The sequence below is a fragment of the Sinohyriopsis cumingii genome, chromosome 5 (genome assembly GCF_028554795.1).
Source record: "Sinohyriopsis cumingii isolate HCF-2022 chromosome 5, ASM2855479v2, whole genome shotgun sequence".
NCBI classification, from domain to species: Eukaryota; Metazoa; Mollusca; class Bivalvia; order Unionida; family Unionidae; genus Sinohyriopsis; species Sinohyriopsis cumingii.
The window spans coordinates 32,473,853-32,609,606 of record NC_142965.1 but is presented as its reverse complement, the minus strand read 5'-3'; the positions used below and the strand labels follow the sequence as shown (position 1 = coordinate 32,609,606).

Here is a 135,754-nt window from a genome sequence, read left to right as displayed (position 1 = left end):
ACTCTATAGCAGTATTGCCTTGTATAATTGGTTACTATATGGTAGTATTGCCTTGTATAATATGTTACTGTATGGTACTATTGCCTTGTATTATACGTTACTGTATAGTAGTATTACCTTGTAAAATACGTTACTCTATGGCAGTATTACATGGTAGTATTGCCTTGTATAATACGTCCCTCTGTGGAAGTATTGCCTTGTATAATACATTGCTGTATAGTAGTATTGCCTTGTATAACACGTTACTGTACAGTAGTATTGCCTTGTATAACACGTTACTCTGTGGTAGTATTGCCTTGTATAGCACGTTACTGTACAGTAGTATTGCCTTGTATAATACTTTACTCTGTGGTAGTATTGCCTTGTATAATACTTTACTCTATGATAGTATTACCTTGTATAATATGTTATTGTATAGTAGTATTGCCTTGTATAATATGTTATTGTATAGTAGTATTGCCTTGTATAATATGTTATTGTATAGTAGTATTGTCTTGTATTACACGTTACTCTGTGGTAGTATTGCCTTGTATAGCACGTTACTGTACAGTAGTATTGCCTTGTATAATACTTTACTCTATGATAGTATTACCTTGTATAATATGTTATTGTATAGTAGTATTGCCTTGTATAATATGTTATTGTATAGTAGTATTGCCTTGTATAATATGTTATTGTATAGTAGTATTGCCTTGTATAATATGTTATTGTATAGTAGTATTGTCTTGTATTACACGTTACTCTGTGGTAGTATTGCCTTGTATAGCACGTTACTGTACAGTAGTATTGCCTTGTATAATACTTTACTCTGTGGTAGTATTGCCTTGTATAATACTTTATGATAGTATTACCTTGTATAATATGTTATTGTATAGTAGTATTGCCTTGTATAATATGTTATTATATAGTAGTATTGCCTTGTATAATATGTTATTGTATAGTAGTATTGCCTTGTATAATATGTTATTGTATAGTAGTATTGTCTTGTATTACACGTTCCTCTATGGTAGTATTACCTGGTAGTATTAATACATTGCTGTATCGTATTATTTTTGCTTGTATATAACGTTACTCTATGGTAGTACTGCCTTGTTTAATACGTTACTGTATAGTATTATTGCCTTGTATAATACGTTTCTCTATGGTAGTACAACCTGGTAGTATTGCCTTGTACAATACGTTACTCTATAGTAGGATTGCCTTGTATAATACATCCCTCTATGGTAGTATTACCTTGTATAATACATTGCTGCATAGTAGTAATGCCTCGTTTAATACGTTACTGTATATTAGCATTGCATTGTGAAATGAGTTACTCTATGGTAGTATTGCCTTGTATAATACGTTAGTCTATAGTAGTATTGCCTTGTATAATACGTTACTGTATATTATTATTGCATTATATAATACGTTACTCTGTTGTAGTATTACCTTGTGTAATACGTTACTCTATATTAGCATTGCCTTTTATAATACGTTACTGTATGGTTGTATTGCCTTGTATAATACGTTACTCTGTGGTAGTATTGCATTGTATAATGAGTTAGTCTATGGTAGTATTTCCTTGTATAATACGTTACTGTATATTAGTATTGCCTTGTATAATACGTTACTGGACAGGTGCACAACCCGCGTCCCGCAGACGTGTTCTGTCCGGACCTCAGGGCAAATTAAAACAACACAGAAATCTGGCCCGTGAACAGTACTTATATTAAAGAAATGTGTTTGCAGCCCTTGATTGATTTTAAAAAATGCACTTTGGCCCATGGCAGAAAAGGTTCTACACTCCTGCGTTACTGTATAGTAGTATTTTCTTGTATAATACATTACTCTATATCAGTATAGCCTTGTATAAAACGTTACTCTGTGGTAGTATTACCTGGTAGTATTGCATTATATATTACATTACTGTATAGTAGTATTGCCTTGTGTAATAATTTACTTTGTGGTAATATTGCCTTGTATAAAACCTTACTCTGTGGTAGTATTGCCTTGTATAATATATTACTTTAATGAAGCATTCTTATTGATGATAGCAAACTTAAAACTTGCACATTCGTAAATAACGAAGACTACACCATTATTATTCAGCGTATTGCTATGCACGACGAATTTTATGTGGGATCAGAAAGAACGCGTGGGGAGTATCGTCGACTACTTCAGTCACTGTATCGTTATTCTAAGCCAAATGTGAAACGCAAGCTTTATCAATGAATCCATCAAAATACATCAAGGTTATATATAAACCGGAAAATGTTCATATTTTGACATTTTGTATAGGATAAGAAATCGTTTTTTGTTTTCACTTACAGACGTCTGCTGTTTCTAGTGACCTACTTCATGTTCTTCTACAATATCTTCATGGGTTTCCTGTCATGTTTTATGAGAATAATCAAGTCCACAATAATCGGAGCTTCTCTGCTATCACGCCTAGATCAAAGCATCCTGCCCAAGAAATTCCAAAAGTTTGACCCAGGTAATGTACAAGTCAGCTGCTGCATTGTTCAGTCTACATGGCTTAATTTCATCTGAAATTTTCAAATTTTTGTTCGAATACGCCATGTCACAAATTGAATTCTCGACCAAAATCACACTTTTCCTATGTTTTTCTATATTTGTCATCCAAAAAAAAATACAATCACATTAAATTCCAAAGCGATACATCTGTTAAAAACCATCATAAGGTGCAAATTCCCCTACCTTGAAGCCCTCGTCTCTATCAAAGCTTTCGTAAACAATTTTTCGTTATGCTAACGTCGAAGCAGATTTACGTAGACTCACTAGATTAAGATGATGCGGTGCTACCTGCTTAAAAAGGCCTACTAAAATCTCATGTGATTTTTTAATATATGTTTTAAGAATTTAATGTATTAAATGTATAGTCAAATTTTAAGGTCTTTTGAAACAGGTGCACTCTTGAAAAAAGTGGTCTTCAGCATGAGCTCGACTGCATACGTACCTTTTTCTGTTATATTCTTAAAGGCTACACCGCAGAAAAATTTGGTAGTTTGTTTGCCTTGAGTTCTAGTTCTCGACATATTTGCTTCTAATACGTGGCTCTCGTGTGACTCAGCCGCATCTAATAATGTGTTAAAACTGAGAAACAAGCTTTGATCTATCTGATTTGCTTTCACAGGTTTTAATGCCTATATAGGGTTTATGCACGTAGAAGTGGCTCACACCCATCCAGTTGTTATTGTATTTCTGAGGCTACTGGTACTTGATGTTGGGATCAGAAAAGGAATAGAACTGGCGCTGGCAAAAGAATCGAAGGCAAACGGTAAATGTCTGTAATATACGTATTAAGTACCATTCTTATTTCTGCCTCCATATAAATCATCTTCAAATTTTATCAGTAATAATCGCTACTCGTATTTTTAAGCTACCTTTCCCTCGTATAAAGTAGATTATGTCATAAATTCTAACTTATAACGGGAATGCTATATTTATTTTGCAGCATGGTCATTAATTTCTTCTGTTTTGTGATAGTTGATGATAAGATGAAGTGCAATTTACTCAACAATGTCTTGTTTGGGGTAAAGAGGAATGTATCTGATTGAAAGTATACATACAATAGGACAGTGATGGACACGTGAGTCTTTCTTCAACTTGTAGGTGTGACCTCGAAATATTGTCAATGCATTTTGTTTTATAACTTATATTGTGTGTACATATATCACGTAAAGAAGAATTCATCTGCTAGAGGACGCCACAATACATACTATACGCAAGCTGTGTCTTATTTGTATTTTTGTCCTATTTTAGGCGTCAAAACGACTGTCGCCAAGAACAGAGGTTCTATGCGCGCCAGAAACAACTGGCAAACGATGTACACACTGTTGAATAATCCTTCACTTAGGCAGCATCGGCATCATCATATACAATACGCTAATGCCATCTTGGACAGCAAAAGAAAAATGTCGACCGTAAACCATAACACAGTCTCATTTCGAATACTGCAAATGAGCAGCGCTGAGGGCAACGTGGCTTTCGAAATGACTAAGGCTGATGAATATATAAGATTTTGAATAGGAGACAAAAGAACAGATCAAAATATGGGCGACCACAATACATCAATATGTGGGCGACCACAATACATAAAAACATGGGCGACCACAATACATGACGACTTTAGGGATAATAATAGGATTTGGAAACTGCGATCATAAAATGTATTTTTTGGATGTTAACATTTTATATTTAGTTGTTGAAAATACGATACGCAGCATATATTACGCTGTAGGATTCTGCGGTGATCCCAAGGAGAGTCAGTGATTTCCATCCGTAACCATAAACGTTAGGAATGTATTTAATAAGTTTATCAAATTCTGTAGTTATGATACTACTGGCAACCACCAAAATTTTTCTATATTTGCATGACAACGTTCAATTCTTCCATTTAGATTTTCCCTTGTTGCTGCAAATAAAATCCTTTCTATCGATACGCTTGTGATACATAAAATTATTTGCCATAGATTTTAATAATTATCATTTGTTACTGGTCAATGTAAATTTAATTTAGCATAGATGATGATATTAGGGTCGACGTATGTGAGAAACTGCTTTTGTGATTCTGTCAGATTATATCCTAAATTATGTGCCATCGAATACAAAATCCGATAAAAAATGTATTTATCTCTGTTGTTTGCTATTCAGAAGTCACCATCGATCATTGCAGTTAATGAGACACGACCTATCTGGTCCTTGTTTCGTCTATATTCCGGTATTTTTTTTTTTAAAATATGAAATATAATGTTTTATATTGTTGAAATAATAGTAAACATACTATACTAGTATGGTTATAGTTTTTATCTTTTTAAAGAACATATTTTGTGACAGAAGAAATTTTAGCAATATCCACGGTGGTACATGATATTCTTTCTTTCATTCATTTCTTCATTAATTCGTTTTTTCTCTATCCTCTTCTTTAACTACCGCTTCCTTTTCTTGACCTTGTTTTTATTTTTAGGAAAACTGTTATATTTGTCATAACATTCTCTCTCTCTCTCTCTCTCTCTCGACCATCGAAGTGAGATCTGAGTGTCTACATACATAATCTCAGATAATTTGCGAAAAAAATCATTGTTAGAAATCAAGGCTGTTCCCAAAATTGATTTTAAAAAAAATGAAAAACATCCTCCTAGCTTGTAAATGGAAATGAATTAGGAAGAGCGGAGCTTTTATTAGTTTTGAACAATAGATACAAAACTTAATAAAAAGAGCTCATACTATGCTTCCAACAACCGTTGACATAGATACACTATGGCAGAAAGAACAAGAGCCGTAACAGAGATGGGATTACCACGATATGATGACATATCGATAGCCTCGTCGATGACGAGTAATCGTGAATAGCCTGGTGGAAGACACGTTTATTTTTTACGATGTTCCTTAGATTTAGAAATGCATATGTGAGAAATTTAGAGAAATTTGAACCGATTGTGTACTATTTATAAACTGGGTTAAACCTGTTGCCTTCCTAACTTAATGACGGTTCTGATGTATACAATTTTAATTTTGATTTTCTTGTCAGTCACATTAGTACTTTGAAACATACTGTTTTACATATTTTGAATCTCCTGTCACTTCTGTTGGTGCAGTATAACATAGTCTTGTTATTTGGATTCCCCTGCCACTTCCATTATTGCGTTGTCATATAGTCTTACATGTTTTAAAATGAAATTAAATATTGTTATGCATAACATACAAATGTTTTGATTTATTCCACCTTTGCCGTGGAGAATCAGTATCTTTTCTTACCTTTGCAAGGGATATTTTTTCAGTTTCTTTTTCGCACCTTTGCAAAGGATAATTTTGCCAGTTTCCTTCAATGGATGACTTTCCTGTGGCAAAGAAATATTTTGTAGCTCGAGAAAAAATTCGGAAGAATTATAAACTGTTCCTCGTATATTTCCGCTATCTGATTTCATATTCCCAGTTTATTATAAAATTTAACAGTTTTGATCTGTGCACGTTATTTTATTTTTATTATTATATTTTGAAGTATGATGAGGAAAATGTATTATAATTCTGCCGAAAATGTTATAAGGACAAGAGTGTAAGGTTTGATGCATAACCACGACCATAGTCGGAAGGAACAGAGGAATTTAAGACGCATTCTGGTAGCTGCTTTCTCTTAAATGTTTTAAAGTTGCCGGATGTTAAGGTACCTGATTGTGAGGCAGGCGTTGGCCAAGTCCAATGTGTTGTTTAAATTCACTGACGAGGAGCAACAAACTGGTGATGGTGTTTGATAAAAAAATGTTTCATGGCAGTTAAGACATCGAAGGGGAAAATATTTTGAAGACTGGCTTAAATTATCAAAACGTTCATTGTAAACAGTGATATTTTGGTAAATGAATACCGAGGTAAATGAATACCGAAATGGTTGGAGGTTTAGAAATGCATTTACGGGGATATCTTTGCCATCTGTTTACAAAATATTTAAGGAAGTACAATCGCCAGAAAAAATATTTAATATCGGCACACGTCAGTATTAGCAATTCCCCACTGTCGAATTTAACATGCACGCTGTCTAGCGTGGAGGCCATTTAGCAACAATCCAAAAGAGATTAAATAATTGCTTCATCTAACAACCAGGCTAAAATAGACAATTTAACATTAATGTCCTCTTGTAACCAGGCTAAAAGAAACAATTTAACATGCACATCATCTAGCAATGAGGCTAAAATAGGTAATTTAACATGCAAGTCATCTAGCAACCATGCTAAACGAGATAATTTATCATGCGCGTCACCTAGAAACCGGGCTAAAATAGGTAATGTAACATGTACGTCATCTAGCAACCAGGCAAAACTAGATTATTTAACGGACACGTTATCCAGGATAAAATATGTTTTAAAACGGTGTCATCTAGTATCCAGAGATAATTTAACATGCACGACATCTAGTAAAATGGTTAAACGACATAATTAAATCTGTTCATAATGTAGTAAAAATATAAAAAGAGATAGCTTTTTCACGACAGTATATTGTGTCTGCAAAAATGCATATTAAGGACGTCTGCTGCTTAAAAAAAATTAGTGTTTAGCGCGAAACTCGTTTGGAGGAAATCAATGTATTACCACGACATCGTTATGATATCATTCGTGGGAGCCAACCATTGTAGGGGTAGGAACTATAAGAGATATAGGATGTCATTTTATTGTAAAATGGACATTTTTCTGCTGTTGAGCAATACACTTAAACACCAAAATATGAAACAAAAAAGATAAAATAAAATAAAATATTATAAATGAAAGAAAATAGGAAATCTTACGAACGGGATTTAAATTAACAACCTGCCGTAAATCGATTCTAAAACATTAATGGTTCATATTGCAGTTACTACCAAAATAATAAGGAATACAAAGAAAACGTACACTCAGCAAGCTAAACTCTTCTTGATACAAAAGAGTGAGAGTAATATATGAGGCTCAGCCAATTACATTTGCAAAGAATTTTAATTATTTCAAATAAAATTATTTTATGGTTATTTGGTGACATGATATAGTTTTCTTAACTTTTCATATCTTAGAACACGCATTTTGAAAACCATAGAGCAACACAATGAGTCATAACCTATTAATTTCTTTATGTTTTAAGATGTATTGATACGTAGTGATACAATACAAAATGACTTTTTATAACAAGTTCTATGCTTTGAGATCTCACTAGCGATAAGTCTTAAGCATCTTTTATATATGCGTGCGACATTCTACTGTTAAAACTAGTAGCAATTTGTAATTTTATTTCTAAATTTCTCGTTTTTGAGAGGTTACATTTTCCTAGTGCTTTGTCGTTAAGCATTATAAAGAAAGGACATAAAGTTTATGATCATATAGTCGTAAAATAAATTGAGTACTCGACCGGGATCTGAATATTTTTTAAACATTTTATAGATATTAAAACATGTCATTTTTTCGGAATTTTCAATGTCCCTTGTAAAGATTGGTTATTTCACACCTTTGAGAATCGTTAGTGAGACCGGCAAGTGTTCACAATGACATATAAAGCTAAGAACGTTGTTTTGAATCCCACCCAAGAATAGTTAGAATCTTTTAAAAAGGACGAATCGCTTGAACTTGTCAGACATTCTGATCTTTCTGAAGCGAAAGCAACTTTAACAAAGGAAGAGATAAAGAATAATTTGGTTCAGTTTTTGTGGCAATGAACATTTTGGATGATTTGGTTATTATTGTAATTCTGTCTCTGGTTTTGAGATGAAATTAAAGAAAATACAGTTTAAAAAAACTTGATGGAATTGGAATTAACAAAGCTTTTTATTCAGGAAATGATGGAAAAGAAAATGCAGAAAGATGAAAGGGGGAGGCAAATGCAAATGCACAGAGAGAGAGAGAGAGAGAGAGAGAGCGAGAGAGAGAAATGCAAAATAAAAAAGAGTGGCAAATGCAAACGCAGATGGAGAGAGATACAAATGCGGAGAGAGAGAGAGAGAGAGAGAGAGAGGGATGCAAATGCAGAGTGACAAATGAAAGAGAGAATGACAAATGCAGATGCAACGAGAAGAGAAGAAAATCCAGAAACAGAGACGAGAAAGGGAAACGAAGCATAGATTAAAGAATTATAACTGGCAGGGACAGCACGCCCAGACCCCCACCAACCCCCGTTTACACAAAAAGTAAAGGTTTTGATGTTACCAGAAATATTAGGCTAGTACATATTTTCAAGCAAAAGAAATAGATAAATATTGTCCTCACTTTGAGAAAATTGCTGAAATCTTGAAATAGCCAAGAGAGCATAGGACTTGATTATTAAAAAGTGTACGTATTGACATCGCTCGTGAAATCTACACTAGAGTGTCGGTACAAGAAAGTGTGATTATGATGTCGTCAAAGAACGTATCTTGAAGGGTTATTAGTTGGTACCAGCGGCAAATCGACAAAGGTTTAGGAATTGTAGAAAATAATCTGGAAATCCAAATGTGCAAGGGAAAATGACTTTTTGAAAGTTGGTGATCTGTGACTTCTTTATCGATTGAGAGTATTCAATTAATACGAGGCAATGACCTCTCTGGAGAAAAGGTCGTGATTGATCCACTTGTAACTGACAAGCCTTGTTTGGAAGAAGTTTTTTTTTATCCAGTTGAGAGTGAAATACTGATTTATATCCTGATTGTAACGTTGGGTAGTCTTTTGATGAGGTCACTTTTGCTCCTAGTATTGATCAATTAATAGATGTTCATCACAGTGGTCCTCCTTTTACCAATCATTCTCTCTGTTCTAATCAGGGTGGGAAAAGATAATCACTCATTGTCGAACGTATGTAAGATCCTGATATCTCATGTTTGTCTCAGGGGACTGTTAGTGAAAATGAAGTCACACAAGCACTAGTTTGTTACGTTCTGAAAAATGGGATCCTTACCAAGAAATTGAAACCACCTGAGGTACCCGCTCGTGACAAGTGGTCAGAAACTTTCACAGCTACAACCACAGGGAAAGAGTGAACTGAAACATATATGATGTGAACATGAGAACTTGTTTTCCAAATATTCAGACACAAAAAAAAATAAAAGCTATCATGATGTTGAATTATAAAGTTTTCACAGGTGAAACATTATTCTTACACGATGAATCCTCTCAAGCAGAGATGTTTGGAAAAAAGAAATTCAATATTTACTAGAGAATAATTGTAAAGAACCAAGTATTCCCCGTATAGTCTTATACCTTTATTCCAGACATTCTGCGTGTATAATGACAATAGAAAAGTCAACAGGATCATCAAAACGGATTCATGTCCAATCTCAAGAATAAATGACTGCATTGACAAAACTGGAAATGCAAAATCTATCACCTAGCTTGACCTTTGAAATGGAATCTGGCAAATTCCACTCACGAAAAGGGCTGAAGAAATTTCGGCATTTACAACTGCAGATGGACGTGATCAACGTAAAGTGTTGCCATTTGGTTTTAAAATTTCTTCGTCAACATTGCAGCGTTTAATGGACATAATAACGTCTGGTCTACATAATTGTGAAGCATACATCGATAAAATCATCTACAACGATGCACTGGAAGATCACTTGGCAACCATTTGAAAAGTGTTCGATCATCTCAGTGATGCGAATTCGGGCAAAAGTGTGTTTTGCCGACCTTGTATCACAATTTTAGGACATATTGTGGGATGCGGTGAAATTTAAACCAGTAGAAGTTACGGTCTGATATAGCTAAATATTTTAAGAGATTTTGCACAAATTTTTCTATAACTGTTCCACCTCTCACAAATTTGTTAACTAAGCAATCGAAGTTTCATTGGTCTGACAATTATCAGGAATCTTTTGATAAATCACAGGCCATACTTAAACGTGCACCTGTTGTTACAGGTCAAAATTACAGTTAATTATTGTTGTTGATGTAAGTGATGTAGCGGTTGGTGGAATATTGATTCAAGAAGATGCTGTTGTTGTTGTTGTTGTTGTTGTAGTGTTTAACGCCATTTTTCAGCACACAATAGGCTATACATGGCGGCCAGTATTAATGGTGGAGGAAGAACCCTGAAAAACCCAGGGAAGAACCACCGACCCACGAGAAGCTACTGGCAGGCTTTCCCACGTACCCACGCTAACCGAGCAAGAAGATGCAAATGGTGTCGATCATCCACTGTGAACAAATCAAATAAACACCAGAAAAATTAATCCACAATCGAGACGGAATTTTCGGCTTAGCAGCAGAGGGGGCGAACAGACCGACTTCGGAAGCGTCCAAAAACCGAAATAAGCCTTCCTAAAAAAGGGATTAATAACCTTAAAAATCAAAATAACTAACTACAGAGGCTCTCTCAAAGAGTCCCTAGAGTCCCAGGTTAGTTCATGTTATTTCTCCAACTAAAAACTTGCGATGGCGAGTATATTACAAAAAACGAACCAACTTGAGGTCATGCCCCCTCTGCTGCTATTAATTTATCCAAATATTTTATCAAGTCCAATACGATATCTTGTTCTAGGATCGTGCAAATTTATTGTTATAAATCCACGTGGAGTAGCTTGCGCTCGTGAAAAGAAGTTTCTGAATTTAATTATATCCATGTCACCGCTGCACCAAGTTTGATGAATATTTCGCAACGTATGTGTATCAACTCCATTACACTCAACTAAAATATTACAGTTATCTCTGATCACTTTTGGTATTTGTGTGTATCGTTGAGTAACATAAATGACATCGGTGTTTTTATGTCTACCTCGAGAAAAAATCCTAGCTGGATTTGATTGTTTGTCCAGCATCACATCATCGTATACAACTAAATTATTAATAAATCCGTCTATGGAATCAAGTGATGGTGCTTCATCAATATCGGTTATAAACTCGATAACATCGTTATCTTTATCTATTCGCGCGTTTTCATTAAAATCCTTGAGCACATTATAACATCGTTGATCATCAACTGACGGGGCTACTAAATACAATTTATCCCACTTTAACCATCTCATTATAAGATTGAGTAACAACTGTGTCTTTCCACTTCCAGATGGTCCTATTATTATCATTCTGATGGAATTTGGTAACGCAGGATGGTGCTTGACAGGTTCTCGTTTTCTTGTCGCTGAGAAGTCAATTATATCCATGCTGTATAAAATATCCATGGATTTATATTGTGTGAAGTGCAGGACGCATACCCCGACGGATACACTAACAACTATTACCACAAAAAATAACAGATCAGCGGTTACGGGTAAGTGTACGTGGTGTGGTACAAAGAAATTTAAATTTATTCCCGGTGATAATTCAGGGACAAAGTCAGCGTTAAAAAAAAAGCAACACGGGGGTGATATTGCAGCAAAATTAACAAAATTACCCGGGACTCCGTGGGCTAAATACCCAGGAGAGAAACATCTACCAGGATATAATTATTGCGGTCCTGGTACTCGACTCGATATCAGGCTTGATAATCAGGATCAACCAAAACCAGGCGAGGAACCAATAAACGCTATTGATAAAGCATGCCATGCTCATGATGTTGCGTATGAAAGCAATGACCTACAACATAGGCATATTGCAGATGTGAAATTAATTCATGCGCTAGATTCTATAAAAAATAAAAATATCAAAGAAAAATTAGCTAATTGGTTAGTAAGATCCGCGATGAAAGGTCAATTAGCGCTTGGGGCTGGTAATATATAAATGGAATCGATTTATTATTCCCCATTTGGATACTGGAAAGGTAAAGCAGCAATTAGTAAACTTGCTGATGCAGCAGCGGTTAAACATTCTACTGCTAAAGCGTGGTTATCCAAACAGGCAATATGGCAAATTTACCTTCCGCCACCTAAGCAAATTCGATTTGCACATTTCAGTGTCAGTGTTCCTAATGAAGTTCATCAAGCTGATATTCTGTTTTTACCTCATGATACTGTACGTAGAAAAACGTACAAATACGCGCTAACCGTTGTTGATGTTGCAAGTAGATATAAAGATGCAGAACCGCTATCAACGAAAACAGCATCTGAGGTTGCCGATGCTTTTAAACGAATTTATCAACGAGGTGGTCTATGATGGCCACAGCTGTTACAAGTTGACCCTGGCAAAGAATTTCTTGGTCCAGTATCATCGTTAATAAAGCAACACAATGTCAAAATACGACGAGGACATACTGCAATTCATCGTGATCAGGCAATTGTTGAACGATTTAATCGAACACTTGCTGAGCGGTTATTTGGATATCAATAAGCGAAGGAATTCATTCAATTTTAAAGATCTCGTGAATGGTTCGCAAGATTACCAAATGTGATAACTGCATTAAATAATGAGATTACTCGAGCAACCAACATGAAACCTATTCATGCAATTACAAGCGCGCATATACCTACATAACAACGTGATCTTTCAGCACAGCCGGTATTAGGTAATATCACTGTCAGGTATTTATACGAGCGCAGTGAACTTGAAGAAGGTAATAAAAGAGCGACTGATCCTATTTGGAGTGTTAACACACATAAGATATCCACCGTGACAAGATCCACTGGTAGACCCGCAATCTACAGACTGGATTCAACTGCTCCTCAACGTGGATTTGTACGTGAGCAATTACAGATAATTCCCGATGACACACAATTACCACCCAAATCACTTAACTAGCACCTCTACGTCGGTTACATTCAAGACAGGTCAACATGATATTTTCTCGTGTATGACCAAGATTGTTATTTTTTCTATCTACGGTAAATTGTCTTGGATCATTTTTCAGATACCGCCATAACATTACAACTTGCACAATGATTATTCTGTTGTTGTTTCAGCGCATTAATAAAATCATCATCAAGATCAAAATCGTGTTGTTTTTTTTTGTCACCTTGTTTATAACCAGATAATTTTTTTCTTATTATATCACCTCGATATTCATCAAGGTCATCACTAGTCACTGACGAGTCCATGACGATTCGTCTCAATTGAGATATTTTTCTAACTCGAGACACTGCAAGATAAATTAAGTTCGACCATTCGATACGATCATCAACGATCCAAACAACTGTATCAGTAATAGTTAATCCCTGAGATGAATGAATCGTCATCGCGTATCCAAGCGTCCACGGGGATTTATCAGCACGTAGAGCATCTTCAACAACATCAACATCAACTGCAACAATATCATTCAACACAAGATTCTGTTTCCTTGACTTTGTCAAGTGTCCTGGTATATCAACGTCAATATTTTGCCGTCGCGTATCTGCTGGTCGATAACATAACGGAACTGGCAACGTTGGAAACTTTTCTCGTTGTAACTGAAACAACTCCCGTTGAAGTGTATCACGAACTATCTTTCTACTTGCAACTATCAAATCGTTTGGTCTCCACGTTTGCAGAAAGTCTTTCATGGGTGTTTCTGAAATTATCTCGCGCATTGCTTCACACTGAATTTTATTCGGTTGTAGTCTGATTAATTTTTTAAATTCCTTTAATTCTGCTTCAAGTGCTCTATGATCATCAGCCACTTCTTCGAAGTAGTCAACGAAATTTTTCAGCCAATCATGTGGAGATGGTCCAACTACGGGTGGTGGTTGACCGTGATCGCCGCACATTATCACAGCAGTATTTCTTGTTAACAACCAATCTAGAAATGTTTTTAGAGTTTCTTGCGGTACAGTGCATATTTCATCCCATATTATAATCCTTGGAATGTATTTCTCGCCCATCCTTAAAGATGTCCATGTATCACCCTTCCATCGGAAAAAGCTGTGATAAGTACATGATTGTACTCCTCGTTGTTTCATTTCTCGCGCGAGTCTGTGTGTAGGTGTTACCACAATCATATCTGAATTCTGAAATAGTTCGATAGCTCGAGTGGTTTTACCAGAACCCCAGGTCCGTTTAGATAAACTGTTTTGTGTCTAGTCATTGGATCGTATACCGATGGTGCAGAAGATATCTGATTATTTCTGCCTGATTTTATCAGGTAAATATCTTTAACCGCAACATCAGCGGATTCGGGTATATATTCCTTTTTTATTCTCCACGAACCCCACGATGCACAAGTGCCTATGCTTAATTTTCTAATATTTTACTTATATAAAACGAATCAGTAGCAACTCTGACAGCGAGTGTAGAAACCTTATTTATCATCGATAATAGATTTATTGAAACGTACGCGAGTATCGATGATCTTAAATGAGTATACTGAGGTGACTCACTGTCCATGTAGCTCACAATTGTACCTAGTTTAGTTCCTTTTGACAAGAAAGCTATTTCTCGACTTACAAACGTATTTCTGTTCGTTGTATCAGCGATTATAAAATCTAACTCAGCATCATCCATAATCAGTCTTGTACAATGTCGTTTGTGATCATATGCTCCTCCTTGGGTAAACTTGCCGATTATTTTTCTACCAAGATCTTTTGTAATTTTATTCTCGTAATCGGTTTCATCCGAATACTCCTTTTGTTGTGGTAACCAAACTTTGGTTTGTTTCCTGTATGATATAATTGCTTCACTTACAATCAACCGTGTTAACATCGCACAATCAAGCATATACCGTAATAGTACTATTGGTGTCCACATTTTTTCTGAAAAATGTTTTCCAAACCAAACATAACAAATTGGATAAAGTCCTTTAGACATTTCGAATGACTCGATACAAGCAAATCCAGTTAGGTCAAAATCCGGTAATGGTCCATTTATCGATACTCGCGTCATTTCGTGCGTCGGATGACCGAATCTTTTAAAGTATACAGAACAATCTCCGTATCCAAGAAAACTTCCGGGATAATACGCGACCATATCAACTGAAATAACATCTCTGTGATCGTATTTAGTATTCCATAGTCCGCCGTGTCCATATTCGACACAACTGGATACTATGTCATCAAGAAAATCAAACCTAGTTGGTTTCCACGAATTTTTCTTTCTAGCAAAATGATCCGCAACTGACGGAACAGTAAAACAGTTGCTCAATAGTTCGTCAGTATCATCAGTATATTGCAGTGCAAGATTTTTCATTTTCTCGTGAAGAAGATCTGTTCGATAAATAACGCCATTTGGTCTCACAAACTGATCAAATTTATTTTTTCTTCCATATCTGATTCGTCGTTAGAACTCTGAAATAACCATACTGACACAGGATCGTTTTTACTTATTTCGTTAATAAAATCAAACATATCTCCGCGATAGTATTTAACAGTTCGATCTCGTGGAAATATTGTTGCTGCGTTAGTCCACGCGTGTGCGTTATGATCAATAATTTCAATCGAAGCTCCGTTTGATCTATATTTTGATTCATACAAAATCTCTCCTGTTATCGTCGCTACAGTTATTGGAAATTTTAATCTTTTTCCTAACTCAGCGACATCTTTGATAGACGCACCGGTATCTTTAACCATTTCTCCCCACGTGTTTATTATTTTACGTCTTTTATCCGTTAGACCGTTTCCACGAGTCGAAACGGTAAAATGTTCTGTTACTCGTTCAGCTACACAGTTTATTTTTGAAAATTTCATCGGCGCCAGTTTATCAAAGCTGGATTTTCCATTTATCACATAGATTCCATAAATAACAGCTGTCACAGGATATGCTCGTTCATAATACGGTTTGTCAATACCTGTCAATAGACCTGGCTTGGAATCTTTACTTAGTACGACAGTTTTTTTATTACCGTGGACAGGATCATATTTGTCACGGATAATCCAATCATCTGTTTCTGTCAACACGACAAATTTTATTCTGAAAAGATATTTGCGATTATCAAGATAGTTAATGATAATTGCTGCTCGTTTGTCGTTCATCATAGCGTCGATGATATCTTTGTTGCGTATAATCTTGAACGTTGACCAGACATGAGATGCACCATCTGTGCGAAATTCTTTCTTGGCGTCGTGAATTTTATTAATCAAACTTTTGTTTTTCGGATCAACCAGATCTTGCATTGGTAGGTTAGGAGATATTCTGTCGAGATTAAATTTATCTCCGCTCAGGGGCTTTATTCGGGGTAATCTATCGAATTCGTTCATATTATATTTCAAGCAAATATTTAAATTAAAATATTATGTATACAATGTCTCAATGCAAATGGCTCATGGTGGGTTCATTGACTCCTTGTAATAAATCCTGCAAAAAGGAATTCTGCGGACAACACATGCAAAACGTTCACCGTGGAAGCTTAGGACCAATACTATGTCTGCGATGTGGTGCTGGAGTACGAGGAAAAACACAGTTGTGTGCGTGTTCTGATAGTAAACGATACGGAGAGCTTAAAAGAACTTATGACAAAAAAAATGATGTCAATAACAACACTATAAAATCCGTGGAGGATTATCTAACTAAGTTTTCAGACAAGTTATGATTTAAACAAATAATATTATTGTATAATGGACCAAAATAAATTTATTCCACATCCTATAATAACAAATTACGAATCAAATATTGATGGTATGATCAGAATTTGTCAGAAAAAAGTACCAGTTGGTTATATTAATAATCATGGTTATCTATTGTTTACTGTTGGGAAGAAAACTTATCTCTGTCATCGTTTCACATACGAGTGTCACAAGGGGTTGATCAAAAGCGGTCTTATGATCGATCATATCAACGGGGTGAAAATTGACAATAGTTTATCCAAACTTCGAGCTGTTAAACTGAGCGAGAATAATACACGTGGTAATACTGGCAGATGTAAAACAATTGTAAGGAGGACGGTAAATTCTACAGACATAGAAACTGGCGAAGAAATTATATTTCAATCGAAATATTTTGATATTAATCCGCCTTCAGTACAATTTGTCGCGGAAAATATATATAAATCCACTCTTTCCAAGAAATATAAACAGAAAATCACCTTCCAATATTGTTAATGAGATAAACTATCATCACTACCTTAAATTTTATATATTAACCATTTATTTTTGGGGGGGGGACCCAGTATTGTACAATCGTATACTACTTATTTTTCGATTATGCGAAAGGAAGGTAATTCTGTAATATAGCTTTCTTCATAGATTTCCGATTTTTATGGTCGTAATTGGTTAATTAATCATCTACGTCGTAATTAACATCAATAATTCTACCAAAGAAAAATATTTATGGTTTCTAACATATAAAATAGAAAAATAAACGTATTTCACATTGTACAATATAGCGAGTTATTTTTAGATCTGTTATGAGAAATCGAGGCAAAACACGCTGTTTTTAATGCAGATATTTACAATCTGTTCAGAAATACAGAAATATTTAAACCGATCTGCAGGTGGTAAAACGTTTGATGGTGCAGTGGTAGTATGTAAATATATTTTATCAAGGCAGAACACGCTGTTAGTGCAAGATATTTACAATCTGTTACGAAAAATCTTGGCAGAACACGCTGCTCTCATTTGCATATTCAGAAACCGCTGTTTTAATACAGAAATATTTACAATCTATTCAGAAACCGTTGTTTTAATACAGACATATTTACAATCTATTCAGAAACCGCTGTTTTAATGCAGAAATATTTAAACCGATCTGTAGCTATATAATAACCTTTGAAACATATATTGTTAGATGATTCGATAGCTCAGTTGATAACGTATCTGGCCGTGATACTTGAGGCCCCAGGATCGACTCCCATGACTGACAACTGTCGATGGTTTACGCATATTAGCGATTTTTATAATTAATTGGGCCACCTCCAGCCTCCTCCGCTCAACAGAACCCCTCCAACCACACGTCACTGGTGGTTGATACATGTTTTGTATCATCCACTGGCTGTTTATTGGGGGGTGTTCTGTTGAGCATAGAAAATGGCCTCATATATGTTTGAGCCGTCCTTAATTAATATCGCCATTCATTCATTGTATATATTTCGTATACCTACTGAACTTGTTACAACACTCTAATAGAGGTTCATGTCATTCATTCACATTGCATATATTTCATGTACCTACCGAACTTACTAAAACACTCGAATAGAGGTTCATGTGCCGTCCTTAATTAAGATTGTCATTCATTCATTGCATATATTTCATGTACCTACTGAACTTGCTAAAACACTCGAATAGAGGTTCAATCATTCATCATAGATATTGTGCTGTGCCCCTTCCTGAACTCCCTAGAATACTCGATTAGGGGTTCACAGGGGATATTTTTTTAAATTTTATATATATATATATATATATATATATATATATATATATATATATATATATATATGCCGTATAATAACGAACTATGAAAATATTAATGATGCAATTGTTGCTATTAAAAAATTGGACAAAGATGGAATTAATATATCCGATGAACTAAATCCTGAAAAAATAATTTCTGATTTTGAAATTTTACAAGAACGTAAAAACCAAGAAATACACACACTATCGTCTGAATACAAGTTCATAAAACGGATTCAGGCGGCGATGTTCCGGTCACTAGCTACTGTAGAAGATGATCAAGTGAAGGAATTCTTTCCTCTCTCTGCCGCAGTTGAAAAAATTAGATTAGAGTTATCCCACGAATACGAAGCAAAGAAAACGATTAGTACTCGTATAAGACAATTAAGAAAAATTATGTTAGATCGTGAAACGATCTATTTGATAACTGCCATCGATTACGTCACAAAGAAGATTGGCTGCGATTGTCGATGTTATACTAACGATTCCCGGAGATACATGTCTGCCGCTGCCGTGTGGATCATTATTATATCTGAGGATAGGCTCGGGTGGTGCTATTTTTTTCCATGCATCGAGTATTTTAGGAAAATATTCATCAATGACATCATTGACAGATTTTCTTAATTTATCTGGATTATAATCAGGGAACTTAAACGTTGTAATGTCAGCTTCGGGTATTTTGTATTTGGTTGCGAAAAACGTCTATAATCGCCCGATGATTCAAAAACCAAGTTTATGATTCTATTATGAAAATATTCGATGGTATCAGCTATATGATTTAAAATTTTTATTCGTTTAATAATTTCTTCACACGTAGATGTCAAATCAGACAAATATTCATAAAAAAGAACACGTAAATTATTTAGTTGTTCTTTATGGTTTGAATTTATGATATCAATGACATTATTGATATTTATAACGTAAAATGAATTATACAGGTTATTACTGTTATCAGCATTGTGTAAAAGCCAATAATATTCACCAGTTCGCTCAACACGAAATTGATCCCGTTTATCCCATACCCGTTTTTCTATGTTCCACCAAAAACTCGTATAATTCATTTTAATATTATGATGAAAACTTTTCGTCGATGTAAAATCAGTCCGAGTTGGTTCTGGTATCTGTGCAGGTATTGGTGGTGCTATTTCAGGCCATCCTAGCACGGATCTTATCGTGGACTGATAAATTACAACGACGTAATCAGGAGAGTTTATTTCGATTGCAGATGATAGCGTCGGCTCATGAACATTAATTGATATTTTTGATTCTTTTCCTGTTATTGATTTTATTCTACGCGCAAATTCATCATTGATTTGTTCGATCTCATAACTGCCAGTTGGTATTCCAACAACAACCCAGTCAGGTGTTCCATCGGGTTTGTTTTTATTAGCAAAAACAAGCGAATTATTTGCTGGTGTACCATTAAATGATCTCGATCTGATATTTGGCCAACTATGGTATACTTGTAATTGCGCTAGTGCAATTTCATTTGCGCGAATCGCAGTTGGAAAATTGATGTTAAATTCAGGATTAATCAAGCTTACCGAGATCATCGTGGTCTTCTGCGGGGTTGTGTTCGTCACGATCTGCTGGAGTAATTCCGTCATTATTAATATTCGTACCTTTAACACCAACGCAGTTGTATATTTCAATCATCTCTGAAAACTCAAAATCAGATATAATTCCATCACTGAGACTCGCTGATAACAAGGAAGATAACTTCGAGTATGCGACAGTTGCTATGTGTAATTTTATCATGTAATCGGGTAATTTTTCATTTGTGCAAGTACATATTTTTTTTTGCAATGATATTGAGCACACCTGCAATCGCTGTTGCAGCTGAAATACAAATAGTTACAGCTACTGGTGCCATCATTGTCATTGTTGATAATATCACACCGGTTCCAGCAAAAACAGCGGATACTGAATAAACGATCATGTCGACGATAACTAGTCGTCGTCGATATTTCTTTACTTTTACTGTATATTGTTCGACTCGATCTTTCAACGCTGCCTGCCATTCACGCGCTTGATTGTACCTATAATGTTGCGATGCAACGTCGATTGAGGTACTCATTATATTTTATGCAGTAACCAATTGAGGTGTTTCAGCTACAAATTCCAAACACCACCAGTAAGATGTTGCGGTTAATTTCTTATCAGCTGCTTCCAGAATAAATATTTCTTCGTTTCCGCTATTTAATATAACAGATACAACCTCGGAAAACTTATCAGTTGAATGACGCCATGGATACGTTGTGAATATTTCAAATTTTGCAACACTAAACACAGACAACCTGTACACGCCAGTGACTGTTGCGGTATATTTGATAGTTTTATTTTGCTGCGACCATGTTGCGAATCCAGATGATACTGTGTATACGATGTTGGTAATAAGCCCGGGAGTAACCCTGCCGGGAATTTTAATCAATCTGGTTTTATTAACGATCTCAGGAATCCCCGCTACGATGTTTTGCTGTGTTTGTTTGATCGTGTCGATGTTCGTCTTGATATCAACGAGTTTTACGTCAACGGTCAACGGATTACCAAAAAATTCCTCTATGGTTTCATTATTTTTTCTAAAGTTTCTGCGAAGATTTGTGAACGCGTTTACGTGAACGTCATACTCGGCCCGCAACGTGGATAATTTACCATCTACGGTGTTGTAGTTGACGTCAACGTATTTTGTTGTTGCTGCGTCTTCGTCGGATGTTGGATCTCTTAAAACTGCTATCTTATTCCCGTTCATGCTGAGTTCACCTGTCATTGTGTCACCGGTATTTTTCACGCGATTAGCAACACTTGCTGTAATTTGATCTCTGATGGTTGTAAACGATACACTTGAATCCCTGATTCTACCGCTGTCAGTAAACACAGGGATATTATCCGTGACCGCACCGAGTACTCGTCGAATTATATCATTCCATTTGATATTGCTCGTTTTTAGTTTTCCGTATTGGTCCTGAAAAATAACAACCTCATCTGGGTCAACTCCAGCAAGATTCATAATATCAGCGAGTTCATCTTTAGTCGCGTACTTCGACAGATCAATGTCATCGGACTTTTTCTTAACGCCGGAAGTAGATCTTCTTCCGTAAATATCAACCATTATATAAGATCTAAGATCTAAGATCTGTTTAAAACGAATTGGTTGCTTGTATAATTATGCACGACCTTATGTGGTGGTTTGGATGATTTTGATATAGCGTTAAGTACATTAATTACTTCACGGCCGCATATTGGCGGATCTGTCATTGTTTGTGTGGGTAGCGTTGAATACCAAACTTGCGCGTGAAGTGGTGCAACATACTTGATAAATTCAATGGGTGGAGCTAACCCGTATGAATCAAAATAAACGATTCCACGTGGATCAACCGCGTATGATACCCAATGAGTACCAGGTCCTGAATTCGAGTCAAGATTAATAATACCTGTTTCGAGTTTGTTCGGTTGTTTCGGTAATTGATCTTGCATAAAAACACCTCTGAAGTTTTTTATTTTTAATCGCTTAGCAGCATCATGTAAATCAAGATTTGATGCTGGAGCATCTAACGAAGTGATCCTGGAAGCCTCAGACCTCTTCCCCAACGAGATCCTGGTAATCTTAGGCCGCGTCCCATTTTTTTATATCCATTTCCTGTTGCTTTCTTTAGAGCCATTGCAGCAGCGGTTCCAACAGCACCTAACGCGGCTGCTTTTGCTACGGCTGGAGCGGCATCAGCTATTAACGCTGGAATAGCCACAAAAAGTGGAAAAATACCGCCTGTTTTAATTGAGTCTTTAACCGCACCCGTAGAGAGATTAAGTTTGACACCTGTTTTTGATTGTTTAGCGCCGTTGAAATGTTTAAGTTGACGTTCTGATAACGATAATTTATTTTGACCACCCGTGATCTGATCTCGCTTTAGTGATATTTTCATTCCGCAGTTTTTTGCTGAATTTGAATGAAGGTTTTTAATCTGACCAGGAGTCAGACTGACACTAACGTGATGATATGGCATTTTATGATAAATACTTGCCACGCTCCAAATAATGATTAAAGATTTTCCACTGGTGCATCAACGACTCTCATTCGACCACTACCACCTTCAAGCAACATGGCTTTATCGCTGAGTATAACCATGATTGCTCTATATTCAGCACCACCTGTATTTAATATTGCTTTAAGATGTATATCAACGACAGATTGTTTTGATAGATCAAGATGCTCCAGTGGAAAATAATAAATCGGATACAAAGTTCTGAAATCATATTGTGATATTTGCAACCCAGTATCTACATTTTGATCACGTCCCATGAATGACATCAAACGATGATATGCACGTCCTATATGATTTTGTTCATAATTTAGTTGTAAATTTTCTGTTGGTTCTTGTTGTCCGTTTATCCGTAAAGAAATATCTGTGATACCTATTTTATCAAATATCATATGAGAGTGAACTTCCGAGTTTAAACGATTATGGTTCTGAAACGCAATAAAAATATGCCGTGGTGCAGAAACACCTTGTTGTGATGCTATATGCCATGTAAACTGACCGTTAACGTTAGTTTGTATACTATCTGTGGTCGTTGTTAACCATGACAACAAGGATTTACCACCTGTGTCCATGAAAGAAATCAATTTCTGTTCTTCTGCGATCGTTGGAGTCATTACCGGCATCCACAGTGAAAGTTTCGATAATACTACTTTACCAGCATCACCAAGAGGTCTCCACAGAGCATCGTTATCATCACCCTTTCTTACAAAAACAACCGTGTGTCTCGCTCCAAAAATAACCTTTTTAATATTCCTACAAAATCCAAAAATATGCGATAGTGGAATTGTACAGGAAATCTTCTATTGGCTTCTAGCAACATATTACTACGCGTTGCAAATCCCAAGTTGAAATCTGGGTTAGAACCATGAACCACTGGCGCCACATCAGCATCAGCATTATTGGCATTGTTTCTTGGTCGTCTTATATTATACAAATCGCTTTCAGGGTTATTAGAATTATCTTTCACAAACATCATTGTTGGACCTGCTGATCTTGTATAATCATTAGAATATCTTGCTAGACCAATTATTGTTGTAGCAACGTCGACATCTTTCTGAATTGTTTCAATATTTTTTCCATCGATCATATATGTGGCGCTATCAAATGATGCCATGATCCCGTTGTTGACAAAACCAACTTTTACTGCATCTGCGTAATTAGTATTATCCGTTTTTATAATTGTACCTTCTACCTCAATAAAAGCGTCAGCGGGTAGAAAATATCTACTTGTGTCATGAACTTGTAATTCAATTCTTCCACGTTGATCTGGTGTTCGTGCGTAATAAGAATAAAACTGATAATCACGTACCGATTCATCTTTAAGGACAGGTGCTTCCATGTCAAATGCTGTGTCGGACATGCGCTTGAACATTTTATTGTAATTATTTTCGTCTAACACGTTGATTACCGCGTTCGGGAAGTTCCACTTCCGGATATTAAACTTGAGATATTATTTCCCGATTCACCAAGCCCCCGATGTGCTAACGCTGCTAGTTTTTGATTTGCAGCTTGATTTATTATTTTGCTGACATCTGCGGGCATCACTTCAGTACTTGGTAATTTTACTGGTTGTTGTTTTCGTCTTATTAATAGTGCTAGTCTATCTTTGATCGCCGAGAACGCCTTAGAAGCAACATTGACAATTGCACCAGGAGCTTTTTCACGAACAACATCGATAGCTTTCATCGATAATTGTTTTGCAATAGGTGATACTTTTGGAGCTATCCTTCTAAATAATCCCTGAATAACATCACCAAGTCCATCTCCGTAAATTGCTCTATAGATTGGTAATCGTGAGTTTACTGCTCTGACCTGATTTACGATGATTATTGTGTACGATCATCTTATTTTATTTACCATTTATCTAATTACGGTGACTAATCATCAACGAGCTCATCAATAAGTTCCCGGTAAACACCAATATCCATGATACCACCTTGAAATAATCGCCGACAAATATCAGCTGCTTCATTGGTTATTTCTGGTGAGTTATTTCCGGCACGTTTTCCCCCTATGAGAACTTCTAACCGTGACACATCATTGAGGATATTATTAGGACAAACAAAATTATTTTCTCCTGTATTCAGGGAAGAAAGGCCACTTCCAGTAGCGTCAAAAGAATCATCGCCAGGATCTCTTTCTTTACCCAATGAACGTAATTTCTCCCGTTGTTTAGTTTATATATCTCTTAATATTTCTTCTCCTTGTTTCCATTCTTCTTCTGCTTTTTGCTTCATTTCTTTTGCCATCTGTTTCCTTTTCTCTTTAGATGATTTCAACGTCATCTCTTTCTGCGGTGAAGAAGATTGTTGTTGTTCCATCTGTTTCCTGTTCTCTCTAGATGATTTCAACATCATCTCTTTCTGCGGTGAAGAAGATTGTTGTTGTTCTATTTGTTGCAGAGGTGGAGGAAGTTGATATGAAGGTTCCTGCTGGGAGAGTTGTTCATGTTCTAGTTGTTTTATTCTCTCTCTATAAAGTCTTTTTACTTCTTTATCAAGATTTTTTTATTCTAGATCTCTGGCTTGTTTTTTGTTTCTATATACGCGATATATCCATTTAATAAGATTATCATCATTTACTTTTTCATGACGGGGTTTTAAAATATCAGATTTATTAAATATACCAAATAATATTATTTCGGGTAATTTTTCTCTTTTAGCATTTCTAATATCTTCAACAAAATCTTCCCTAAATCTTGCAATCAATTCTAAGTTTTCTCCTACTGGTTTGGGTTCAGATGCAAGTTCTTTTCTCACGTCGGCGACTTCAGTACGAAGTTTTCCAGTATCTTCAAGTATTTCTTCATCGACGGGTGGAGGTTGAGCTCCAGCTATGTCAGTTGGAAGATCTCGTAAAATCTTTTTTGTTTTTTTAGTTCTCGCTGTTATTTTTTCAGTCTGAGCTGCAGTTTGTTCTAATACTGGAAAAATACCCTTTTTTCTCTTCTCATCATCCTCAATATCTCCCCATATAATTTTTTTCAACAGCTGCTGAAGCTTTCTTAGTAGCTGCAGTGACGGGTTTAAATAGTTTTTCAGTGTCTTCTTCGTACTCAGCTTGTGCTTCCTGCTGCGCTTGTAGTTTTTTTTCTGAATGAATCTCTAACAGGAAGAAATTTTTTGATTGCTTCTAATCGTTCTTGAGCTATCCTTGCAGTATGAGATTCCGGATGTACCATTTTATTATAACATAATGATTTAATTATAGCAGCAGAGGGGCGCATGACCTCAAGTTGGTTCGTTTTTTGTAATATACTCGCCATCGCAAGTTTTTAGTTGGAGAAATAACATGAACTAACCTAGGGACTCTAGGGACTCTTTGAGAGAGCCTCTGTAGTTAGTTATTTTGATTTTTAAGGTTATTAATCCTTTTTTGTAGGAAGGCTTATTTCGGTATTTGGACGCTGCCAAAGTCGGTCTGTTCGCCCCCTCTGCTGCTGGCTTTGATTGTAGCTTTACAACAATTTGAAGTGTATGTTAAGCTCCTTCTGCGATTATTGTTTTCAGTAATTGCAAACCCCTTATTTTCACAAACAAAATGAAAAACAAAGATCAAAGATTGTTGGGATGGAGTTTGATGCTGCAACTGAATGGAGTGTACTAACATATTCTTCCGAATGTTAACTAACACCCGCTCCTGATGGAATGGCGTAAACTTGGTTCATATTTTGGTTATCATTTGAAGAAGCGCATATCTACAAATCAACTTGCTCCTGCGGTGTTTGTTAGAGTTATTGCCCATTTTGACTGCAGCCTGATATGGTTTATGACAAAATATCGACAAATTACTTCCTTCCAGCAATATGTGTTAGACTTATTAACTTTTATATCGGATAGTAATGTGCATAATATGATTGATTATTGTGAAGGGAATTAGATTCGCTGTTTTAGATGGATCGACTTGAGATTTTGCAGTAATAACGGTCATCATTTTTGAAGCTGCACATTTGACAACTCAGTGTGAACTTCAATTTTTATGTTGGAGTTAATTCCCCTTTTTGGCTTGTAGGTGGATGTAGTGAATGACCTAATATTCTGAATGGAAATAGACTCACGCTTCGCCATGAAAGTTTATACGTGGTATAGTCATCATCTGAAGATGCACATATCGAACAACCGCTGTGGCAATTTTCCAGCATCTGAAGACAGTGTTAGATGGAATCTTGTGAACGAGATTTGAATTGCAGTTTTTTTTTATTGATCGCTTTAAATGTTGGTTTTTATGACAGTAATCATCGAAAGATTCGCATATTGACAAATCTTTGTGCTCCACTAATTCTTTTAAGAGTTAGTGTCCGTTTTGCTTTCCAGCTGGCTGCAGTATACGACAGAATTTTGTGAATGCAAATACTCTCACTGTCTGTAGTAAATTGATTTTATCGGTAATCAATATTGTGGTCATCATCACATGATACGCATGCTGATGAATCATTGCATGCATACAATATTTGGAAGGTTACTGGCAAGCTTTCTCACATACCCATATATATATATATATATATATATATATATATATATATATATATATATATATATATATATATATATATATATATATATATATATGTATGTATGTATGTATTTATGTATGTATATATATATATATATATATATATATATATATATATATATATATATATATATATATATATATATAGGCAATCGATTAAAATACCGAACCTAAACCAAATTTCTCTGCTCACAAAGTTACTTCCAGAAACTTTACAAAAGACTGCTTACATTTGCAACATAAAATTTAAAGAGATTAAGTCTCAAATCCCAACAGATAATGCAGCTGCATTTATGACCGACTTCGTGGAATTCGTGTTAGACGGGTTGACACGACAGAGCCAAGCATAAGATCAAGATCGTTTGGGACTTTGGTTGGAATTTACCACACCTGCGGAATTAACTTCTTTCAAATTTTGGAAAAAATGCAAAATTCTAGCAATCCAGTGATAAGTCTGACATAACCGAGAGAAAAATTAACCTTCATGTAAAACACACTTCATCTCCTTTTGGCATTGAAAAAAACAAAAATCTTTAGTATGTGGATCAACTTACTGCGGTCAAAAGAAATATCTCCAATATTAATAATGATCACAATTAGCCCACATAGTTGTGGTCGCTCGAGCTAATGCATACAAAAACTGATACACCAGAACGGAAGAGATAATGGACGAATACTAGAGAATCGCAAAACCGCCTAAACGGAGAGACCCAGATACTCTTTTGGAAAAACGAACCATTTTGAAAGAGATATGATCCATCGAAGAATGTTTCAACTACTGCCAAAGCTTCCAGATACGTGTTCCAAAAGACGTCTATGCTGAAGACCAAACTGGCGATTATACCACCTCAAGCGTATATATCTTCCTGCCGTCGATATTTAGCCAAAGCATTGCCTTAGATACATCACTTGTCCCAGACTCAAGACAAGAGGATACTACACAGATACGTGGAGAAAGAAAAACTGGTTCTTATTACATGGATGGGTGGAATCTGGAAAATCTACAGACCGTGTATGGATCTCAGGGATGTTTATTTCAAGTCGAAATCATAAGTGAAGATCTGAGAATGGTGGATTATGAAGAGGCAATGGAGTTTTGTTTCTTCACCTGACGAGTTTGGCAATGTCATTATTGCTGCTTACGTTGGATCCATTAGTAGAACTAGTCTTAACATTGACACTGTTAGTTGCATATTTATCGATCGAACTGGATATTATCACCCTCACATCGAAGTTGAACGTTTGGGAGGGTTGACTGACGCTCGATGTCAGGATGCTATTTGTAACATTTACCATTGTTGGGTCTAATGATTATGGTTACCTCTACCGAGATTGCAAAGGATACATTCATACCACATGTAAGATACAAAATACTGAAACTTACTTATCGGTCGAGTCAAGGTGTGAACTTTGGCGTGTTAAAAAAGCCGGTTAAGATCAAGACATGTCAGAAAGGTCGACCATCACAAGACTGTGCGTTTGTCTGATCATCAAATAATTTCTCAACTCTGGAAAACAAAAGTTTATCAGATCGTTTTCGAGAAACGATTGTGACTTCCTGATCACAAAATTGATTAAAAAATAACCGCTGCAACGACTTCAACCTAAAATGCAGGAGCAATGGACGAAATCCCGTGAGTAAAAGTCAGGGAATAGGTTATAAATGTTGCAGGATTTTTCAACAATAAAAAAAGTAATTTTTTAAAAAAAAGTATTGCCTCAAGACGAGACTTCTTCACGGCGTATCGTGTGAGGTCTCATTCTTGTATATTGTTCTCATCAGACTCCATTTGGCAACCGCTTGACCATTCCATCAAAAACGGCATTCATGTAAATGGCTGGCTTAGAAGAGTACGTTCAGAATTAACCATTTGGAGCTACGATAATGCGTTTACCGCGACTTTGTACGCATTCAAGTGAAATGAGAACTAATAATTTTTTCTCGGTTTGCAAAATATTATTTAATATTATTTCTGAAGTGTAAGAAGACTGATTATCGGGAAAAAGTATGACCGGACACAAAATTCGACTTCGGTATAAAGCTATCGATGCCATGATTTTTGCAATCAGTGAGGCACTATATTTCAAGCGAGGAAGTCAATAAAATGATTCAGGACTTTGAAGATTACCAAATGACTTTTAAAGAACTTAAAGAGCAAGGTGTCGTGTGTGTTTTAGAGACTGAATTTCTATACTGTCGTTTACCGGCAGATTTTCTTTGGCAAATTTATCACCAGTTCATGCCAAGACATGACGACTAAAGCTTTGGCTGTGCATGAAAAAGCCATTATGTAAAATTGCTGCTATTAGTGATGAACACTGATTCTCTGTCTCTGTGTGAACAAGATATTCCCTCGTACTTCGTTTACATTTTACCCTTACCTAAAAGTGTGTGTGTGTGTGTGTGTGTGTGTGTGTGTGTGTGTTTGTGTGTGTGTGTGTATACGCCAACGGATTTACAACTGTTGTACGTGACAGAAAAGGCTTTTATTCGACGCTTGGAAATAAAGGGTTGCTAATATGCCAAAGACCTGCCTGACGGGCATCCTCACTCCCTCATATACACCTATACGCACAAGGACGAACCGAAAAATTGCCTTTTTTAAAATATGGACATTGAGTTGTTATGGTCAGCAAGTCACCTTGAACGAGGACACTGGTTTTCAAAGCTCTGTACAAAGGAAGGCATTTTTGACCTAAGTATCAACCTAATTGTGTTTTACGTCGGTATTGGATCTCCACACAATTGTAAATACTGGGTTGTTTGACAGGGACATTTTGAATATGCTTAAGCCGAGATGTCTCAGGCTTTATTTAGAAGCCAGTAAGGAGGACAAACATTTTCAGTCAATAAATCAATCAGCTAATGAAACAACGACGAAACTACAACAGACAAACAATTAACTAATTAAGCAACTTTCATTCATTCATTCATTCATTCATTCATTCATTCATTCATTCATTCAAACCCCTAACCAGCCGTCCTGAATAATTTATCTATTAGGCATGAATTTGTTAATCATCTCCCCCCCCCCCCATAAATCTGTGTAAAATATATAGTATTTTTGTAATTTTGAAAACCACTCCACAGTTTAAGCGGCGTCCCCAGTTCTCAAAGTAACTAACAAAAGGACAGGTCATCAAAGTTGGGAAGCTCTGTCCCTTTAACATTTTGATTGCTGGGTAAAGTGGTTCCAGCAAAACCGAATTTGTCAAATGTTTGATGGAACACAAATCGTGTGGTGTTACAATTCCGACTCACACTCCAAATATATATCAAACAATTCAATGGAGAAAACATATAGAATCTATGTTGGGGTTTGGACCGAGACAAGGAAATCACAGTCAAAGTGTTACATTATTTGTCTCCCGACGAGCCTTGCCGAAGGGGAGACATATAATGTAAACCCGAGAGTGGGATTTGCTTGTCTCGGTCCAAACCCCAACGTAGATTCTTTTTCTCACCCAATAATTTCCTTTAAAGTAGAAAAGACCTTCTCACTTGTGCAATATATTTCACGCGCAAATGTTTACATGCGGTGCATTAATACAAATATGTTAATGAGGGCTGTGGCGTGACCGTGTCATCCGAAGTTCTCAGTTTGTATGCACGAGCCAACAAAATAACAACAATAAACGTTGCATAGTATTGAGGTATTATCACATTTAATATATGGATGTTATATGAACTTAACAATAAATAGTTAATATCTATTACAAAAAAATGATTCATTTTCATCAGTTCCAATTTAGAAAATAATATTGTAAATAATGAAACGAAACTGGGTCCACACCTCTGTTGTAGTGTATAGGCTATTATTAAAACAAACAGTTACATAAAGCTTGAGTGTCCGTGCTTGGGTTATTTACGGATAATTAGTGATCTGTGTCACTATCGTATATAACTCTTCTTTTCTTTTGGAGGAGGTGGAACTCTTTGTTATATACTTGTGTTGTCCTTAATATTGATTTTAAAATTACCTCCGTGTACAAAAGACCATCCAAATACGGACTCTAGCAGATAACCATGTGCTAAACTTTCAAGTTCACGGATTCTTTGAAAATTTATTTTTCTGTCTTGGAAATATGGGAAATGCTGCCATGAAATTTGCTCATGGATTAATGTGTTGACGGATAAATGATTCCTTCTGCAAGTGCATTATTTGTCATTAAATATTATAGGTATATTTTTGATTCACCTAGGGCACAATGGAGATGCTTGACAAAATTAGAATAAAGCATGTTTGACATAATACATTTCTGGCTGTTACTAAGTTTTCTGTAATTGTTAAGAGAGTTGGGAGGCTATGAAGTGTATAGGTCTATAGTCTATGTCTATGGATCAGTGTTTTCTGTCATAGTTCATTTCATACAGCACTGAGACTTTTATCCTATCTGTAGCACAGTAAATTTTCAGGTCAGCGTCAGTAAATGTAGCTAACAGTATATAATTTGTTTCACACGAAGTATTTAAAACTAGTTACGTAGCTTTAGCTACATTTAATGACGCTGACCTTAAAATTTATTGAGCTAGGCCTGCATATAGGATAAAACTGACCATACTGTGTGGAATGAACTAGCATAATGCCAAAAAGGTTCGACATCGTTAGCGTGTATGTCTTTGTCTCTTTCAAATTGAGTTTGTATAGTGTGTTCTCAAAGAGGATTTACCATAAGTTACTATGTTTTTGTTATATATTTGTTGTTGTTGTTGTTTGATTTTAGAACAACTACATTAGGCACAGCAGAAGACAACAAAGGTTTATTTTTTAAAAGTAGTTCTGAGCGAGTGGACACCATGACTGAGACGACTGGTCTGAGATGACTAGACTGAGATACGAAAAGTAAGATTAGCAAAGCAGCTCGATTTCTTTGTCGCATGGGTGATAAAATTAAATAGATTACACTCTACAATTACAAAGTGACAAAATATACATGCGTACTGGCTGTCCATTTATATAGATTTAAAGTCCCAATGCCGGCGCTACGTGCAATGAAGTTTTATGTACCAAATCATTTGAATAATACTGAATCCTGGAAGATACTGGTCCTAAACATCGTTGGGTATAGAACCTCATAATAGATACAACCAGATAATATCGACGTTTCATCACATTATGAGCAAAGTAATGTCTCTCTCGAACTGAGAAGACCTGTCATTTTTCAGATGTGTATGAATTAATCCGATGTTGATAGACGACATCCGTGAGTGAAAAGATTTCATTCGAAAGCTGGAACACAATATTTGAGTACGTCACCGTTGTAAACCGAAAAAGCTAACATCACGCTATGTCGGATTCAGCGCAAGTTCGACGTTCAAGGCATTCCTGCTTCCCAGCTGATCACTAATATTCACTCGAGTCTTATTTTTTTTAATGCTCGCTTTTTCTTCTCATGTCAGCTTTAAAATAAAGCTGGCCGGCCTCTATTCATTCCCACTCCAATCAATTTTCGCGCAAGTCATTAACGGGATTTGTCAATTCTACATATAATTTACAATTTTTCTGAACATTACAGATTGTCATAGGTTTCTTAATGGATTCAAAGATTTGTATGCTTTTATTACCTCACTTTTACAAGATATTCGTTTCTGAAAGCTATGATCCACATAATTCTGGCAGTAGTGCAGATATAATATTCTTTCTTGAACGAAAACAGCAACAAACAAACGAAATAAAACAAAACAAACTAGGATGTTATATCATCATCCACCTTAATCGTAACTGTAGAAAACCGTATCGAAGGGAAAATTACAGAGCCATCTGTATCGATTTTACTCTGCACGGAGACCGAAAATTTCCGAGTTGGAACTGATGAAACAGATTCATTACAAATTTTGAAAATATTAAATAATCGATGTCTGATAGAATCCCTTATAATATTAGCGCTTCATATATATATATATATATATATATATATATATATATATATATATATATATATATATATATATATATATAGTGCAAAACCTGTCAACATATGATAGTGACCAGGATATTTTCGAGCACAGTGACTAGAGAAAACTAAACATACATGGTCCAATCAAAACGTGTAAAACAGAGAATGTAATTTATCTCATCACATGTAAGATCGGTAGCCTTCAGTATGTCGGAGAAACTGAAAAGCTTTTCGAAAAGATCAACATTCATAGATCTGATTGGATGACAAAGAAGCTGTACAGAAGCCCGGACGCAGAACACTTCTCCTCCCCTGGCCACACTTTCAGTGATATAACACTTATTGCAATTGCTCACAACCCCAAATGGAGTTCCCAAACCAGGAAAGAAAAAGGAATCTTACTGGATACACCGCCTTAGAACATTGAAATCAAGCGGTTTAAACCAAGTAGACGAGAAAAAAAAAAAAAAAAAAAACCGCGCACAAATAAAATGTTCTTTTGCAGTCTACACATTTTCTTTTAAATAATTCTCCAGATTTGGTTAATAGCCTATAATGACTACTATAACAATGAAATATCCCGGATATAATTTGCACTTACATAAATTTACATAAAATAACAGATATCGTTATGGCTCATCGATTCCTAGGTCAATAAAAATATTTTCCAGTATCAGCAACAAGTTGAAATAAACTAGTTGAAACATAATAAAGTTAAAATGTTTAATTCCTGTTGAAATTGTCATGTAAAGTTTTGCAAACATAACCGTTTTTCTGTTTTATTTGTTTGTCTTGTCTATGTTTTGCATTTGCCTTTGATAAAGACTCATTAAAGAGTCGAAAGCGCTCATGCTCGTTAGATACTAATTTTGCACTATTCGTTGTCAGTTTCTTGCATTTATCTTAATCATCAATCACTGACACACGTGATCCCTTGCTGGATCCAGCGCACTTGAAAGGATTGGTATTCGCCAGATGATTTATATATATATATATATATATATATATATATATATATATATATATATATATATATATATATATATATATATATTTCCGCTCTAAACTATTCATCGACGTTCAGCCCATTCTTCCACTAACGTCACAAATTGTAAGGTCTGCTACCTCAGAATGAAACTTGTTTTATAGTCGATAATGACCAGACCTAATGGAATCGTATCACCCCACGCACATTGACACTATATCAGCTCAACTCTACAGTCGATAGGTGGTGTCGTGCGAAATGGTGGATTCCAAACGAAGTCATACGTGATTGTGCACTAAGACCAGCAAGCCACACCTTGAACGAGGATTTTTACTTTCAAAGCACTGCAAGGTAGGCATTTTGGCTTTAGTAGTAAAATAGCTGTGTTTTCCTCTGGAAATGGGCCTCTAGGTTGTTTGGTACTTAGTGACTTGGGTATTGTGAATATGTTTAAACAGACTAAGATGTGGCAGACTGGATTGATAAGCTAGTAAGGACGACACACTTCACGTCAATAAAACAACCAACTAATTAAGCAAGGACAAACTACAACAGTCAGTTAACTAATCAATCAACATTCATTCATTCATTCATTCATTCATTCTGCCCCCTAACCAGCAAACCTGAATAATTATATCTCTTTATCTAAAGACGATGATTGAACGCAAAATAAGGACATATACAATGGAACGCAAACGTGTAAGAAATCCCTCAACATCCAGTGTCACTCAAAGAATACATATCAAATTCTCACAATACTGGCCACAAGGGCGAAAAATGTATGCTTGGACGTTGTCCTTGATATGCAATGGATATTTGTCAATAAAAAGTTTTAAAAACTCTTGTAAATTTACAAGTATGTTGTTGCAGGATTTAACGCCATTTTTCAGCACACGGTAGGCTATACATGACGGCCAGTATTAATGGTGGAGGAGGAAGAACCCGAGAAAATCCCAGAAGGAGCCATCGACCCACGAGAAGCTACTGGCAAGCTTTCTCACATACCCACATTGGCCGAATATATATATATATATATATATATATATATATATATATATATATATATATATATATATATATATATATATATATATATACATATATATTTGTTATTTATAATTTAATATTGTTTGCCTTGCTTGTTTATATTTCTGTTTAAAATGACAGTCTTTCCCGATTTGTTCCAGTAGTATATGCAATATTATCAAGGTGTTGATCATGTTACATGTAATGGACATGATATAGGTACTAGAAAACCTGGTCCTATTTTCAACAAAACATCTCAAATGTTATTCTTCCAGCCTAGATTTTGAATATATTTCTCATCATTTTGTTGATAGCGATGATATTGGTCATATCAAGATCTATCAACATATTGTCTTAATGACTTTCAATAATGTAATGGCTAAAATTTCCATATTGGATATTTAGACTGAACAAATAAATTTTGATAAAATTGCATTTTCATTTTGATTCTTCAAAGGTAAGAAAATCTGGCTATTTCTATGTTTGGATATATACTTCCTCCAATTTTTAGAGGACAGGGGTGGGGTGGCTTTTTTTTCAAAATATTAACGTATTATTGTGTTAATATAATCGCTTAATTGTATGTGTATGTGTTCATACTTTTTGATCTTATGAGAGCTTCAGTTATTATGGGCCGAAACTCCCAGAACAGTACTTAAGAAATATTAACCCACGAAATATTAAACACGGAGAGAGAGAGAGAGAGAGAGAGAGAGAGAGAAGCGTAAAAAAATGTGCTGCATTGTTAGTGTAGTATTCTTTCAGGGTTTGGAAAGTGCTATTATTTAACCCGGCTTTTTAAGACGAGAAGGCTAAATCAATAATGACCGCACCCGTATTCTTTCCGCTTCGTTGCCTGTGAATACAAAACTCAAAGCAGGTGAGAATCTTGGCTTAGATATTAGCCTATTTCCACAATGTAGGTGTTACAATTTGTTGGTGTTCTAGGGTTTAACGCCATTTTTCAGCACAAGATAGGCTATACATGGCGGCCAGTATAACTTGTGGAGGAAGAAACCTGGAAAACCCAGGGAAGAACCATCGACCCACGAGAAGCTACTGGCAGGCTTTCCCACGTACCCACGCTAACCGAGCCTTGGACTCGAACCCACGCAGACAGAGGTGAGATGGCAGTGATCCGGAACGGTGAGCGCATTAGACCACTCGGCCACTCGGGGCCCAGTCGCAATTTGTCCATAAATGTTCAAAATGTGAACAATATCGACTTTGAATTGCTAAAAAAAATTTTTATCAAAAATAGTGAAACGAGACAATTTAAATGGAATAATATACGATACAAGTAATATTTTTATTAGTTCTGCTGAACCTATGTTTTCCGTAAAGGATTTGAGCGTGAAAGATCTACAAATTTTCGCAAGAAAAGAAGAAAAAAACTAACTATAAACCGTGGTTTGGCAATGAGGGTGTCCAAGTCAGAAATCATTACCACTTGAAAAAGAAAATTTACGAAAGTTTAAAAACTGCAGCGAGTAAAGCAAATATGCTAACAGCTGGTAGATAGTAAGAAAACTCTTGCATATTATTACTGTCGTTATAAAAACAATCACTGCAGAAGAAAATACTAATTCCTTAATCTGAAGTTACACACACACACACACACACACACACACACACACACACACATATATATATATATATATATATATATATATATATATATATATATATATATATATATATATATATCAGAAGCGGCGTTAGGAGTACGCAGGGTCTAGGGCCGACCATGACCGCGTGAGGCCAGAGTATCGGTATCTCGATTGGTATGCTACTGCAAACACTGATTATGTCTAGACCATAGACTAGATATAGACGGGACATCGCCCGCCTAGCCCAACGGCTCCTGCGCAACCCTGCGAAAATTTGAAAAACTGAGATCCAAGTTATCGGACAGCCGTTGCCCGCTAGTGGCGTGGAGAAAATGGCTGCATCTGTGCTGCCACCTGTTAATTGCGTTACGAAGTGGACTAAGTTGACTTCGCAACTTTGCGCGCATTAGGTGCGTCCTGTATTAGCGTTTCCAATTTACCGGAGAATATAGCTTGACAAACTCATAAGGACGACCTAGGCCTCAAGAGCGGGGCATGGGGCGGTCGCCCCACTTGCCACCCCTAAACGCCGTTCATGATATATATATATATATATATATATATATATATATATATATATATATATATATATATATATATATATATATATACAAAAAAACATGTTCAAAATATTCCATTGCAATAAATTATTTTCAGTATTTAAAGAAATAAACTTAGTGGACACAGATATTACGAACGAATAATCCACGAAACGGAGGAAGCGGAAGATATTGTCGATAATGTCTAAATGACCCAACTACAGCTGAAAATTTTTTAAAAATTGTTAGCAATTTAAAACATAATAGTTCAATTGATAATAGATTTATTGCATATATAAAAAGCTCAACAGCTGAAATGCTAAATGTGTTAAGTATAATCCTTATTTTTTATCTCTTCGTATCAGATGATTGGACGAAACGGCGGTATTGTACCAATTTATGCAAATAAAGGTGACAGGGTCAGTCAGCTGTTTTGGGAATTTATGCTGTTATACTAAATTTATGATTGACTAAATAAAATTCATTGACGGCAATAATTTAATATCTGATTGCCATGCTATACTGAGGAATGACTATTCCACAACAGGCAGAATATTTGTTCCATATTGACTGACTAAATTGTTTAGACATTGCAAACATCATTTTTCTTGGGTACTTTTATTTGATTTTAAAAATGCCTTTGATACTGTATGGAGAACTGGGTTATGGCACAATTTGTATCTGATAGGCATGAATGGAAACTGTTTGAACGTTATATATATATATATATATATATATATATATATATATATATATATATATATATATATATATATATATATATATATATGACATCCTATCATGTCTCTGTTTGAATAACGAATACTCTGTTTTTCTTCTCCTATGACAGAGGTGTAAGACAATGGGAAAAAAATGTTTTTCCATTAGTGTTCTCCTATTTCCTAAATGACCCAGATTCCGTTTTATTAGTTAATGGGTCGAAGTTGTAGTGTGCCCTTGAACATGTTGATTTTGTAAATATATTTGCTGTTTATTCTTTACGCTGACGACACTACGCTTGTCGCAAAAAAAAAATCATTCCGACAGGCAGCATACCATTGATATATTTAGTAGATGTTTCAAAAACTGGAAACTTACAAACAATACAGAGAAGAAAAAAAAACCATTGTATCTGGTATATTAAAGATCGAGCATACACATTTGAGATACGAAATACCTATATCGATGTTGTAGATGAACATAAATTACTATGACTTATATATTCTTCAAGAATGTAAAATTGTCCAGGAGCTGAATAATCTAGAATCTATAATAACGGTATCTATATACATAGCGTATATATAAATTACATTTGCCTAAATTATGGTCAGCTAAAATCAGACTATTATACCAATTTAAATTTATGCTTGTGAAATCTGGGGATCTGATATAGTTGAATCTTTATTCTGTTTTAATACTTTATAATGAATATCGAGAAATGTGCCCCACTATACATGGGGAACTTGGTTGATTTCCCTTAATTATTAAAATTAAATCTCGCATAATGAACTATTGATCCAGATTATTTAGTGGTTACAAAGAAACACGGTCTTTACGTATTTATTTTCTCTTATTCAATCATTCTTATGACAACTCTTACAACAATAAGCAAATATTAGAAGTAAAACCTGTGTTAGATGATACTGGGTTTAGTTGCGTACTAGTGAAACCAAAGTTTTGTGTCATTTAAATGTTTCAATGGTAAGAAAGACAGTGTAAGTGCGACAAAAAGATCAGTACAGACGTGCTAGGGCATCAATATGTCAACTAAAGATCTCAATTACAGATTATTTAAAACTAGTTCGGATTTAAAGAAGACCAATCTCTCATTGCCCAAAAATATATCTGAAAAATTTACTTAAACTTTGAACTGCAAATCATAGGTATACTGACGAAACTGGTAGATGGGTTAATGCAGCCTGGAAAGAAATATATTGTACACTGATTTGAACGAATAGATGATGAATGTCATCTTGTGTCGTGTTCTTATTTTCATGACGAAAGACCACAACTGATACCTCATTACTACATCTCCAATACTAACGTTTATAAATATATTGAATTAATGAATATAGATAACACACAATTTGTAAAAACATTTGCAGGATTTTAGATTGTGTTTTCCAAATTTTGTTAAGCATTATGTTATGATATTACACGCAGTATTCATGTTCATTTTTCTTACATAGCTAATATGTTGTAAATTGTATAGCGTGAGTACACTAAGATCTTGTCTTGTCCGGGTAAGAAAGTAATCACTGAGATTACAATGACAATGCTATACAACTCCAATTTGCTTATTTTATTATTTGCACCTGCCAAGTTTCTCGATAAGTTTTTGTTCGGACAACTTATGCCGCCTTATCAAACAGCTTTTCCATGGCACTTATTGCTCTTTCTAAAAACGTCTAAGCATTTGAAAAAAATATTTTGGCATATATATGGCTATCTAGAGAAGGATAATCTGCTATCTTGCTTGTGACTGCTTTTCTCCCATTTAGAAATATAACAAAATTTACTGGCTACGTTGGTTTGAAGAAAACATCCCAAATCATCCCACGTTTCTTAATTTATTAAAATGAATATTGTACAAAGTGACTCTGAATCATTATCAAAACGCAATATCTAATAGATTTTCAGTCAGGCGACTGACTATCAAGACTACTGCATTCAATTGACGTAAAGTACGAAGTGCTCCGTCTTGTCATACATGCACTGATAGAAAATTTGTAAGACCATTTATGTTGTCACAGAATAGATAATACATACATACATACATACATACATACATACATACATACATACATACATGCATGCATAGATACATACATACATACATGCAGACAGACAGACACACGTACGTACGTATATACATACATGCAGACAGAGAGACATGCAATTTATCGTTGTAACCAGAAATGACAAGCTACTGTTTTGCGATTTATCGAATATTTTTTGTTACCTAAATAAAACAAACTCAAAATATCTACATTAAGTCATGCAAATACAGTCATAATTGTTACGTGTTTATACTCATACAAAGTAAAAAGAAAAAACTGAAGACAACAAGCTTTGTAAAATTTAACAAATAATTCATATTCTTAGAAAAACAAGGTAAAAAATAGAAAAAAAGAACTTACTGTTTTACGAATCAAATCCAAAAATAATCCAAGAAATAAAAATAGAAGTCCTATTATTAAAAAGTTCTAAATGACTCTAAGTTCGAGTCCCGATGAAATCCGAAATGGAAGGCGATGACGTATGCTGTAATCAGCGTCGTACTGATGTGTCGACAGTTCTTTGTGGAATCACAAAAAATTATATTCCAGTGTTTTAATTCTGTTCAAATTTCGATAACTGTCCTTGTACAAGAATTAATTATGAGCACTACTATCTCCAGAGAAAACAAACTTGTAATCCAAATAAATTAAATTAAACAATATAATTAGCCCAAAACTGGTCACAACATAAAACACTTTTACTTCTCAAGTGTTAAGGCACTAATGACTATTCTTTCTCAAAGCATCAATAATAAATCTAGCTACAACACAAAACAGATGCCCAGATGAGGGTCAATCCTATGGAAAAACCTGATTAAAAAATGTTGTTTGTCACGTACTCTAATTATGGCCTCGAAGTCACTTTATGAATCTTACTCTGTGAAAGAATTAAAAAAATGGTTTACTACAAACTATTATTGGTTCTGAATCAAGGTCAAGAACTAGATCAGCATTAGATACAATGTTTCTATTTTTATTTGTTTACTTCGAAAAATGGGTCAGAACTGAATTCTCTTCCAGTAAATAAAGTTATATTACAATATCATGTAATGGAATAAAATAATTAAAGGTAACAAACAATTAAATTAAATCAAATATAAATTAAATCAAATTTACATAACATAATACTTTTAACAAATTAAGATATATTCAAAATATTTTATTTCTTTCTAATGGAGAGTAGTTCCCGAAGCTTCATCAAAATGTTTTCCGTGTACTCACGTTTATGCAACTTAAGAACACTACATAGTGCTAAATGAGACCTTAGAAGTAAGGATAAGCTTTTCTAAAAAATATATAATTATTAACTCGCATCCAGCTAAGAGTTAAAAAAGACAATGTAGGTGTTAAAACATCCTTGCCATTTAAAATCACAATGGCTGTTATTTTCTGTAAGCTGTATAGCCTCCGAACTGGAATTCCGTTGTTCTTCCCAATACAATACAACAATAAATAAAATATGGAAACACTACTGTTTTGTACACTTTCTGGATCCACTGATCTAACACAAATCATCTAACCTTTATAGAATTCCTATTTTCCTAGATATTTTCACAAAATGTCTTTCAAATTGGTTGGACTACTGAAAAGGATCCCCAAACGTTTGCCATATTTAGCAGTTTCATTTTTTGTACCGTCTGCTTCTAAGTACATTGATACACAACTGGCTGCTTGTTGTGCTGGGCAGTTAAGCATTAACATTGCTTTTGTACATTTAAACTAAGTTTCTCATACGTACAGATTTGCTGATATTTGTATTATTACCGGATTTGGTGGTTCTATTATTACTGATTGAATCTTGGTAATACAAATAATATCGGCCAGCAGATGTCAAAATCTTTTAATGCGAGAGAACGATTTATAATTGTAACATTCATTGGCATCGCAACACATGACTTTATATAAAGTTTTACAGAGATTTGAGTTTATATATTTATTATTTAAATCCATTACCCGATCATTCTACACTTAATGAACGAATCAATAGCTTTCATCCCAGCTAACTATATAGTAGGATTATAGGAGTGTTCTTCGTGAGTTTTGTAATGTTTCTTACAAATTCATTGCGTAAATTCTCAATATTAATATTTTCAAAAACTTCCGATTTCACGACCCGTAAAGCAGAATTGGCGATATTATAAGAGCAACGAGTTGTGTCCGGAAATTAATAGACCAATTTCACAATACGTGAAAATAGCGCTCTCGAGTTTTCTCGCAAAATCTCGCAATTCTATGACCAGGCACTCATTGCTGGGAGATTTACAAGCAGTCAAAATGCCAGAACATGATAAGTATATCGGTCATATCCTAGAGGATTTACAGTGTTTGACCATGAAACAATTGAAAGAAATCTTAAATATGAACAATGATAGTGTCATCGGTCAAAGAGACATGCAAGTATAGCATACCTACGCTCTAATTTGCAGGATAAAGGACACCTCACAGTTGTTGACATCAACCTTTCACAATCTGTTATGGCTCTACTAAATCGGTCAATGGACTGGTGATTTTTAAAAATATTATCAGAAATAAATTTCCATCAGATGTATAACTATTTAGTAGAAAAAACAAAAACAGTGATGAAAGGAATAGATTTTGGAAAAAGAAACTGCATTTGCATTTCTCGCTGAAAAGGCATGCTAATGTTTATGTATGTGAAAGGTGATTGCAACTGAAATGCCAACACTGTAGAATAATTAAGGATTGACTGGGTTTTTTCCCTAAAATTCACGGAAGTATTAACCGAAAACATGGTTTGTAAACTGTATCAACCGCTTCGATGTTTATACAAAGTTTGCATAGCGTTGTTTCGGTTCATATTTCGTTGAATTTAAAAAAACGAACAGCCAATCCTTATAATTAAATTCAACAGCATAAATATTTAAACGAACTCATAGTTTATAACATTCTTTTATTTAATCATATTTTGAATTTCCTTCATAAGGCGCAGTAATACAGAACAGTGAAGATTCGTGTTGTATATCTACAGCCAACTAGAGAAAAGCATTATTTCTTTTTTTAAACCACGCCCATAACAGTTAAAAACCAGGCCACCACATCAGTTAAAAATTCAAACTCCATATCTGCATGATAGGAATCATCGTCTTCAAAGACTGTTTCGTTGTGTTCAGGCAAAGCACGATTTTGTTCTTCATTTTCATCCCCTTTAAATGAATAAATAAACGTAGTCTACTTACATATCTTATCTACTTACGTACGTTCAAAAAATTGAGATATCTTTGCTAATGCGACAAATAAAATACACTTTAAATGAATAAATAAACATCGTCTACTTACATATCTTGATGTGAAGGCATGACGGTACAGTGCGAAATGGCATATTGCACAATGATTTGTAAAAGTGTAAATTGTGAATGGCGTCTATTGGACTATTCAAGTTACATATCTCTCTGTTTGATAGGGGCAAATCTTTTTGGCAAGATCAACATTATATTTCAAAACTTTAACAAATATAGTCCTTGGATAAAGACCATGATATGTTTTAATTCATTTCTAAATATATTATATTTTCACCAACTTTCAAATCACATGGATCATGACTTTGTACACATAAAATCATTATTTGGCTTTGGTATAGTTTACATTATCTTCCATAATTCAGAACACTTGCAAAATGGACTCACATTCTGCTAGTCTGTATCCTTACTCACGATGACATATTCGACTACATATATAAGGACCAGAGTCTGTATCCTTACTCACGATGACATATTCGACTACATATATAAGGACCAGAGTCTGTATCCTTACTCACGATAACATATTCGACTACATATATAAGGACCAGAGTCTGTATCCTTACACACGATGACATATTCGACTACATATATAAGGACCAGAGTCTGTATCCTTACTCACGATAACATATTCGACTACATATATAAGGACCAGAGTCTGTATCCTTACTCACGATAACATATTCGACTACATATATAAGGACCAGAGTCTGTATCCTTACTCACGATAACATATTCGACTACATATATAAGGACCAGAGTCTGTATCCTTACTCACGATGACATATTCCACTACAGATATAAGGACCAGAGTCTGTATCCTTACTCACGATAACATATTCGACTACAGATATAAGGACCAGAGTCTGTATCCTTACTCACGATGACATATTCGACTACAGATATAAGGACCAGAGTCTGTATCCTTACTCACGAAAACATATTCGACTACAGATATAAGGACCAGAGTCTGTATCCTTACTCACGATGACATATTCGACTACATATATAAGGACCAGAGTCTGTATCCTTACTCACGAAAACATATTCGACTACAGATATAAGGACCAGAGTCTGTATCCTTACTCACGATGACATATTCGACTACATATATAAGGACCAGAGTCTGTATCCTTACTCACGATAACATATTCGACTACAGATATAAGGACCAGAGTCTGTATCCTTACTCACGATAACATATTCGACTACAGATATAAGGACCAGAGTCTGTATCTTTACTCACGATGACATATTCGACTACATATATAAGGACCAGAGTCTGTATCCTTACTCACGATGACATATTCGACTACAGATATAAGGACCAGAGTCTGTATCCTTACTCACGATGACATATTCGACTACAGATATAAGGACCAGTCTGTATCCTTACTCACGAAAACATATTCGACTACAGATATAAGGACCAGAGTCTGTATCCTTACTCACGATGACATATTCGACTACAGATATAAGGACCAGAGTCTGTATCCTAACCAACGATGACAGAATCGTCTACATATTAAACAACGATAGAATCGATTATATATAAGAGGAACAGAGTCCGTATCCTTACCCACGATGACAGAATAGTCTTGTATTCGACGCTTGGAAATAAAGGGTTGCTAATATACCAAAGACCTGCCTGACGGGCCTCCTCACTCCCTCATATACACATATACGCACAAGGAAGAAGCATAAAATAGCTTTTTTATTTTTTTTAAATATGGACATTGAGTTGTTAAGGTCAGCAAGTCACCTTGAACGAAGGCTTTTTGACCAAAGTTTCAACCTAATTGTGTTTTACGTCGGTATTGGATTTCCACACAATTGTAAATACTGGGTTGTTTGACATGGACATTTTGAATATGTTTAAGCCGAGATGTGTCAGGCTTTATTTATAAGCCGGTAAGGAGGACAAACATTTTCAGTCAATAAATCAATCAACTAGTGAAACAACGACGAAACTACAACATACAAACAATTAACTAATTAGCAACTTTCATTCATTCATTCATTCATTCATTCATTCAAACCCTTAACCAGCCATCCTGAATAATTTATCTATCTATCAGGCATAAATTCGTTAATCATCTCCCCCATATATTAATCTGTGTAAAATATCTAGTATTTTTGTCATTTTGAAAACCACTCCCCAGTTTAAGCGGCGTCCTCCGTTCTCAAAGTAACTAACAAAAGGACAGGTCATCAAAGTTGGGAAGATTTGTCCCTTTAACATTTTGATTGCTAGATCAATTGGTTGCAGCAAAACCGAATTTGTCGAATGTTTGATGGAACACAAATCAGTTTTGTTCGATAGTCCAACTCGACATATCGTGTGGTGTTACAACTCCGACTCCCATTCCAAATATATAATTGCAATCTAACAATTCAATGGAGAAAACAATTAAATCGATTACACTCTACAATACAAAGTGACTGGCTGTCCATTTATATACATTTAAAGCCCCAGTGCCGCCGCTACGTGCGATGAAGTTTTATGTGCCAAATCATTTGAATAATATTGAATCCTGAGAGATACTGGTCCTAAAAATCGTTCTGTCCCATTACAACCAGAGAATATCGACCTTTCATCACAATATGAACAATGTAATTTCTCGAACTGAGAAGACCTCTCATTTTTCAGATGTGTATGAATTAATCCGATGTTGATAGGCGACATCCGTGGATAAACAGATTTCATTCGAAAGCTGGAACACAATATTTGATTACGTCACCGTTGTAAACCGAAAAAGCTAACATCACGCTATGTCGGATTCAGCACAAGTTCGACCTTCAAGGCATCCCTGCTTCCCAGCTAATCACTAATACTCACTCGAGTCTTATTTTTATTTAATGCACGCTTTTTCTTCTCATGTCCGCTTTAAAATAAAGCTGGCCTGTCTTTCTTCATTCCCTCTCGAATCAATTTGCGCGCAAGTCATTAACGGGATTTGTCAATTCTATATATAATTTACAATTTTTCTGAGCATTACAGATTCTCCTAGGTTGCTTAATGGATTCAAAGATTTGTATGCTTTTATTTTTACCTCACTTTAAGAAGATATTCGTTTCTGAAAGCAGAAAATGCAGATACAATATTCTTTCCTGCACAAAAACAACAACAAACAAACGAAATAAAACAATTCAAACTAGGACGTTATACCATCATCCACCTTAATCGTAACTGTAGAAAACCGTATTAAAGCCAAATTTACAGAGCCTTCTGTATCGATTTTACTCTGCACGGAGATAGAAAATAACCAAAGAATACACGTATACAGATTCATTACTAATTTTGAAAATATTAAATAATCGATGTATGACAGAATCTCTTATAATGTTAGCGCTGCATATATATATATATATATATATATATATATATATATATATATATATATATATATATATATATATATATATATATATATAGTCTTCAGTATGAATGAGAAACTGAAAAGCTACTCAAAAGAATCAACTTCCATAGATCTAATTGGATGACAAAGAAGCTGTACAGTTGAAATAAACTAGTTGAAACATAATAAAGTTAAAATGTTTAATTCCTGTAGAAATAGCCATGTAAAGTTTTCAAACATAACCGTTTTTCTGTTTTATTTGTTTGTCTTGTCTATGTTTTGTATTCGCCTTTAAAAAAGACCCATTAAAGAGTCGAAAGCGCTTATGCTAATTAGATGCTAGTTTCGCACTGTTCGTTGTCAGTTATCTGAATCAATCCCTGACACACGTGATCCCTTGCTGGATCCAGTGCACTTGAAAGGATTGTTATTGGCCATATGACTTGTATTCTTTATATATATATATATATATATATATATATATATATATATATATATATATATATATATATATATATATATATATATATATATATATATATATCCGCTCTTGATTATTCATAGATTCAGCCTATTCTTCCACTGACGTCACAAATTGTAAGGGAGATCATTGCTGCTTACTCAAAGTGCGACTTGTTTTATGGTAGATAATTATCAGACATAATGGAATAATATCACCCTACGCACATTGACACTATATCAGGTCAACTCTTACAGTCGATAAGTGGTATCGTGCAAAATGGTGGATTCCACACGAAGTCATACATGATTGTACGCGAAGACCAGCAAGGCACACCTTGAACGAGGATTTTGAGTTTCAAAGCACTGCAAGGTAGGCATTTTAACTTTAGTCGCAAAATAGATGCGTTTTCCTCTGGAAATGGGTCTCTAGGTTGTTTGGTACTTAGCGACTTAGGGTACTGTGAATATGTTTAAACAGACTAAGATGTGGCAGACTGGATTTATAAGCTAGTAAGGACAACAAACTTCAGGTCAATAAACCAGTCAACTATCTAATTAAACAAGGACAAACTACAACAGTCAGTTAACTAATCAATCAACATTCATTCATTCATTCATTCATTCATTCATTCATTCTGCCCCCTAACCATTAAAACTTGAATAATTATATATATATATATATATATATATATATATATATATATATATATATATATATATATATATATATATATATATATATATATATATATATATATATATATATATATATATATATATATATATATATTCATATATATATATATATGTGTGTGTGTGTGTGTGTGTGTGTGTAAAGACGATGATTGAATGCAAAATAAGGAAATATATAAAGGAACGCAAACGTGTAAGAAACACCTCAACATCCTATGTCACTCAAAGCATACACAGCAAATTCTCACAATGCTAGCCACAAGTGCGAAAAATATATGCTTGAACGTAGTCCTTGAAATGCAATGGATATTTTTCAATAAAAGGTTTTTAAAAAACTCTTGTAAATTTACAAGTATACCAGTGGCATGCATATATATATATATATATATATATATATATATATATATATATATATATATATATATATATATATATATATATTTGTTATTTATAAATTAATATTGGTTGCCTTGTTTATATTTCTGTTTAAAATGATAGTCTTTCCCGATTTGTTTCAGTAGAATATGCAGTTAACCAAGGTGCTGATCATGTTACATGTAATGGACATGATGTAGGTACTAGAAAACCTGGTCCTATTTTCAACAAAACATCTCAAATGTTATTCTTCCAGCCTAGATTTTTGAATATATTTCTCATTTTGTTGGTAACTATGAAATTTTCGTTAAATATTGAGCAAGCTTCAATTGAATTATACTCCATTGTTACCCAAAAATATTTTCTTGCTTTATCTATGAGGAATATTTTGGATTTCCTGAAATCTGAGGGATTTCTCAACTCCCGTGTTTGGAATGAAAAAACTCCCATGTGTACAGATCTGAAATTCAAGAGGTTTTTCATCCTTACTGCCAATACACCTTCGATCTATAATAGCAAAATTGCCAAGTTATAACAAGCAAGATAATGTAAAATTTCGAATGTAGGAAAGAAAGACAGGTAAATTATATGAAACAGGGACCTTGTTTGCAACGTCGAATGCATGGCCTCAGTCACTCAATGGAACTCTTGTAAGGACATAGCCAATTTCGGAAATAAAGAATTAAACATTTCTACGAATGAGTCTGGCATGTATTTGATAACTGGAATCCACATATTTATCTCTTCGTTTAGCCGTACCAATTAACTGTCAGTGACAACGCCATTGATAGCAAGGTATTGGTCATATCAAGATCTATCAAAATATTGTCTTAATGACTTTCAATAATGTAATGGCTAAAATTTCCATATTGGATATTTAGATTGAACAAATAAATTTTGATAAAATTGCATTTTTATTTTGATTCTTAAATGTAAGAAAATCTGGCTATTTCTTTAGTTATTATGGGCCGAAACGTCCAGAACAGTACATAAGAAATATTAATCCACGAAATATTAAATACGGAGAGAGAGAGAGAGAGAGAGAGAGAGAGAGAGAGAGAGAGTAAAAAAATGTGCTGCATTATTAGTGTATCATTCTTTCAGGGTTTGGAAAGTGCTATTATTTGACCCGGTTTTTAAAGACGAGAAGGCTAAATCTATAATTACCGCACCCATATTCTTTCCGCATCGTTGCCTGTGAATACAAAGCTCAGAACAGGTGAGAATCTTGGCTTGGATATTAGCCTATTTCCACACTGTAGGCGTCACAATTTGTTGTTCTAGGGTTTAACGCCATTTTTCAGCACAAAATAGGCTATACATGGCGGCCAATATAACGGTGAGCGCTTTAGACCACTCGGGGCCCAGTCACAATTTGTCCATAAATCTTCAAAATGTGAACAATATCGACTTTGAATTGCTAATTATTTTTTTATTTCAAAAATAGTATAACAAGACGATTTAAAGGAATCATATACGATACAAGTAATATTTGTATTAGTTCTGCTGAACCTATTGTTTTCCATAAAGGATTTGAGCGTGAAAGATCTACAAATTTTCGCAAGAAAGAAAAAAAAAACTAACTCTAAACCGTGGTTTGGCAATGAGGGTGTCAAAGTCAGAAATCATTACCACTTAAAAAGGTAAATTAACGAAAGTATAAAAAGTGCAGCCAGTAAAGCAAATATGCCAACAGCTGGTAGACAGTAAGAAACACGGTCTTATCGTATTTATTTTCTCTTATGACAACTCCTATAACAATAAGCAAATATTAGAAGTTAAACATGTATTAGATGATCCTGGGTTTAGCTGCGCATTAGTGAAACCAAAGTTTTGTGTCATTTAAATGTTTCAATGGTAAGAAAGTGCGACAAAAAAAAAGTACAGACAAGCTAGGGCATCAATATGTCAACTAAAGATCTTAATTACAGATTATTTAAAACTAGTTCAGATTTAAAGAAGACCATTCTCGCATTGCCCAAAAATATATCTGAAAAATGTCCTTAAACTTTGAACTGCAAATCATAGGTTTCGTGATGAAACTGGTAGATGGGTTAATGCAGCCTGTACAGAAATATATTGTACACTGATTTGAACGAATAGATGATGAATGTCATCTTGTGTCGTGTTCTTATTTTCATGACGAAAGACCACAAATGATACCTCATTACTACATCTCCAATACTAACGTTTGTAAATATATTGAATTAATGAATATAGATAACACACAATTTGTAAAAACATTGGTAGGTTTCTAGATTGTGTTTTCCGAATTTTGTTTAGCATTATGTTATGATATCACACGCAGTATTCATGTTCATTTTTCTTACATACCTCATATGTTGTAAATTGTATAGCGTGAGTACACTAAGATCTTGTCTTGTCCGGGTAAGAAAGTAATCACTGAGATTACAATGACAATGCTATACAACTCCAATTTGTTCATTTTGTTATTTGCACCTGCCAAGTATCTCGATGATTTTTTGTTCAGACAACTTATGCCGCCATAACAAACAGCTTTTCCATGGCACTTATTGCTCTTTATAAAAACGTCTAAGCGTTTGAAAAAAATATTTTGGATATATATGGCTATCTAGAGAAGGATAATCTGCTATCTTGCTTGTGACTGCTTTTATCCCATTTAGAAATATAACAACATTTACTGGTTACGTTGGTTTGAAAAAAACATCCCAAAACATCCCACGTGTCTTGATTTTAAAAATGAATATTGTACTAAGTGACCCTGAATCATTATCAAAACGCAATATCTAATAGATTTTCAGCCAGGCGACTGAATATCAAGACTACTGTATCCAATTGACGTAAAGTAAGAAGCTCTCATTCTTGTCATACATGCTTGTATGTGCACAGTATGGAAACATGAAACAAATCGTTTTAATAACAAAGGTATACACATATTCTAAACACATACTGATAGAAAATTTGCATGACCATTTATGTTGTCACAGAATAGGTAATACATACATACATACATACATACATACATACATACATACATGCAGATAGACAGACATACAGACAGACACACGTACGTACGTATATACATGCAGACAGAGAGACATGCAATTTATCGTTATAACCAGAAATGACAAGCTACTGTTTTGCGATTCATCGAATATTTTTTGTTACCTAAATAAAAGAAACCCAAAATATCTACATTAAGTCATGTAAATACAATCATAATTGTTACGTGTTTATGCTCTTACAAAAGTAAACAGAAAAAGGTGAAAACAACAAGCTTTGTAAAATTTAACAGATAATTTATTTTCTTAGAAAAACAAGGTAAAACGGAATGAAAGAACTTACCGTTTTACGAATCAAATCCAAAAATAATCCAAGAATTAAAAATTGAAGTCCTATTATTAAAAAGTTCTAAATGAATCTGAGTATGAGTCCCGATGAAATCCAAATCGGAAGGCGATGACGTATGCTGTGGTCAGTGTGGTACTGATGTGTCAAAAGTTCTTTATGGAATCACAAAAAATAATATTTCAGTCTTTGAATTCTGTGTAAATTTCGATAACTGTCCTTGTACAGGAATTAATTATGATCAGTAGTACTTCCAGGGAAAACAGACTTGTAATCCAACTAAATTAAATTAAATAAAATAAAATAATTAGCCCAACACTGGTCATAACATAAAACACTTTAACTTCTCACTAATGACTATTCTTTCTCAAAGCATCAATAATAAATCTAGCTACAACGCAAAACAGATGCTCGGATGTGGATCAATCCTCTAGAAAAACCTAATTGAAAAATGTTATTTGTCACGTACTCTAATTATGGCCTTGAATCTACTTTATGAATCTTACTCTGTGAAAGAATTAAAAAAATGGTTTACTACAAACTATCACTGATTCTGAATCAAGGTCAAGAACTAGGTCAGCATTAGATACAATGTTTCTATTTTTATTTGTTTACTTCGAAAAATGAGTCAGAACTGAACTCTCTTCCAGTAAATAAAGTTATATTACAATATCATGTAATGGAATAAAATAATTAAAGCTAACAAACAATTAAATTAAACCAAATATAAATTAAATCAAATTTACATAACATAATACTTTTAACAAATTAAGATATATTCAAAATATTTTAATTCTTTCTAATGGAGAGTAGTTCCCGAAGCTTCATCAAAATGTTTTCCGTGTACTCACGTTTATACAACTTAAGAACACTACATATTCTAGTACTAAATGAGACCTTAGAAGTAATGATAAGCTTTTCTAAAAAAGGTATAATTTTACTCGCATCCAGCTAAGAGTTAAAAAGAGATAATGTAGGTGTTAAAATATCCTTGCCATTTAAAATCACCATGGCTGTTCTTTTCTGTAAGCTGTATAGCCTCCGAACTTAAGTGGAATTCCGTTGTTCTTCCCAATACAATACAACAATAAATAAAATATGGAAACACTACTGTTTTGTACACTTTCTGGATCCACTGATCTAACACAAATCATCTAACCTTTATAGAATTCCTATTTCCCTAGATACTTTCACAAAATGTCTTTCAAACTGGTTGGACTACTGAAAAGGATTACCAAACGTTTGCCATATTTAGCAGTTTCATTTTTTGTACCGTCTGCTTCTAAGTACATTGATATACAACTGGCTGATTACTGTACTGGGCAGTTAAGCATTAGCATCGTTTTTGTACATTTAAACTAAGTTTCTCATACGTACAGATTTGCTGATATTTGTATTATTATCGGATTTGGTGGTTCTATTATTACTGATTGAATCTTGGTAATACAAATAATATCGGCCAGCAGATGTCAAAATCTTTTAATGCGAGAGAACGATTTATAATTGTAACATTCATTGGCATCGCAACACATGACTTTATATAAAGTTTTACAGAGATATGAGTTTATAAATTTATTATTTAAATCCATTACCCGATCATTCTACACCTAATAAATGAATCAATACCTTTCATCCCAGCTAACTATATAGTAGGATTATAGGAGTGTTCTTCGTGAATTTTGTAATGTTTCTTACAAATTCATTGAGCAAATTCTTAATATTAGTATTTTCAAAAACTTCAGGTTTCACACCCGTAAAGCAGAATTGGCGATGTTATAAGAGCAACGAGTTGTGTCTGTAAATTAATAGACCAATTTCACAATACGTGAAAATAACGCTCTCGAGTTTCTCGCAAAATCTCGCAATTCTATGACCAGGCACTCATTGCTGGGAGATTTACAAGCAGTCAAAATGCCAGAACATGAGAAGTATATCGGTCATATCCTAGATGATTTACAGTGTTTAACCATGAAACAATTAAACGTAATCTTAAATATGAACAATGATAGTCTCATCGGACAAAGGGACATGCAAGTATAGCATACCTACGCTCTAATTTGCAGGATAAAGGACGCCTCACAATTGTTGACATCAACCTTTCACAATCTAGTATGGCTCTACGAAAACGGTCAATAGACTGGTGATTTTTAAAAATATTATCATTCTCGTTTAGGAGTCAACGCCTTTTTAATATCTTTTGTTGTCACAATAATTTGAAACCAAGCACGTTAGATACGGCAGTCTTGTAGATGCCTATTTCTGGTATGGCAATATACATGCCGCAGTATTCATTTGTATACTGGTAAGATCAGTGCCGTCTTAAGGCATGGGCACACTGGGCAGCTGCCCAGTGTCTCACGCTTCTAGGGGCATCATGCTGCCCATATTGTTAATGAATATTGAAAGATGTTTTGGCAATTTAATTTGCTTTAAAACTGCAGTGGGAGGTACGTTTCCCAATTTTAAAAGATAGTGACATCTAGCGGAATTCCTGTGGGTGGGTAGGGCAGGTAGGGGGCCCCAGTGCATTGCTTTGCCCAGAGCCTCCAGTGTTGTTAAGACGGCCCTGGGTAAGATTTATTTATAGCAAAACATGTCGGATCCAAAGAGTCTGTATAAAGTCAATTTTCTAAGTATTAACTTAGTGTAGCAGTATACAAAGCGAGACTTAACTGCCGTTGCTGTCTTTAATTTTCCGTAGGTATATGTAATTAAAACCTTACGTATTTAGATCATATTTATTATAATAAATACTCCCTCTTAAAAAAAAATGTACCTCTCGTCTTAAGCTATCGAGCCAAAATTTTACCAATGGCATACACCTCCCAAAACTTCCAAGTTTAAGTGTCCTGACGATTCATTCAGTCAGATATTCAAATTCATTAAGAAAAATATACCAAAATACTATACACGGAACTAGTAGCGTACTAACAGGGCAACCATGAACCAGAGGGCTTGGGGTGCCAACAGAGCTGATAAAAATTAATTTTGCAGGAAAACTGTTGGCGGGACATCGTCGTCACCCCGGGGCGCCATTTACCCTTAGTACGGCACTGCACGGAGTAAATAAGTAATTACACTTCTTTGAAACGGCTGATCCCTTTTGCCAAACACTGATAAGCGAAGCACGTTGACCCGCCACTAATCTTTCCTAACATGAGGACTTTGTCAATAAAAAGAAGTGTTTGTTTTATTGAATACACTACATGTGGTTTTCATTTTATCATTATGTGTTCTCTTTACACACTGATAGGACCATAGCAAAATGAATCCATTAAATCATTGACAGTTCGCATTTCGCACAATAAATATTATTACACACTAATAGGATCATAGCAAAATAAATCCATTAAATCATTAACAGTTCGCATTTCGCATAATAAATACTATTTTGGTTAAAAATACTTTTGGTAAATCTAAACTTGTTTATCTGTGATAATTTTTTTAATCCATTTTGTTATTTCAACTTTAGCGCAAAGTAAATGGCATTAAACCATACGCGATTTATTGTCTTATTTTGACCACTCCGGTGGCCTAGTGGTTAGAACGTCCGTCTCGGAAGCGAGAGGTCGTGGGTTCGATCCCCGGCCGAGTCATACCAAAGACTTACAAAAATGGTACTAACAGATGCCTCGCTTGGCATGCAGCATTAAGAGGTTTGTGTTAGGACTGGTCGGCCTGGTCTCAGGATAATGTGACTGGTTGGGACATGATCGTACATGTCTGCGGCATGATGCCCTAGTGATAGACATCACTATAAACTGCCACACTGCAGACATCGTAGCGATATGACTGAAAAATTGTTAAAACTACGTTATAAATCCTAATCACACACACACATTGTTTTATTTTGTATTTATCGTCCAGTCGAGTTAAGCAGTTCCACGCCTGTAACACACCAAGGGTCTAAATATTGTCTATCTCAATTCTGTTTTGAGGAATAAGGGCACTGGTCATTGCTTCGGTCAATCGTATTCGATAGGTGAAAGACTCTTCCATTTCTGTACTGCTGTACTTTGCTTTGAAGAATCAGATGAATGCTTTAAAATCACCAACAACTTTATTAACGTATTGCAATTATAACGTATTGCATTATTCAACGCTCAATCAGTAGGACCACTGGAAAAGCGCACAGAAATAGTTAATTTTATCGACGATCAGAATATCGACGTCTTTTTCCTGACAGAAACATAGCTAAAAACATCATGCGATGAGCCCAAGTGCGCTGATTTAACACCCACCGGTTACTTCATCAAGTCGTTCCCCCGCCACTCTCGCGGAGGTGGAATTGCTGTCATCACAAAGAACTCCATGATCAAACGTCTTAACCACACCACAACTTTCAATTTCTACCACACATCGTTTGAACTAGTCCAAGCCACACTCACACTGGAACAAAGGTCAGTCCATTTTTTCTGCCTCTACCGCCCTCCTCCTCGTAGAAAAAACAAGCTGACTGAATCTCTCTTTTTGGAGCAGTTACTGAACTCCTGGAGTATGGAAATTCGATAGGTGGCAACCTGATTATTCTTGGAGATTTTAACTTTCACTTTGATATTCCCGAAAACCCAAACACATAAAAACTCCTAGATTCCATTACTGTTTTCAACCTCAAACAGTCAGTTAACCAACCCACCCATAAACATGGTCACATTTTAGACTGGATTCTTCATAGACCTAATGTTAATATTCTACGGTCCTCCTTGATATCCCACGAACTTGCATCAAATCACCTCTGCATTGTATGCCATCTTGACGTATCAGGCCCTAACCCACCACCTTTATTTGCTACTAAGAGAAACCTCCGTATGATAAATAGAACCAAACTAATGCATGACATCCAAACAAACTTAACAACTTGCTTACCTCCTACAGCAGAAGAAATCGATAACTGCCTGCGTTCATTGCTTGACAAACATGCCCCAGCAACCAAGCGCAGAGTATCAATTCAAAAGTGTTCTCCATAGTATAGCAGTGTTAGGGATCAACTTCGCACTGCTAAAAGGGACCGCCGTAAAGCGGAGAGGCTTTGGCTTTCCACCAGACTCGCTGTTCATAAGCAAATCTAAGAAGCCGCTAAGAAGAACGCCACAAATATAGTCCATGCAGCGAAATCAGCCCACTACACTACTAAGATCATGGACAGTTACAGCTGAAAAGAGCTCTTCGAGATTACTAATAAGCTAATGTCAAGGAACAAATTGACACCACTTCCAACTACCTTCTCTCCAGTCGACCTTCCGGACCTATTTGCAAATTTCTTCCGTGACAAAGTACAAACCATTAGAGATAAGCTTGACAACACAATTTCAATTGACTAGTCGTCACCATACAGTTGGGACAGAGAATTTCAGCGGCAACCATTAGCAACATTTTAACCTGTCTCTATGGATTTAGTACGTACAATCGAGATGAAGAGTGCACCAAAGTCATGTGGACTTGATCCAATTCCAACATCACTGCTGCTTGAGTGCTTAGATCCAGTATTGCCTTCACTAACTGATGTCAATAATACCTCTCTCTCATCCGGTGAATTCCCATCATTTTTTAAAACTGCCACTGTTAAGCCTCTGCTGAAGAAACCAACACTAGACCATAACGATTTGAAGAACTAAAGTCCAGTTTCTAATCTCCCATTCATATAAAAATCTTAGAAAAAGTTGTTCTATCCCAATTTGTATCTCACCTGAATTCAAACAGTCTTTTTAGCAATGTACAATCTGCATATCGCCCTTGCCACAATACTGAAACCACTCTTCTAAAAGTAGTTAATGACATTCTCTCTGCTTTGGATAGCGGAAAGATTACAGTCCTTACCCTCCTTGATTTGTCTGCAGCATTTGACACAATAGACCATGATATATTACTTCACAATCTCCAGCATGTATTCGGCATTCATGATACAGCCTTACTGTGGTTCAAGTCCTATTTGGTCAATAGGACACACATTGTGTCTGCAAATAGAATACACTCCAGCCCAGTTAATATATGTTGTGGTGTTCCGCATGGGTGTGTTCTTGGACCTGTTATCTTCATTCTATACACTCAGCCGCTCGCAAGTGTCATAGATCATCATCCAGTGTCTCACCAGTTGTACGCTGATGACAATCAAATATACAAATCTAGCCACCCAACTGAAGTTGATGCTACCATCCAAGGTGTAGAGAGGTGCATTTCTGATGTGAAACCATGGATGACACGTAACAAGCTGAAGATGAATGATGATAAAACTGAGGCCATTCTGATCACAACACAAAGACTTTCTCATTCACATCCTTTACATCAAACAATAAGTATCAGCAACACCAACATTAAATTCACGCAGTCAGTACGAAACGTAGGTGTTACTCTGGACAGTACTCTCACATTGCACCAACATGTCATGAACATATGCAAGGCTGCATATCTTGAGCTGAGAGGCATCAGCTCCATTCGCAAATATCTTTCACTTGATGCCACTAAAACACTTGTGTGTTCATTAGTACTTTCAAGACTGGACTATTGTAACTCAGTTCTGTCTGGTTCATCTCAATATCTACTCCAGAAACTTCAAAAAGTTCAAAACACAGCTGCTCGGATCATCCTTAGAGTACCATGATCAGAGCACACCTCCCCGCTGCTCTGTACCCTACACTGGCTATCCATTCGATCCAGAATCAAACACAAAATTTGTTCTCTGTGCTGCATTTCACTAACGGACTCCAGCCTAACATACCTATCTGACCTCACCCATGTGTACACACCAGCAAGATACCTACACTCCTCTTCTGACAATCATGTACACATTATTCCCACTAATGAAAACAAAGTCACATGGACAACGTTCTTTTGCATACCAGGGCCCAGCAACGTGGAACGAATTGCCAACTGAACTTAGACACAAAGACAAATTCCATTCAAGAGTGCTCTTAAAACTCACCTATTTCGACTGCAAGAACAAACTTAAAGACCTAATAATGTTTCCTACCTTAAATATTTTCAGCATGTTTTATGTTTTCTAATTTCATGGTGTTTGTTTTTTGTAATCATATCATTATATGTTGGGTTTTTTTCTTCATGTTATAGGTGTTGTCTAATGCTGTAAAGCGCTTAGAGCTTCTAAAGATTAGGCTCTTTACAAAGTCCTCTTTATTATTATTATTATTAAAAGACAAATAAGGTTCAGTAACAGGCACTGTTTGACATAAAGGCAAGCCCATTTTCTAGGAGATGCCATTTCGGGATTTGTATCAATTTCCAACAAAATAACAAACGGAAAGAAAGAAAGAAAGAAAGAAAGAAAGAAAGAAAGAAAGAAAGAAAGAAAGAAAAAAGAATGAAAGAAAGAAAATTAATTGCGGGGGAAAATAAATAAATAAATTAAAAAAAAACAAGAACTATCACGAATCATATTTTTAAGCCGAACCTTTATTTTGTTATTACACCATCACCTCCCCCCCCCCAATCCGCCCCTCTCCTCACTTTACAAAATAGCGTTGGAAATTACCTATACATTTTCAATTTCAGAATAGAGCTTGTAAAGCTGTTTGTGATACGAACTGAAATACATGTATTAACATATTAAAGGTTTTGATTCTAACGAACGAGTCTATCTGTCTATTTATATATCTACCTACCTAATTACCTACCTATCTATCTGTCTTGCAACAGTGTATTGGAGGTATATTATGCATGTGCGCATCAATGCTCTGTTAGTGTAAAGATAAAACTATAACAGATTATAAAGAATGTACGGTATTGACAGGAAAACGTAGTTAGATGTTTTAACGACAAAATATTGTTTGATGGTCCCAGTTCTGTAATAGTTATTTCACGTTTTTCTGAATAAGTTAGCCTCGAATATACACGGTCTTCACAGTCGAGAATATAAATATAAATTAATTCATATTTAAAAGTTTGTTTTAAGTCACACGCTAGTCAAAGCCATTTGTTTTGCAAGCCTCAAAAGTGATTTTTAATGGATTGTATTTTCTAATGCTAAAATAAGTTCACTAACTGAATGTAGTGTATTTTAGTGACGTCTTTAAGGATGCTAAATCATCACTTTTTCGGGCAGTATAGGTGCTTATCATAATTGAATGGAAAACCGCTGAAATGCACTGTCGATCAGTATTCCTTCGTTATCTAAATGGACACATGTCTGCCATTATTATATCTGTGCATTGTGCCTATAATATAGGATGAAGTGGGTGTACTGTGAACACACACAGCCTAGGTGTACAGTAGAACTTCGATTATCCGACACCCGATTAACTGTCAGTCTCTGTTAACTGTCAGGGCATTGCACATCAAAATATTAAAAACAGTTACATGTACATATTTTAATGTTTTGATGACCCAGTCTATTGTCTGATACTTTTAATGTACACACTCGATTATCCGTCTATTATCCTATCCGTCATGGTCTTGGTCCCGCCCCCTGACGGATAATCGAAGTTCTACGTGTATTCTCACTGGCTGTCCTTAAAGTTCCAAACTGTATTTTTCTTTATAGCAATAGAGAGGTATTATTTTTTTCGTGGATACGCACCAAAGACATTTATCACCCGTGCAGGCTCCTTACAGATATAGATGTACCTGACATAAATAAGCTGTAATGGAAGCACAGGACAACGTCAAAATGCTGAGGAACGTTAAAAGAAATTTGGTATATTTTGTATGGCTATATAGTTTCAAACGACAATCATATTATATATTGTTCTCAATAACACCCGTATTAATATTTCTGTAGTAGGAAAATTAGACTAAGACAGGCAGCTCGGCAAACAAATCATACAACACACAACGTCATTCACCAATATGTAATTAAAATCCGGCTGTCAAGGTAACCACCACTCGCACTGAAAAGGGTGAACGACTACCAAATCGATTTTCATAATTTGATTTTCATTATATTGTCATATAAGCATGTGCTCATTTGTCCACTTACTCAAATGATTTATAATATGTTATGATCTGTGAATAATAATAATAATAATAATAATAATAATAACAATAATAATAATAATAATAATAATAATAATAATAATAATAATAATAATAATAATAATAATAATTATTATTATTATTATTATTATTATTATTATTATTATCATTATTATTATTATTATTATTATTATTATTATTATTATTATTATTATTATTATCTGTGAATGTATTGTCTGTACAGTAACTAATTACGGCACTGGTATTATTATATTTCATTTACATTTAACTCTGTATTTCTCAAATTTTCCTATTATTATTTATTATTATTATTATTTGTGGTGTGTCGGGATGTTATGCCGCCACTGTGGTAGGTGTTATGGTTGGGGTGGGGTGCTCTCAATATTCTATTTAAATTATTACAGAAGTCCCACCCAGGCTCGATTTTGGTTGAAAGTTAAGTTAGTGAAAGATAGATGTAAAGCACAGAGCCCGCAGTCAGCAATGCCGACGGTTAAATGATTGAATATACAAAAGAAGTTGAAATTCAATGAAAAACAATTTAATGACAATTCAGTAGTCAAATGATTAAAATTTCCCAAATACTCTCATTCCGCTCGACCCTGTGATAGCCTATTGCAACAATTGAGTAGTAGTGTGAGATAGCTTTCACTGTATTCTACTCATCTGTGTATTCTTCTCTCCTATTCCTCCAGTTCCTTCTCCTCTTCCTCCTGATTTCCTCCAAATTCCTTCTCCTCATCGTCTCCACTACACTCCTTTTCCTCCTCCTCCACTTTCTCATCCAGTCTACTCTTCCTCCTCCTCAACCTGCTATCCATCTTCTCTCCACCGGCTAGACTTTGTCGATTCCAACTGCTCTGCTAGTCTCGCTTTCGTCCCCCCTCTTAGAGACTCGAGACTTAACTGAACCGGGAGTTCTGTCCCCCAAAACGCCTCCTTTACGAAGCTTTGTCTTTCCTTAGAATCTTCTCTCTATGTTTTACCGCCATATTACGAGTGGCTTCCTCGGAGTTACCTTATATTGCTCAGCAATCTTCCTAGGTAAGACTAAATTTTCGCTTGCTAGTTAGAAGTTTTAAGTCGGATCGATTGTCGTTTTGACCCGACCCAATCAAATTGAGCGGAGAATGTCCTTCTCGCTGTCTGTTTACTTGGGGATGGATTAGAACACCACCACCCCGTTTCCTCGCGAGTTCCTCTGATCTTAGGCCTAAGCTATAACACATAGGTGGGAAGTCGCTTGATCTAATGCCTGTGATGATCCAGGATGTCAGGTCTTCGCTCTGGCCACGGTAACCTTGCGTAAGAGATTAACTCTAGCCTGCGGCAATGTTTCGACATCAAACCATGGCTTCTAATAATACCTTAGTTCATACACGACTTACTAACTGGGACTGAGCAAACGTGACATTATTATTATTATTATTATTATTATTATTATTATTATTATTGTTGTTGTTGTTGTTGTTGTTGTTGTTGTTGTTGTTATCATTAAGTAAACTACTATGGTAATGACAATTAATTTCATCAAATACTCATTACAAAAGGATACATGCTCATCAATTCTAGACATTAATGTCTCACTTCTCTCTATAACGTTAATGATCGAGATGGTGTTTTTTCAATGTGTGTGTGTGTGTGTGTGTGTGTGTGTGTGAATTATTAACTACATTGCCAAAAGAAGATCAACATGTTACTGTTTAGCATTATAAAACCAAATTGGCTGTTCTTAGACTGATTGTTCGTTGTTGCATTAAAAGTACCACAAATAATTTTTTATTCTGACATTTTTAAAGGAAACGGCTGCTTGATCTACCAGCGAAAATGACATTCTTTATCTTGACAGTGGACATGGCTTACAGCAGCATTCCATTGATTTCAAAACTCCTTCTTCTTCAAAACTGGAAGATATTGGAAGCTTAAATCCTCTAATATTTCCTTTTTGCAACGAATACAACACTATTTGTCACGGATTACTCCTGGACGTCTTCAGTGGGTAGCCACGGTATTGACCTCCTGACCTTGGGTCATGCAGGAATAAATCCTAGACGGGTGTATAACTGTAACGTATGAGGTCAATGGGTGAGGTCGCCCCGTGTCAAAAAGTTACAGGATGTCCATTACAGTTCATTGTGCTTCACCAAAATTTAGTTTTATTGGATTGACCACAGTATCGACATCACGGGCCAAACTGAATACGTTGAGTCCAGTTTGTGAATTCTAATATGTGGTGAGATACTACAGTGTGATTCAAATATTTGACCTGGGACTACTAGTTACACATTTTATAGTTGTCAGCTGCTTTTCATAATTGGTCTTTATACAGGCTTTGAAGTAGGAGTCCATCATTTGGTAGAATGTATGGTGTTATAGGCAGTTGTGTTACCGGACCCCCACCCCCTCGATGTGGATTGTATACTCATTGGTAGTAAACAAGTTAACCTTTTGATCGATTACAGTCGCTCTATCGCTGACCGCGTTAGCACCATACACATACAAGGACGGTTTTCCGGTCTACCCCACTCCTTGGCATCAACATTCTAGCAGAATGTTGTGTACCTACATATATACGGAATTGATGCAAAAGACGATGTTATGCGAGGAATATGTTTGTATTGTGTCTACAGAATGATCTTAAGGGGAAAGAATTAGAGTTACCATGTAAACAATTTGGAAATGACTGTACATAGACCACAGTAAGAGCTGTGAAAGTGATGGTTTCTTTTGGAGCGTTTTTACGCTATAGTACAGTTACCACTATTTTTTGGTGACAACAGAAAAGCGTGAACCGTGTATATCGTTATGAATGCACTCTATAAAAAGCACGAGATATTCGTGAAAACTTGAAATGGATCATTTACCGACTACTTTGCTCACATGAAAGGTGACGTATTCATCACATTGAGAGACTGCTTTGGGGAAGTTAACTCTCATTATTACAGTGTAGCCTGTTGTAATGAATATTTTTATATTGTAGTTTAACCTACATGGCAATCCAGTCTGATAAATGCGGTTCATCTGTGTTTGGGTTTGATGGCATGAAGTCATTTGTAAGATGGGTGAGATAGAAGCGGGCCCCACTACAATTAAAAGAAATCATTCCGTACCATCCAACTGGTTTAGACGGCATAATATTGGTTAGCATGATTATAAGGCGGATGAGAACATCTGATGTTTGATTAGAACCATCACCATTTCAGAGCATTTTTTTTTTAACTGAAAATCCTTTGCTTGTTGATGAATTAAGGAGTAATGTGATTTGGAGGTGGAACCGATTTCAACTAAAACTGACAAGGGACAACTAAAATTGACAAGGGAACTGGATTATTATATGTCAGGTACGTGTTACGTATTAATAACTATACAAAGGGATATCGGTTGTTGGAAGCTTTTGAAGAAAGGGGTTAAATATGTTGATAATCCTAAAAAAAAACTACCGATCTTTAGTAAAATTTTACTTTGTGTCCCTCGACGATCCCTGCTAACGTGCCTTTTCAGTGGAACTTACGGCCTAACTTAGACTATTTTATATGTCCACGCCTTAGTGCTTCGGGCCATTTTAAATATCCACACATAAGTGCGTCTATTATTTCAAACGAAAAGACATTTAGCATCAATTTTTATTTGTATCAACTGCCGCAGCCATTTCTTTAGTATCGTGAGGCTACGAAGTCGTACTATAGTAGTTAATGGATTAACAAAATTCCAGTCCAAGTTACCAAAAAGTTTGTATTTCATCTTACAAAATGGAACATTTTCTGTCTTGTGTCGTACTCACAAAAAAGTGGCTCTCTTAGCGTTTTGCTTGTGTAGAGGGCACTAGCAGTCGGTTTTGGTAAGATCTTGCATTTGTTTTTAAGTAGAATACACTATAGAGACTTTAGCTCGTAACAGCATGTATGCATTGTTACGAAATTAACGAAAGTGGGGGGGGGGGAAGGGGACAAACCTAGATCTTCACCCCCGGCTGCCCGATTTATAGATACAGGATCTAATTATTACTTCGTTCACGGAGGTAGAGGCATTAACATTAGTATTAATATTTCTTTGATGAACTTATCCATTTAAGTCCCTTAATTCAGAATAAATCGAGAGCCGGAGTATAAAAGCCATGCTCTAAGTTTCACATTTAGAAATTAAAGTACAACTAAGCACCGCTCCGGTGTCCTAGTGGTTAGAGCGTCCGCCTCGGATGCGGGAGGTCTTGGGTTCGATCCCCGGCCGAGTCATATCTAAGACTTATAAAACTGATGCTCACAGCTGCCTCGCTTGGCGCTCGGCATTAAGAGGTTAGTGTTAGGACTGATCGACCTGGTGTCAGGATAATGTGACTGGGTGGGACACCATGCTACATGTCTACGACATGATGCCCCAGTGCTAGGCATTACTATAAACTGCCACAATGCAGACATCGTAGCGATATCACTGAAAAATTGTTAAAGCTATGTTAAAAATCAAAATCACACAAATGACAACAACAAAAGGATCTGACATTTTCTGCATGCGAGTACAACATAATGGGAAAATGCATATAAGGGGAAACTGTTTCAATAAACAAATTGGTAATTATTGTCCATACTTGCCTGGAAGTCGGGACCCATACACAGTATGCTGGCGAATTATGCTACGGCATATCATAGTGTATATTTTGTTCGTAGTACAAGTATACCATTATACTTCGTCCGAGCTATAAATCGTATGATTTAATATGTGCTGTGAACTACTAATGTTTTGAACTAAAATATATGCCTACAAGAAATTATGAGCAGAATATATGTATATATATATATATATATATATATATATATATATATATATATATATATATATATATATATATAAATTAATTAGGGCATTCAGTAATTATGGAAGGTGATTACTGCCATAATTATGTGCATGTATTTTAATTATATGCATGTATTTTCAGTATGGCTGAATATTTTACTTTGCGTTATTTAATTTCGAATTTAATTTTGAAGTTTCTTTGTGTGTATGAGATGTAAATTCTAGGTTGCATCTTCACATCTGCCAATGTTTAGGTTTGAAATCGTTAAGTATGTTATTACAATACTACACTTTAGTGTCTTCATTTTCCATTTAAGTAGTTATGTGCATTTATTAATATTATTGTATCATACTGTTAAATATCACACTAGAAAAACCCTCGCATACTGAAACTTACAACGTAACCCAAGTGGGCTGTTAGTATGACGCGAGATGCAGTAGACTGATGTCCCGTTATGACAACAGAGGGCGCCATGTGTAATGTGCGTTCTGATCAGGGAGGACTAAACCACATATCCGACCTGCCGTGTTTCGCCAACAACGTAACATTTGATGAATAATATGACAATATTAGGCATTCGACAAATTGTTTGTTCAGGAACTTACGATATTACTTCTATAAGCTTGTGTTAGCCTATCAAAACAGCCATTTAACTTCATGTACTCATGGATTCTCTAAATCGTCCATTTCAAATCAAACACTTCCTCGAATTCTTGATGGACTGATTACGTAAATAACTTCACGAGAGACTATCGTTTTCGTGGTTTATTAAATTTTAAAGAATTTGGAAAGTATTTACGACATAAGAATGTGTAATCGGCGTACCAGAAACAATGAACACATATCATTGTTCACATATTTGTCATTCTTTATCCGCAGCTATACAAATAAAATAAAAAAATAAAATAAAAATAAAATAAAAAATAAAATAAAAAATAAAATAAAAATATGCTTCTTCCTGAGTAATGCGATACTTATACAGAATTTATAAACGTTTTATATTTCGCAAGACATTTGTTTTAACAATTAATGTAAGAATCATTCTTGACTTGTCAACGAAATCCTATGTGCCAGATCGTTTCGGTCCTAATTAGTTCACATCAAGGGAGTACTTCATTAAAAAAGAAAGAAGAAACCCCAATATTTTGAACTAATTGATCGCAAAGGGGGAGGGTCAAAAGCGGTTGCCACGTTACAGATAGGCATAACAAATTGTTGAAAAATAGCATCTAATCAAAACCACAATTTGTTTGTTATAATTGTGGTTTACATGAAATGGCTAAAAAAAAAAAAACAAATAAAATTAGATTAAAAAAACTAAAATTTACAATTAATTAATTTGAAGAAGTCTGGGTGTCAGAGTAGGCACCTTAGGCAACTACATTACATTGCTATCGCTAATTCGCTAATCCCTACGCATTTAAAAATTAATCTCTTTTTTTTAAAAACCAAAACGTTCTGAATCTCAGAAACTATATATATATATATATATATATATATATATATATATATATATATATATATATATATATATATATATATATATATATATATATATATATATATATATGTGTGTGTGTGTGTGTGTGTGTGTGTGTAATAGATGGGGAGAGAGCTTTGCTAAATCAATGTTGCTAAAGCGAAAAAGCCTCTATCTCTGTTACGTATATTACCAATACCTGCAGTCTGTGAAATACGTTTGGTGCATGTCCAAGCAGTAATTTAAAATGTTCTGTATTTAGAGGCAATGCACGGATAGACCGAAGGACGAAATCATGAAATCCTATGACACTGAAGCATTTTCTAGATCATGCTAAACATGTATATTTTCGGAATTATCTATATATAATGATTGTTCGATTTTGGTGAGATTCCAACGAACAATACCCGATCTCCGATCAGTCTGTTAAGAGTAATAAATAAATAAATAAATAAATAAATAAATAAATAAATAAATAGGATGTGTATGCCGTTTTGGCAATATAATTGGACTGAAATCATTAGAAAAATAAAAAATTCGATCGATGTAGATACTCTTATGTCACGTGTTTAGGCTTGAATAAACAGTAACACAAGAAAGAGTGAAAACAACAAGCTTTGAAAAATACAATAATTAATTTCCCTGGAAACTTTCTGTAACATTTTTATAAAGAAAAGAACTTAAGATTTTATACAATCAAATCCAAAAATAATCCAAGAATAATCCACGAATAAAATTTAAGTAGTCCTAGTAACAAAATGTTCTACTGATTTCAAATTCGAATCCCAACGAAAAATCCAAGATGGAAGACGATGACGTATGCTGCAATCTGTAATGTTGAAGTTTACAGTTCCTTGTAGAAACAAGAATTATCACTCTGGTTTTAAAAATCAAAATAAATTTCTTATAAGAACTGTCTTTGATTTAAAATCTCACACCAACACATGTATTTTCCAGAAAAATAACAGAATTAATCCTTTTGAATCCAAGTAATTTGAAATAACTCCAATCAGCACAACATACAACTTCCAGTTTAACAGCCCAGCTTCTACTGAGAATAATTCTCTAAACATAGGTTATATGTCTTCTAAACGTAAACAAGGGGGTCACGTGATCATGTTCTGGAAGTTTATAGAAATTACTACTTGTTAAAGATCACGTCTACCCAGTGTGACCCTGACGAAAACCAATCATTTTATTCTAAGAAATAAAAAATAAAACATTTGTTTACATCTTAAGCACGAATTCCCATCATGACCTCGACAACAACCAACTATTATAAAATAAAATAGAACTTATTTACGTGGTTGATAAAAATTTTGAAACAAGGTCAGGATTTAGATTAACACCAGGTGTTTATATAACAAAATCAAGGTCAAACTATTTTCTGAAAAAAGTATCATCTCTAGAGAATAAATTTACATTACAATAGCATGTAGTAAAATATAAATAATTAAAACTGACAAACAATTAAATTTAAATAAATATATATATTAAATCAGATACAAGTAAATCAAATATACACAACAATACCAAGTAAACCAATGCGCTTGGGTTGAATAGAGGATCCGTGGCACTCTCTTCTTTCCTTAGCATCTGTAATATACTGAACCCTGAACATTTATTCCTCTTCAGTGATTGATCAGACAGCTCAGTAGATGTTCATAACGCCTCTGTACAGAAATGTCCCAGTATGACAACAGGTGGCATTGATTACAATATTCTAACTTCCAATAATGCTAACATCTGTCTTGTAAGTTTCATTTGTACTACATCATAACTTCTACCATATTTTGTCGGGGCCTTGAGTGGCCGAGTGGTCTAAAGCGCTCTCCGTTACGGATCGCTGCCATTTCACCTCTGTCTGCGTGGGTTCGAGTCTCGGATTCAGCCATTGTGGGTATGTGAGAAAGCTTGCCAGTAGCTTTTCGTGGGTCGGTGTTTCTTTCCAGGGTTTTCCCGGGTTCTTCCTCCACCATTAATACTGTTCGCCATGTATACTGTGTGCTGAAAAATGGCGTTAAACCCCACAACAACAACAACCATATTGTGTATATTTTATTTACCGTTTTGGTGATTAAAATGGAATCAAATACAACAATATGTCAGAATACAACAAGGAGACTTAGAAATGAAATGATCCAATGTAGAATGTTGAATTGTGCAATATTAACAAAATGCACATAGAATTTGAAGGTATGAAACAGCAACATTCCAATATCACGCATATCAAGTTAAAAATGAAATACTTAGAGATGTAAAGATGCTATCTACACAGTACATTCTACACATAAAAATTCAAAGTGGAATAATGCAGAATGGAATGTTCAACAATTTTTGTTTATGCTAGGTTTTTAATTGCTGGATGTTTCCAATGAAACAATTGTAAAAATTCACTGGAATGAAATACCATAAATATTTTCACTGCCGTTACGACAACATTACAATCGGGAAATCTGAGCTAAATTTTTTAGACGCTTACGCCTCTCATGCAAACGAACGAAATACTAAATCCAATAGCATAAATATACTTTTTTCTTCAGTTTGTGTTTCTTTCTTCTTTCTTTTCATATGCTTATTCCATTGAATAAGGAAAAGAGAATTATGTTACTTCTGCTTTTTTTTCCAAATACGCAAAGAACGCAGAAATACAAACGGTAAACCATTGACAATATTGAGGGACACAGTGAGAAATCTGCTATCAATACGTTTGAGCATCACATTGCTTACTCTGTGTAACTAACGGATATATGGTGTTTTAATGACAATTATCTCTTAGCTTATCCATTACATGCAAGGTTTGTGGAGGAATGTGGTGTTAAGACAGTATCTGTAACATGCTATATTTCTCACGTCACAGGTAATATACTGAAATGGCAATCTGCGCACGTGGTTTTGTAGGACATGTGAATAAAAAGTTATTCAGAGCATAAAATAAAAAGAAAATTTACTTGCTCAGAGTGAATAACGGATTAATTTCATTTCGTAGGTGCAGACCTGTCGTAAGAATACGGAGTTTTTCACCCACTAGATGAAACATATCTATTATTCGCTCGTTGTAAGCAAATGTCTGAGTTATGCTAGTATAAAATAGGTGCAGAGAATTAAGGCAGTAATTCCCCTCCGTAAATACTTTGCAAAATATGAATACAAAACCGATTATTTACAACTTGCTCTCTTCTTCTTCTTTCTACTGGTCCTAGACCAGTAGAGCTTATGGGACGGTTTGTTGACTGTCATCCGTCAGTCGTCCGACGTCCGTCTGTCCGCTAGAACAAGTCTGTGATTGCTGCTGCTCCTAAACTACCTGGAGTATTGTCAGGAAACTTGACACACACACATTCACTCCATGGTCTGGTTGGGCCTAGGTGAAGATGGTGCTGCTTGGACATCCTATTTGACCGCCACAATGGCGACCTTGAAAACATTGTTATCGCTACTCCTCCTGAATGGATTGTCATATCAACATGGGTTGTCACGAAAAGACGTTTAATGATGGGCTAGTTAGTCCGAAATGACATGAAATCCAATATGGCTGGCACCAGCAATGGTGCTGGTTTGACGTCTAATATGTGGTCATCTCGGATAGCTTGTTTACGCTACTCCTCTTAACGGAGAAGTCATTTCGACATGTGGTTTTGATCAGAGGAGTTTTTATGCTGTCTACTCGGTTCTGAATGAAGAGTACTAACCTGCAATATGGTTACCATGAAAGGTATCTTGAAAATATTGTTATCAAATGGAATTCTTTATTAGTATGTGTGTCTGACGATAGACTTATTATGATACCTAGCTGGTCCTAGATGAAAATGGTACTAATCGTAATCCAAAATGTTTGCCATGGCTGTCACTATTCCCCCGAATGGATGATCATTATGACATGGTGTTTTAAAAGAAGACGACTGACGAGGTCTATTTTGTCCTAAAAGTAGACTGTGCCAATCTGACGTCCAGTATATATGCAACAGCAGCTAATTTAAAAATCTTGTTATAGCGAAATATCAAAGATGGGTTCTTCATTCAGCAGTTAAAAGGTAGAAATGGTCTTATCTTGAATTCTGGGAATTTCTTTTAGTTCAAAAGAGCGCCAGTCAATTCAAGTGATTTATTTATTTATTTGTTTATTTATTATTATTATTATTATTATTATTATTATTATTATTATTATTTGTTTTATTATTATTAGTGTTGCTTTATTATTATTATTATTTGTTTTATATTATTATTATTTTTGTTATTATTATTAATATTATTATTATTATTATTATTATTTGTATTATTTGTATTATTATTATTATTATTATTATTATTATTATTATTTTTCATTTTTAACAGTGATTTTTTGCTCTGTGTACGGTCTTGATTATGGGTACATGGTGGAAATTCTCTTATTTGTCCTAGTGGCAATTCCGTTAATTTCTTTTGACCAGTTTGTAATTACAATAATTTAATCTAAGCACTACTAACAGCTAGACCTCATTAGAGCGCGTTGTTTCTGTTGTGCTCAGTTTACGTCATATGACCGAAATACGTGATGTTATGACCAAAGTTTGAACATGAACTATTACTATTGATAATAATAACCAAATGTAATAATCGTTAATTGTATCATATATGAGGTCCTTGGAATGGAAAATCTTTCTCATATACCCCGTCCTCTGACAAATTTAATGGAACAGTGAGTTAGTTGTAAATATTTTATTTTTTCATCTACTTTACAAATTAGGGAGCTTCTTTTTCACCCTTCAAGATGAATACAACGACTGTTAAACCTTTGGGTGATTCTAATGTGACCAGTTTGATGGAGAGGAGCGTCAGTAGTAACGTCACAGATGTTTTGAAAGATGTCACATTAGACAACCTACTTGGATATTTGTTTGCAGCTTTCGAATCAAAACCACAAGAAAATACAACCCAAAACAACATCGTATGGTAAGAATTTGGTCAAAATGAACAGACTGAATATATATATATATATATATATATATATATATATATATATATATATATATATATATATATATATATATATATATATATATATATATATATTCTTTTCCATTTAATGGAGATGCACATTTACTGAATTGTTTTTAGCAAATGAGTTCAAATACTACTGTAATAAATTAATGGATACAATATTGTTCGCAACATTTAAATAATGTACTCTCTCAAATTAGTATACTATTGCTATAAAGGATATATTCCCTGTTGAAATAATAATTTATAATAGTCACAATTCTTATAAACGGTAGTTTTTGCAAATTTAATATTCCATGGACTAAATCATGTTTTCAGCAGGTAAACTAGTTAAATCCCGTTATTCATGACAATGTTGTCCTGGTTTCAAGAAGGTTCATATTAAATAGATCCTATTTAAACGTCTGAATGATTAACTGATTCGATGATGATGTTTAGGACTATGAATACGACGATAATGACTAAAAACGTATTCCACAATGTAGTAGGAAACAGAAACAATAACTTTTTCCCCCATCAAACATACATCTATCTGTCAACGGTCGTATATATATATATATATATATATATATATATATATATATATATATATATATATATATATATATATATATATCTTTCTTTTCAGTACAAGTTCAATCAGGCATGATTTGTTTCATTTATATTTGCTCATACCTTCGGTAAGTAGACATAGTATTCAAATATCTAGACGAACATGCTCGGTGTTTTAACATACTGATAATTAAATAACATCACAGCATTGTGATCTTTCTTTTTGAAATATATCGCATAGGTTACTATATACTTTTAGACAAAATTTGAAATATTAATTTGCTGTGTTTACCGAATGTTAAGACAGAAAATGCATGAGGTCTTTGTAAGTGAATACAAACGTAAGCGAAAAAAAATATACACATATACATTTTTTGGGAAATGTAAACGACATTTCATATGAAAAAGTAACTTAAATCTAAAAAGCTACAACAAATGTCTAAAAACAGAAACTGCAAAGCTGCTCCCTGTCCACGCATTAGTCTATAAAACTACATCTAGGACATGATTATGGGAATTATCGCTCTTTATTTTAAAACTAGGTTGCTGCACCTACTCATGTCAGCTACGTCGTCAGGTCATATGAAAATTTACAATGAATCAGAATGTTTCCAAGGAAGGCTGATAAAAGTCAAAATTACGACAACATGTTTCTGTGTGAAACAATGTTGCAAATATTACATTTTACCCAAATGTTCACGAACTATACAATAATCCTTTTGTAAAACACTATATTTTGCGTCTGATTATTATTTAGATTAAAAATTAAACACAGTTTAGAAGTATCTAATTTTCTGTCTTACTTTTTCCGTTTCTTTTTTATTCACTCATTCGTTTTCCATTGTTCCTTTTTTCCCGTTCGTTCTTGCACACTTCCTCTTCGTCTTCCTGCAATATTCTGTACTCATTTTTATTTGACTCCCCGTGCTTCTTACTTCATCTCTTCTGCACTTCTTCGATCTTCCTTCTACAAATTAAGAAATGGATAAACGAAGAAGAAAAGAAGAGCCGATGAATTAATCATTTGAAATAAATCTCGTTTCAGACAATCCTCACACTGTTGCTTGCTTTCACAATGAGGCGAAAATACACAGGCTTAGGATTGCTGGGTGGGAGACCAGGCTTAATCTTGTATGTATTATTACCTCGTCTAATTTTGTCTCATTTGGAAAACAATACTCTGAATGTTTTCGTGAATTTAAGTTATGAAAATAATGCGGAGCGAGGTGTCGGTTCGAGCCAGTTTATTTTTTTTTTAAATAAATGTTGGAAAGAAACAAGAAGGAAAAAAACATCTTTCTACCTTGCTATAATGTCGTCCATCTTGTTTAAAATCACGCCACTTTTAATTTGAATGACTGGCAATAAGAATGCGGATATTGAACTGAAGACAAGTTGTTAGCAAAGCCATTGCCATCATGAAAATATATCCAGACTCCGTAAGATTTTCGAGGAGATGGATCGCAAGTTTTCTTTTAAATAATTTATCATTGCCAGAAATGTTCATAAATCCAAATTAGCTGACGCTGAACAGGCGATTTAAAATATACGATATGTTTAAGATTTAAATGAAAATTTCAGGAACAGCTATTACAGCCAGTGTATATTATTCCTTGTGAAGGAATTTTTTCATTGCTGTCCATCTGTTCAGGAGAATAAACAAATGGTGTTTTTGGAATTCTTTGGTTTATGTGCATTTCTCATTGTTTCAATATCTTTTCCCGTTGAAAATCTGTCCTTTTTCATCATAGTATTTGTCTAAAATTTCTTTCTTACACGGACCTAGTGGTCTTTAAAAATACCTAATTCGATCTATATTTCTAAGCAAGATGTACATCTAGGTCTTGCGTGTTATAAAGATCCTGGCTGAATACGCAGTCATTCGATAGAATTCATGTTATTCACTACATATTTAAAATGTAAAAATCCTTGGTTCACCATTTGATGAAAAATTAAACCATAATCACTTAATTTCTCGGATGCAAGTAGGTTCGCTGCATCTGTGACGGGTAACCAGTAATTCCGGTCAATACAACGTCGGCACTGATGTAATCAGTTGTTCGTGAGAGAGAGAGAGAGAGAGATAGAGAGAGAGAGGTTGCAATGGATTATACACATATGTACCATGGTATTTTGCATTCATTAAATTTTTATTTGTAAGTAATGTTTATTGTTTATACATGCTTGGTTTCTGCCAATAATAAGGATTAGTATACTAATTTCTTAGTGAGAGAAATATAGAGAACAGATTAAAACAAAATGGTATTCATCTTCGACCTCATTATTTAAACAGCGTTCTGGTTTCCTTGCACGCCCTCCGTTTCCTACATGACTATCAGTCATGATACTTTATGGGTGCGACGAAACTTTTAATTTTCGTAAAGCCTTTCTGTGGATGTTATTAGCAATTATTCTAAGATAGGAAGCCGTTTCTAAGCTATTGGTCTACACAAAGGTCTCATACATGACGAATCAAACACCTGGGTGAGCGTGACTTGATACTTCATGTTCTCCCCTATTTCAAAAGTCTTCGAGACTCGTTGCCAGCTGAAAATGTTCTTAAACGCGTAAATAGTACAGCAATTTCCTTCATTCACTAAACTCTAATTTCATACTTATATAGTTTTCTCTTGTTTCACATTTGTATGATTCGTTAGTAAATGTTTGCAAGCCGAATATTAGTACTTCACCCAAACACAAAGAATAAATCATATCTCAAATTACTTAAAACGTATACCTAACATATAAAGAGAATTCCCTTTGTTAAGAATTTAGACAGGGTCCATTTTACGAACTAATTCATGCTGTCATAAAGTTTCGTGAATACTGTGCATTAGTTTGATAATGTCTGCTCCTAAATATAGACATTATCTCGGGCTGAGAATAACTTCCCAACACCGACTCACCATAATGATCAAATAATCACTAAAATCTAAGAAAGTTGTAAACAGAGACGTAAATACAAATAGCTCATTTTCAAAGTTTATTACAACATATTTTACATCATTATGCATAAAAAGGAAAAAGGAAGATATCTGGATGAATTAAGGTAATACTAGACTTATCACATCAGATAAACTGTTGATAATTCTTTCTTTCGCAATAGGTAAGCATTAGTTGATATATATTTCGAAAAATACATGTCGTTCGTGTTTAGCAGTTCAAACTAGTACTTAATGATGCGCACATATATAGTTTCATAAAGTGTATATCCGCCCAACTCTCCATATACAAACATATTATATATTTACATAAAGTGGATATCCGCCTAACTCTCCATATACAGGTACATGTACCAATATGGATTTATTGTACATGTACTAATATGGATTTATTGACAAGACGATCTTGATTATATCAAAAGAAAACACAAAAATGGATACAGTGGAAGGAAGTAAGATAGAAAGTAGCGAGCTAAGCATTTTAATGTTTTTTTTTTTTTTTAAAATATATTTTTATTTTTCAGCCCTATGGACATTTTTGGGAAGTCAAACAGATTTTCGTATGCCGCTGCCTGGGGATGCATTGCCTTCTTAACATCTGATATCATATTTGAGAGAAAGTATGCAGTGGACCTACCCGGGCCGCTATACCTGAAAGGTTAATTTTAACATGCATTAATCTATCTATCTATCTATCTATCAATCTATCTATCTATCTATCTATCTATCTATCTATCTATCTATCTATCTATCTCTCTATCTATCCATCTATCTATCTATCTTTTTATCTATCTATCTATCTATCTATCTATCTATCTATCTATCTATCTATCTATCTGTCTGTCTGTCTGTCTGTCTCTATCTATCTATCTCTCTATCTGTCTGTCTGTCTGTCTATCTATCAGAGAGTGAGAGAAAGAGAGAGAGTTACTTGCGTGTATATCTGTCATAAAATAAATTACTCCATTAGATAAAAAAAAAGTTTCAACCAGCGAGATTTGAGGTGTGTTAAGTTGAATGAAATGTTTGAAATTTAGTTATACTGGCATATTACGTGTGAATGTAAATTAAGTCTTGTTTATAGAGTCACTGAATGTATAAACTAACCGTGAAATATTCATGCTAAATTGCAATGTAAAAGAAAACATTTTCTAACTTTCAAATTTTATATAGGTACATGTATAGACGAATGCTTTCCCGCAGATAACTGAGAAAATAATAAGTGTTGCTAGAATTTTTTGTAAAAAGAAAACCCAGTAGGTAAACAGGTTTTTCTCTTTCCGGTTAGCATTTCCTTCTTAAAATATTATGAATAATCGAATCATAGAAGTTTTTCTCCGAAACAATTACCCCTGCAGCTTCTCAACACATATCAGGTAACAATGAAAACAGTCTATATAGCGAAAAAGCGATGCACATTTAGTTCATTCACCAACAAGTTTAAAGGAATTTTTCATACAGTCAATAAAAAACATTCCTACTGTCTTTTGTACTTCATTTTCTTCACCAGTGTTTACAATTGTTGGCACACGTTTATCTACATCAGTTCACATTTCATGGGCATATTTGTTTTCCAGAGTTCACATCGTATGGAGAAATATATATTTACCATAGTTCACAAATTATGGACACATTTATCTACCAGAGTTTACATTTTTGGCACAGATTTATTTAGCAGACATCTTAGAGACACATTTGTTTATCGGAGTTTACATCTGAGGGACTCATATTTATTTGCTAAAACGGACAGACAAGAACAAGAATGGCTTGACATTCTTGCAGTAATGAGCAAAGTATTAAATAGGTTTGTATGTGGTGTAGTTTGATAATGTCAAGTTGCAAATCTCATCCATAATAATGCTTTGATTGTGAATGCAGAACTGAAGATGTCATGCAAATAGTTATGTTGTGGGGCTTTCTTGTATGTACACAAAACGTTATGTTACTATTATTTCTTGTACGTATACAAAAAGTTATGTTACTATTTTTTGGCATGTATAAAAAAACCAACCTGATACTAGTTAAGTAAATGTCACTTTCATTATATTGTTTACCAACATTCTGTAAGTTATCGTTATATCATTTAATCTAAAAGTGGCCCGAACTACTGGAGATCTTGAGCAGAAAATACAAATCTTAACAGTATTCAGTACCTTGCAACCAATGCTATACCCTATTGTAAGATCAGTGTAAATTCATTCCTTTAGAGAAAATGAATACTGACCCAATAGTGTACACCTCGCCCTATCTGGTCTTTGTTTTAAAAGACCAAAACAAAACTAAACAAAAATGTCACCTGATCGTATATAATTTTTTGGTTGTCATTTGACAGTGTTTTATGCCCTACTCTCCATGTTCATATACGGTCTGGATTACCTACCCTTGTTTGCGGCCCTCTCGGTGGATTGTGCATTTGGGTACATAGTGGGGACTCTCTACGCCTGGCTTTTCACCACCGTGAGGATATTCCAATCCCTGGAGTGCACTTTAAAGGAAGAACCTGTAAGTCGAAGGAAAGCACACAGATAATGTTTCATCTTTCATGATCTTTATGTCAAATATTACACCTTTCAGTGTTAATTAAAATACAGTGACCTATATTTCACGTGAGTTTAGGTAATCTTTGTCTTTAGCTCGTTTTTCAGACATTGTCAATGGATTGGAGCGTTTTTGTAAGACACTGCGTCATTATAAATACTACATCCGTCAGTGAAATCGGTATCTCTTTTTAATGATTCAGTGATATTACTCTAAGCCCAGTTTCTGACGGTTATGGTTTGCATTTGCTAATTTTTTCTCGCACCATTGCTGGCTGGGTCATGTAACTTAGAATAAAGATACATCACGAGGAATACTAAACCTGCCATAAAAACTAGGTCATTGTGACCTCAGTTCTACAGCATCGATCGGGAGTTGTGCAGTCATTAATAATATAAATTGGAGGTGCTAAAAATTTTTCTTTTGAACATAGATCAGTTTGAACATAATATTACCGCACAACGATTTTTAAGTAAGACTCGTCATATTCAATACAAAAGTAAGGACCAGCGCCTTTTTTAAATAAATGCTTTTTTGTTCGTTTCGAAAATGTCCAATTTCCGCTCAAAGATTTTCAAGTGGATAATTATTTCTGAGGAAATAGATATTTAATATTAAGATGTTAACTTTTTGACTCATTTTATCTGAAAAAAGAAAACAAAAAAGTTTTTTGACCAGTTTCGTTTGATTAAAAATTTGACGTATCAAGAAGAAAGAAAAAAAAATGAAAGAAAGAAATCGATAGAGTTGTGTCCAGAAGGCACCATTAAATTATTTTTTCCTTTTAAATCAATTTAATTTAATTAACAAAGAAAATAGAGCACGCCACTAAACTTGTGTGAAACCTCTGCTCTTTGTTTTATAATATATAAGATTTTAATGTTGCAATATTTAAGTTTGAATAAAACATATTTTATCAACAGAAAGTGTTCTTTTGCAGCATAAAGATTGTGCTGGTAAAGAAAGAATAAATAAAGCGGCGACAGGAGATTTCTACATTTTTGTTTGACTGGGATTCAAGGGAAGAAGCTGAATCCAATTCTTATGATTGGATTTGAATTAATGGAAAAGTACAAAATATTTTGCCAAAATATCTATGATCAGAGCATCATTTTTTAAGAATGCTGTTCTATTCAATAATACCTTAAAGTACCATAATTTATTAAAAAATTTTAATGACTGTTTCTTCTTCAGATCAGTGTAGTCCTTGAATTCGTCAGAATTCTACCTTTACTGCTGTGTCAGCTATACTTGAGCATCGGTTTGCCAGTCCGTTTGGTCCAATCCCTCCGTGAAAAGAAAAAGTTCTTCTCTTCAATACAGAGAATGACACTATTTGAGCTAGACAAATCGATCCATGACTCTTGGGAAGGAAAGCATGTCGTCAAAATACTTAGACCTCCACGACCTGAACCGTAATTTATCAATATTTTGAATATAATTATCTCTATATACCTAAAGCCATGGGCAGATAATCAATTTAAACGTACCTTAATATGTGATGTAAGCTTGATCCGCGCTAATGATGTATCTGAAACAATGCAATTAAGACATTGCAGAACACGTATATATTTAATCAATGACCTTTGTTTTGTCTGAGTGCATAGCTTGGAATTGAAATGGCAGATATTATATTCAAAGTTTTTTTGTAGATCTGTGGTTTGCCTTCATGAAAACTCTTGAGCTTCGGAAAGGATGCACTTTATACAGCTGTATCTATGTTTATATTTGTATTCAATACTAGACGTATAGATGTCTATAATTCTTTCTTATAACAGATGTATCTGTATTTATAATTCTATTTCATATTAAACACATCTGTGTGTATAATCCTTTTCTTACTCCACGTATTTGTGTCTGTATTTCTATTTAATAATAGACGTATAGGTGTCTATAATTCTATTTCATAATTGACGTATGTGTGTCTATAATTCTATTTCATGCTAGACGTACACGTGTCTTAATTTTATTTCATACTAGACGTATATGTGTCTATATTTCTATTTAATATTCGACGCATATGTGCCTGTAATTCTATTTAATACTAGACGTACGTATGTCTATAATTATATTTAATACTAGACGTGTGTATATATATATATATATATATATATATATATATATATATATATATATATATATATATATATATATATATATATATATATATATATATATATATATATATATATATATATATAATTCTATTTCATACTAAACGTATATGTGTCTATAATTCTATTTCATGCTAGACGTATATGTGTCTTTAATTCTAGTTCATACTAGAGGTATCTATTTCTCTATAACTCCACTGTATATGTCGCTTTTCAGTATTGGTGCTATTTATTTTCAGAAACAAACAAAGAAAAAACTGCAACTCTCCGTTTCCACCCATACTCAATAGAGTATTATGAAACGTTTACACACGTATTAAGAAACTAATGTTTCAACCAGAACAACTAAATACTAATTTTAACTAACAAACAATGCAAATTAAATATACATAACAGTTTAATCCATATTTCTTTCAGAGTACCACCTGAGACATTGAAGGGGAAGATAATAGAGCATCTCAAAGGACTTGCAAACTTTTTGTTGTACCACCGACAGTCAGGTGTGTTTGCTGAAGTTATTATTATTATTATTATTATTATTATTATTATTACTATTATTATTATCATCATTATTATTATTTTATTATTATTATTATTATTATTATTATTATTATTATTATTATTATTATTATTGTTTTGTTGTTGTTGTTGCTCTTGTTGTTACTTAAGTAAGTTTTCATGTTAGGTTAACCGCAAGACAGTGGACACTTCATTCGGTGACAAATATCTGCTTTATGAAATTAATCCTGACTTCTGTATAACATGAACATCTCTCACAAACAAGAGAGCAGAGATGGTGAAAGAAAACCTACGTTTATGAAAGTGGGTTCTTCTTCAAATGCGTTACCCAATTATAATACCTGAGGAGAACTACTACTAATTCGCAAATCCAACCTTCCCAGATACTACTTTTAGCTAAAGGGAGCTAAAAGTTGTCTCCCGACCTATGTGGATTTCGGGCAGTGTTACGAGTCTATGCTCTTAAAATAAGGAACAGAAAAGAGTGACAGACGACAAGCTTTGTAAAAGTTTACAAAAATATTTATTTCCCTAGAATACAAAGTGAAAATGAGAAGAAGAAAAAGAAAAAGAAAAAAAATACGGTATTGCGAATTAAATCCCAAAATAATCCAATAATTACAGAACAAGTTCTAGTAATTTAAAGTCCAGAATAAAAATTCAGTAAAAGTCCAGAAAAAAATCCCAGAACTGATGTCGATGATGTGTCTATGGTAGCCATGAACGGCAAGTTTGGGCGACCGCCCCAGGCCCAGCTCTTGAGGGGGCCCCGCTCTTCAGGCCTAAGGTCGTCCTTATGAGTTTGTCAAGCTATATTCTCCGGAAAATTGGAAACGAATTACGACCAAGACGTTGACGTTCAGAGTACACTTGTAATTAAGCAAATTATTGTTCTTAATTCCTGTCTTCATGTCATTTGAAAAATGACAATAATAATCAGTTTATTAGGCCAAAGGCATTGTCGTCATGTTATTATTTCGATTAAAAAACCTGTTGTCCACAAGCAGGCATTTTTTATGAATAATGAAAAAACTAAATTCGTGCGCCAAATCGCGAAAGTTGATCAAGTCTAGACATAATCAGTGTTTGCAGTAGCATACCAGTCGAGATACAGATACTCTGGCCCCGCGCGGTCATGGTCGGCCCTAGGCCCCGCGTACTCCTAACGCCGCCTCTGGTGGTAGCTATTAAAGTTTTGATGTGTCAACAGTCTTTGTTGAATCACAGAAATATAATTCTAGGTTTGAATATATTATATATTCCAGTGGCTGTCTCTATCGAAGAATTGTATCAAAGCCCTTTTGTATTTCCAGAGGAAATAACCACTTGAATTCAATAACTTGAAGAAAATAAAATTCAGTCCAACTGGTCACAACATAATGCAACTTGAAAGTGCTAGATGTTAAAGCACGAATGACCAATCTCAACAATCACAAGATTATATAGTTCTCTACTTGACCTGATGTCACAATTAGCATTTTCTATATAAAAAAAACAAATTACCTAATGGAAAATAATCTTCTAGCATGATCCTGATGTTTACCAAATCAAAACCATAACCTGTAAAATTCATTTAGTAAGGTCCAAAGCCATGACCAAAAAACATCATATTTACTTCTTCTATTAATATAGATCCTGATATTAGGCCCATATACATAGAGAATAACTTAGCTATGTATTAGTTGTTTACAATCAATAAAAAACAACAATCAATCAGGTCAAGCAGAAAGGAACTCAGTTTTGGACAAGGTCAAGTCTAGCATACAATGTTACATTACAACAGAATGTAACGAAATAAAAAATATAATTAACAATTAAATAAAATATATATAACAGCAGAGTGATCTCCCCTTATGCATAAGACTTTGCGGCAAAGTATGAGAATACGTTAGTTACTACTTCCGCTCGTGCCAAGAAGCACGCTCTCGTCACGAGATACTTCGTAAAAGCCAGAAATTACGTGGAAGATTTACCACTACAAGCTGGAGGAGTTTTTCATTTCTAAGGAAAGTATATTCCATCTATATTTTCAACATTTTCTGTTTCTTTGTCGACAAAGTTTTTCCTTTACAAGTTGATAACACATTTAGAGACTTCTACTTGAAGCCTAAGCTACTTCACACTCAGTTCGGGCTATACTTACTTTATACGTGCAAATCTCTAGTGCTTATAGACCGCTCCGGTGGCTTAGTGGTTAGAGCTTCCTCCTCAGATGCGGGAGGTCGCGGGTTCGAACAACAGCCGAGTCATACCTAAGACTTAAAAAAATGGTGCTAACAGCTGACTCGCTTGGCGCTCAGCATTTAGAGGATAGAGTTAGTACTGGTCGGCCTGGTGTCAGGATAATGTGACTGAGCGGGACATCATTTTACATGTCTGTGGCATGATGCCCCATTGCTAGACATCACTACAAACTGCCACACTGCAGACATCGTAGCTATATGACTAAAAAATTTTTAAAGTTACGTTAAAAATCCAACTCACTCACTTACTCTAGTGCTTATTAAACTCCTATATATGTGTACATATTGGCAAGTTTCAATCTAAGACATTCGTAGCGTCCGGACGCCAACATTAATGCATTTACTTGTACAAGCCTCAAAATGGATTGAGTCGCACCTACTGTGTACGCCTCCATAACGGTGCTTCAGTGCCATTTTACTCGAAGGTTTTATGTGTGTAATGTAGACACTCGTGTACATTTCTGTATTTCTTCCGCACTGATTGGACAAGCACAGGTCAGCGCTCTATACATGGTTTATTTGCATAAACTTTAATTCATATTTATCAAGCACTTAGTCACTCGAACGTGTAGCTTATGCGACTTCACTAGGTATATTCGGGACACATTATTTATACATATGCAAGTCTTTATGCTCTTAAGAAACTCCTTATATATATATATATATATATATATATATATATATATATATATATATATATATATATATATATATATATATATATATATATATATATATATATATATATATATATTTAAAATCCCGTCTTTATGGTATATATAGCTGAGTTTCATTTACCACGGTATCTTTTGCATTGGAACCCCATGCTTCAATGATTGTACCTGAACAGGCCGTCCTAGACCTTCCCTACAGGTTACATTGTAATTGAAATCATCTGCTAGTACCTTTTTCCAGGTAACCATCATTTGGTACAGTTTTACGCCCATATCGTACTCAAACATCACATGTGCAGGCTCACATGTTTATAAACAGGTGGTATTGTCCTTATATTTTACCTGTATGCATCTTTGCTTTATTAGACTGTCTGAAATCATTTTCTGGTCACCCTTTTAATGATTTAGCTCTGCACGGATGCTTTGTTCTAAAGAAACGTGCAGGGCTATAGTTTTATACGTTTTGCTCTAATTTGTCTTACAGATTAGAACTATGGGCAAGGCGCAAACAACACACAGCCCAGGCAGAAGACGTCACCATGCATGCTTACGTTTTCTGTGTTAAACTTTATTGGGACAAGGGAGATAATTCAACTTGCCCTTCAGCCACAAAGCGCCGGACATTGTCACGATCTGTAACAGCTCCTGCACCGACACCACCACCACAGGGCTCAGCATTTCGGAACTCCCTCTACCTTGCCTTCTCGGAGTTCGACTTGGATCCTCTTGCGGAACAGCGAGGGAAAGAGATAACAAACAGCATAGTGCCCTCTGGTTCAACATACATACCGAAATGTTACATGGATCACGTATACCCATAACCTGTCCCAAGTGATGATCCTAACGATATCCTTCACACGGATGAACTATTTCCGTTGAGACCGGCCTAGGCAATATACTAGATATCCTGAAGGGCCAAACATTATTACGGGCTCAATAACAGCCCGGCTTCCAGTAAGTCGAACCCGACTTTTGCAGGCGTGTACAGGGATCAGTCCAACCCAAATTCGACCTTGATACCACGAATAGTTCTTCACGTATAAACAGATGTCGCTTTGAAATTTCTCTTCGCGCTGCCACGAAGAAAAGACTCTTTACCCGGTGTCTGTTTCGAAGTCACTGTTTCTAATTCAGGGTGTTCTACACGATTAGTGAGCGACAGACCTCGTCACTCTTTTCCAGGTCGGTCTCAAGTGTTCCAGGGGACCTTAACCTCACCTTACACAACCAAGATGATGTTGCTTCTTCTCCAGTACTGTCATCTCTTCAACACTACTCGATGACATGGAAAGATAAGGACTTCTGAGACTCCGTTGAGGACGTTGTCCTCATGCTACCACTTCATCAACAACCTAGACCAGCTCTTCAATATATCTTGATCTTTCGACGGAACGGATGAGTCCGACTTCAATCACTACGGCAGTCTGGGCGAGTTTCAGACGTTTTGATCCGCCCTCTTCATCAGTTCGTCAGCGGTTGTTCCTTTGCCCTAACCAGTCTTTTCTTCGGAACCTCAGCAGTTGACAGTGATTTCGCTTTGGGGATGACACAGTCACACTCCATACATATGGATGGGATGGCCTTTGTTGACACTTGGTAGTTATAGAGCAACATCGTTACTGTGACTTCGTTGATGAACCATCGTTCTCTCTCATTACCTTCCATCCGACTGAACAACGATTATCTTCTCCCACTCCGAATACCACAGGACATATATGTGAATCAGTCTGAAGAATGGCCTGAGTACTGATCGGAGCCGCTCAACACAATTAGCCAATGCCAGAAGCGCAGCTACCAGTCTTTGACGGAACGCAGCTCAGTGTCCTCTGCCTGCATTTGCATGTAGGACCACTATACGACCAAGCTAAGAGCACAGCCTTTAACCTATAACATTCTGTTTAACCTCCCGATGGATGATGTCCGCGAATAATCCATCAAGGAGACACATTTCCCTTCTTCCCACAACCATAGCGTCGACATAGGAATAGTACGAGAAAGCAATAAACGGACCCAAGGATCAGTCAAAGGACACGAACCTCTGAAAGCTGCCCTCTCGAAGCTCAAGCATTCGAAAGTAAGTTCTTTTTCGCATACGAAGTGGATATAATACCGAGCGGGTTCTGTCGTTCGTTCCACACTTTTTCTAGGTCGCAACGGCAAACGAATCCACGTGTAGTCATCGGACTAAGCGCCCTCAATCCATTCATCCACGCCCCCTTGATTATCATTCTGTCCCACAACTCTACAGTGGTGACTTATCTCAAACGACAAGGAGGAACCGAATCCGACAAGGGTGAATAATCTCCAGCAATAAGGAAGACCTTTGCGTCATGGTGTGGTACTTTCTGAAGTGGTGCTGTAATCAACAAAACCACGTGTTCGCCGTATCCTAGGACGCCTCAACCTACAGGCCCACTCTTTGTCACGGAGCAATCAACTAGTACAAAAGGAATGGTCTCTCCATCCCTCTGTCCTCACTCAGATCTATACCCGATGTGATCGACAGTTGGTGACCTGTTTGCGACAAAATGGAATGTCAGACTCCCATCCGTTGTCTCTCCCGTCCTGGATCCAGCACCTTGAGCAGTCGACGCCAAATCGTTGGATTGGACCAACCTGAACGCATACATATATCATCCAACACATCTGATTCCAAAAGTGATACAGAAGGCTAGGGAGTCAACCGATCTCATCATATTCGTCTCACCACTCTGATAGAAGGAATTGTGGATAAACGACCTCATCAATCTTACATCGGAAACCTCACAAAAATTCGAGTTGTCCTAGTCTACTCAGGCAACCACAACGGCAGTTGTTTCATCCTTGTCCGGAGTTCCCGAACCTGCACGTCTGGATCGTATCAAACAGGTTCTCACACTTAAACAATTTTCGCAACCAGTCGTGGAGAGAATCGTTCAGGCACGATAGCTCTCCACTCTGAAGCATATGAAGTCAAATGGCATCACCAGCCATCGATACCGCAGATAGCTAATCTCCTCCCCTGGCTCTTCGAAGAGAGCAAGTTAGCACCGAGTACGATCAAAGGTTAACGAGCCACAATAGCCGACACATTTCGTCATAAGGGGAGGGAGGATATGATATAGGACAAACCCAGGATTTATCCGACCTTCTCGCCAACGTTGTGTATACGCGGCCAAAAACGTTAACCCTATTCCGAAAAAGAACCTAACTTGGGTATTAACCTGGCTGGATAAGAAATATTCTGAACCGATTTCAAGGGCATCTCTGATTATCCTTTTCCTACAAGACCTGCTTCCTTATGGCGGTAGTGGCTGCAGGCAGAATTCGTGAAAGACATGCTCCTTTAGCAGACCCGAACCGCATGCAAGTTCCGACAAGATGGGTCAGTCTTATTCATTACGGCATCCTCTATCATCGATGCGAACCGACTACCTTTCATGGGTAACTAAACTTTTGTCATGAACCTGTCTTATCTGGACACATCACTTAAAGGGTACATGCACGACACAGTCCAGGCTTTCAGGCGATACTTTAATAAGAACAGCCGTTTCGTGGAGGTAGATGTTTCTGCTTCTCATAAAAGGACAAGAAGATCTATCAGAACAGCATATCTCGTCCCGGAATAAATGGGTTATTCGCTCAGCATATAGGGGAATAACCCGGCTCCATTAACATATCATGCACTTCGACGCACGAGGTTCGAGCAGTTTCCTCCAACCTAGCCTCAGACCGGAACTGTTAGCTAATCGACATCATTCAGTCTATGGAATAGAGATCGGCCTCTACATTCTCTAGTTTTCATTTCCGAGATATGTCTTCCCAGAGAGCCTGATTCGATCTGGTAGGATCTATATCAACAACTCAATATGTCACCCTTCCAGATAGATCGACAGCTTCTTAAGACGCGGATTCACGATTTCATCAGCATTTGCTGTTGCGTGTGGGTTTTTCCCTTTTGACGCCGCGCCCAAACAGATTGGGTTCCCTTCAGTTGGGTTAACTAGAAGTTGTCTCAAATACATTAGGGGACTAGAGATGGTATCTCCGGGGTAAGGGGATGTACCTCCTTCCACCTCTTACATATTCTCCTAAGGTATTATGATTGGGTAACATATATGATGTGTTGTGATTTGGAATTTTAACGTAGATTTAACAATTTTTCAGTCAAATCGCTACAATGTCTGCAATGTAGCAGTTTATAGTGATGTCTAGCACTGGGGCATCATGCCGCAGACATAAAGCATGATGTCCCACCCAGGCACATTATCCTGACACCAGGCCGAACTGTCCCAACACTAACCTCTTAATGTTGAGCGCCAAGCGAGGCAGCTGTTAATACCATTTTTTTAAGTCTTTGGTATGACTCGGCCGGGGTTCGAATCCACGACCTCCCGCAAAAGAGGCGGTCTCTCTAACCACTAGGCCACCGGAGCGGTCTGGTAACATAAGAAGAAGAAACCAATTTTCCTTGTAAAATATGTTTGTTCGAGAATATTTACCCATTCATAATACACATACATCCTCCCGGTTTCCCAGCAGTTACATCAGTAGAGAAGGTGCCTTCCACTCCAGTAGTAGCTGAAGTATTTTTAGACTTTGCCGGCAATTCTTATACATAAGGGAGATCACTCTGCCTGACCGACACATAGGTCGACAGACAACTTTTAGCTCCCTTTAGCTAAAAGTATTAACTGGGAGGGCTGGATTTGTGAGGTAGTAGTAGTTCTCTTAAGGTATTATGATTGGGTAAGTACTCTCAAAGAAATATATTGTACAGGGAAAAATTGGTTTATGTTTGGTGTTAGACAAACTGCACTGCCAAAGAATTCTTCCCAATAATACACCTTCATCAGCACTTCAGTACTAGCTGGATGCGTGAAGAGCCGTGGCACATTTGATCTCTCCTTTGGTTGGAACATTCGTAACGAAATCTATTTGAGAAAAGGAAGAAATGTACGGTCTCTTGTACTCGAGCCAGATGTACTAATCTGGGCGGCATCAAGTGTGGTATGGCTCTATAAACGGAATAGAGAATTCATTGTACCTAGTATGCCACGAGATAACCCTTAAATGAATATATTGCATATCCCGTAAATGATATGAAAGATTTCGAAGTAAATTAGTTAAGTGCAAATGTGATATCACCAATCGGTTAGCCGTGACTGTAAAGATATTGTAATGTTAAATGCAGATGATCTAGATTCAAATCCGCCCACAATAAGATTCTTTTTTATTGAATAATTTTTTATATATTTCATTCCCCTTTTCCATTGCTTTATTGACAAAGTGAATAATTTTTGCTACTTATATTTTAATATTCTTGCACAACCAATAAAGCAGTTTGTAGAAATGAAGAAAACAAGATCTGCCTAATGTTTAAAATTATATGATATACTGTATATTTGCAACTTGTATATTATGAAGCAAATGTATACTATAATGTATTGATACAATATGTATAAGAAAAATGTGTTGTACTGTATAAATGCAATATGTATGTAATAAGACAAATGTTTTATACCGTATACCACATACTGTATAAATATATTTTGTGTATTAAGACAAATGTTTTATACCGTATACCACATACTGTATAAATATATTTTGTGTATTAAGACAAATGTTTTATACCGTATACCACATACTGTATAAATATATTTTGTGTATTAAGACAAATGTTTTATACCGTATACCACATACTGTATAAATATATTTTGTGTATTAAGACAAATGTTTTATACCGTATACCACATACTGTATAAATATATTTTGTGTATTAAGACAAATGTTTTATACCGTATACCACATACTGTATAAATATATTTTGTGTATTATGTGAATAATGCCGACAGTTTTAATTTAATTTAATATGCATGTCATGTGATTTAAAATCTGCCCATAGCCACTTTTGTGCAAAAATAGCGATAATGGTACAATTTAGTTAAAACGTCAAACAACATGATTTAATGAAAAAACAATTTCGCACCCCCCCCCCCAATCATAAACATCCTCGTCCTCAATCTGATTAAAATGAGATCTCCACCGTCCTCCATGAACATTTGATAGCGACCGCATAAGAACCATATTCTGGTGACCCATGCTACCATAGTCACTAATTTTATAAACCAATCAGATGAAATCTTATATCTTCGCGTTTGACAGTATGACTAAAGATCATCGAAGTGTGCCGAACAATTTGATGCACTTTTAAATTTCCGAAAGCTGCATTTCAAGTGGCTAATTTAAAGATCACCAGAACATGACCCCTACGCGGTCGCTGTCAGATCTTCACGTAGGACAGAGGAGATTTGGTTTTAGTCAGATTGGTCTTGTCCTCATCGTCCGAAAGCCCATCGTAAAAACAGCCTCGCCCTCATCGTCACCAAGCTCATGCTAAGAACAGCCTCGTCGTCATCGTCAAGTCCGTCGCAAGAGCAGTCATAAGACCGCCCTCGTCCTCATAGTCAGAAATCTCATTATAGCCTATAAAAAACAAGCACACGAAATTCACTCGTCTTTACTGTCTTCTTCAAGAAGAAATATGCTGCACAAAAGCCACTCTTTTAAATCTTTTCTTTTTTGTTTCAAAACTGTATTTGACCTTCTTCAATCTGTTAATCTTGTCGATTGAGTAGTTGGAGAATAGGAACATTTGAGATTTACTATCCACATTTTCCCATTTGTTGTTTTGTGGATTAAGGAGCTGGATACAGGGATATTTACTGTTTACTCTCAAGCTGCCATTCTTTTGGATTAAGTAGCTGGATACAGGGATATTTACTGTTTACTCTCAAGCTGCCATTCTTTTGGATTAAGTAGCTGGATACAGGGATACTTACTGTTTACTACCCATATATCTTTCGCTTTTTTTCTACGTACACACCGTGGCATTAGTAACTAACAACAGAGTTTGTCAAGTACAAAAAGTTAGGATAGTTCCAGAAATATTGTCAAGAATAGTTTCGAATGAATTAACAAATGATGTTACTGGATCCTACATTTTCACGATAGCTTGAGAGCCGGTGGAACGGTAATTTCGTGGGCTCAGCTGATCTATTGGATTCGCCTGCTGCGTACGCTCAAACCCAGAGTCTTTAATGGAGAATAATCCAAATGACCATTTATAAATGCATCGGTAACAAGGAACTCACATGATACCAAAATAACATTTTCTTGCCATTTATTCGCAAGGTATTAACAATTATGTTTATTTTAAAATGTCAAAAACACATTAATAAAATTATTAAAAAGCGTTTATTAGGCTATATTAAAACTCAGTGATGCATGGTTGCTCTAGATCATAAATTTGTGTAATTTTTAACATACAGCCAGCTGAGCGAAACATATATCCAGGATCAAGTATAACAACCAGAATGTAAACTTTGCAGATAGCGCAAAGAGTTAATTGCTGGCCTACTAACTCCTTCCTTTGGGATCAATTGTTTTTAGCCTGTCTTGCACTTGCTACCACCAAACGTAACAACACTCAACGTTATTCAATCTTGATGTTATAATTAACAGTACCTATTTATAGCAAACACAATATAGACTTTGTACATTTCTCGCGTTTTCTTTGCTTTTTGTGTATGGTATTTTTTATTTTTTTTCGTTTGTGTAATTGTTCTGTTGTAGCTGTGTTCCCTTGTATAAAAAGGCATTGGTAGATTTCAAAAGTGCTTGGGCTGGTTTCGTAGTTTTTTTGTGTCAGATTTTCTGTCATATCGATTATTTCCATGAATAGAAGATCTTTTTTGATCCAGTGTCTTTGAAAAGACTGTCATTTGCCGTGCGTAGTAATAGGTGATACTCTAGGGACAATGGAAATCCCAGTCAAAAAGGTCTTGGGAACATCTAGGGACAAGGGGAATTTAACATGGGGAAATTTAACATGGGTGGGACAATAGAGGACAAAAAAGTATTGGGACGGTCTAGGGACAATATGAATTGAACAGGGGAGGTGGCGTCACGATGCTGACGATTAGTAACAATGTAGCAAGTAGCTGACCTCAATCGGACCAAACAGCGGGGGGAAAAAACTGGAAGGCTTGGTGGTAACAGGACTGGCGGGGAAGAGACAGAGATAATACAGACAACATACAAAAACAAGCAGCAATACAACTAACTAAAAAAACAATTAGGCAAGAAAGCAAATCTTTTCGAGGCATATCTACAAGAAACAAGATATATAACACAAACAACTATACAACCGACTAAAAATGTTTAGGCAAGAAAGAAAATCTTTTTGAGGCATATGAGTGGCCCCGAAAAGGGCCTTTGGTTTTTCGTTAACATCATTCCGTTAACATAGAAGTCAATGCATAGGTCTTCTTCTCTTCCGCAAACTTCGTATGACTTCTGGTCCGTAGATAAGGACTCTTTTCAAACAGCCATGTCTCTCCACATAAATTATTCTTTTCCGAACACTCGTATCCGTGATCCGGATAATTGTTCATGATGATTTCACATACATGGGTAAGGCCGTACGGAACAGCATCGACGATACGAGAGTGGACGATTCAATATTAGTCCACATTTTCAACAGGTCAAGGGAATGAGCTGAACGGGGTTATTTATAGTGAAAGAACGGAGTGAAACGGACTGGTTTTTTTCACCCGCGTTACAAAATTCAGTCACAGGGCGGAGTCTGTCTTCCAATCCGAAGCGGTCTGTGACGTCACATTCGTTATATAGGTGCGCTAGCGTCTGTGCGCAGTCAATCCATGCGACAGAGTTGTCAAACATGACGGAACCTAAGAAGACGATGAATTGGGGTGCACCGGCCGTGGACAAGAGAAGCGATGGTATAGCAGCGGCTACCAAAGTCAACACAGGTTTATTTCCAGAAGAGGTCGATTTTTTTGGGGGGATTTAGTAGATTTTCTTTCTTCCTCTCAAGAATTTGTTCCGGTACAAGTACATTGGCCACTTTCTCGTTCTTTACCACACGTCGAGGATTTTAAACAGATGCAGAAAAAAGAATAGGAGAAATTTTTACAACAACAGAAAGAAGCAGAACAAGCTTTTCTCCTTCAACAGAAACAGTGAGCAGAAGAAGAGGCAGGAAGGAAACGACAAGAAGAAGAAGTAGCAGAGAAGAAACAACAAGGTCTAGGAGAGAAGGAGAATTTTGAAAGCCAAACGGTAACGGTACTTTTAGGCATTTTAGCAGAGTTAAGGAGTCTGAAACAAATGTATCAAATGTATCAGACTTCTTTAGTACGACCCAAGAGAAAGAGACCTTCCCAAGCCAAACAACCCAGCCCTGTTACGTCACCTGCGATACCATCCCTAGTGATTTCTACCGAATCATTATCGACAGGAGCCATTCCAGAAGTAGGCCTTGGCCGTGGCAAAGGCTTAAGACAGTTAAAGAAGATTACGTCCCTTTCCTGATTTTTTAATATTAAAACAAATACCCAATTGGCCTTTTCAGGGCCACCCACTTCTCTCGAAAAGAGATAGTATTTCAATTGCCAAAATCAATTTAAACTCAAAAGACCTTTTTACCCATGATGAACGTGTGTGAGTGAGTGAGTGAGTGAGTGAGTGAGTGCGTGAGTGTAGGTCCATATTCTAAAATATCAAAACCAAGAGACACTTACATTTTCTGCCTGGTCTATTCTGGTACAGATTTTACAATCTAATATACACAACACAACACACCACTTTAAAAAGTTCATATACTGCTTCTGTAACTTTGTTCACTCTGTTTTTTTGAATTTCTTCATTGTCACAGGTTTTACCTCCTTTTATAATCTCTTTCTCCTCGTCTTCTTTTCTTCTCTTTTTTCTCTTTCCGCACGTGTCTGGGTTCTTCCTTTGGGGAGGGTACCTCTTCTTCCTGTTCGGAACCCCTTTATTCCTCTTTCTCCTGTTGTTTCTTAGGGTGTTATGAAGACCAATGTCCTTTCTCCTGACAGCGATAACAGGTACCTTGACCTTTGTCACTTCTGACACCTGTCTTGCTTTTTTGACACTCTGAAGACTAATGTCCTTTCTTCTTACAGATATAGCAAGTGTCTTGACTTTTATCGCGAAAGCAGGGGAAGTAGTCCGTCGGCTTGTCTGAAGAAAACTTTCTTATGACACCTCGCAAAGCTCTGATCAGTAGTTCGATCTCTGTGGGCTCTTCCATCGTTCTGCTCGGTTTGAGAGTGAAATGAATAGTGGAAGGCAAGACACACACCCATTATATATACGCTGGTCTGACATGAATATAAAGGGACACATAGCGTTTGCAATGTAGTCATTTGACTTTTCGCAGTTAAGATGAAACGTACTCATCATGTCGTGGAGAAAGGAGAAGAAAGTAAGAGGCAGAAACGTGATTTATCGCCTCGTATAGTAAGTGAAGTCTTGGCACAAATTCATGCCAGCGATTTTGAAGATGACATGAGTAAGCCAGAATCCAGACCCAGAGAGTCTACACACAGCCAAAGTCCACCATTATCTCCTCAAAACTACTACCACATTCGAGAGACTGAAAAGCTAGAAAATTTAGAACCACGGCTTACACATACACAGTGAAGTTGAAAGATTTCAAGTCCAACATACCACTGTAGAAAGCAGAAGGGTTCATCACCGAAGTGTGGGATTATTTGTTAACCACACTGAAACCAAACTGAAACGGCAATATCAAGCCAAAAAAAGACGATCGCTTGACACTTTCCATTTATCACGACAGTCTGAAGTCTCCCGTTTGGATCGAGTTTAGCATCCCGGCAGAATTAATACCGTCCAAAGCCATCGACAAAATTCAACACGTGCAACAATCAAACGACACGTTTCACATCACCGATGGAAAAGCGACACTGTTCATGACCCACGTGTCTCTTCTCCAAGGAACCGGCCGCAAAATGGTGTTATTGGTGGACGACCTTCATAGCACCAAAATGAGTCTCGTCCGACTTAACAACCCTCAAGACAAGATGTGTTTAGCCTTCGTGGGGGATCGAACGTATGCTGATATGAACGACACGGTAGAATGGAAAAGAGCCTGGGAGAACAATTGAAAATCGAACCGAGTCAAACAACAAGGAGAAGCAGAACTCCTGTTACAGCAAGCGAGGTTATCCAAGGACACACACCCTGTGGCATTCCTGAAATACAAAAGTTGCAAGATGTCCTAGTTCCACGCTACACCTTGAAAGTGCACCCTCACTAAATGCGCGGACCTTTGTTGTTTTGAGGCAAAGATTTCAAAGACGAAAAAATACATTTATGTCTATTATCACGATGAACATTTCGATGTCATCACAACTATCACTAGATTCTTGGGATGCGGTTATTACTGTGAGAATGTGACTAGGCTATACCAATCGAGAGCAACACCATCATTGTGGATCGGAATGTGAGGGATATTTGGCGTCTAAACCCTGTCTGGACGAAGGACAACCACAAGTGCATTGTCCTGCTTGTGAGCGCACTTTTGTCAACCCTGCCCGTTACCAACAACATTAAAAAACGTAAGGTTCACAGACGAAAAGTGCTTGTCAACTGCTGAGATTGTGCCCTACTGGACAAGGCATAGTACCAATAGTGCCAAGTTACACGTATGTCGAAGAAAGAAACGATGTCACATTTCTCGCCAAATCGTGGACTGGAACACGAATGCTACATTCAAAAATACCATTCCAAACAAGAGAAAGAAGAAGGCCAGATTAAAGGGAATTTCATCTTGTTCGATTTCGAATGCATGCAAGAGACCAGTGTTCACATTCCTAATTCATGTGTGGCTCATTGAGCGTGCAAGAAGTGCATCCAAGAGCCATCTTTAGTCACTGCGCTCACTGCAGCAAGATTCCTGGAGGACGTGAAAAAATCGTGGAGCCAAGAGGACATCGAACGTTACGGAGATTGTCATCGCCATGCTACGGTGATGGCTCACAATTTCTCGGGATACGATGGACAGAAAAAAGTACCGAGCGTCCTAAAGTCACTTTGAACGGAGCCTAAACCATTTCCATGCAAGTGGGACAAGTACAGTTTAAAGATTCGATGCGCTACTTGGCCATGCCTTTGAGTCGGATGCCTAAAATGTTTGGAATGACCGAAATGGCCAAAGGTTATTTCCTCACTTTTCAATACCGAAGCCAATCAACACGCCGTTCTACCCCATTTGCCTGATGCTGACGACTACGATCTCGACAACATGCGTACCGAACAACGAGAAGCTTTCTACGCTTGGTACCAGGCTCACGCCTCGGACGGCTTTGCATTTCAGGAAGAAATTTTAAAGTATTGTCGTTCCGACGTGGGCATTTTACGGCGTTGTTGTGGAAAATTTTGAGAACTGCTCATGGAACATGGAAGATCTATCGTTAGAAAGGAGCCTGTACCATTGCCAAAGCGTGTTCCTTAGCGTACCGCCAACGATTCATGCTCGAAAACACCCTGGCTGTCATCAGTCCTCAAAAGACTAACTTTGTCAAACGTCAGTACTCGGTCAAAGCCCTACGCTGGATACATTACTTGTGCGACAAGGAAGACAAATGTATCCAGCACGCCCGCAACGGAGGAGGCGAAAAGACCATCGGAACGTATTCGGTGGATGGTTGGGACTTAGCAAACCCCAAGATCGTGTACGAGTTTAACGGTTTCTTATCTTACGGATGTCCCCACTGCTACCCTGAACGTGACACTAAAAATCAGTTTTTACAACGGACCATGGAAGACTTGTACCAGGCCATTTGTCATCGGCGCTTGAAGTTAGAACAGCAAGGATACTAAGTGGTGGAAATATGGGAACACGAGTACTATCACCGTATGAAAACCGACCCAGAGTTTAAACGGATAGTGGAAATTTACAAGCTGGTGGACCTACTGAACCCGCAGAACAGTTTATACGGAGGAAGGACAAATGCCACTTGTTTGCTGTACCAAGCCGACGAGGAGAAAGGAGAAGAAATCAAATAAATGGACGTGTGTTCACTGTATCCTTACGTGTGCGAATATTGTCGTTTTCTCGCATAGTACACGCAATTGCTGACGGAATACATCGACAATACGAAGGATTGATCAAGTGCAATATCTTGCCTCCCACGGACTTGTACCATCCAGCTTTACCTCACCATTGCCAAGAAAAACTGATGTCCGCGTGGAATTGTTCAAAGATCTGGACATTTGACACCAGCTGTTAGAAGTGTACGAAATTTACCACTTTCCCGAGACAGAACAGTACCACAAGGGCGACGAGACTCAGAAAGGCATTTTCGCAGACTATGTGGATGCCTTTTTGAAACTGAAACAAGAAGCTAGCGGCTGTCCTTCCTTGTGCCAGACTCCCAAAAACTAAAGGGAAATTCAAAGAAAGAAACTGGGAGCAGGAAGGCATCACTTTAGACCATGTGGAGCAAAACGAAGGCAGGCGATCGTTTGTCAAAGTTGTGTTGTATTATTTGTGGGGCAAAATGGCACAACGACCGTGTTTCCCCAAGACAGAGTATTTGACAGAACCTTCCCGGTACTTCCAGATGATTCACGATCAAACCAGAAAATGAAACACGTGGACGTCGTTCGTGAGGACTGGATCTTAGTCAAGTACGAAGAAGAACTGGACTTTGTACAAGCCGACAAATTTGGAAATGTCATCATTGCGTCTTACGTAACAGCCCATGCTTGCTTAAAATTGTATGAAGCTTTAGAACTGTTAGGAGATCGCGTCATGTACTTTGACACGGACGGTCACATCTACATCGATCGCCCGTGTCAACGTCACCCTGACATCGAAGGAGACCGTTTAGGAGCCTGGACAGACGAATACCCCGACGACAAGGTTTTAAGTTTCCCTAGTGGCGGTCCTAAAAATTACGGCTACGAATACCGGGACAAACAAGGAGAAGTGCAAACGGAGTGTAAAGTGAAAGGAATGACTCTCAATTATCGCACCAGTCAAGTGGAAAATTGACCACCTACGAACCGCACATTGTACGTTTACCCACTCACCAAATCGCCAGTCGACCCTTGGAAAAGCTGTATCAAATTGTGTACCATAAGCGAGTGAGGCTTCCCAACCACTTCACTTTACCGTACGGTCATGTCGATATTGGGCAGCATATAAAAAGGGACAACGTCCAGGATCTATAGTTCATTGTCACTACCAAGACCAAGCGGGAAAGATGAATTCTTTTAAACAGAACAGACATCATTCAAGTTCGGTGATTCTCAAGTGGAGTGCAATGCTGTGCCTTGCGATGAGACCCATGCCGTACGCTTTGACCTCAGCCATGCATTAAAGCATCAATGGGAACTTTGCTATAACTACTACTATTACCATACCTACCATGAAAAGTGATGATGTGCGTGTCAAACCTGGCGGATGCGAAAACGATGACACTCGTTATCGTCAACCTTCACGTGACACCATGCAGTTACCCCCCCCCCCATTCAGCTGTCATCCAAAACTGAGCAAACACCTGCGGATTTCACACTACCCTCATCGACATGAACCCGTGAAAGACAAATGTTCGTTCTCTGTGCGTTTACCTTAATACTTCAACTTTGAAAGTCAATTCCAAACCTTCCAAGAAAGATGGCCTAAATATCTAGGAGGACCTACCCCCGAAGAATTAGCCAGAGCCGGACTTTTCTACTTGGGCGAAGGGGATAAAGTCAAGTGCCTCAGTTGTGGTGTGTCACTACACCAGTGGAAGCAGAAAGATTCGGCTTGGCTGGAATATACGCAATGGTCTCCGGATAGTCGTTACCTACCTTTAGTGGGACCAGGTCATTGAAGTTACATACTATGTCGTTTAAGAAACCAGCTTGGATAGGAGTCAGACGTTGGGCGACACCTAGACAAGTAATTAATCCCCATTTAAAAAATAATATTCAAGGATTGCCAAACGAACTCCTAGAGAAAATCTACAAGGAAGTTTGGCAGGGACTTGCCAGAGCAAAATATCAAGGGGTGACTGTAGAACTTTTGTGTCGAGAAACGGGTCATTCTGTTATTCCGCATTATACCATTTACATCAGAGGATTTTATTAACATTCCAGGTCTGTTACCCTGAATGGTAGTGGTCAGAAATTATTCACTATTTTAATTAATTTCGCTCTAGAAGAAGGTTTAAAAAAAATGTCTGACATAATCATGGATACTTTACAAGAGAACATTCGTGTCTTGCATGTGGAGTTGACAGAACGCATTTACTGAGAGCTGGTCAAAATACAAGTGAAACGCAAAGAACAACTCCATCCTTTATGTCACCGATGTTTAAATCACTGGCACCTGAATGCTATAAGATGACTGATTCAGGAGAAAGTGTTTCAGTGGTCAGACATTGATCAACTACCCACTGGCACACATGATTTGTTACTGATGATTACATTTGCTACAAGGTAGACTGACTGCAACGACTTCCAGAAGAAGAGTTAGAGGGATACCAAAATCTTTCACACAACGTAAATTTAGTTCAGGAGGAAACTTCTGAACGAAGTGTAACGTGCAAGTTAGTGACTAAATCATTTATATTCGTTACTGGATCAACTCTGATCATACGATCATCTCTGTGCAGAAATTACACTTATTACCTCCGACAAAAGATGGTATAAAACTGGCTACTGTGCCACAACCTTTATCACTCCTGATTCATCACATTCCGGGGAAGGAAATCAATGACACTATTCAGACAGTGGAGGATTACCAACACTTATTACACGAACTGTGTCCATTGAATTGGGCTAGACGGGTAGTGTGTGTCTTAGTGACTTTCTTTCTGGAATTTCTTTTACCAGCCGATTCCTTGTGGACTCTTTTAAGTACTTGAGATGTGTATGAAGATGTGTGTGTGTAGCTTGTGACTTCCACCCTCATTGGACAGATGTACGTGGCTGGAAAAATTGGGGCTTTGAGGCTGGGACTAAAGAAGTGACCAATTTTGCCCAAGATATGTGATCATCAATTCAAACGTCCAGTCAAAAAAATAACTTTTATACCCGTGTTAATGACAGTGCCAGAAGAACCCGTCACCGAGGACAACCACTCCCTTCAGGACAGGACTGTCATGGACATTCCGTGAAGACGATTCCGAGAGGACATCTGTCTGACTGTACCCGATGTAGAGACTGGAAGAACATTAAACACTGTCCCTAGGACACCTTGGTTACTAAAAACATGTTGTACAGTGACTTGTTTATATTTCGCTTTGATCGTTTTGATGTGTATTTTATAGTTGTACTTAACCATTTGGGTTTAATGTATTTTTGACTTTCGTGTTGTTCCATTTTAACTTGCAATAAACGTGTCCTGAAAAAGTATAAAAACTCTTGTCTTGTCTGTTTTCGTCTCAAAAGTGACATTCCGTGCACTATGGCTACCTCTGCTGCTCCCAAAATCAAAGTCCAAGAGAGATCTGGCATGTCACAGAGTTTATTGGATTTGTCCAAGCAAGAACTGTCCCGATTTTGTCCGTTCCGAAACCCTCCACGGCGCGTGATACCTTTCTTCAAGTTGATACGACATAAAGACATCAGTGGTGTCGCGTTCTAGTATAGAAAAGACCTGAGGAAAAGAATGGGAATCAGTGTTTTGTGCTCCTGAAGACCCAAAGATGTCAGCCCCAGAAACCATCCCTCTTCTAAACCCAAAGGAAAGAAAAGGAAAGGACTGCCTCCTCGGTTAGTCAAACATCGGGACATGTTGTCCGTCCTGTCCAAAGCTTCTCCACCCATGCGGAAAAAACATAATTCAAACCTCCTCCAAATATGTCATCGAGACCAGAAAAATGATTAGCCAAACATCGTCACGTTCTTTGCCAAATGTTTCAAAAGTAAATCCTCATTCGTCAAAAGAAAAAGATGTTGGTACAACGCGGAGGAATTTTGCCTCTGTTGTTGTGGAACTTGCTGAAAGGAGTATTGGGAACAATGCTGGGAGGGCTCGTGGGAGCAAGAAAAAAAAAGATAAAGAAGATAAAAAGGCCTTCTGTAGTCCAAATATCTCAGATGTGACCATTGAAACGAATGGAAGGACGAAAACTGACTTCAGTGCCTTACAAACGATGGATGGAATACCATCGTTGGCAAGAACAACGGACTCCGCATTTGCCTCCCAATGCGAATTTGACCGAGATGTCCCAGTTACAATACGAATTGCAATCGTTGATTAATCGCAACGGTTTGTCCGAAACAGAAAACTTGCAAAAGTACGGTCAGCTCTTGCAACGATTACAACTCTTTCACCAGAAAGCTTTAGACGAAACAGCTCTGCCCACTCTGAAAGATTGTAAGACTCAGATGAAAAGTCCACTACCATCACTACCCCCAGTGACTAAGATAGAAAAAGGAGACGAAGAAGAGTTTCAAACTCCACCAGAACAAGTACGCAAGTTAACAACACCAAAAGAGAAAGTACGCAAGTTAACAACACTACCTACATTCAGAATTGGATGGATTAAAACGATGATATCCACCCAATCTTCATCAGAATAGAAAAGGAAGATGAAGACAGAAGTGAAACAAGAACCGATTACCCCTGTTCAGACATCCTCCTCCTCGACACCTATCGCTCGCCGGACACGCAAAGCATTACAAACCAAGAAAATACCACACCAAAAATAGTAGCATCAGTGAAGAGTGGGTGACTTATTAACAAAAATAGAGAAGGTGTTAGGCAGCATTTACTACGATCCATCCCATCCTGCGGGATACGGATTAGTTCAGAAATTATATCGTGCTGCCCAAACCCGTCTGAAACGTCTCCGATTATCACAAGTGCAACGATGGTTACAAGAATAAACCAAGTACACTTTACATAAATTCATTCGACGAAAAGCTTCCAGAAGTCGCACTGGAGTGAAGGGCATCGGTCATCAATGGCAAGCCGATTTAGCCGATGTCTCTCATTTGGCCACCTACAATCGTGGCTACAAATATTTGTTTTGTTTCATTGTCGTCTTTTCCAAATTTGCCTGGGTCGTGCCATTGACTTCCAAGTCGAGCAGTGAATTAGTGCGAGCCCTCCAACTGGTGTTGAAACAATGAGGCCGGTACCTTATTCGATGGCAAACCGACAAAATCACCGAATTTCTGAACCAAGTTTTCCAAAAAGAATTAAAGAAACGTGACATTCATTTTTTCACCACCGAGAATCCCGAAACTAAAGCCAACATCGTGGAACGTTTTCAAAGCACCTTGACAGAACGCACGTGGAAGTATTTTGCGCATTAACATATTCTCAAGCACAGCGACGTCTTACCACACTTGGTTCAAGCGTACAACCAATCTTACCATCGAAGCACCGGACGTACCCCCCCCCCAAGAACTGACTCCCGATAACTAAGTGACCGTTTCTGAGCGCCTGTTTGGTACGTCCCCGACAGTGGCTGTTTCCATGAAAAGTGGAGTATTGGCAGTAGGAGATTGGGTGCGCATTGACAAAACCAAACGCACTTTCGACAAAAGTTACTTATCCAACTGGACCACCGAATTATTTCGTGTCACTGGACGAATGCATGGCCGTCATCCTACCGTCTATAAATTGGAATACACGAACGGGGAAGTGTTAAAGGGAATGTTTTACTTGCCCGAGTTACATCGCGTAACCAAAATAGAAGACGAAGTGTACGACATCGAAAGTATTCTCGAACAAAGAACCCGAAAAGTGGGAAAACGCCGTGTCAAAGAAGTCAAAGTACGTTGGAAAGGATATCCACTCAGTTTTGATCCTTGGGTCGACGTTTCGCAAGTCATCGACTATGAAAAGAAGTTACCATCATGCCCTTCTACACATCATCAGCTACCACTACCACTGCAGTGGCCACTCCTTCACCGAGTTCTTCTATGCAAAATCTACAAAAGCAACCTGGGTGTGGTGTGGAGAACGAGTACCTAAAACGGTATTCGTCTTTTTCTGCCAAATCTTTGTAGTGTATTGTGTCATCGGTTCAGCCATTGCCAATTTGAGTTTGCAACAAGGAGACAAACAATTATGGACCATTTTATTGAGTAGTTGCATCGTTTACCTTCTTATCAATCCTTCCCTGAAATACTACTCGAACGGGAACAACGGGAATCTTGCGTCCATCGTCAGTCACCACCCCAAAAACATTTTGGGTGGAGACACACCTCAGACTTCCAGTGACCCCTCGGACATGAAGGACCAATTGCAAGAAGAAATAAATAAAATTGAGTCTTCAGGTGACACAAAGTCAGCAAGCAATCCATCATTCAACATCTAGACGCTGAAGATTTTGTCAGGCTATTATTTTAGTGGTGAACATTTTGTGGACACTATTGTTGACAGGTTCGAGTTAGCCTTTGGCAAAGCCCTGAACAGAGCCAAAAAAGTGTTAAGATTATCATAAAGTGTCTCGTCGCCTACTGATAAAATTTCAGGATACCGACACCATGTCCCTCTGGTTTAATGGTAGTTTGTTTAAAATTGTGGGTGGACATCCACAGATGGTACCATACAACCTGGGCCCAAAGATCAACAGTAGTATTGATTTTTACAGGGCATTTGGATCCCCGTAAAACTGAACGAAGGACTCAGTTTGATCTTTGTGTACTCCGATGTGGTGGAGTACAACGTGGTGGGACACACCTCCATACCTAACCTGCGTGTCATTTCGTTCAAAGTGGATAGTACCACTGCCAATGACGGGAAGGTAGAAATACCTATCACGTTCACCGCGAATTTGTACATCCTCACTATTTACCTGTCAGCAAGTCGTATTTTGACACTATCAACATTACTATAAAAGTAAATCTGTGACAAAATATTCCATTTTACAAAGGAAAAGTCATGGTGAAACTCCATTTTCGAAAACGATTCCCTAACGAATTGTAAATCATGTATCCAGTGTACCGAGGTGTCGCTCAACAGCGAGGACATAGTTTAGGAGATATGTTGAAATCGGTTTTTCGTTCGGTGAATCCCATGTTGAAACTGATAGTTATACGAGGATTGCACGCCTTAATAGATGCCTCATTGACGCACGACAAAGAATTTTCACTTAAATGTCATCATCGACAAACAAAACCCTAAAGAAGCTTTCTTGAGAGCAGGCAAAAATGTCTTGTTTCAAACGGGCAAATACATTTTAAGAGACGACGAAAACACCCCTTCAGAAGATTTTACACTCATAAAGCTTGAAAGACTAAGAAAAGAAAAACTGCTCGAGACTTAGACGTTTTTGATTATTAAATCATAGAAACAAAAACGATGCACCAAGAGTCTTGCGCCTGTTCCAAGTCGGAACTGGATCTGTTTGCCATGCCGCTTACTATGATGACAATGCAAGAATCCCAATGGGTCAAATTTCATCTCATCTCCTTTGTCAAGGACTCAGGGTCAGCTCCCATCGAGTGTGAAATCAAAGGAGATCCCGAAGATTACATCGATCTGAATGGCAGTTACATGTACTTGAAAGTGAAAGTTATCAAAACGTCGACGGAAGGATCCCGATATAAAGGACGAAGATAAAATAGCTCCCGTCAACAATTGCATGCATTTCTTGTTCAGTGGAGTAGATTTGTATTTGAATAACAAACTGGTCAGTAGCAGCATGGACACTTACCCTTACCGAGAGGACCTGGAAAATTTCTTAACGTGTGGAAAACGAAGCCAGGAACACCCGTCTGGATACTTGCATGGTATGGAAACTTGACACAGCGGGCAAGTTTGACGATACCGATTTGATTACAGATAAAGACTCCAACCACAATGTGGGAGTCAACGTCCGACGAAACAAAATCAAAGACCCCAACAAAAAATTAGAACTGATGGATCGTTTTCATTTAGACATGTGGTTGCAAGAGATTTATTTGCTGGACGGCGTGGATGTCCGCCTGAGACTGAATCGTAGCAGTGCTGCCTTCCTTTTGATAAGTGATGCTGTCTATTACAAAACCATCATCCAAGAAGCCAGGCTCTACGTGCGACGTGTGTAAGTGTTACCTAAAGTAGGAAACATCATCAGTCACACTTTGATCGGAATGACCGCGAAGTATCCAATACGACGCGTGGAAGTGAAAACGTTCACCATTCCCGCTGGACATCAATCCATGATCGAAGATCATCTGTTCCATGGGCAGTTACCCAAACATTTGATCACTGGTATCGTCAAAACTACAACCTTCAATGGAGCGTTCGAGGAAAATCCCTTTGAGTTTCAGCACTACAATGTGTCCAAGATCGAAGTCAGTCGAGATGGCAAAACCTTCTTTACCAGACCTTTCGAATCTGACTTTAGTGACAAGAAGAATAATTATTTAAGATCGTACTTGTCCCTGTACGAAGCCACAGGACTGTTAGGAACCAACACTAGTCACGGCATTACGTACGAGGATTATGCAGAAGGTTACACTTTGTGGATTTTGATTTCACCCCAGACCAAGGCAGCGAGGGTCATTTCCACGCTATAAAATCCGGCCAGGTTCGTGTTGAACTTCAGTTTGCAAAGCCAATACCTGTAAACAACACGGTGAACGTCATCCTGTATGCCAAATTCGATAATACCATATAAATCAAGAGTTTGAGAGAAGTCATTCTAGACTATTAGAAGCTATAGAAGACTCTTATCTCTCTTTGAATACCGGAGAGTCTTTGGATTGGGAGTATGCCGTGGATGCAGAACCCAAAGAAAAAGACGAAAAGGACATAGTCTTGAAGTTCAGATGGCCAGAACAAGAACAAAATTTAGTCTCCTGTTTTGCCAAACACCTGGCAGAAAAAATTACGGAATTGATCAACAAAGATTGCTATGGATTTCAATACGATCATCCCAATCAAATTCAACACGATAAATATCTGATGCTGAATCAAGAAAAAAAAATTGGACGAGTATCTGGACTAAGCTTGGAGTCTCATCTCGGAAGAAACCGTGTTGCATCAGTGGTATAAAGACTTGCATGATCATTCCTCTCCTCCATTGATGACTCTAGAGATCCACACAGCGAAGCTCTCTTGGCTCAGAGTGCAGAGACGAAACGAAGAATCAGTTACCTGTCAGACAATTTCAAACAGAAAGTCAGGATTGAATTGATCACTTATCAATACCTGTGAAGAAAAACAACAAGAAAAAGTTTTACAAAAATGGATACCTTGGAACTTTATTATCTTTTGAACCACAGTTCGTACACTACTTCTTGGAATCCTGTCGTGTGTGTTAAAGATGAGCTGCCTCGTCGCAAACCTCAAGACCATCAAGCTTATGTCATAAACACGGACGACAGTCATCTCCCAGGAACCCACTGGGTAGCCGTCTACTTTCCTAAAGATGGTGGTGGAGTATTTTAATGCGCATTGATTGCCACTTTGGAAGATGATATCATCGACTTTATGAGAAGAAATGCCGAGACCAAACGATTCAGCATTGTGAAATTACAAGGCACATATTTCATGGCGTGTGGACAGCATTGTGTGTATTTTTTTATCAACGCAGTCTCGGATATTCTTTATAACATTTAGTGACTTATTTTGATCTTCACTCATCTTGAAACGATGACAAAGTAGATCGATGGTTCTGTGACCATTATGGTTATCTTTTGTTTTTAGCTAGGAAACGTAGTGTAAATCAATGGCCCAATGACTTCCATCAGTGGAAGTCTAGCTTCACTTCACAACGTTGTCAACCTTGTCCAAAAAAGTTTGTTATTAGATCAAAATGTTTGTTAGTTTATTTGATAATTAATGGTTCATTGTTGGTTGTTAGTTATTTGAATAAAAATGTTGTGTTTTGAAGAAAAAATGCGTCTGTCGTTTGATTACCATTTTTATGATGAACCATGCTCTTTGACTTCTCTCTATTCCCCACCCTCAAATCAAACTATCCCAGCGTTCCGACTCTAAACAGTGTAGCGATGTTTTCTATCGCGTCCGCGCTTGAACATTATAAAGTGGAGTAGACTCCATTCTAACCATCCATTGTTTACCCATCCTCCTATGAAGATGTGCTCAAGACTAGCCAAGCTGAATGAAGCTTATGTGAATTTACATCGTGTCAGGCAAAACCTTATACAGAAGCCTGCAGAGATAGAGAATGTCAAAATGTTGAAAGTGACTGAAGACCTGATAGAAGATCTCTTCAGAGAGGAAATCAAAAAAAAAGGAAGAATGGCCAGAGAAGTACAGACTTCAGAAGCAGAGGCAGCAGCATCAGCAGCAACAACAGCAACAGGAACCAGAAGGAGGTTTTGTCGACTGCCATGTAGACACCAAAGAGTAAGAAAGCCTGCGGCCAGACGGGGACGCAATCTTAGATAATAAAATTTGCCATAGATCCTCGACCACAAAAACAGCCCTTTTCAGGGCTACCCAATACTCTAGAAAAGAGTTACTAATTACATTGCCAATGGCATGTTAGTAAGTTAGAGAAAGTGGAAATGTGTCTATAAGCACCTCATTTCTTTAACATTATCACACGTGTGTATATAAGCACTTTGTTTCCGTATCTTGTCAAATAGTCAGTGAGTTTTTTTTATAGTAGTTAGGGTTTGTAAGTAAAAAAGTGAGTGAGTGTTTCTTTCAAGTCCGCGCGATCCATGTTTTTTTCTTCGGTAATGATATGGGCCTTGAACGTTTTGGTAACAGGGGATGTTTTCCTTCACGTCCGTGCTTGACAAATATAAAGGGAGCGCTCGTCAGTCTGGCTATCCTTGTTGATTCATCAACTTTGAAGAACAAGCAGCAGACTCGCAAAACTGATGGAACTCTAGATGCACCTGGAATATGCCAGACGTTTATTGGATGAGCTGGCTATGGAGGCCATAGCCGAAGAGGCCAGGATAGAAAAAGAGGAGGATGAGAGAAAAAAGAAAAAAGAGGAAGAAAAGAAAAAACCTATCCTACCTCACGTAATGATGAGACCTGTGTATGAGGTCAAGCCTGAGGCGATGGCACCTCCAAAGACAAACACCACATTTAATACCAACACAGCAGCCTCTACCAGCACCACAACGAGTAGCAGTACAGGTGCGTGCGGAAGATATAAGGAGACCCCAACATCCAAGAGTGTGGAATAGGAGAAGACGGAGGGAAGTCTTCACTATCTCTGAAAGTGAAGACTGGGAAAGTGAAGTCAATCACCCCCCCCTCCCCGCCACTGCGCTCCCAACCACAACGGTGAATTGGGAGAACGATTGGAGTCATCGTTGTATATGTGGTACCAGATCTGGAAGATATCACCATTAGCCAGGTGCATCTGGAGTTTAAACAAAGCCCTTCTCATGGCTACCCAAATCTCTAGAAAAGAGACTGTACACGTTGTCAACTTGAGTGAGTGTGAAGAAGTGTGATTATAATATAAAAACTGATTCCTTTACTAATGTGATTGTGTGTGTGTGTGTGTGTGTGTGTGTGTATGAGCTCGCGTATATTTGTGTGAAGAGTAGAGTGTTTGGATAAGTGCGCATACGTTTGTATGAATAGTAGAGTGGGTGTTTGCATAAGTACGGATATGATTGTAGAATGGTAGATTTGCGTTCGCGTACGTTAGTGTGGATAGTAGAGTGTGTGGTTTTTTCCCTTTCCTTCTGTATGGATGGTATATTTGGTTTTTTCTGCTTCTATGTGTGGATATTAATATTGTGGCTATTGACAGTATTTGTTTTTTCTCCTCATGTGTGGATAGCATAATTTGTTTTTTTTTTTTGTTGTTTTTTTTTTGTCTTTGCCTGTGTGGATAGTAGATCTTATGGTTATTGGTGGTATATTTTGGGTTTATTTTTTTCTGCTTTCCGTGTATGGAGAATATAATTGTGATTGTTTTTCGTCTCCTTCTCGTGCGTGGATTGTATATTTTGTTTTTGTTTTTTCTCCTTCCCTATGTGTATAGTAGATATTGGGGGTTTTGATGGTATAATTTGGGGTTTGTTTTTATTTTCCTTCCCGTGTGTATGGATAATATATAATATGTGAAGTGGGTGTATGTGATGTTTTCTTTCACGTCCGTGCTTGACAAGTAGAAAGGTAAAGCCGTTCGTCGTTAGCGCCATTCTACACAGAATAAAAGATGATGACAATAGAGTTGTTTAACAAGTTAAAGGACAGTTGGTACTGGATGGCGGATGCCATATATGTGGTGGAAAGGCTAGAACATGAATGGAGGTATCCAGTTACCAAAGACTTTGTGACAAGTCAAGTGACCAGACTGAAAGTAGCCAGGGATCTCGTACAAGGTATGATAGAAGAGGAAGTAGAAAAGTTACGAGGCTTCATTAAACCAACATACGTTAGAGTTGGAACAATGAAGAAGGTCCTTGATAATATAATGAAAGTAAGGTATTTTTTGGAAGACATAATGCATTGGACAGAGTGGTCCTTTGTGAAGTGGGGGCTCGGTCAACTAAAGAAAGGAGAAGAACTAATGAAAAAAGTGATGAATGAAGAAGTGAAGAAGATAAAAGATAGGTGATCTAAAGAAAGAAAGGACAAAGAAAAGAGAAAGAAAAAAGACTTTGAGATTCTAAATCAAAACTGGATGAAGGTGCAGGAGAAATTTAGATATATGGGCCATCCTGACTGGATACCAGAGACGGAAAAGGAGAGGAAGAAAGGAATTGTTGAGAAAGTGAGGAAATGGTGGAAGAACTGGAGAAAATATAAGAAGCCAAAGGGCCACTCATATGCCTCAAAAAATTTTGCTTTCTTGCCTAAAGTTTTTTTTAGTTGGTTGTATAGTTGTTTGTGTTATATATGTTGTCTGTTGCAGATATGACTCGAAAAGATTTGCTTTCTTGCCTAATTTTATTTAGTTGTGTAGTTGTTTGTGTTTGTACGTTGTCTATGTTATCTCTGTCCCGTTCCCGCCAAGCGTTCTAGGTTTTTGCCCCCGCTGTTTGGTCCGATTGAGGTCAGCCCCTTGCTACATTGTTGCTAATCGTCAGTACCGTGACGTCACCTTCCCTGTTCCATTCCTATTGTCCCTAGACAGTCCCAATACATTTTCGCCCCTCTATAGTCCCACCCATGTTAAAATTCCCCTTGTCCCTAGATGTTCCCACGACCTTTTTGACTGGAATTTCCCTTGTCCCTAGAGTATCCCCTATTATTACTGCCGTGTGTGTGTATACACACACACACACACACACACACACACACACATATATATATATATATATATATATATATATATATATATATATATATATATATATATATATATATATATATATATATATATATATATATATATAGAGAGAGAGAGAGAGAGAGAGAGAGAGAGAGAGAGAGAGAGAGAGGTAAACAAAATTTTACTTCGATTGGTCACTCTTCTTACAATAAATACCATACTTATACTTTTAAGACAGATAAACCATGAGCAGTACTCGAAAATTTGAAACTTATTTTCATCACATGTTTCATTTCTTTTTTCAGATTTTCGGTACTCTGCACAGCTGTTATCTGTGATGCTGGTTGGGGGCATGGTTCTCTACAAGGTAACACCTTTTGCAAGTACGATAAGATACAATCCACTGTTACAATAAATGCCGGCTTTCTGCCACATTTCCGCTTCCAATTCGATTATGGGAAAATGTATACGTGATGGCATAAAGCTTGCAGTGGTTTTTAATTTTGATTTAAAAGTTTCTCTTGTTCATCCGAATTCTTGTTTAGCTTTATCTCGTACAGAAGCTTCCAGTTAACTTTGATAGTACATTGTTGGCTAATCATCTAAAACTTTATTGTGTACCTCTTTTTGTTCAACTGAAGTTCTACATTTTGCGGGTAAATATTCATTTCAACTTTAGTTATTCTGTTCAGCTGATATGGTATTTATAATATGCCTGGATAATCATAACATTTTCTACATCTTTTGTATTAAGTCATACAGATGCTTGCAGTTTATCGTTTATAGCACATGCAGTACATTTCTGGTTAATTATCTAAAACTTCATCGTTTACCTCTTTTCGTTCTGACCAAATAAAAGTTCCCTTGACAAGTTTTTTATTTCAACATGTTGCGGGTAAATATACTTTTTGACTTTCGTTATTATGTTCAGCTGATATGGCATCTGTATACTGCTTAGATAGTCATAAAATATTCCACGTGTTTTGTATACATTCTCCCCTGAAGGCCTTGTTTTGCCTAAACTAACACCTAAATAGTCAGATATTGTGCTACTTGTTCTATGTACACTCGGCCATCAGGTCTTGTTTTGCTGAGAACTAAAATCATTGTAAAGGCCAGTAAATACTAAGTCCAATAAAGAGATTGACATATCAGAAAATATTGATATCTGGAACTAGTTTTTTTCGTCAGGTGAGGTTAACATTTTGCTTTATATAAATTTATTAAATTAAGAATTTTAGAAGCATATTATTTATGGAATATATTCTCTTTTCAGGCTACATTTGAAATCATTCATCTGGTTGTGGGTATATATGATTCTCTCGATGCCGGGTTTATTTCCATACTCGAGTATATTGGCTTTGTTGCGGAAGTAGGTGAAAGCTCAACGACAACAAATGCTCGAGAATATATATATCTACTGTATTATATCGTGATTGCATTGAATGGTAAGCATTATTGGGAAGCACGTTGTTTCCTTTCAAACTGTATTTCAACATTATTATTATATTATTATTAGGAACTTTGGTAAAACTTTGATCACTTCCTTGTTACTTTATCCATTCAGGTGGTCGTAATAAATTTTAGTGAATTAAACGAGGTCTAAAACTTTGTTTTGTATTACTAAAAATAATTACTTCAAGAGAATACGTTCAACATTAAAAAAGATTTTAAAAATAGGAAGATCTACTTTAACTATATATATATATATATATATATATATATATATATATATATATATATATATATATATATATATATATATGTCAAGCAAAAGTGATTTAAAGGGTTGATCATAGAGAAGGGAATACATAAGTAAACGAAAAGACATTTTCATAAAAGGTGCTATACTCAGCTTACGGTGCTATACTCAACTTGCGATGCTATACTCAAATGACGATAACGTACTCTAATGGCTGTAATATAACAGACAGTAATATACTCGATGGACAGTAGTAAATACAACTGATGGTATTATACTCAACTTACGGCATTATACTCTACTGACGGTATTATACTCTACTGACGGTATTATACTCAACCCACGGTATTGCACTCAACTGACGGCATTATACTCAACTTACGGTATTGTACTCAACTGACGGTATTATACTCAACTGACGGCATTATATTCTACTGACGGTATTGTACTCAACTGATGGTATTATACTCAACCCACGGTATTACACTCAACTGACGACATTATACTCAACTTACGGTATTGTATTCAACTGACGGTATTATATTCTACTGACGGTGTTGTACTCAACTGACGGTATTATACTCAACCCACGCTATTGCACTCAACTGACGGTATTATACTCAACCCACGGTATTGCACTCAACTGACGGTATTATACTCAACTGACGGTATTATGCTCAACCCACGGTATTGCACTCAACTGACGGTATTATACTCAACGTACGGTATTGTACTCAACCCACGTTATTGCACTCTACTGACGGTATTATACTCTACTGACCGTATTATACTCAACCCAGGGTATTAGACTCAACTGACGGTATTATACTCAACTTACGGTATTGTACTCAACTGTTGGTATTATACTCAACTTACGGTGCTATACTCAACTGACGGTATCAAACACATCAGACGGTAATATACTAAAACGACAGTAATATACTCAGCTGACAATAATATGCTCAAAAGACGCTAATATACTCAACTGACAGTATCACACACATCAGACGGTAATATAGTAAACTGACATTAATATAATCAACTGACGGTAATTTAGAATATCTGACTAAAAGTGTCAACACCCATCAGACGCCATAAAATCGTATAGCGGACTGGAATTAAAATGTTTTAATTAGCTTGTTTCTAATTAATTGCATCTGCAATACGTTATCGCATTAAAATATTTGTAAACTAAGCACAAATAATAATATGAATGACCTAATGCACTTCTAAGTATTATTTATTCTTAAGACATAGGAGTCCTACATATTACTAACGATGACATAAAAAATACCGTTCATTAGTTAGAGCCTTTTATGCATATGATGTCCATGGCCTATCTAAACGTACTTATGCATATATTTACTTTTATTGAAAGGATCTTTTTTGGCATCGGTCAGCCTTGCAGCATTCATCGGCTTCGTCATGATCTTACACATGTTGTCATCCTACAGGTAGGTTTATAATTTTAATACAGATAATTTTCGATTTGTTTTCTGCAGATTTTTATGTTATTTATTCATTTGACAAACGCTAAGTTTGTCAACTTTTTTCTTGTACTACATATATAAATGCTACTATTATCGTTAAGGGAACTGTCATTCTTGCACATTTTGTCCTCCTATAGGTAGGTTTAATAATAATAATAATAATAATAATAATAATAATAATAATAATAATAATTAAATATATATATATATATATATATATATATATATATATATATATATATATATATATATATATATATATATATATATATATATATAATGTTCCAATTATTGCCTCAGATCGTTCGTTAATTATGCATGTGACAAATGGTTTGTTTGTCAGCTTTGATCTTCTATTAAAGATATAAAAGCTACACATATTACTAATAGAACTGTGGATAATATTTACCATGTGATCCTCCTCCTCCTCCAAACACCGGTCGAGTCATACCAAAGACTTAAATAAAAATGGTACTAGCAGCTTCCTCGTTTGGCGCTCAGTATTAAGAGGTTAGTGCTAGGACTGGTCGGCCTAATGTCAGGATAATGAGACTAGGTGGGACATCATACTACATGTCTGTTGCATTATGCCCCAGTGCTATATACATCACTATAAACTGTCACACAGCAGACATCGTAGCGATATGACTGAAAAATAGTTAAAGCTACGTTAAAAGTCCCAAACACACACACACATACACTCCTCCAAACACCAGTTAAGCATATTTTTAAAACATTACCGCACACACACACACACACACACACACACACACACACACACACACACACACACGGTGCGATTTCATTAAAATAATATGAAAGGAATACAACACATTTTATTTCAGAACTAATCTTCAGAACCTATATAAGGGTAACACATCCCATATCCCTCCAAGAACGAACCAGTCAAACCCCAGCATGCTGGTAAGTAAATGACCATGAATCTCTTCACTCATTTAGTCAGTCTTTGGAAAGCTGTAATATATGCAAATGTTATTTAATTAAATTAAATTAATGTTGTGTATACTAATATAAATCAGATTGATAACACAACACAAGACATTTAAGTGTACACAACACATGTATCAAGTTGTGTGTGTGTGTGTGTGTGTACCTTGAACCTATTAGTACAAGACAAACTACGTTTTAGAAGGACAATACAAATATAAAAGAAAATCCATAAATGTGATGTCAAAGGAAAGTATATGACAGTTTAACTTTATTCCATGATGAAAGTCGAAGAGCGTAGATTTTGTTGTTGTTGTTGTAGGGTTTAACGCCATTTTTCAGCACACGATAGGCTATACATGGCGGCCAGTACTAATGGTGGAGGAAGAAACCGGGAAAACCCCCGGAAAGAACCACCGACCCACGAGAAGCTACTGACAAGCTTTCTCACATATCCACATTAACCGAATCCGAGACTCGAACCCACGCAGACAGAGGTGAGATGGCAATGATCCGTAAAGGAAAGCGTTTAGACCACTCGGCCACTCGGGGCCCCGAAGAGCGTAGAAAGCATGCGTACAGTATTGTAATAAACCTAAGGTATGTGATATTTGTATTTCTGTAATGTCAAAGGAAAGTACATGACAGTTGAACTTTATTCCACGATGAAAGTCGAAGAACGTAGAAAGCATGCGTACAGTATTGTAATAAACCTAAGGTATGTGATATTTGTATTTCTGTAATGTCAAAGGAAAGTACATGACAGCTGAACTTTATTCCAAAATGAAAGTCGAAGAGCGTAGAAAGCAGGTGTACAGTATTGCAATAAACCTAAGGTATGTGATATTTGTATTTCTGTCTCCGTTTAAAGCTTTGTTAGATTTAGTGATTAGTTGTTGATTACGGAGGGTCGATGTTGAGCACATGTTTCTCAAGTTGACTAGTTAGCTAATTTCTAATAGCTGACGTCATAATGTACAGTATTCATGAGACTTTATGACAGCTTGGATTAGCCTCGTAAAATCCTGAGATAAGGAATTATATTGATATATTTAGGTATACGTGTTTAACAATTTATCATGTGAATAGCTTTTTCTATTTGGTGTTTGGGTCCGTTTTGTATTGCATGGCGTAAAGGGCTAATATATCGCTCGAAAAGGCTTGCTAATAAATCATGCAAATATTACACAAAAGAAAACCATGCAAGTATGGAATTAGAGTTTCGTGATGTTTGGTCAATAAGTGATTGGAGGTATATAAAAGAATAGTTGCAGTATTGGAAACATTTCAGATGACAATGACGGTTGTGTTCATGTCCTTGTATATAGGGAAAGTTAATTGGCATTAAGCCAGACTCACGCTGGTGTTTGATTCGCTCAGTAATGAGACCGTTTTCCTTGCTACAGTATTATCTATATAATTCCATAGGCACGTAAATCAGTTTAATTGATTAGGTAACTGACAAAGAAATCATTATTTTCCTCATACTTTAGATAAATAGCTGTGTATTCAGAGTTTTCTTATTTTAACATGAAAATGAATCCTCTTTTGATCTAATATTGCAGATGCAATGCAGGTTAAGGTCAAAAAATGTATCTGTTTGTGATTTATTTTTCTGTGTAATTAAGTTATTACAGTTGGTAATAATTAGCAAGCCGTAAGGACAACACATCTCCTTTTCTTGAATCAGATGCATAATGTCTGTCACAATGATCACAAACTTTACCAATAGCGACCACAATTGTATTTAGATATAAAACATGATGACCTTTTCAGTCTTGCGTATTATAGGTTGGAAGCATGAAGTATGCAGGGTATCAAGTTGGATACATAGCATGGGGTATGTAAAATGTAACTAATTAAGCAAGTTTTCCTGGGTTTTTTAATTACATCTTTAAATAGTATTTCAGGTGTTATGTATATTTGATTAATTTATATTTGCTTTAATATAATTGATTGTTTGTTAGTTTTAAAAAAATTGTATTCTATTGTAATGTAACTTAGTGGATTTTACCTTGTCCAGAAATTCAATTCAGTTCTTTTAGACCTGACTGTTTTTCGTAAATAACTAATAATAGAAACTTTGTATCTAATGCTGACCTAGTTCCTGGCCTTGATTCAGAACCAGTAAGAGTTGAAGTAAACAACTTTGTGGTTTTTTTTCAAATTCTTTCTCAGAGTAAGATTCATAAATTGAAATCGAGGCCATGATTGGAGTACGTTACAAATAACATGTATCAATTAGGTTTTTCCAGAGGATTGATCCACGTCTGGGAATCTGCTTTGCGTCGTAGCTAGATTTATTATTGATGATTTGAGAAATAATAGTCATTACTTGTCTTAACACTTGAGAAGATAAAGTGTTTTATGCTGTAACCAGTGTTTGGGCTAGTTATTTTGTTATTTTCAAATTATTTGGATTTCAAGAGATTATTTTTCCCTGGAAATATTTGTGCTCTAAATTAATTCTTGACAAGGACAGTTATCGAAATTTACAGAGAATTCAAACACTGGAATATTATTTTCTGTGATTCAACAAAGTATTGTTGGCACATCATTACGACGTTGACCTCAGCATACGTCATCACCTTCCATTTTGGATTTCATCGGGATTCGAACTCAGTTTCATTAAGACATTTTATTACTATGACATCTATTTTTTAATTCTTGGATTATTATGGGATTTGATTCGTAAATCCGTAAGTTTTTTTTTCTCATTTTTAACTTGTTTTTCTTGGGAAATAAATTATTTATTAAATTTTACAAAGCTTGTTGACTTTACTTTTTTCTTGTTACGTTTTGTAAGATCCTAAACACGTAACACAGGTCGTTTGCAGTAAGTTTCAGTATTATTGAACCACCGTAAAGAAACTCTTAATTGATTTGAACTCTTTCTCTTCAACTGAATTAGCGAAGTATATGTGATTTTATTCTAATAAGCATCTCTCTCCCTCCTCTCTCTCTCCCCCCCCCCTCTCTCTCTCTCTCTCTCTCTCTCTCTCTCTCTCTCTTATTAACGAGGAGCTCTATTCTCTAATCCAGTCTGGCTAGGACTTGTCTCTATGATATCTGCTTTCTATTTATCTTTGTATGTTTTATCTCTGTATGTTTTAACATAAGTCTGTGATTGCCACCACGATTTGTCTGAGAAGGAATTTTCCCAAGCAGTTCTCTCTAATGATGGATATCATGCGTTTTAAAATGGTCTAAGAGAAACCTCCGTATGATAAATAGAACCAAACTAATGCACGACATCCAAGCTAACCTAACAACTTGCCTACCTCCTACCGCAGATCAACTCGATAACTTCCTGCGTTCATTGCTTGACAAACATGCCCCAGCTACCAAGTGCAGAGTATCAATTCAAAAGTGTTCTCCATGGTATAGCAGTGTTAGGGACCAGCTTCGCACTGCTAAAAGAGACCGCCGTAAAGCTGATAGGCTCTGGCTTTCCACCAGACTCACTATTCATAAGCAAATCTATGAAGCCGCTAAGAAGAATGTCACAAATATAGTCCATGCAGCGAAATCAGCCCACTACACGACTAAGATAATGGAAAATTCCAGCTGCAAAGAGCTTTTCGAGATCACTAACAAGCTAATGTCAAGGAACAAATCTACACCACTTCCAACTACCTTCTCTCCAGTCGACCTTCCGGACATGTACGATCAGTACGAAACCTAGGTGTTACTCTGGACAGTACTCTCACATTGCACCAACATGTCATGAACATATGCAAGGCTGCATATCTTGAGCTGAGACGCATCAGATCAGTTCGCAAATATCTTTCAGTTGATGCCACTAAAACACTTGTGTGTTCATTAGTACTTTCAAGACTGGACTATTGTAGCTCAATTCTGTCTGGTTCATCTCAGTATCTGCTCCAGAAACTTCAAAAAGGTCAAAACACAGCTGCTCGGATCATACTTAGAGTACCATGATCAGAGCACACCTCCCCGCTGCTCTGTACCCTACACTGGCTATCCATTCGATCCAGAATCAAACACAAAATTTGTTCTCTGTGCTTCGTTTCACTGTCGGACTCTAGTCCAACATACCTATCCGACCTCACCCATGTGTACACACCAGCGAGATACTTACGCTCCTCTTCTGACAATCGTATGCTCATTATTCCCACTATGGAAACAAAGTCGTATGGACAGCGTTCTTTTGCATACCAGGGTCCAGCAACGTTGAATGAATTGTCCACTGAACTTAGACACAAAGACACAGTGATCACATTGAAGAGGGCTCTCTAAACTCACTTATTTCGACTGCAAGAACAAACTTAAAGACCTAATAATGTTTCCTACCTTAAGTATTCTCAGCATGTTTTTTTTTAATGTTTTCTAATTGCATGGTGTTTGTTTTTGTAATCATATCATTATATATTTTTTATCTTATAGGTGTTGTCTAATGTTGTAAAGCGCTTAGAGCTTCTAAAGATTAGGTGCTATAACTGAAGTTGATGCCACCATCCAAGGTGTAAAGAGGTGCATTTCTGATGTGAAATCATGGATGTATATATATTACACAGAAATTCGTTAGAGGAGTGGCTAAAAATGTATCCTTATATTTTCATTTTAATTGCAGGTTTCTTCATTCAGTTCTTGGTGTATTTACTGATATCCGTTATACTTGCGGTACTCATTACTCTCATCAAGGCTGGCTTTTACAAATGGCTTGTGGACAGACTCATGCAGGCATGGTAAATACATAATAAAATCATACAATGCAAAGAGTTGCATCTTAGCTTAGTAAGGTTATATTAATTTAGCTGTGTGTGTGTGTGTGTGTGTGAGAGAGAGAGAGAGAGAGAGAGAGAGAGAGAGAGAGAGAGAGATTGGCCGTGGCATAAGCAAATAATATCTGTTGTAAATTCTATAGAGGTAGAAGGGCATTCAATGATTTAATGATTTAAGCAAAGAAATGAACAGTTTAATAAAATGCTTGGTTTCCTTTTATACAAGTTAGAATTATATGAAAATAACACAAATTTTCCTTCACTGACTGTTTTTCTTGTTACGCTTTGTAAGAGCCTAAACACGTAACACAGGTCGTTGCAGGAAGTCTAAGTACTATTAAACCACCGTTTAACAAAGCATTTATGGTCAGCTTTAGTGTGTGTGTGTGTGTGTGTGTGTGTGTGTGTTATTGATATACCACGAGATGCATACATTTTTTATTAAAGGGAAGGAGGCTTGTCGTATTTCCTTTTCCTGTCCTATTTATACAAAGAGTGGTATATCAGAAATACAGCTTACATACTGTACATATATTTTATTTATATCACATACAAATACACATACTTGCGTTTCCAAAGCAGTTAAGATTGATTACAAGCAACTGTGTATTGACAGAATGAATAAACTCTGCACATCCCTGCCAAATGTGTCCGCTACAAAATATAGTTCTTTACCTTTTGTAGCTAATCACAATCTTCTATGTAAATTGATAAGATGTTTCTTTTATTTTTTGAACTTCTATTTTCATTCATTTTTATTAAATAAAAATATGACACACTTATGATTTAGGCATGACAGACGGTTTAAATGAAAAAAGTAGAGCACTTCAAGTACAGGGGTTAGGCTAGCTACTTGAACTCGGAACGCACAGTCATTCACTTACCGGAGAGTTAGAAATACAAATTAAGCCGTAGGAGAACTAACACTACTACTACCTCGCAAATCCAGCCCTCCCAAGCTAAAACTAACGTACTAATGTACTAATGTTTCAAAGACCTGAATTGTTTTGATGTGCCAGCAGTCCTTTTTTTATTCACAGTAATATAATTAAAAATCTCCTTGTTGAATTCACTATAGTTCTCAGTTATTGTCTCTTTCCAAGAATATTAAAGAGCACTTTGTATTTCCAGAAAATAAATTTAAGCCAAATCAAAATCTGAATACAACAGTATAAATTATTTCTGCCCAGATGTTATCGCAGGAATAAATATTGTTTTCAGAAAACAAGACCATATAAAAATATACAATACACAAAATAATAGCCCGGAGGAGGTTAAAAGTTCAGTTTTAGAAAAGCCTTAGTTACATTTAGAAGAGCTGTTACTAAAATTATAATAAAGAACATGGCAAACACAATGCCCTTGACACATACCAATATATATATATATATATATGTTTACTTCTAAGCGTGCTTTAAGCGTTACCTCCCAAGCTAAAACTCTTTAGCTGAAAAGCTAAATGTTATCTGCCCATATAAGTAGTAGTTAGATAGAATGACCTGCCCTTGGTGCATGGATTGGCGCAAAGTCCCGCGAATAATTCAGTTACCACTCATTCTCGTCCAGAATAGCTATAGCTGTATTTAAAGATAAGCAGGTATATTCTGCAATGTAGAAAACTCGTATGATATTGATGAATAATTTCTTCAACGGTCGGGTAAGTACAGTGTACAGTTACATTTTCAATATTAATCTAGTCTTAGAGTCCACTTGGTAGTTATATGCGTGACACTACTGCCATCTCACCTCTGTCTGCGTGGGTTCGAGTCTCGGATTCAGCCAATGTGGGTATGTGAGAAAGCTTGCCAGTAGCTTCTCGTGGGTCGGTGGTTCTTTCTGGGATTTTCCCGGGTTCTTCCTCCACCATTAATACTGGCCGCCATGTATAGCCTAACCCTACAACAACAACATTATATATATCGATTAGTCATAACGTTCGCATCATGGTTACTATAAGCCACGATTCAGCGATTTTACTTGTACAGAGCGTCAATTGGCCTTTCCTTCAGGTAACGTTTTTATTAGCATTGACGTTTTTTTCTCACTTCGTAAGTATTAATAGCGAAACACCAATAATTTAACTGAGTAGGAACCACACGCACTCTTTTACAGGCAATTAACATAGTGTGCAACTCAGCACTTATTCCCTGAAGTTCATAAAGCAGGACGGGTGCCGTACTACAGATAAATATCTTGTATGCTGTTTTGTCTTACAGATTTATACCATGGGCAAGACCAGACTGACAACCCATCTATATGCGAAGCTTACTATGGTTGTCACTCTACGAATACATGCTAGACTCGCATATTGTGGACAGACGTCAGTGGGCGGTAGTACTTGAGGAACTAAAGGGAAAGGTGCAGAAGCGTACCTTGAAGGATGAGCACGTCATCAGTTTGCACGCTTGGATTCGACGCCATATCACTTACTGGGGAGCGAGATATAGAAACAAAAACGGTCTCAATTATCATATCGCATATCAGAATAAAGGAAGGCTACGTGGATCAATGTCCCGTATCCCGTCTCATGCTAAAGAACTGGACAACATCAAACCATCCAAGATGGCCCTGTTCCGTCACGATTGGATTCGGCAATACACCCTTGATCGTAATGGTTCACGACCACAATCGATCATACAGTATCAGCCACCCGAAGAACGAACTTCCTCCAGTTTCACGAACTAAGGTTGTACAGGCACTCTCATGGATCAGTAGTCCTACTACTTTCCATGGCTGCCGGTATTCAGCAACATTCCTACACCGTATCTCAGTCGCCATAAAGCAACAACAAAACTGCTGGCTAAGGTCTATGCCAGTGACAAACTTCCACTTTGCATCGATATCACTTGACATCAAGCAATCTGCTTGGCTTCGAGACATCCAATCTGGTTAGGTCCGTTGTCGGAGGATATGACAGCTATTTCGGCATGGAGTGATGAGAGGTATTCAACAGATGTTGTAAACTACACCCTCGTATCTGAGCCAGCTGTCTGCCCTCCTAGCTTCAACCTTCCAGGACATCTGTGGACCACGCTGAACCGTTTCCGAACGAGACAGTGTCATTGTGCAGTCAGCCTTAATCAATGGAGCCAGGCCACTAACTCTTCCTGTAGCTATGGAGCTCTACAGACCACGTCACACATTGTGAACAACTGTCCACCGGCAAGGTTCATCTGTGGACTGCAGGTCCTGCACCTTGCTGATGATGATGCTCTTAAATGGCTGGGCATGCACTGCACACGATCAACAAATAAATAAATGGATCAGTCTGACCGCATGGTGCCGTTAGCACTCCCTACGTACGATGCCCACCTTACTGCCTTAGTATCCAATATATGTTGTTTTTTTTTTCTCAAGCCTTTGCCACCCCACTCAAAGGAAGCATGTACTCGGCGACAGCTTGGAAGTCTTCGTATCTATCTGAATACGATATGTGAGTTAGTGAGTCAATATCATCGACATTCTTCTCCAGTTACGTCGCAGGTAGCACAAGAGATGTCGGCTTCGACACCTTTATCCAAAAGACGATGAAACCTTCTTGTAAGCTCCCTTGTCGTTATTATATATTGCTTGATGCGTGAAAACTCAGCTTTACGGGCTTTGATTGAAGATTTCCTCTACTGCCACAGGAGTTCTGTCCTTCTTCTCCATCTACAACAGCTGCCTAGACTAAGTTTAGGCATACGTTTATTATTGAATAAAAGTAAGAATCTTCTTTCAAATTAAATCCAGTCTTGCAAAGTCACTGACGATCACGACTGCTTATATCGTTAATTACAAAACCCAATTGTCATTTGACTCTTGTTCACTCAAAGTCGCCTTCCCTGGAACTTTATTCGGCAGTTCTAATAGTCCCGCACACCAATTTTCTGTTTAGATATATCTGCAGTCAACCAAGATATCGCAGATTTCGAGATTAGAAGGCCATCTTCAATACAAATGGATTGGAAGTCCTTTAATCACATACATATGTTAGTGTGCGACGTCGTGTCCGTGTACTCTATGTGTAATCTATCATCTCTGGAGATCTTTCAACAAGCGGAACACTGTAACTTTTGTCACCCTAATCTCACATGACATGCTTCCAGAATGGCCCGCGTTTTAAATAGAGCTACCTAACTTACAAGTGGTGGAACGTTGTTTAGTGCTCTCTGTCGCCTCCTTTCTTAAGACCATCATAAGGCCAAGCTAAGCTAGCAATCTTTGACTCCACAAACTAGCCAATTAATTTCTCTTCCTTGCAATCTCAGCTACAGTGGAGGGATTTTCAAGGCAATGAACAAAATGATGACAGGGATGCTCACAGAACACAAGCCACTGGAAAGCAGATCTACCGGTTCTACAACCGAAAAAGCCCAGTTTTCTCGAACAAAAATAAGAGAGAGAGAGAGAGAGAGAGAAAGAGGGAGAACGTTACTTTCTATAGTTAATTTCTTGGCGCTGTCGCCTGTCCAGATTGTTTGTCCATACCGTACCAAAATTATCCGTTGTTCTCACATTTACAGTCCAAAATGGAATGCTCCTTAGATAATTTGATATAAAATGAAGTAAAATTTCCACGGCTATGCCCATATCCCTACAGTTCTCTAAATTAGTTGGCCAGTCAATACCTGCAATTCAAGCATTCAGTTTTTCAAAGGTCGGAAGCATAATAGTAGTGCAGCCGTGTAAGGTTAAAAGTGGCTTTGTGATCAATTATTCTTTCCGCAACTGAACTAACTCTAGATCGATAAAACAGCCCCCAAACATGTACTAGACTGACGGAAGTTTGGGGAGATATTCTGGACTATCTCTAAAACGTGCATTTTCATGAATATACCTTTGCCTGCACGCATCAATGTACATTTTAGACATCCGTATTTTTGCGGCTCTTGAGTTACTGTGGGCTGAACGGTCCTTTGGACAATATCTAGAGAATATTTCAGGATCAAATCCTATGTTTGACAAGTTGTAAATGCAGATGGAATAACACAAGTCTAAATTATATGGCCATTGTGAACTTCGTTTTCAATCGAACAGATAACACAGGTCGTTATTAGCCGAGATAAGCTGGCTACTAGAACTTTTGCTACTACATGAGTCTGATAGAATCATTGGACCGAGATTTATCTCAACGTCTCTGGATACGGAACATCCAAGACACATATGTGATAGGACAAATAACTTGCGCATGGATAATCTAATAATCTTTAGTACTAATGGCATAAAGAATTTTGGTAAAATCTCAGGATAGAGTATATGCTGGTATGTTATAATATGCAGACAGGATTGTGGGTATTCTGGTATGTTAACATAAGCCAACAGGATAGTGGGTATGCTGGTATGGTCTAATAAGCAGACGGGATAGTGGGTATGCTGGTATATTATAAAACAAACCGACAGGATAGTGAGTATGCTGTTATATTATAAAAGCCTACAGGATACTGGATATGCTGGTATATTATAATATGCAGACATGATAGTGGATATGCTGGTAAATTATAATATGCAGACAGGATAATGGGTACATTATAATATACCTATTGGGTATGCTGGTATATTAGAATGTACATAGTGAGTATGCTGGTATATTATGATATGCCGACAGTAGGAAATGATGGTCAGTATGAGAACAGGTTTAAAGGCATTTTGCCAAATACATTAGAGATAAATGAACAAAATATCTTTTGATTTAGCATCCTTTTTCTGTGTACAATTCTAGCTTATTAAGGAAAAGTCTGATATGTATTCTATGTAACACAGTGGTAAATTTAATGGCGAGAGTTGTAGTAATGTAGAGATCGGACGTTTCCTCTTGCACTGACACCATTTTACATAACGTCGAGTTATACAAAATACAGCCCTCCACAGTTAAAATGAGTTAAAGAAAATAAGGTCCAGGGGATAAATAAGAACGAAGAAAACTAAAACAATCGAATAGATTTAAGGGGATAGTATGTAGCTATAAGTTCTTTTCAATAACAAATAAACTCTGCATCAGTTTTGAGTGGAATGTAAAATATATATTTCCGTGACCAGAGAAAAAAGTCAGTAAAAAGGTTAAGAATATTTAACTTTCGATATATTTTCTTCTGTACCATGAGCAAGGCATTAAAACAGTGATAGGTCGTCTTTCCACACCACGAACAAAGTTAGTAGTCCATTTATATACGTATACGATTAATTCATGCGCACATCCTACGATAGTACAATGTAAGGTTCTACGTGTAGCGCAAATGGCACAGACAAAATGAGATCTGTTACACACCTCCAATTAATTCTTGCGCACCTGTCGTTAGTACAGTGTAAGGTTCTGCATGTAACATAAATAACAGAAACTGAGAGAAAACTGAATGATAATTGGTGAAAATACTAAAACTAAAATAATGTTTTTTATATACAGGATACTGAGTTTAGGAAGTACACGTGGTTAGGACGAAATTACCGAAGTAATAGAAGCCAAATACAAAAGACACAACATTTACTTTGTAGTACCTTTGTTTTGTTCAGGGTTGGGTTAAGCAGAGTTAGACATCGTTAGTTCTTTACTTGATATTGGTTTAAATTTATGTTAGCAATCTTGTCTGCATCTCTTTAATCATTACAATTGACTTCATATATATCCGCTTCAGAACACTGAGAGAGAGGGAGTGGAGGTGGTTGTGGAATATCGTCGAGGACTGACACTTCATGTCTCTATCCATCTGAAGTTTCTTTATAAAATACTTTGTCATCATACATTCAGAATTAATCAATACGGCATTTTTATTTCAGGCCAGTTCTACTGACAGCTTTCGTAATTAACTTTGTGCAGCAGATGTTGGCCAAGTTTGTCTTTCTACAGGAAAATGGAAATACTCTACGGTTAAATAACAGGTTTGAGTTGTAATGTTACCATTTTACGAATTTGCGATAACATATCCAACCTACCCACCCCCCAAAAAAACCCGCAAACAAATTTACTGATGTTTAATATTTGCTTGAGGTAGTTTGGGTTTTATGTACCATTTTTATGGCCATAACGGACGAATGAATAAGCAGTTGTACAAAGACATTATAATAAATATATGGCTTGTTAAATATATAATTACATGTATATGTCGCAGAAAATGAACTCGAAGTTATTCCTTCAAATACACCATAAACGAATCTCTTGAATATTCTTACACCTTTCTAAAATCGTATACAAATAAAATTATTGAATATAATTGTTATTTATTACTTGAGATTCGTTAATACTTTTTATATAATTATTTTACAACATTAAGAATGGAACTTCATATATGATAGGAATAATAAAGTCATGAATATTCAAAAATCGATTATACAGTGCATACATGATATGGACGTTAATGGATTTTTAAATCAATTTTCAAACTAAATGATTCAATGATTCTTGTCAAATATAAATGTAAATTCTTAAACAGTCTGAAGATAAAGAATGGTAGCTTTGATCTATATTTCAGACTGATGATAAAATATCTTCGATCTGTATTTCAGACTGATGATAAAATATCTTCGATCTGTATTTCAGACTAATGATAAAACATCTTCAATCTCTATTTCAGACTGATGATAAAATATCTTCGATCTGTATTTCAGACTAATGATAAAATATCTTCGATCTGTATTTCAGTCTACTTTAGTTGAGTAAATAAGATATTTGTTGTAATTAGGCATTAGAATCTTGCAATTTTTCACATTGTCTAAATGTCTAGGATCTGATTTAGTTGTACGTTGACGATCGTAGATTGATACTGTTTTGCAGGAGTCTAATTTGATTGGATCACTATTTAGATCTCAACTTATTTTAACCCACAGTCTGAATAGGTGATTAAGACATCAGACTAACTATGTATTGTTCATTCCAGACGTCTGCTGTTTACCTTCACGTATTTCCTCTTCTTCTACAATATATTTATCGGGTTGGTTTCCTGTCTGATGAGAATTATCAAGTCAATGATAATAGGGGCCATTTTCATATCCCGCCTTGACGAAAGCGTATTTCCCCAACGGTTCCAGTCGCTTGACCCAGGTTTGAGATTTATTGTAAAAAATCACTTGCATTATAAACCAAAAATATATTGAGGATGATAGATATTTCATAACTGATTGAAACAAATGTTTATAAAACATTCATTGAACATGACAGATTTGAAATGGCACTTTAATTCATACAGATATTTGGTCTTAGCATGTAAAGTACGTGTTTGCGATGTTCATCGTAAAGTTCCTTTTTATGACTGATTACAAGTATTTATCATAAGATGATGGGTTATTTGATCTTTTTTCGAGAAATGGACTGGTACAAAGTTACTAACATAAATTGTTAAAATCAACTTCATTGTTTAAATATAAAAGCTTTAGTATTTTTGGGGCATTTTAGTTCTAATCCAAATCTACATATTTATCAATCTAATCACGGCATATTTATTTCAGCGTAAAGTTTGAAGACTTCGAGTTCAGCTTGCTTCTGCGCAAACTAATTTAAGCACAGGAGCGTTGTCTTGTTTCAGCATTGCGAAAATAAACTCTTTATCTTTTTGTAAGAAGAATCTGCTTATCCAAAACTGCCTTGACTCTCAGTAGCACGAGAAATACCAAAGTGAAACGTAAAAACCAAGATTATCAAAAACAATTAAGCAAGAGCACATGTCTGGTCTAATGTTCCTTTTGCGTTCGCGTTGGTAGGGTTTGTGGCGGACAACGCTTGCAGGATGGTCATACCCTGTTTAAGCTGATATGTATTAAGTCTATTTCAGGATTTTGATTTGTGCACTATTAGATTGACATTCTGGAAAATAGCTTTAATTTCACGCTCCAAATTTGTTTCCAGGTTTTAATGCTTATGTGGGTTTCATGCACATCGAGATGGCACACACCAACCCCGTCGTGATAGTTTTTCTCAGACTTCTGGCCCTTGATGTCGGGATACGGAAAGAAAGCAAGCGGCATTCCAAAGGATCCGATATCGAGTCATTTGGTAAATGATATACAGATGTATTTTGAAATAAAAATAGAAAGTGCTTTTACCACGGACACAGAAGGGCAGCCGACCAGAGCTCGGCTGGGCAGAAATTGAATCTGCAACTCACAGTCTAAGACTAGCGGGTTCGATACAAACTCAGACCTGCCCTGGGTGCTGCTACCATGTGTACTTTGGGATGGACATTTAATTATCATTTTCTTGGCATGATATAGCCAGTAACGTGCTAAAAGTGCCGTTAAAACAAAATGAAAAAACAAAAATCAAATCTGGCATCTATCTACTAGAATCGATCGATCCATCTACCTGTTTATCTATCCGTCTATAAGACTCTATGTTAATCTATCTGTGTGTCACTCAGTCAATGTATCGATTTATCTACTACTTTGTTTTTAATAAGGCACAACTCTACTACTAATAATAGATACTTTCCCAAGGGTACTTACTAATAATTTTTTTATCTGCTAAATATTTGATAGTTTCTCTTAAGGATCAGCGATAGCTCAATTTATGGAGCGTGGAACTCATATTCCAATGTTCTTTGGTTCGATACCTACCTTGGCCTGCCGTTCGGTTACCTCAGCGAGTTCTTGTGAAAGGCACATAGCTCCCATTTTTATATGACATAGCCAGTAATAATGCGTTTAAAGTACCGTTTAAACCAAGAAACCGACTTGATCGTTGGCTCAAACCAAAATAAGAATCGGTTGTCGACCACGTGCTTGATATAGCTAAGTGATATTTATATTTTCAAGTACAACATTTGATTCCATTTGAAGTGACATTGAAATAACTGTCGCTATGCCCGGGCTTCATTAAGAAATATTTGGTATGTCAAGGATCGCCCTCCCCCGCCACCAAATTGAGTGCAAAACATCCAGAACATTTCCTCAGTAAGTTTTCTTTACAGTCAGATGGTTACAATTATGACACGAAAACGCTTAAAGCACGCTTAGAAGTAAACATATATATTTTGGTATGTGTCAAGGGCATTGTGTTTGCCATGTTCTTTATTATAATTTTAGTAAGAGATCTTCTAAATATAACTAAGACTTTTCTAGAAATGAACTTTTAACCCTCCTCCGGGCTATTCTTTTGTGTATTAGGTATTTTTTATATGATCTTGTTTTCTGAAAAAATTATTTATTCCTGCGATAACAACTGGGCAGAAATAATTTATACTGTTGTATTTAGATTTTGATTTGGGTTAAAATTATTTTCTGGAAATGCAAGTGCTCGTTAATATTCTTGGAAAGAGACAATAACTGAGAATTATAGTGAATTCAACACGGAGACCTTGAATTATATTACTGTGATTCAAAAATAGACTCCTGGTACATCAATACAAGTCAGACCATTGATACATTAGTACATTAGAGACTACTGGCCACTACAGGCACATTAAAACCTACATGGTTTAAAATTATTTGGAATACCACTTAAAATTATTCAGAAGTATGATTATTAGGACTTGTATTAGATATTCTAGGATTATTTGGGATTAAATCCACAATACCTTAAATTATGTTTTACATTTTCAGTTTGTATTCTATGGAAATAAATTATTTGTTGAATTTTACAAAGCTTTTTGCTTCTAACTCTTTTCTATTCCTTATTTTAAGACCGTAGAGTAGAAGTACATATTGCAAGACATTTACCAGCAACCTTTTTTTTCTTCAATCCATTATTTACATTCTTTGGCATCTTATTTAGGGTGTTTACTTCATTAAATGTCTTGTTTATTACTTGTAAATATTACACTAACAAAAAAAATGAAATAAAACTCCCCCACGTCAGTCACAAACACTCCCAAGTTGTTTACAACGTAAGTCACAAATGCGCCCACGTAATATACAGCATCACTCTCAAAACCTCTCACGCCGTTTTGAACGTCAGTCACAAACACTCCCACGTCGTATAGAACGTCACCCACAAACACTACCAAGTTGTATAGAACGTCAGTCACACACCCTCCCACGTCGTAAGCAACATCAATCACACAGTCCCACGTCGCATGCATCAGTTGCGTGTTGTACACTCAGTTTTGTGTTGGCTTTATTTAGTTACAAGGATACATTATGTAAATTTGACATCATATTATCTCATTTCAGGATTAACAGAAACTGTCCAGAAGAAAAGAAATAGTTTTATGCGTGCGAGAAACAATTGGCAGACGATGTATACACTTCTACATAACCCCTCAGTTAGGTTGTACAGGAAACATCACATAGATTACACTAAGACGGCCTTGAACAGGAGAATTAATAAGACGGCTATAGGTGACAACTTGGATTCCAATGTTGTCGAAAATGGCGTATGGAAGACGGCTCAGTAATTATCAGGTATAACGGTACCAATTGTACAAGCCCAGGTGGGCGGAGCTTAAGGTGCATGGAACATTGTATTCAGAAACAAACAACAACACTAGCTGTGATTGGTGCATTATGTAAGAGTTGTACTTTCTGTTAGGCTTAAAAAAAGTTGAGTCTCTTGGCAACATGTGAGATTATGTTAATTCATATCTAGATCATATTTTGTATTTTTTATAATTTTTTTAAAATGTGGTGCACATGGCTGAAAGTATGTCTGTTGTGATTTGATAACTCTTACCCCTGTCTAGTTCCAGCAGAGTTATCTCTCTTAAATGCAATGGAGTACCTGGTTTTGTCCATGTTAAATTGACAATCTAACATTATTCTCTATGACAGTGTGTGACATGCATGCTGAGGTAGGATAGAAAGTATATTTGTTTCACAAAACGTTAGCACTGAGGTCTGTGGAAAAACAATTGGTACCGTGATATCATCAGAGATCAACAACAAGATGGGTGACATTAATAAAATAAAACAGAAACGGTCATTGACACAGACACTGTTATATGGTTTGTTTCAGCTGATGGCGTTGCATCAAAGAACAAAACACCGATATAGGAAGAGGATTCATCGCATAAAAATTTATTATGATAATAACATACATGATGCTAAGATTTAACTCTTGAACATGTACAGTACAAAACAATATTATAAAAGGCATATTTTACATCTGACTGATCCATGTATAATTCTGTATAATTCATTACAGTATTAATAAATAGGGTATTTATTTTATTGGCAATTAATATATTATCCTTAATTTCTGGCAGATCGGAATAAAAATCATTTGTAAAAATGATTTACAGGTCTAATGACAAACTTTGCTTTGTCATTTTTAGATACTAAAAATAGTGTCGTACATTATAGTATGAATTCTTAATGATATGTACTAAAATATTGTTTCTCCTCGACAATGCATCTGTTTAATCTTCTTCACTAATTATGTCTGGGTCTTTCATGTACTTATCATGCTGGTAAATAAATAACTGTTTAGAGTTTACATATCCTTGTAAAAACAGGCATCTAACATTTTTTTCATCTTATTTTGAGATGGTGTATGAAATGCTGTCTTCTTATGTAGGAGAAACAGCACACAACGACATAACAATTAATGACGGAAATACCTAGAGTATGCCCACCTGTCTCTCCACCTGTCAAAGTACTTCTATAGGAGACAGATGTATCCAACACAAAAACCAGTTTAAGATAGAGTTCAGATTTATATGACATGAGAGAGAGAGAGAGAGAGAGAGAGAGAGAGAGAGAGAGAGAGATTCTTTTATTTCTCCATTTTCTTAAGATTTTAAGATAAATTAAAGAAATGCAATGGAATACATAAAATCCTAAAATAGGGAATTCATTTCTTATGAAACCCTGTGAATTACTTCATGTTCGACCTTAAAATTGTGATCTATAACTTTCAGAAATTATTTTCTTTCTGGCTTTTCATATATACACTGGAAGAAGATATTTGATGTCCAATGTACTATTTATTGCTCACGTCGTTGTGTAGTCTTACAAGTTTATACAAGTTTTCAATTTTACCTATAACCACATTTACTTTGTAATGAGTAGAATCAAGAACTTCAAGTTTTAATAGATGTATCCAGAATTTATTAGCTCGTATAGTCGTCCCAAAAACATGATCGCAAGTTTTTGTCATTGTTACTGTGAATATAGTGTAATCATTCAGAAACAAGAATCTGGAAATATAATCAGGTAAACATTTAAGACGTACGGCAGATGTATTGGATTGTCATACTTTTCAAATTAAGGATTCCATAATCTTAGATATGTCTTAATCCACTTTTATAGACTGGCGAAGCATTTAAATGCACTCACACGTGAGTTGCATCTACAACCCACTACACTACTCACGTGGAATCTGATAATGATATCAAGACGAAGAGAGAAGGGGGATCCAAATAAACCTGCCGACCACTACCCAACACCATCAGAATAATATTGGGTATTTCTGCTAGCATTTTTAAAAGGACAACCAACAAAATGTATTGATTCCAGATGCAATTACCTTTGCACCTAACGGTGTGAATGGCAAATTTTGTTTGATAGGTGTAAAGCAAGGCTTTATGTTACCAAAATACCACAGCACTATCGTGTCTACTGAACGTTAAAAAGAATTGTTTCAAAAACGTGTTTAGTTAGCTTTATTTCAACTTTCGCTCACTCTCTTCTTTTTACGTAGTCAAACATCAAACAACTGTCGCGCGTCGGCCAACTGAGCATCCTTTAATGGAATCTTAATAACACTTGCTTTTCGGTCAAGTAAGCACACTTCAATCGGAACTTAACGGATGCGTTTCGGTGAAGTAAGCACCTTTAAAGGGAACTTAACAACGATCACGTTTCGGACAAGTAAGCACCCTTTCATGGCAACTTAACAATGGTTGGGCTTCGGCCCAGTAAGAACCCTGTAAAAGGAACTGAACATTCTCTTAGCTCAACAGTAACTTTTGAATTATTATGTGAACGCAGAGATATTATATTTTTCAAATCACCATCAATACTCGTGTACAAATCTGATGCATTTGCACAGACCCAAATCTGTCGTCGCATAATGTGCCGGCAGATCTAGGTTATGCAATTTCTTAGGAGTAGTTGGTAGAATAAACAACATAGACCCAGCCCTGTCGGCGCATTATGCGCGGCATATCAGGGTCTATAGCGTTTGGGATAAGATAGACTTGTAAGCGAGGTATTAACGATATGTAGTATATATATATATATATATATATATATATATATATATATATATATATATATATAGAGAGAGAGAGAGAGAGAGAGAGAGAGAGAGAGAGAGAGAGAGAGAGTTTTTAGACAATCATCAGAGGAAAATGAGAAAAAGAAAGGCAGACAGAAAAGGTCATTCGCTACCATATGACGTTGAAATTTAAAATGCAAATCCATTTCTTTATTGCACCTTCGCTTTATGGATTTGTAATAGAAAAATAGAAGCAGCAAATGTCAAATAGAGCTGTCTTGCACCTGAATGCAGTGTAATATATAATTTTCAGAATGTAAATAATACCATTTCTTGATAGAATGTTTTAAGACTTGGTACACATTTTTGATTATCATTTGAAAATGCGGATGCCAACAGATCAACATATTCCTGCGATGTTTGTTAGAGTTATTGCCCTTGTTGACCAGAGCCTGGTGAAATTTATGACAAATATCGACAAATTATTATCCTCCAGATATATTTCTTAAAGTTACCAAGTTTTATTTTTCTTCTGTCGTACAGCTGTATGCAGCATATAAAAGAATCATGCAAACGGAACTAGATGGTGGTTTTACATAGATTGCTGTGATAGTAGGTAATTGCTCTGTCCATCATCTAAGATGCGCTTTTGAAAAATCAGTGTGACCTGCAATTTATGTCATCGACCATTCGCCTTTATGGCTTTGAGATAGATGTAGTGTATGGCAGAATATTGTGCATCAAGTCTCACACTTCGCCATGAAAGTTTATACGTGTCATGGTCATCATCTGATGAAGCTCATATCGAACAATCGCTGTGCTCGGGTTTACGGCATTTTGAAGGACACACGGTACTAATTATACGGAAGAACTGTGAAGCAGTCTAGAAATGGGTGAAGAAATAATAGAGTATTTACAGGTTTGGTGGTCCATGATTGGTTAATAATGAAAATTAAAATTTTAGGAAAAATATCTTTTGAGAGCTTATCCTATATGTAATGTAAAAAAAATATTGACAAATTTCTACTGATGCAATTTTAGCATTTTTACAGGCTTGACTCAGGAGTACTCAATACTGAAAGTAGCACCTGATTCATTTGGTGCAGAATCAATAACACGTGTTTCATGCACATGTATGTAAACAAATTGCCGCGGGTCATATGGTGTTCTCCACACATAAGCTTGCACCAAGGTTAGATGTGCACGAAAAATTATAGGTGTCATTATCAGCACCCATAAATTTTAAGTTATTGAATTTTGAATATGATAGTGTTTCCATATGTTTACCATTGGAGTGGAATTAGTACCGTGAGTCCTGAAGGCATTGTTAGATGGAATCCTGTGAATGAGATTTGTCAAGCTTAAAATCTATGTTTATATTATAGTAAACGCGCTACTATTCCATAAAAAAAATGGTATTCATTCAGAGTCAACCTCTGGAGCAACGAGAATGTGTTTACTAGAACTTTGTACAAATTCAAGTGAAACGAGAACTAAATATCATTTCTCGATTTGCATGATTAAGACTTTGTGCACGAAAAAGTCATTATGTTAAGAAGTTCGGTGATTAATGAGGAATGCTGATATTCTATCTCTATTCCGTCGCACTTTATCTACATTTTGTAGTTATCAATAAGTGTGTCTGTGGCATGTGATTTACAACTAGAAGGATGTACGAGAAGGAAACGTCTTGAACTTGACGCATTGGAACGAAACGTTTTGATATACCAAAGACGTGCTTGAGTGATTCCACCCTGCCTATTCACACACACACACACACACACACACACACACACACATGAAGGACCTTTCCAAAATGTTTACATTATGTTGTTGAGACCAGAAAGTCACCTGGAACTTGGAGACTGGTTTTCAAATTTTGGTACAAAGCCAAAGGTAGGCATTTTGATCTAAGCATCAACCTAATTGTGTTTTCCGTTGGTATTGGATCTGCACCCAATTATGAATACTGCGTTTTTTTTACTTGGGTTTTGTGAATATGTCTAAACCAACTAAAATATGTCAGGCTGGATTTATAAGCTAGTGTTTTGAAACGATTTTTTTTCTTCTCGTTCTTATTATGAAACGTTTTGACTGGTAGTTCCAACACATTATTATGGGACGGTGGTTTATGGTTAAAGTTCTCTTCATCGTGCCCAGTTTATTGGCGGGCTCACTCAGTTCAAGAGCAAGATGATAAAGACTTCAAGCCTCATTTGGAGGTATCACTCCTTGCGATGACGTGTGATTTCACATCGTTTGTAATGCAAAGAGAGACACTGGGTTCGAGCTGTAAAGGAAGGCGAACTCGCATCGTGAAGATCCGACAGAACTTTCTTGAAATATATAATACTTCATATAGAAAATTACATTCCGATATAAAAATAGAGATTGTTGTTGTTCTCGGGTTTAACGCCATTTTTCAGTACAAGATAGGCTATACATGGCGGCCAGTATAACTGGTGGAGGAAGAACCCTGGAAAACCCAGGGAAGAACCACCGACCCACGAGAAGCTACCGGCAGGCTTTTCCACGTACCCACGCTAGCCGAGCCCTGGACTCGAACCCACGCAGGCAGAGGTGAGATGGCAGTGATCCGAAACGGTGAGCGCTTTAGACCACTCGGCCACTCAGGGCCCCTAGAAATAGAGATACACAGAGTGTTACATTTTCGATCAATAAAATTGCATATATAACGACCATATTCGTTCAAACTTACCAACTTCATCCAATTCTGGAATTTTTTAATATAATGTAGATGATTCAATATCCAACGAGTTTAACGATTAACAAAAATGCTTAAGTAATTTAATATTTCACAGTATCATCCAAAGTTTTTTGCAGTAATTGTTTGACTTTAAATACAAAAACATTTTGTTTTGTTGCTTCAAAGTTATTTTATTTCGAAATTAATTATTATTGAACATGAAATTGGTAGCTAAATTGTCTTTACAATAGTTCAAACTACGATTACAAATACATATAAATTCCTAATATAATTTAGCTTTCCAATACATGATGTATTTTATAAAATAATAGCATATAAGAAAAATAATACAAAAATGTTCCAAATGCTTCGATACAGAATTAAATTGCTTCCAAAATAATTGAAACCTAATATTTTTAAAAGCATCCAAAATAGTCCAGTGCGGCTTAAAAAGAATTCTTAAAAACGAAAAACGTAATTTCTCTTACATGTAAGGAAAGCGAACTCTCATCGTGAAAGTGACAGAAGTTAGTCATGCACAACTCTGAGCGCTGTTTATATTCGAGTCCAGAGAGCACAGCATCAAGACTCGCTTTCATATAAGGTCATCACTTTGAGTAATGAGCAAGACATATACTTCAGCGTTCGAAATACAAAATTGATTTTCCTTAGTTTTACGAAACTCTAAGAACCGTAATACAATATCTTAGTTGCTCAAATATGATCGCCTACCTGTGCACAATTTAGTTTCCGTCTGACTTCGGAATTCGGAGCCTTCCTGTACCTGTTCCTCGTATTTGCATGCGTCATTCAAGAAAACATTGCTGTAGCAGCACTTTCTATGAATTATATGTACTTAACAGACACCGTCAGAAGAAAGTAAATT

General features: G+C 36.2%; 2 protein-coding genes across 3 annotated transcripts; both read left to right on the top strand.

The window, feature by feature from the left end:
- Nucleotides 1-2,301: 2,301 nt before the first annotated feature.
- LOC149798898 (stimulated by retinoic acid gene 6 protein-like) lies at nucleotides 2,302-4,716 on the top strand. The gene is made up of 3 exons (XM_089956995.1): nucleotides 2,302-2,476; nucleotides 3,137-3,280; nucleotides 3,766-4,716. The coding sequence occupies exons 1-3, from the start codon at nucleotides 2,341-2,343 to the stop codon at nucleotides 4,026-4,028; spliced, it is 543 nt and encodes a 180-aa protein (XP_089813121.1). The 5' UTR covers nucleotides 2,302-2,340; the 3' UTR covers nucleotides 4,029-4,716.
- A 29,568-nt stretch (nucleotides 4,717-34,284) lies between these two features.
- Nucleotides 34,285-130,639, top strand: LOC149798897 (receptor for retinol uptake stra6-like). 2 transcript variants are annotated; one of them, XM_089956994.1, is made up of 18 exons: nucleotides 34,285-34,363; nucleotides 71,385-71,590; nucleotides 72,267-72,318; nucleotides 73,236-73,321; nucleotides 75,657-75,790; nucleotides 77,465-77,634; nucleotides 78,865-79,085; nucleotides 80,202-80,284; nucleotides 109,520-109,581; nucleotides 110,491-110,662; nucleotides 112,295-112,370; nucleotides 113,252-113,330; nucleotides 115,146-115,194; nucleotides 117,949-118,063; nucleotides 124,853-124,954; nucleotides 125,950-126,113; nucleotides 126,915-127,061; nucleotides 129,176-130,639. In XM_089956994.1, the coding sequence occupies exons 2-18, from the start codon at nucleotides 71,409-71,411 to the stop codon at nucleotides 129,397-129,399; spliced, it is 2,118 nt and encodes a 705-aa protein (XP_089813120.1). In that variant the 5' UTR covers nucleotides 34,285-34,363; nucleotides 71,385-71,408; the 3' UTR covers nucleotides 129,400-130,639. The 2 variants fall into 2 exon arrangements, with proteins under 2 accessions (XP_089813120.1, XP_089813119.1); XM_089956993.1 differs by lacking the exon at nucleotides 34,285-34,363 and adding an exon at nucleotides 47,222-47,415.
- The last annotated feature ends 5,115 nt before the right edge of the window (nucleotides 130,640-135,754 follow it).

Coding starts and splice junctions, on each gene's coding strand:
- LOC149798898 (XM_089956995.1), top strand. CDS start 2,341: ATGTTCTTCTACAATATCTTCATGGGTTTCCTGTCATGTTTTATGAGA. Junction 2,477..3,136: donor ATTCCAAAAGTTTGACCCAG/GTAATGTACAAG, acceptor TTGCTTTCACAG/GTTTTAATGCCTATATAGGG. Junction 3,281..3,765: donor AAAAGAATCGAAGGCAAACG/GTAAATGTCTGT, acceptor GTCCTATTTTAG/GCGTCAAAACGACTGTCGCC.
- LOC149798897 (XM_089956994.1), top strand. CDS start 71,409: ATGAATACAACGACTGTTAAACCTTTGGGTGATTCTAATGTGACCAGT. Junction 71,591..72,266: donor ACCCAAAACAACATCGTATG/GTAAGAATTTGG, acceptor CTTTCTTTTCAG/TACAAGTTCAATCAGGCATG. Junction 110,663..112,294: donor TATCGTGATTGCATTGAATG/GTAAGCATTATT, acceptor TTTTATTGAAAG/GATCTTTTTTGGCATCGGTC.